The 144,179-nt window shown below is 46.1% G+C and overlaps 1 long non-coding RNA gene across 1 annotated transcript; it reads left to right on the forward strand.

Moving 5' to 3' along the window:
* The first annotated feature begins 11,151 nt into the window (after window positions 1-11,151).
* Window positions 11,152-97,841, forward strand: LOC134935399 (uncharacterized). Its single transcript, XR_010180114.1, has 5 exons — window positions 11,152-11,759; window positions 12,150-12,202; window positions 20,122-20,204; window positions 56,224-56,419; window positions 97,537-97,841. It is a non-coding gene; the product is annotated as an uncharacterized LOC134935399 (long non-coding RNA).
* The last annotated feature ends 46,338 nt before the right edge of the window (window positions 97,842-144,179 follow it).

The following is a 144,179-nucleotide window of genomic DNA, read 5'->3' on the forward strand; positions in this document are numbered from 1 at the left end:
GACAGCTTGAAGCGAGAGCAGAAGGTTTCTTCCAATCTGCAGCAATTTAACATGTACAGTAGCTGGCAATAATATGTGGTGGATCAGCTTTGATTGGTGATGAGAGGCCCGAGGGATTTTGGACTGCAAAAGATAGAATCTGTGAGAAAACAAGACAGTGATGCCAGTAACAGTAGTTATCAAATTCCTATTTCTGACCAAAATGGATGGAGATAGGGACATTCCCACCAGATGTGAAGAAATGTGCCCTCATCCACACAATTCCACCAGCAACAGGAAGGAGAGGTAGAATCCAATATGTTGAGCTGAGTAGGAACATAATGCCACTTGCAAAGCAGTTTGTATGTGTTTTCTTTAATCAGGACACAGATAGAACTAAAGGTTGGCCGGACCTAAATATCCTCCCATTCATCATTGTCTAAGGTATTTCTTATAGCCACCTCCCAGGCAGTATAATGGGGATCTCTAGTGTTGGGGGAGGAGGTCTGTATTTCAGAGTATAAAATGAAGATTAAGCCTTTGGTGGAGGCGTGTCGGAAGCACATGGATTCACAGGTGGTGAGTGGCCTATGTGATAAGCGGTTGTGGACTGTAGAATGAAAGTGATGGAGTTGGATGAATTGAAGAAAGAGTTTGTGAGGAATGGAGAACTGTTCTTTTATGTCTGAAAACTGCAGGAAAGAAGACCCAGAGGTTATGTCAGTCAAAAAGTAAATTCCTCTCATCTCCCATGAGACGAGAGATGTGTGCAGCTAGGGTGTGATTGCTGGTGTGAGGGGGAGGTCTCCCCTGCCTTGGGTGCCCTGAACTCCCAGAGGTTGTAATTTGGCTATAGTTGTATAAGGGAATTAGAGGACATGGGTAGGGAGCTATATTAAAATTGTGATTTCTCATGTCCCAAATCATATGAGAGTGGTGTATTGATATTCTTTAATGGAGTAGTTTCAGTCGCTGCTGTTTAGAGACTCATAGAAAAGAGGAGGTGGAACAAAACCCATGGGAATTGGCCTCAATATGATTCCAAACTCTATCCATGGTAGGGTAGTTCCACAACACACATAGGAGTGGAACAGCTGAGTAGTAACGTTTAAAATCGGGTATACCTATGCCTCTACCCTGAGATGGTCTTTGAGGGATCTGCAATCGAACTCTAGGGCATTTTTTTTTATTCCAGATACATTGCTGTGTATAATATTTTACAAATGTAAATACGTGGGGAAGGAACACGGATTTGGAGGGTTTGGAATAAATACAAAATTCTCGCGAGGACATTCATTTTGACAGTGTTGACCTGGCCAATCCAAAAAATATTTTGGCTTGACTATGTTTCCAATTCTGATTTAATGAGAGAGAAGATGAGGGTAGTTGGCTTGAAATATTTGATAATACTAGTTAGTGATGTATATACCCAAGTATTTGATTTTAGACTGATGCCATTTAAAAGAATAAGAATGTGTCAGTTCAGTGCATGTTGCAAGAGGGAGGAACTAGTCTAGGACTTCTGTCTTCTGAGAGTTTATTTTATAGCCAGAATAGGTGCCATATACTGGATAATTTCAAAAATGGGGGGAGGGAAGTGGTTTGGTCCAATACAGTCAGAAGAATGTCATCCACATATAGAATAATTTTATGAGTGTGAGCACTAACAGAAATTGACGCTAAGGGCAGAGCAGATTTTGGCAGCCAGAGGTTCTATTATAAGGACAAATAGAACGGGGGAGAGTGGGCATCCCTGTCTGGTCCTGTTAGAGATTTGGAATGGTGAAGAGCACACCCCATTGGCAGAAACCATAGAAAAAAATATTACAGACAAATCCCATTTTATGAAGAAAATGAAACACAAAGGGCCATGAGATGCGATCAAATGCTTTTTCTGTGTCAAGAGCAAGGACTAAGGAAGGGGTTTTCTGGGCATGAATAGCATGTAATAGGTCAATTGTTCATTGTGTGTTTTCCTAGTCCTGATGACCAGGAATGATGTCAACTTGATCGGGATGGATTAAAGTGGGGAGTAGAGGGCTAAGTCTATTTGCCAAAATGTTGTCATATATTTTGAGGTTGACATTCAGGAGGGAGATTGAGCTATAATTTACAAAGTAAGTTGGATCGCATTTTGGCTTTGGACCAATTCAAATTATTTATGGTCAATGTAATAGACAAAACCAGTGCTGGTGGTTTTCAATCATAGAACATGTGGAGAAACACAAGCAAATCTTGTCCCTCACAACACAATTGAACCCAAGGATGTCATATAAAAACAATTTACTTAATTTAATATCTTTTTCTAAAGTTCTTAATAAAAAACTTCTGGCCTATGGTTGCCATGAAAAATATCTGATGCTCTAGGGTGATTCAAAAAAGTTTGTGAAGCACTGCTCTAATATGTAACATTGTCCAACAGTTGTTTCACTTCAACTTTGGAAATAAAACTTTAAGAGGAAAAGTAATAGGTTCCAAGTTTCCAGTGAGAGATCTTTAACTGGAACACGTCGAGTTTCTGCAGAATTTGGATAGAAACTCACCGAGTGTACTCTAATAGATGGTCAGTTAGAAGGTGCCTATGTAACTCAACAAATACTTCTATTGAGTTGGGATCTCCTGTAATCCACCAAAATCTCACCAATCATCATACTATACATCTTGTTTGGATTGAAACCATTGTACATATTGGTTGTCCAGTAGCAAAATTATGATTGCATTATCCCCATATAAGCATATATTTTGCATCATTTTCTTTGATAGGGTTTCGGAAGGACCTAAGTGTAGGAGAGAACAGTAGTGTGGTGGAGTATTGTTTAAAATTTGATAAGTGGTACATTCAACTACTGTTGACTGATGTTTGTGGCTTTATGTATCTAGTTTCTTTTTTCTTTTCATAAACTTTTTCTCATTGTATTTTCTGTCTGTCCTGTGTTATTTGACTGTGGGGGGAGCATGGAAGTGTTTCATTGTTTGAGTGATAAGTGCTGTTTGTTTTGTTTGGTGGGTAATGGTAACTGAATGGAGGGTTCAGGGACAGGTTAGTAAATAGGAGAAGGTGGTAGGGGTACCCACTGTGTTACTGGAGGAGGGTGTAAATGAGGAGGAGGTTGAGGCAGAGGAACAGGCAGCAAAGTGTGACCCTTGAAAGACCAATACTGGGTGTAACTGAGGATCAGTTTTGAGAATTGTGCACTGCTGGAAACTATTGGGCCAGTCTATGATAGGATATTGAGCACTCAGGCACACTGCATATCATTGCCTCATAAAAAACAACTACTGGCAGGTGGTCTGTGATGCAGTGAATGCTGTTGGCTATGTGAAAAAGAATGTTGTAAATTGCTGCAAGGATTTCTCTAATGTAAAAAGGCAGCTTGAAGAGGAGCATCATGAAGCAGTAGGAACTGGCACTTGACCACCAGTGCACATTGACTTTGCCATATAAGAGAAAGAGATGCAACAACCCACACTGCCAGACATGCAGGTGGTGAACACAGATCGGCCTTCCTCTCAGCCCTTCCTTTTTTCTTTTGTTCTTTATTTTTTTCTGTTTTTTTAGCAAACATTTATGTTTATTACGATTTTTTACTGTACACTTTAGAAAAGGCCAATCATAATCATCCTCTATCTTTTTATTTTGTTGGTATTGTGAGGAAATCAGGATAGGGCTGCCCTCTCCTGGGGTTGATGGGCACTTCCAAACACAGCCTCACTTCTTTTTACATATCTATCTATCTATCTATCTATCTATCTATCTATCTATCTATCTATCTATCTATCTATCTATCTGTCTCTATTCACAAATGGCAACATGTTATTTAAAAGGATGAAGGATATGGGTTTTGAAATATTTCTCACACAACTTGAAACACTTTGGGTAAACTAAATTCCACAATCACAAATGATAAATGTACAATGGGGGTAATTCAGAGTTGATCGCAGCAGCAAATTTGTTAGCAATTGGGCAAAACCATGTGCACTGCAGGGGAGGCAGATATAACTTGTGCAGAGATAGTTAGATTTGGGTGGGGTGTGTTCAAACTGACATCTTAATCGCAGTGTAAAAATAAAGCAGCCAGTATTTACCCTGCACGGAAACAAAATAACCCACCCAAATCTAAATCTATGTGCAAATGTTATATCTGCCACACCTGCAGTGCACATGGTTTTGCCCAACTGCTAACAAATTTGCTGCAATCAACTCTGAAGTACCCCCCATGTGCACTGCAGGTGTGGCAGATATAACAGTTGCAGAGAGAGTTAGATGTGGATGGGTTATTTTGTTTCTGTGCAGGGTAAATACAGGCTGCTTTATTTTTACAGTGCAATTTTGATTTCAGTTTATACACACCGCATCCAAATCTAACTCTCTCTGCACCTGTTATATCTGCCCCCTTGCAGTGCACATGGTTTTGCTCAAATGCTAACAAATTTGCTGCTGCGATCAACTCTGAATTAGGCCCATTGTGTTAGTAATCATCACCTCATATGGGTAGTGCCAGATTAAGGTCCACAATGGCCTGGATCTGAAATTTATGAAGGGCCTATTGTATGCTGCCTCAGAGGGTGTAACCAGTTCTGTGGGTTTGTGCAGTCTATGCAGGGGGTGTGGCCTGCATCATGTACAGTATTTAGCAAACAGCAGTAAGCTTGCTTACTGCTGTTTTTAACAGTATTGCTTACATCATCTATAGATGCCTTAATGGTATGGTCCCCATGGGGACTCAACAAAAACCTTTCCAGCTTCAGCAAAGCTTTCCAGGCTTTGCGTAGTCCCTGCTAGGGCCAGATTAACAATGGGAAGGATGGAGCTGCAGCTACTGACCCCCAATGAATATAGGCCAGAGGGTCCACTGGAGGCTGGCAGCATATACAGAAAAAATAATAATTTTCCTGTTGCAGCCGAAGCTATCCGAGGTTCTGCACCTCTTCCAGCACCTCAACAACACAGCCTTCTGCCTGGCTAGTATGCTGGAATCACATACACCAATCATAAAAAATTACTGAATCCAGCACTCTTGTGGCACACCATTAGAGCTACCACAAACTGTAGTGTGACTTTTGTGCCCCTTCCCCTGCTAATTGCAGCCCTGGCTGAACACGATTAAATTGTAGCAGAGAAAGGGTTAACTGTGCCCTGAGTGCTGTTTCTGGCATGGAGACAGTGACCAGTCAGCAAGAGGTGTATGGATCCCAAGGAGAGAGATGGCTTGTGCTGTGGCATTTACAGCCATTTTCTGGGACAGTTGGCAGTTGGGCGGCAGCCATCTTAGGACACAGAGCAGCAACTTGTTATCATTCTTCATTTGATAAAATCGAATTATAGACTCCCCAGAGTATTCACTAAATGACTTTTCTCTAACGTCCTAGTGGATGCTGGGGACTCCGTCAGGACCATGGGGAATAGCGGCTCCGCAGGAGACAGGGCACAAAAGCAAGCTTTTAGGATCACATGGTGTGTACTGGCTCCTCCCCCTATGACCCTCCTCCAAGCCTCAGTTAGGTTTTTGTGCCCGGCCGAGAAGGGTGCAATCTAGGTGGCTCTCTTAAAGAGTTGCTTAGAAAAAGTTTTTAGGTTCTTTATTTTCAGTGAGTCCTGCTGGCAACAGGCTCACTGCATCGAGGGACTTAGGGGAGAGATTTTCAACTCACCTGCGTGCAGGATGGATTGGATTCTTAGGCTACTGGACATAGCTCCAGAGGGAGTCGGAACACAGGGCTCGCCCTGGGGTTCGTCCCGGAGCCGCGCCGCCGACCCCCCTTGCAGATGCTGAAGATGAAGAGGTCCGGAACCAGGCGGCAGAAGACTCTCAGTCTTCATCAGGTAGCGCACAGCACTGCAGCTGTGCGCCATTGTTGTCAGCACACTTCACACAGCGGTCACGGAGGGTGCAGGGCGCTGGGGGGGGCGCCCTGGGCAGCAATGTATAATACCTGTATGGCGAAAAATACATCACATATAGCCCTTGAGGCTATATGGATGTATTTAACCCCTGCCAGATATCTAAAACTCCGGAGAAGAAGCCCGCCGAAAAGGGGGCGGGGCCTATTCTCCTCAGCACACAGCGCCATTTTCCCTCACAGAAAGGCTGGTGGGAAGGCTCCCATGATCTCCCCTGCACTGCACTACAGAAACAGGGTTAAAACAGAGAGGGGGGGCACTGATTTGGCGATATGTATATATATTAAAATGCTATAAAAGGAACACTTGTATAAAGGTTGTCCCTGGATAATTATAGCGTTTTGGTGTGTGCTGGCAAACTCTCCCTCTGTCTCCCCAAAGGGCTAGTGGGTCCTGTCCTCTATCAGAGCATTCCCTATGTGTGTGCTGTATGTCGGTACGTGTGTGTCGACATGTATGAGGAAAATATTGGTGAGGAGGCGGAGCAAATTGCCTGTAATGGTGATGTCACTCTCTAGGGAGTCGACACCGGAATGGATGGCTTATTTATGGAAATTACGTGACAATGTCAACACGCTGCAAGCCGGTTGACGACATGAGAGGGCCGGCGAACAAATTAGTATCTGTCCAGGCGTCTCAAACACCGTCAGGGGCTGTAAAATGCCCATTTACCTCAGTCGGTCGACACAGACCCAGACACGGACACTGATTTCAGTGTCGACGGTGAAGAAACAAACGTATTTTCTTTTAGGGCCACACGTTAAGGGCAATGAAGGAGGTGTTACATATTTCTGATACTCCAAGTACCACAAAAAAGGGTATTATGTGTGAGGTGAAAAAACTACCTGTAGTTTTTCCTGAATCAGATAAATTAAATGAAGTGTGTGATGATGCGTGGGTTTCCCCCGATAGAAAATTATTGGCGGTATACCCTTTCCCGCCAGAAGTTAAGGCGCGGTGGGAAACACCCCTCAGGGTGGATAAGGCGCTCACACGCTTATCAGAACAAGTGGCGGTACCATCTACGGATAGGGCCGTACTTAAGGAGCCAGCTGATAGGAGGCTGAAAAATATCCTAAAAAGTATACACACACATGCTGGTGTTATACTGCGACCAGCGATCGCCTCAGCCTGGATGTGCAGAGCTGAGGTGGCTTGGTCGGATTCCCTGACTAAAAATATTGATACCTTTGACAGGGACAGTATTTTATTGACTATAGAGCATTTAAAGGATGCATTTCTATATATGCGAGATGCGCAGAGGGATATTTGCACTCTGGCATCAAGAGTAAATGCGATGTCCATATCTGCAAGAAGATGTTTATGGACACGACAGTGGTCAGGTGATGCAGATTCCAAACGGCACAAAGATGTATTGCCGTATAAAGGGGAGGAGTTATTTGGGGTCGGTCCATGGGACCTGGTGGCCAGGGCAACTGCTAGAAAATCCACCGTTTTTTACCCTAAGTCACATCTCTGCAGAAAAAGACACCGTCTTTTCAGCCTCAGTCCTTTCGTCCCTATAAGAGTCATATCTGCCCAGGGATAGAGGAAAGGGAAGAAGACTGCAGCAGGCAGCCCATTCCCAGGAACAGAAGCCCTCCACCGCTTCTACCAAGTTCTCAGCATGACGCTGGGACCGTACAGGACCCCTGGATCCTACAAGTAGTATCCAAGGGGTACAGATTGGAATGTCGAGAGGTTTCCCCCCTCGCAGGTTCCTGTAGTCTGCTGTACCAATGTCTCCCTCCGACAGGGAGGCAGTATTGAAAACAATTCACAAGCTGTATTCCCAGCAGGTGATAATAAAATTACCCCTCCGACAACAAGGAAAGGGGTATTACTCCACACTATATGGTGGTACTGAAGGCTAGGTGAGACCTATTCTAAATCTGAAAAATTTGAACACTTGCAAGGGTTCAAATCCAGATGGAGTCACTCAGAGCAGTGATAGCAAAGAACAAGGGGACTATATGGTGTCCCGGGACATCAGGGATGCTTACCTCCATGTCCCAAAATTTGCCTTTTCTCACCAAGGGTACCTCAGGTTCGTGGTACAGAACTGTCACTATCAGTTTCAAGACGATGCCGTTGGATTGTCCAAGGCACCCCGGGTCCTTACCAAGGTAATGACCGAAAGGAGGATTCGTCTTCAAAGAAAATGGACGACCTCCTGATAAGAACAAGGTCCAGAGAACAGTTGGAGGTCGGAGTAGCACTATCTCAAGTAGTTCTACGACAGCACGGGTGGATTCTAAATATTCCAAAACCGCAGTTGTTCCGACGACACGTCTGCTGGTCCTAGGGATGATTCTGGACACAGTCCAGGAAAAGGTGTTTCTCCCAGAGGAGAAAGCCAGGGAGTTATCCGAGCTAATCGGGATCCTCCTAAAACCAGGAAAAGTGTCAGTGCATCATTGCACAAGAGTCCTGGTAAAAATGGTGGCTTATTACGAAGCGCTTCCATTCGGCAGATTTCACGCAAGAACTCTTCAGTGGGATCTGCTGGACAAATGGTCCGGATCGCATCTTCAGATGCATCAGCGGATAACCCTATATCCAAGGACAAGGGTGTCTCTCCTGTGGTGATTACAGAGTGCTCATCTTCTAGAGGGCCGCAGATTCGGCATTCAGGATTGGATGCTGGTGACCACGGAGGCCAGCCTGAGAGGCTGGGGAGCAGTCACACAAGGAGTGTGATCAAGTCTGGAGAATTCTCTCCACATAAATATACTGGAGCTAAGAGCAAATTTATAATCCTCTAAGCTTAGCAAGACCTCTGCTTCAAGGTCAGCCGGTATTGATCCAGTGGGATAACATCACGGCAGTCGCCCACGTAAACAGAAAGGGCGGCACAAGAAGCAGGAGGGCAGTGGCAAAACTGCAAGGATTTTTCGCTAGGCGGAAAATCATGTGATAGCACTGTCAGCAGTGTTCATTCCGGGAGTGGACGACTGGGAAGCAGACTTCCTCAGCAGGCACGACCTCCACCCGGGAGAGTGGGAACTTCATCGGGAAGTTTTCCGCATGATTGTGAACCGTTGGGAAAGACCAAAGGTGGACATGATGGCGTCCCGCCCGAACAAAAAATGGGACAGGTATTGCGCCAGGTCACGAGACCTTCAGGCGATAGCTGTGGACGTCCTGGTAACACCGTGGGTGTAACAGTCGGTGTATGTGTTCCCTCCTCTGCTTCTCATAACCAAGGTATTGAGAATTATAAGACATAGAGGAGTAAGAACTATACTCGTGGCTCCGGATTGGCCAAGAGGGACTTGGTAACCGGAACTTCAAGAGATGCTCACAGAGGACTAAAGGCCTCGGGAGCTAAGAAGGGATTTGCTTTCAGCAAGTACCATGTCTGTTCCAAGAGGAACCGTGGCATCGGCCTTTAAGAAAGGACCTGCTCCAGCAGGGACCTTGTCTGTTCCAAGACTTACCGCGACTGCGTTTGACGGCATGGCGGTTTTGAACGCCGGATCCTAAGGGAAAAGGCATTCCGGAAGAGGTCATACCTACCCTGGTCAAAGCCAGGAAGGAGGTGACCGCACAACGTTATCACCACATGTGGTAAAAATATGTTGCGTGGGTGAGGCCAGGAAGGCCCCACGAAAAAAATTTCAACTAGGTCGATTTCTGCACTTCCTGCAAACAGGAGTGTCTATGAGCCTCAAATTGGGGTCCATTAAGGTTCAAGTTTCGGCCCTATAGATTTTCTTCCAGAAAGAATTGGCTTCAGTTCCTGAAGTCCAGACGTTTGTCAAGGGAGTATTGCATATACAGCCCTTGTGTGCCTCCAGTGGCACCGTGGGATCTCAACGTAGTGTTGGGATTCCTCAAATCATATTGGTTTGAACCACTCAAATCTGTGGATTTGAAATATCTCACATGGAAAGTGACCATGCTGTTGGCCCTGGCCTCGGCCAGGCGATTGTCAAAATTGGCGGCTTTGTCTTACAAAAGCCCATATTTGATTTTCCATTCGGACAGGGCAGAACTGCGGACTCGTCCCCAGTTTCTTCCTAAGGTGGTGTCAGCGTTTCACCTGAAACAACCTATTGTGGTGCCTGCGGCTACTAGGGACTTGGAGGACTCCAAGTTGCTAGACGTTGTCAGGGCCCTGAAAATATATATATATATATATATATAATTCCAGGACGGCTGGAGTCAGAAAGTCTGACTTGCTGTTTATATTGTTGGCACCCAAAAAGCTGGGTGCTCCTGCTTCTAAGCAGACTATTGCTCGTTGGATTTGTAGTACAATTCAGCTTGCACATTCTGTGGCAGGCCTGCCACAGCCAAAATCTGTAAATGCCCATTCCACAAGGAAGGTGGGCTCATCTTGGGCGGCTGCCCGAGGGGTCTCGGCTTTACAACTTTGCCGAGCAGCTACTTGGTCAGGGGCAAACACGTTTGCAAAATTCTACAAATTTGATACCCTGGCTGAGGAGGACCTGGAGTTCTCTCATTCGGTGCTGCAGAGTCATCCGCACTCTCCCGCCCGTTTGGGAGCTTTGGTATAATCCCCATGGTCCTGACGGAGTCCCCAGCATCCACTAGGACGTTAGAGAAAATAAGATTTTACTTACCGATAAATCTATTTCTCATAGTCCGTAGTGGATGCTGGGCGCCCATCCCAAGTGCGGATTGTCTGCATTACTTGTACATAGTTATTGTTACAAAAAATCGGGTTATTATTGTTGTGAGCCATCTTTTTTAGAGGCTACTTCATTGTTATCATACTGTTAACTGGGTTCAAATCACAAGTTGTACGGTGTGATTGGTGTGGCTGGTATGAGTCTTACCCGGGATTCAAGATCCTTCCTTATTGTGTACGCTCGTCCGGGCACAGTACCTAACTGAGGCTTGGAGGAGGGTCATAGGGGGAGGAGCCAGTACACACCATGTGATCCTAAAAGCTTGCTTTTGTGCCCTGTCTCCTGCGGAGCCGCTATTCCCCATGGTCCTGACGGAGTCCCCAGCATCCACTACGGACTATGAGAAATAGATTTATCGGTAAGTAAAATCTTATTTACACGAGCATACCAAGCCTAGCATAGCTAGGTGACTATATCTGCAATAACAGTCCTCTTTAAGCAAGTGATTTCCTTTCCTTAAATATAAATGGTTTACTTCTTGCAGCAAGACAAAATTGTTATTTTTTAACTTTCCAGATAATTTCTGCAAAAAAAAGTATCTTTTGCTAAACTCCATATGTATCTATCCTTAGCTGGCAAATTCACTCTCTTTCTGTTCAACAATAAGAATCCTGTAGTTATATGCTCCCTATCAGAGCTGGCGCTACCCGCTCAGCACAGTCCGCAAAGCAGAGAGGCGCCATGCTTTAGAGAAGCTCTCACTGACCTGCTACTATTTTGTATTGTGACATGTTGCTTTTGGCTGCCGCAGACTGCGCCTGTGCCTCCGTGTGACAGGCAGCTGCGCCGGCAGCATGAAGAGCTGCTACCCCCTCCCTGCCTCCTTACTGAATGTGCCCTCCACTTTCCTGCATATTGCTGCCAGCGCTGCTGCCTGTCATCGTGTATGACAGGTAGCTATGCTGGCAGCATAAACAGGCCATCTCTGCCTGTGACAGGTGCAGGACCCCCAGCGGCCACCCCCTCACTTCCCTTACTGCATTACTCCTCCCTGCTTCCCTGTCAATCTGGTTGACAGACAGGCAGCAGCACCCCCCTCCTCTCTCAAGACACTGCTGTCTTGAGCACTGCCCCCCCTTTCTCACCCCCCATTTCTCCCCTCCACTCTTCTACTTCTCTCCCTTCACAGGAGTGGAGAGTAATGGCGTCCAGCAGAAAGAGGAGGGCCATCAAGAAAAGGACTGAAAAAGACAGAAGAAGCTCACTGCTGCAGAAAAAAGGTACGTTTTTTTATTGCAAATGTTTATAGCTATTTAATAAGGGAATATTTAAAACAATTTGGGCTATAGAAAATGGTTAGAGGTAGGGTGAGGTGAAGTGGGGTACAGATGTAACCAGACACATTGTGGCTATATCTAGGTGCGCATCTTAGATGTAGATTTGCACTCGCTCCATTTACAGTTAATGGGGCAGCAAAATACGCAGTCTAGCGTGGCTAGATGTGGTCATGCCTAGCCGCGACGGGGGCACATTCAAGCAGGATGTAGCCACGAGAGCATGGCTACATCTGTATATGTATATATTTTATTTAAAATATGAATGATAATATATTAATTATAATTAATGCAATCATTAATTATAATATAAACATATGATTTTGCACATTGTAGGTATTGTGGCACGGTGAGGACCTTCTCTGGCTGTCCTATTGGGGTCAAGTGAGGTAAGCTTACATTTTTTAATGCTGTTTCCCACGGTGTCAGGAATCGGCGTTCAGCAGCGTCTCACTTACCAGCGCGCTGGTGTACAGGCCTCCGGAGGTCATGGCCTCAGACGCGGCTGCGTGGATGCACTGACTGCAAGCGTCATCTCCAGTGCGGCTGTGTACCCCTGAGTCAAGTATCGTTTGCGACTTGCTGTGTGTCGGCGTCCGGCTTGCATGGGCTCCGCCATGACACCTGCACTCCAGCTGACCCAGGCATCCAATCCAATGCTGTGCTTGCTCCCAGAGGTTGTACCACCAATCACCGCAGAGCAAGAGATATAAGTTCCAGTCCGTGGCTCAGTCACATCGCCTCGGACAATGAGTCACATTGGTGTCTCCAGTTCTCCTGGTTCTCATGTTCCTGTCTCCAGAGGTTCCCTGTGATTCTTCTCATTGCTTCATTTCATCTTCCTGCACTTCATTCAGCTACAGACTTCAGCCACAGCCAGCCGCATCTCATCAGCAGTAAGAGACTCTCCTCAGGTGTTTGTTCCATTGCTTTACCTGTGCACCTCATTAGCTTCATACCAGCTCATACAAAGCTTGTTGTATTGGGACTATCTCCTGCTTGGGCCCTGTGTGGTAAATAAGAACTGAACTATACAGAGACTGCGTGCTTTGCAAATATTACTGGAGTACTGTCTGTTAAATCATTTGCATCTGTTATCAAATTATTCTACGTTTTGTTATCAGAGACTGTGTGCTTTACAAGTATTACGGGTGTTCTGTTGCCTAAGTCATTTGCATTCATTCAAGTTATTCCACGTTTTGTTGTCAGAGACTTTTATTGCTTTAAACCTTCTGCATTCAACAATCAAGTTTTTCTCAATATATATTGTGTTATCAGAGACTTCCACTTTGGATTCAGTTACCGTTTATTATTCCATTGCTGTCATTACCAATACTAAGCACCACCTGTTATTACATCCTTGCTCTGTGACCTCTGTATGTATTAAACATCAGCGCATATGAGCAGGACTTTTATTCTGCCTCCACGTTTTATATATTGTACCAACACTGACCCACTAGTGCCCCCTCAGGGAACAGACAAAACCAGAAACCTGACACATGGCTTGTCACCCACTGCCGCTCCACAGCACCACCCTCTAGTCACCTAGCTGTGCTGGGCTTGGTATGCTCGTGTAAAGTCGTTTAGTAAATACTCTGGGGAGTCTATAGTTCGATTTTGCCAAAAGAGGAATGATAACAATTTGCTGCTCTCTGTGCTCCTAAGATGGCTGCCGCCCAACTGCCGACTGTCTCAGAACACAGCTGTAACTGCCACAGCACAAGACGTCTCTCTCCCTGGGATCCATGCTCCAGATGCAGCAATCAGGGCACAGTTAACCCTTCCCTGTTACAAGTTTAATAGTGTTCAGCCAGGGCTGCATTTAGGAGAGGAAGGGGCACAAAAGTCACACTACAGTTCGTGGCAGCTCTAATGGTTTGCACAAGAGTGCTGGATTAAGTACTCTGTTCTTATTGGTGTATATGATTCCAGCATACTAGCCAGGCAGAAGGGTGTGTGGTGGATGTGTTGAAAGGGGTGCAGGACCTCGGATTGCTTCTGGCACTGGCTGCCTCAGGTTCCCTAGGGCGGATTATCAAAAATCTTGTACCCCTGGAAAGAGGGGACCCTGAGCTATCAGCTTAGGGCCCTTAGATTCCTGGGGAACTTGGGCAAGTGCACATTGAGCCCATACAAACAGACAGCCCTGATTATAACACCTTTAAAACTTAAATAAAACCTTTATAAACCTTCCTGCAGGCCATTTACCTTGTGTGGTTGTAGGAATATCTGTATTTTCATTTGAGGGAGGAGAAATGTAGGAGGTACACAGAGGAAGAAAGGTTAGAGAGAATATCATCCAGCAGTACCGAACATGTTAATAAATTCTCCATACTCTTAAAAAAGTTATTTTTTTCCATTAACCAGTTATACCTGTGTGCAGGGCCGGACAATGGGGTGGGCGGAGCTGCAGCTACAGCCCCTCCCCCCCTGCCCCCCCAGTGCAAATAGGACCAGAGGGTCTGCTGGAGGGGTGTGGGTTGAGAGACAGTGTCTAGTTAGACAGTCAATAGATAGATACCATATGTTAGATAGACATTAGCTCAACAGGGTCAAAAGGCTGACATGAAAAAGGTAGACAGTACAAAAGGTCGACAGGGTCAAAAGGTGGACATGAAAATGGTCGACACAAAAGAGGTAGACACCATGTTTTTTGCATTTTTGTGGATAGTTTTATCATCTGGGACCCCCAGTTGTAGAAAGGCATACCCTTGCGGGGCTCGCTTCGCTCACCACACTTTGGGCTTGGTGGCTCGCTGCACTCGCCACAAGGTTTATAACCAACTCTATGCTGACATGGATAGAGAAGGTATAAAATAGTCCAAAAACATGTAAATTATTTAAAAAAACATGTGTCTATCTTTTTATGTTGACCATTTTCATGCCGACCTTTTGACCCTGTCAACCTTTTGACCCTGTCGACCTAATGTCTGTCCAACATATGATGTCTTTCTATTGACTGTCTAACTAGACACTGTCTATCTATCAACCGGATACCATCCAACTTCTAAGCAGTGGTCCCAATCTGAGCCTGTTAATTGGTCTTCCCAGCCAGATATCTTGGGTTCCGTCTAACATAGAGATTTTCCGAGGATATACTACAAAAGCTGGGACTCTCCCCTTTCGGTGGACACTGGCTGCTTGTCTTTGCTATGCCCAGAATCAGGCATATCAGCCTTCCAGCAGCTGGTCCCTACTCCAGCTCCACACGCCTGGTATGCAGTTTTATAATTTTGTTGATGCATAACTCTGGCTCCTGAACTCTGATCCCCAGTACCTCCTGAAAGGTGGGACTCTCTAGTGTTTTCACCCATTAAAAGCTAAGAAATCTATTTCCAGGAACTGGAGATATCTGCAGTCAAGCAAGCTGCCCTCTACCAGAAAATGCTGAATATTAAGCCCACTCCACTATCCAGCCCTCCTGTGTGTATTAAACCCTGCCCTACCTAGTCATGTACTGGGGCCCCTTCATTCAGCCCAATGCCCCTGATTTACCCAGGAGTCTACACTGCTGTTAAGATGGCCCAGGTTATAATAAGCCATTTATGTGTGATTATAGGACTCAGGTTGTAATCGCATCAATCTCACTAACCTGAGGGATGTTCATTGTTTGGTAAGTTAATGGTAGTTTTCGGCAACTTACAACTTACCATTTAGTAAATCTCCTGGGTTGTATATTTAACCAGAGCCGGCCCTAACCAATATGATTCCCTAGGCAAGATTTTGGCTGGTGCCCCCTAGCACCACCGCTAGTTCCGCCTCTGACCCTGCACACCTTTCCCAGCATCATCACCCCTCACCCATAGCAGTCCTTATTTTGGTGTTCCTACCACCTATATTTTAAATAAGAACAGTGTGCACATTCAGCGCACAGCCCAAAAAGGGGTGTATTTTTGCTGGGAAGGGGCATGGCCACACAATAGTAACCCCAGTTCAAATTACTCCACACAGTACTGCAAGTTTATTCACATATTACCATGCAATAGTGTCCCTAATTCACGTTATATCACACAGTAGTACCACTTTACCTTTTATACGTTACTCCTAACAGTAGTGCCCCTTATTCACATTACATCACACTGAATTGCTGCTTAGTCACATTATACCACATCATAATGCCGCACATTATAAATGCCCTTATACACATAATGACACACATAGTGCCCCTTACACATATGCTGCACATTATTAATGCATTTTTAGACATGACACACAAAATGCCCCATACACATATGCCTAACACTACAGCACAACCAACCCACTCACACACAGCACTCACACGGCCGCTAACACTGTGACCTCACCTCTGCTTGGATACAGATGTGTCCTCATAAATCTTGCCTCAATGCTAACATCGGTCACCTTTTTTGATGATAATGCATCTTATTTGCATTGCCAATTGGCTAGGATGCACAAGCAGCTTCTGCCGATTAAAATTATATGCAGCATGCCTATACAGTGTGAGACTGTGGCTGTATCTGCATATGAAATGCTACGTACAGAATATAGGCATGCCGCATATCATTTTAATCAGCAGAAGCTGCTGATGCCCCTAGGCATACCAAGTGCCCTAGGCATTTGTCTAGTTTGCCTATGCCTAGGGCCGGCTCTGTATTTAATACAGTAAAAATTTTGATGTCAAGTTTAGCTGTGCTGATAATCCTAGTGGTGTTTCCTGGTGAGTTTTCCTCTATTCTCATTCTATTATATATGGCTTAATGGAAGTCTCCAGAAACAGATTTGGGATCTTGGAACCAATTCCATTTCCCCCATAGTGTGAAATGTATTGTTAACTTACACCTGCAGTCTGTTTCTGCTTACCCTGGCCCAGCTATTTTAGAACATAGTAAATTATACAAACAGTACATCAATATGACTATAAAGACTGGGCTTTTGGAAGCTCCCTAGGTGATCCCAAATGTGGTGCTCTCCTCACTAGCTTTCAACTTAACTATTGTGGAATACCAGCAACTGGTAAGAAGAGTTCAGGGTATACATGTTAAGGCAAATTATTAGACACCGGGGCCGGATTAAGACTCCACGGGGTCCAAAACAAGTTGCTGGTATGCCCCCCATATGTGTGTACATGTATACCAGACATGGAAAAATAAAATGACCCTTTAATTATTCAAATTAAGACATCATTTAGTTATGTTTAACAATGGACCTTTATTATATACCTTTAAATACTTATATAATATTACAAGTCTCGAGTACTTTGTACATTTATCATTTGTATATATGTAAGGCATTGATACACTCCCACATCAGCACTCACATGACATTACTACACCCCCCTCCCCCAGGGCCGTCTTAAAAGCAGTTTTGGCTCCTGTGCAAACCAATGTACTGGGGCCCCTACCCAGGGCCGTAGCTAGGTGTGTGCAGCGTGTGCTCCACACATAGTGCTGCAGGGTAGGGGGTGCTGTTGTCACTTGTTAATTATGAATTATCTAATTACTTTCACTAGCAACATCCCCCCTTTTTGAAGCCCAGCATCTCCTGAATATCCCTGTCTCCTACCCCCACCCCTTTTGTTGCTAATACCTATACAAAATTCATGGACTTGACTTGATAACTCTTTGATGTTCAGTTGCACTGTCCTTTATTACATTTTGGGATGTTCATGTGCCCGGGATTCAAACCCATGGCTTATGACATTACAGTCGGACACTCCATTCATTGAGCTACGTGCCCTTGTATAGAAAGCTAGAGAATTCCAAGCTGGAGAGTTTTAACTATTAGAAGCTTACCTTGTACTTTGTGAAGGGGTGATCAGCATTGTGGCTGGGCAGATATATGTAGTGTGTGGCTGCAAGGGAGTGGATGGGTTGCTGTGCACTGCATGGATCTGCTTGATTATGGTGCTGGTTATTTTTTTAAGGGGTACAGGTCACATCATATAGTTATAAATCTCATAGTTTTTATATGGGATCAAGAGGTTTGGTGGGTAGGGTGTTTTGCTGATATGCAGCAGGTTGTGGGTTTGAGACCTGGGTGTGGCAGTATATCGGAATGAGCTATTTAATGAGGGGTATAGTGGCAAAATGGCGGCAAGCTCTTGGATTGAGTGCATGAATGTGGTATACAGAGGATTTGTGTCCAAATCCATTTTTCATGCATTGTTCTTTAAGTGTGTGTGTATATTTCATGCCCCGTATGTCTTGATTGGATAAATAGAGGGAAAGGGGGTTGTGCACCAATTCTCTTTCTGGCACAGGGCACCAAAAAGTCTAGTTACAGCTCTGCCCCCACCGATCCTCTAGTGGTAGGGGTGGGGGGTGCTATCAGCGGCAACTTTGATGTCCCGTGGGCTGTAGGGGGTGTTCTATCTTCCACTCAACATGTAGGACCTGGAGCAATAATTTCTGCTAATTATGACTTTACTGCACAGATGGTGGGAGCTGGGCTGGCTCCAGGCACGTTCCAACAGAGCGGCCAAACAGGGCGTCACACTTTATGGGCGCCACTAGCTCTCGCCACCATATTGGAGCCCGGAGCTGTCCCTACAGCAGCAGCAGTGTCCGCCTCCTAGCAGAGATGTGTGCACACTGCATCGCTCGCATCTCACAGCCCTAAGTAATCCCCCTCCCCGATAACTGGCGCCGTCCCGTGAGCCAATCAGAGCTCGCAGACCGGCAGCTGAGACTCCTGATTGGCTGCCGGATCATGAGCTTTGATTAGATTGCGGACCGGCGCCTAATTGGACCTAGACACCGCCACAGCCGCCGAAGACAGGGGCAGGAGAGGTGCACGCTGCGCTCTCCTCCCCGCCCTCAACTTAAGAACAGCAGCAGCCTCCCCGCCTTTAAGAACAAGAGCAGTGTGGTGAGTAGCATTAGGGGCATATCTGGCACTACTGGGCGGCATATCATGTGTATCTGGCACTGCTTAGGGGCATTTTGTGTCTATCTGGCACTGCTGGGGGGCATATTGTGTCTATCTGGCACTGCTGCGGGGCATATCGTGTCTATTTGACACTGCTGTGGGGCATGTCATGTCTATCTGGCACTGCTGCGGGGCATGTCATGTTTATCTGGCACTGCTGCAGGGCATATCATTTGTCTGGAACTGCTGTGGGGCATGTCGTGTCTATCTGGCACTGCTGGGGGTATATCATGTGTATCTGGCACTGCTGGGGGGCATGTCATGCCTATCCGGCACTGCTGCGTGGCACGTCGTGTCTATCTGGCACTGCTGTGGGGCATGTCATGTCTATCTGGCACTGCACTACTGGGGTCATTATGTGTATCTGGCACTATACTGGAGACATTATGTGTAAGGAACACTACTGGTGCTGTTATGTGTAAGGCTGCTAATTGTGTGTGTAGAGGGGATGTGAAAAGATATTTATTTATAGTATGTATAGTTTGATAATATGAAGTTGCGAGGCCACGCCCACTTTTCCAGGTGCATGGGGGTGGGTGGCTTCAAAATTTTCTCACTCAGGGTGCTAGTAGGCCTGGAGCCGGTCCTGGGTGGGAGATGGGGAAGGAGGTAGAACACTAAACTGTAGAAGTGGGCATTGGGTTGAATGAAGGGTCACGGTACATGACTACCAGGGTGGTAGGGAGTGTTTAATATGTAGGGAAGGGGGTGAATAGTGGAGTGGGCTTAATATTAATTTTCCGGTGGGAGGGCAGCTTGATTGACTGCAGATATCTCCAGTTCCTGGAAATTGATTTCTTAGCTTTCAATTGGATAAAACACTAGAGAGTCCCACCTTTCAGGAGGTACTGGGGATGTAGGGTTCAGCATTCAGCAGCCAGAACAATCCACCAACAAATATCTTAAAATGTGGCATGTGGAGCTGGAGCAGGGACCAGCTGCTGGAAGGATGATATTTCTGGTTCTGAGCATAGTAGAGACAAGCAGCCAGTGTCCACCGAAAGGCGAGAGTCCCTCAGAAAAACTCTAAGTTGGACAGAACCTGAGATATATACCCACTGCTTTGAAGTCAGATATCTCCAGTTGCCCGGCGCCGATTTTGAAAAATCTGGTACCCCAGGAAAAAGGGGAGCCTCAGCTATCAGCCTAGGGCCCTTATACTTCTGCGGAGCTTGGGCAAGTACCCATTGAGCCCATACGAAAAACAGCCCTGCTGGCAACAGACTGATACAGGTTGAGAGTGAAAGTAGTTTTCAGCAGTCCTGGAGTGAGTTGCTCTCCTCAACACCTGCCTGCTTTTACTCCCAATAGTGGTAATAAGCTGCTTCTGTCTTTCAGATCAGGGATCATACTGTATATTAGGCCACTGAAGTATGATTGCTTACACTGTGTTTTACTAAACCCTTATACTGCATTTCAGATGACATGTTAACCATAGTAAATTACCACAGGACATCATAGCTGGTGGGAAGATGGTCCACTTCTATTTATCCCTTTCACAAGGTTAGTTGCCTAGGAAAAGCAATTACAAACATACTACACAAATTTGGTCATCAGAGTGGGAAACCATCCTCACAACAGTTTGTGGTGGGCATGTCAGTTCTACACCCACTTACAAATCTTCAGATTGGGTTCCTCCAATGCTACAGGTCATAAAACAGTAACGTCTCCCTTGCTAGAGGGTCGACCACCCACTTTAAACATATTTCCCCTGTTGATCAGTTTTGGAGGGGCTTTTACATTTCATTATCATCACTGGGGGCCATGACATTACCAGCACTCCACTGCATACACTGGCATAGGTGTCTTCCTCCTGTACTCAGGTAGGTGAATTAGTAAGTGTACACAAAGATTCATAAAAGTCTGGTCTCCCCGTCAGATTTCATTTATCTGAGTATGTGAATGTTTTCCTCAAACCTCATGTACAAAACCTCCCCTCTTTTTTAAAGGATACAATGAGTGTTTTGAATTATCTGAATGATTTTAAGTGGGAGGAAACTTTTTTATGGACTACAATTGACGTACAGTCCCTCTATACAAGTATTACTCATGAAAAAGGAATTAAAGCCTACCAGGAGACCCTGGATTTAGACCCTAATATACTGTAACTAGTGTGCACTGTGATTTTATATGTACCCTTATTGATTTTATTCTGATACACAATTACTTAAAATTTTTGGATACATTTTACTTTCAAATTTGTGGCACAGCCATGGGTATGGTATTTGCACCTAGTTATGCGTATATTTTAATGAGCATGTGGGAAAATAGTTTTATTTTCAATAATAACCGTTTTATGAGGAATATCCAATTTTATAAATGTTATATTGATGATATTATTTTGATCTGGGATGGAGATGTGGAAAGTTTTAATGAATTCATGGATTTTATTGATATTAATGATTTTAATCTGAAATTCACTTGTACTACAAGTAAAACACTGGTAGAATTTTTGGATTTGATACTATCTCGGAATGGCAACAAAGTAATAATGAAGAATTTTATTAAGACTGTCAACACAAATTGTTATTTACATTATGGGAGTGGTCATACTTCAAGGTGGAAAAACAATATTCCCTTCTCACAGATGTATAAAATTAAAAGAAATTGTAGTGCCCCTGAAACCTTTACGGACCAATCAAAAATTTATGTGGAAAGATTCAGAGAAAGAGGCTATCCTGATCATATAATTAAAGATGCAGTTGAACAGGTGAGAGGTTAGACAGGGAGAAACTATTACATATAACTGTGAGGAATTAAAAATAAAGAAAGCTTTTTCTTGGCACATACTCAAAAGGGACCCTATTTTAAAGGAATTGCCCCCAGAACGTCCAGAAATTATTTTTTGTAAGTCTCAGAACTTAAAGGAATTCCTGGATCCAAGTATGATTAAGTGCACTCAGAATAGTACATTAAGTTTACCCAAATGTATGGGTATTGTCAAAGTCAGAAAAATATCTCTATACACACTGCCATATTTGCACCTCATACACGTCCGCGCTGCGCATGCGTACGCTCTCCCGTGCGTGCGCATACTCACAGTCGCGGGCACCCGCAGGCGCACGGTATGCGTATTTACGGTAGAGTTTATGTGATCGTAGCGTGCGACTCAATCGTTACATATTTTAACTATATAATGTATTTTGTAGATCATGGTCCCTTTGATAGATTCTGAAAGTTTAGTTAATATAGCATGTTCCTGGACAGAGGGATCCCTCTTTGTATTGTACGAAGGGTCTAACAGGAGTCATACAGTGGTGTTTAGTACCCATCGGAAGAGTATTTAATTAGCAATATTCCGGTGTTGGTTTGGAGCGGATTAATCGCTCGTGCGAATAGTTATGGACATAAGAAGTTTATGTCCATTTACTATTATTTGCTCTTACTTAGCCATGCGGCGGGAAACCCAGTATCCCACCCACCTGAGCTGTTGGAAATCGTCACAGCCCACCTGTATGAATCAACCTATGACCTTTTGTTATAATGCGAAGCCGAATTCCTGTGTCCAATGAACAATGAGATTGTAGGGACCATTGAATTGTATTGTGTGTGGGGCATAAATAGACAAGCCGATCACATCCAGCTCACTCTTCAACGGTTATCATTGCTGAAAATCGGGAGCTGGATGTCCAGAGGCGCATGCGATCGTTCCCCTTGTGCGTAAGTGTTTCTCCGCAATCATATTGTTCTTACTGTTATTGTGAGCCATTTCTCTCTATTTCTCTCTCTTCTCTTTCTCTCTTATTTTCCCTTAAAACATAATTGTATTGTATTGTATTTCCTGTGTAGTTATCTGGTTAGGTAGTCTATGTCATATTGTAGTGTATGACTTGTATTGTGTTAATTCTTTTGCAAGTATATCATTCATAATATATATATATATTAGGCGTTGGACCCTAAGCCCAGGTATCTGTGTATTTCTTGTAGTGTTAAGTATTCACAGAGCGTCGGTGACGCTCAAACAGCTTTTAAGTTAATAAGGTTACACTAGGTTGCATCTACACCCTATCTCTACACTAAGGCTTTACAGCATATTACATTGTTTATGGTTTAGATATAAAGGTTTAACATTGTGAGCGTCAGCGCCGCTGGTGATCTCCTCGTGGTCCCGAGCGTCCGCTACGCTATAGCGAATCATTACGTTAGACGGCAGCCAATAGCGTGCCTGCCTGTGATCTCTTGGCCGTGAGCGAACGTGACGCTTGAGCGTCTCGACTACGGCTAAGCGATTGCTACGCAACGAGCGTACCCTTACGGTACTCCATACGTGAATAACGTACAGTGTTCTTAGACCTCATAAAGGGTTTTATATAAGATAAATATTTAGCTTTATCAATTGGCGGCTCGCCCGTCCTTCACATATCTGCACTAGGTAATTTCAGCAGACATTATCCAGCAGCAAAGGGCGGGAGGTCATATTCCTCGTAGTGCTGTTTGGATAAGCGTCTGCTTCACTTAGTAAAGGGTGCTGAAGGAATCCGGGACCGGAGGTAAGAACAAAACGATAGTGTCTTTTTAAAACTGTTTATTTCTGTCTTGCGTACACACGCACGCATATCTGCATTTCTTTTCATTCGTGTATTTTCATATATCACTCTCCTGTTTGCCATTGTATAATTGATAAACGTACTAAGAGAGATTTGCCGCTATTTCATAGTTAAAAAGTAAAGGTAATACAGTTAAGGTATAGAAATACACACAGCTCTACCTAAAGGTAAAAGGAGAGATTGGTGTGGTGTGCGGTAGATGATCGAGGATCATCTACATTGATAAACGTGTTAGTTGTGTTACGGTGGACAAAGACTGGTGTACACGTGTCTCTAACAAAGGGAGAGACTCGCGTACGCAAAGGGCCGACGCACGCAGCGTAAATTACGCAACGGAGCGTCTGGGTACGCCCACGTAACTCAAGTCACACGATAGTGTTGATTTTTAAGTAACGCAACAGGCGATAAATAGCGCAACAAGCGATAAATAGCGCAACAGGCGATAAGTAGCGCAAATCTATTTTAAATTCGAAATTTAAATTAATAGATCCTTCTACTAATTTGTAACACATCTGGTCTAAAGAGAAATTTCTGCGCAGAAATAGAAATAGAAACAAAAGTGTATATGTGGTGTGTGAGTGTTTGTTTTTACAATTTTGAGGATTGAACCAAAAGAAATCATCGAGTTCTCGTGAGGTACATACGTGTAAGTGACATGCACGGTGGCTAGGGAGGCATCCTTGGTTAAACATAAAATTTGAGCATTAGAGTATAGCAGACCAGGAGGTCATACTGTAGCAGACCAGGAGGTCATAACAGACCAGGAGGTCTAGGTACAGCAGACAAGGAAGTCCGCTATAGAGTCCACAGGCACAACACCAAAAAAAAGGGTTGGTGCAACACCCATATAGGCCATACAAACTCTTGCTGAAGGAATTCGCAGCCGCAATTTTCGATTCCGCTGGTCGCTCCGTACATAAGATTAGTTGCTTATGTGCTGAACGATTGTACCGCACGTAATTGTGTGCATTAGTAAACCTGACCGGTACTATTTGTGTACGAAGGTCATAAACGCTATTTGTACATTCTAACGTGATTTGTGTAATTTTTTATTTTTTCAAAAAGGGAAGTTCGCTGGTCACTCAGGAACTATCTGACAACCACACCTTTACTGGAAAGGGTTAATGCTCTGCGGATCACACTCACATGTTCCAGTAAACAAAGGTTAATAGGGGCCCTGGGTCGAGTACGCCAGCACTATATCAGTGTGATCAGGTCGTATTGGTCGGCGTGGGCGAGTGAGTGAGGTGCTCGGTAAACTTCACCGTCAACCTATCGTGAATATCTTGGTTTTTTGTAAGGTTCCGTAACACCTGCAAATTATGGGGGCCAGTTGTTCAGGAAGGGGGCGATCAACCTCGGTTCGGGTTGATTCTATAAACCGACCAGTCGGGTCGGCAAGGTACGTAATGTGTGAAAAGTACGGAAGTCACACAGAAGCTTTATGTGATGAATGGGAGAGAATGACAGTACATGACGGGGAGAAATTCCCAAGAGTAGGTAGCTTCAGCACAGAAGTGTTAACGAATTTAAGGAGAAGGATATGTCTCATTAAATCAGCAAAGAGACGAATCAAGCATTATGATTATTTGCAGTTGTGGCAACAGGAGGGTGACATACAGAGAGGATTGGCTCAGGCGGCGGGATCTGGCCCGATCAGGAAACTGATAGCCACGGCCCCACCGCCACCATACATATCAGGAGAGAAATTGGTTGCGGAGAATGACGCACTAAGGTGTAACAAACAAACACTTAGCAACTGTGTAAATGTTAAAGATAATGTTAACCAATTAACCAATGCAAGTATTAACCCGTGCAAGTTGTACCCTGTTTTGAACTTTCCCCAGGAGTGTGATCAAGAGGACGAATCGGCAACAATATCAGCGCTCTCTCTAGCAGCCACCATATCAGAAACAACAGTAGGCACGGCCCAACCCATAAGATTAGTAACAAAGCCCCCTAGCGGAGGGACAGATGAGGTCGTATCAACGGGTAAGTACGGCACCATACACTATGCTGAAACTATTTCACCACAAACTGCAGAATCTACACAGAATGATGTTGTTAGAATTAATCCTGTTAAGGTAATAGTAGTGCCAAATGGGAAAACGGACACTTCAGGAGTCACTCCTGTTAGGAATATCGCCATGTATAGCCCGTTTACCCGAATGGAATTAAGGACCATAGTGTCTGAATTCCCTGACCCTAGAAAAGATTTAGTTGCTAGCCAAAAATACATCAGAGACCTAGGAAACACTTTAGAGCCCAATAATAAAGATTGGCAAGTACTGCTAAGAGCTTGTTTACCCTCCAATGTCGACGCAACTCAATTTTTAGCTGACTGTGGATTAGATCAGGGTGTACCTCTTACAGATGTGTACAACAAAGATAATGTAAAAAGAATAAGCTTACAGTTAAAGGAGTATTTCCCAGCGGTAGTTAAATGGAACAAGATATTCTCCATTAAACAAAAGCAGTCAGAAACAGCTGCAGAGTATTTTCACAGAGCATTATCAGAGATGGCAAAATACACAGGCATAGAGGACATTAAAACAAACATAAACCATCGAGAAGTAGCAGTATCGGTACTGATGGATGGTTTAAAAGAGTCATTAAAGACTAGGGTACAGACCACACAACCATGTTGGCGAGGTCTGTCTGTGGCTACTTTGAGAGAGGCTGCTATTGATCACGACCGGAATATCACCAGACACAGGGAGTCACAAGGTGATAAGTTAATGTCAGTAAGTATACAGGCCCTGACCACAAAACAGCCTGTGTTAATATCACCAAACCCTGTGGGTAAGTCAAATGTGGTAACATGTTATTTTTGTCACAAACAAGGACACTTTGCACGAGACTGTAGATCGAGAAATGTACAAAAATCTTATCAACCCCCTAGACAACGACACGACACACGACATTGGGATCAGGGTCCACAGAGACGGAGTTATGAGCCACATACAGGGGAAACAAAAAGATACCCCCCGAACAGAGACTGGCACGCCTCTGGTAGTTCCCAGCTAACTCCCTCACAAGTAGTTGCTACCAGCGGGATTCAGGGAGGTCACCATACCCAATAGGGGTGTGGCCATACCTGTAATCTGCAGCCAGTAAAATTGATTGCAAGCCTTGGAAGTGAACCCGAAGTTGCAATTAATGTAGCTGGTAAATCATTAAACTTTCTTGTAGATACGGGGGCGGCCAAATCAGTGATAAATTCGACAGTGGGCATGAGAACCACTGGTAGGACAATTCCAGCCATGGGAGTAACAGGAGTAGTCCAGCATTACCCTGTTAGCAAACCAGCCGAGATTACAATAGGGCCTTTACATACCAAGCATTCCTTTTTGCTGGCTGCATCGGCACCGACTAATCTCCTGGGAAGAGACTTACTGTGTAAAATGGGGTGCGTCATTTATTGTACTCCTGAAGGTGTATTCTTGGACATACCTGAGAATCACGCTCAGGAAGTGCGAGACATGTTAGACTCCCCATCAAAATTAATGTCACATACCATTATGACAAATAGGACTCCCTCCCAAGTAGAAGAAATGACATCTCAGATACCAGAGTCACTTTGGACTAAAGATGGACAGGACACTGGATTAATGGCAAACGTAGCTCCGGTAGTTGTACAAGTAAAAGATGGTAGGATAGCTCCAAAAATCCCACAGTACCCTCTGAAGCCAGAGGTGGAGTTAGGAGTTTACCCAGTAATAGAGCGCTTGCTACAACAGGGCATTCTGGTAAGAACGTCCAGCACTGCCAATAGTCCCATCTTCCCTGTGAAAAAGAGTGGGGGGAGGGGTTACCGGCTAGTGCATGATCTAAGGGGGATTAACAAAATAGTTGAGAGTCAGTTCCCCGTAGTGCCAAATCCAGCTGTCATCCTAATGCAAATCCCTCCCACTGCGAAATTTTTCACTGTTATTGACCTCTGCTCCGCTTTCTTTTCGGTACCTCTGCACCCTGACAGACAATATTTGTTTGCATTTACATACAGAGGAGTCCAATACACATGGACTCGATTACCACAAGGATTCATAGATAGTCCAAGTATATTTTCTCAGGCTTTGCATGATTGTTTACAGTCTTTCCAACCAGAGAGTGGATCAGTATTAATACAGTACGTGGATGATCTACTACTGTGTTCTGATTCATTGGAAGCATCCCTGAAGGATACGAAACAGCTCCTGTTTCATCTTTCAGACACAGGACACAAGGTTTCCAAAGACAAGTTGCAATTATGCCAAACTAAGGTAAAATATTTGGGACACTGTCTAACACAAGGACTGAGACACCTGACCGCTGATAGAATTCAAGCAAATAGAGACATGACTCTGCCACAAACCCAGCAACAGATCAGAACGTTTTTAGGAATGTGTGGGTATTGCCGTAACTGGATCCCAGGATTTTCCATTCTAGCGTTACCTTTGCAGGAGATGGTCTCCTCAAACAAACCTGATCGGATTTCGCATACAGACGAGTCTGAGACGGCATTTGAGAGACTTAAACAGTGCCTAACGCAGGCACCAGCATTAGGTATGCCAGACTATGGGAAACCCTTTGAGCTGTACGGAACAGAAAGTGCTGGTTGCGCGGCAGGCGTACTAACCCAAAAGCACGTTGATGCCAGCAGGCCAGTAGCATATTACAGCGCTCAGCTAGACACGGTAGCGCGATCCCTCCCCACATGCTTGCGAAGCGTTGCTGCGATAGCATTGCTAGTAACGAAAAGCGAAGATGTAGTGCCTTGCTGAATTCTGCCCAAACCAGGCACGTCTCATCAGCACGGTTTACAAGATGGGAATTGGCACTAATGGCCCCCGTAAACATCACCATAAGGAGATGCAGTGCATTAAATCCTGCAACATATCTCCCTGGTGTGCCTGGACAGGCACAAAGGGTGGAGGATGAGAGTGGTGGGGAAGGAGGATTTAATACAAAGGAAGACACACATGATTGTATGGAATATTTGACCCAAAATTTTACCGCAAGGCCTGACATCAGTGACAACCCACTGGAAGATGTAGAACTTACGTTCTACACGGACGGTAGTTGTCATAGACAGTCAGACTCGAGAGACTTGTGTACTGGATACGCAGTCGTAGATGACCAAGGCACCATAGAAGCGGAACCGCTAGGCCCACCTCACTCAGCCCAGGTTGCTGAACTGGTCGCCCTAACCAGAGCATGTGAATTGGCTAAGGGCAAATCAGCCAATATCTACACCGACTCTAGATACGCATTCGGGGTAGTCCATGATTTCGGAGCCCTATGGCGCCTCAGAAATTTCATGACGGCAGCTGGTACACCGATAGCGCATGCAGCTCACATAAAAAGGCTTCTAACAGCGATACAGGAACCCGACAGAGTGGCTGTTATCAAGTGTAAAGCACACACATATAGCCAAGACCCAGTATCACTTGGTAACAGCCGAGCAGACGAAGCTGCTAAGTTAGCAGCTGGTACCCCCAGACAGACAGACACCACACAACTGATGGTATTTAATACCATCAACACACAGAAGTTGTGTGAGATGCAAAATTTGTGTTCCACACAGGAAAAGGCAGTCTGGAAGGCAAAAGGATATGGCCAGGAGTCCTCAGGACTCTGGACGGATGGACACGGTAAACCAGTGGCCCCCAGAGCATACCTTCCATGTTTAGCTGAGGCAGCTCACGGGCTGACTCATCTGGGCAAGGAAGGGATGTGCAAGTTGGTAAGAGCATATTGGTGTGCCCCAGGATTTTCATCTCATGCGAGTAAAAGAGCAATGTCATGCCTTACCTGTTTGAGAAAGAACATCGGAAAGGCAATACCTACAGAACCATCTCATATCCCACCTGCCGGCGGCCCTTTCCAGGTAATACAGATTGACTTTATTCAATTACCCCCTTGTCGAAATTTGAAATATGTACTTGTTTGTATAGATGTTTTCTCAAATTGGGTCGAAGCATTTCCGGCGGCCACAAATACCGCTATGTTTACTGCTAAGAAAATTGTGCAGGAATTTGTATGTAGATACGGTATCCCTAGAATAATTGAGAGCGATAGGGGTACCCATTTTACAGGTGATGTCTTTCAAGGAATGTGTAAGTTGATGGGAATTGATAGCAAGCTGCACACTCCATACCGTCCACAGGCGAGTGCGAAAGTGGAAAGAGTGAACAGCACTATTAAAAATAAACTGAGTAAAGTGATGGCAGAGACAGGATTGACATGGCCAGAAGCTTTACCCATTGTACTATACAGCATCAGAACCACTCCCAGGTCCCCTCTTAATCTGTCTCCCTTTGAAATCTTGTTTGGTCGACAACTGCATGTTATGATTAACCCTCAGGATGATTTGAAGTGTAACAATGAAGTGACTGTAAAATACTTGATTAACATGAGTAAACAGTTAAGGAATCAAAATGATAATCTGAAGTTGGTGATTCCTGATTTACCAGATAGTAATTGTCATGACATTGAACCTGGGGATTATGTAATGATACGGAATTTTCTATGCTCAGGTTGCCTTATTGACAGATGGGAAGGACCATACCAGGTCTTATTGACTAGCACTACAGCATTGAAGGTTGCTGAGAGAGAGACTTGGGTTCATTCGTCCCACTGTAAGAAGGTTGCTGATCCAGAGAGGTCCCGTGATAAGGAACAGACGGTAGAGGTTGTATCACTGGAGTGTCTGTTCCAGGAGGATTGAGGCGGCACCTGAGCATTGAAAATCACAAGACCAAAAGCAGTTGTCGATCCCCTGTTCCCTTTTATTGTTTTTCTCCAACTTCCCATCCCCTCTCCCTCAAATTATTTTTTTTCCCCCTTCTCATTCTTCTCCGTTTCCTCCTACAAGATGGACTTGCCCCAAGAGACTGTGATCCGGATTTTCCTGTTGACCATGATGTTGACCAGAGCAGTCTGTTCCGGCGAGAGTACCATGGAGGTCGAGAGAGGTTCTGGAATGGGTTCTGATGATAAAGATGGAGGCGTAATTTTCCAAGAACAACTTAACCAACAAGTAAAGGCGAGTATCAGAAAACGATCCGATAGCATTGACAATAGAAGGAATTGTGAAGGATTGTTAGCTGAAGAAAACTGTATCTGTAGGCTCTGTGACAACGTAGTGGAGGATGGGTGCATTAAGAAATGCCAATCCAGTTTTAATATCCATATGGACCGGCATCCATTGAGTGACTATCACTCCTTAGTGGGTAGTGTGTTAAATAAAACAGATTGTTGGGTATGCTCTCAAGTACCTCAAGGTCATAGCAAATCAGGGCTAGTACCATTTCCTTTAACGTTAGGGGAGGTACTTGAGTTAAGTGGTGGGAGACCGGTGGACAGGAGGTTTAATATCTCCAGCCCTCCTAGTTTGAAGCTCCACCAATACCATGTGGATAGGTCCCTATTATGTTTTAACATCTCCAATCCCCGAAAGCCAGGAAATTGGGAAGTATCATGGAGTAACCAAACCATGACCTTTTCGCATAGAGCAGATAGAATGCCTACAGATACAGAGCTTATACGCCACATAGCCAGTAGAGGAAAATCTTTCCGATATAGGTATACCTTAGGAAATAGGATTACGAGAGTTGGAGAGGTATCACCAGGATACTGTGCACATATCGTACAACCTGATACGTGTACTAAGCAGATGGAAGAATTAGGGTTAGGAGATTTCACATGGAAGGTGTGTAATATGGTTATGTCCTACTCCGTCCCATATGTTCTCCCCGATGATGCATATTTCATATGCGGGAGAAAGGCGTATAAGTGGCTTGCCCCAAACTCTGAAGGATTGTGTTATATTGGAAAAGTACTGCCTGAAGTAATGACTGTATCACATGACAAAATGAAAGACATACACCGTGTTGCCCAAACTCCTTATACTCACACCCATTACGAGCACGTAGTTAAACGGCACCTGATAGAAAGAACAGAGCATCAGGCCTCTGACATGATCCATGAATCCACCGGGATTCAGTTTCTAATCGCGTTAGACATCACTCGCACCGCCAGAGGAGTGTTGAATTATAAATACATATCTGCGCTTGCAAATTTGTTAGATAATATCACTGAAATGTATGATGACACGTTTAGGTATACTGGAAGAGAACTTCAAGCTTATAAAACAGAACTGGTACAGCATAGAATGGTTCTTAATTACCTCACAGCAGTAACAGGCGGCTTTTGTGTCACACTGGCAACACAATACGGCGTGAAATGTTGCACATATATTACGAATAGCACCGAGGACCCGGTCGAGGTCATAGACCAAAAGATGGACGATATTCTCCAACTGAAGTGGGAATTTCGCAGGAGACACAATCTCACTCTCGCTGCTGTAGGTAATGAGCTGACTGGTTGGGTGTCATGGTTGAACCCACGAAATTGGTTCTCTGGTTTAGGAGACTGGGCTCAAGGAGTCATAATGGATGTTGGGAAGTTTCTTCTATGTATCTTAGGTGTTGTCATATCAATTGGTTTGATATTTAGATGCGGTCAGGCTTTAATGAAGTGCAATCGTCGTACTAGGGTAATGAGTCTGAGGAGTGAGGAAACTGTAATTCCAATGGATTTGATTTATGACCCAAATGTAGAAACAATGATGTGATGAAAATGCGATTTCTACGGTCCGTTTCTTTCACCTGTTTTTCCGTTTCCTCCAAGGTAAAAAGACCCACTTGGACGAGGAATTTGATGAGCCGATATACAGACAACAGATGGATTAAAGAAGAAGCTTTGACAACCTGATACACAGATTTTTGATGAACTTTGCCATAGATCCCCAGTTTCCCTAGAAATTTTAAAATTACGCTAGCCCAACACTTTTGTAAATCTATGGACATTGACAAAGCTTTTGCTCGCACCTTATGGGCAAAAGCACAAAGAAGACTGCATTCAACAGACACCGAACAAGACTTCAACCGACAAATGTTCATTTACCTGACATAGAATACCACTGCATTTACCGTAATTATGTCTTTTCTTCATCTCTACAACCTTCAGGTAATTACACACATAGTATAGGGAATACAGGCACAGATATCAGCAATCACATATTCCCCCATTCATGTATCATCAACTAAAATGTGCTCCCCCATTTTGTTACAAAAGCCGAAAAGAGCTCGGTAAAGTTTGACAGCCCATCCACAGACCCGTACCACGGGATAAGAAGGAATTCAAATGTATACTTCGCAATACCTCGAAGCTTGATGTACAACACGTACGGCACGATGATACATGACCCCCCCAAACATGGATTCATACACACATGCTTCTACTATCTCACTAGGTCATACCCTCTTCACACCTTCTCCACTCTCCTCCCTTACCCAACCATGGAAATGTATTAACCCCTGACATATATTTTTCTCTTTTTGAAATGTTTTAGAAGGTGGCAGTTATTGTTGACTGCCAAAGGGTGGACTGTCAAAGTAAGAAAAATATCTCTATACACACTGCCATATTTGCACCTCATACACGTCCGCGCTGCGCATGCGTACGCTCTCCCGTGCGTGCGCATACTCACAGTCGCGGGCACCCGCAGGCGCACGGTATGCGTATTTACGGTAGAGTTTATGTGATCGTAGCGTGCGACTCAATCGTTACATATTTTAACTATATAATGTATTTTGTAGATCATGGTCCCTTTGATAGATTCTGAAAGTTTAGTTAATATAGCATGTTCCTGGACAGAGGGATCCCTCTTTGTATTGTACGAAGGGTCTAACAGGAGTCATACAGTGGTGTTTAGTACCCATCGGAAGAGTATTTAATTAGCAATATTCCGGTGTTGGTTTGGAGCGGATTAATCGCTCGTGCGAATAGTTATGGACATAAGAAGTTTATGTCCATTTACTATTATTTGCTCTTACTTAGCCATGCGGCGGGAAACCCAGTATCCCACCCACCTGAGCTGTTGGAAATCGTCACAGCCCACCTGTATGAATCAACCTATGACCTTTTGTTATAATGCGAAGCCGAATTCCTGTGTCCAATGAACAATGAGATTGTAGGGACCATTGAATTGTATTGTGTGTGGGGCATAAATAGACAAGCCGATCACATCCAGCTCACTCTTCAACGGTTATCATTGCTGAAAATCGGGAGCTGGATGTCCAGAGGCGCATGCGATCGTTCCCCTTGTGCGTAAGTGTTTCTCCGCAATCATATTGTTCTTACTGTTATTGTGAGCCATTTCTCTCTATTTCTCTCTCTTCTCTTTCTCTCTTATTTTCCCTTAAAACATAATTGTATTGTATTGTATTTCCTGTGTAGTTATCTGGTTAGGTAGTCTATGTTATATTGTAGTGTATGACTTGTATTGTGTTAATTCTTTTGCAAGTATATCATTCATAATATATATATATATTAGGCGTTGGACCCTAAGCCCAGGTATCTGTGTATTTCTTGTAGTGTTAAGTATTCACAGAGCGTCGGTGACGCTCAAACAGCTTTTAAGTTAATAAGGTTACACTAGGTTGCATCTACACCCTATCTCTACACTAAGGCTTTACAGCATATTACATTGTTTATGGTTTAGATATAAAGGTTTAACATTGTGAGCGTCAGCGCCGCTGGTGATCTCCTCGTAGTCCCGAGCGTCCGCTACGCTATAGCGAATCATTACGTTAGACGGCAGCCAATAGCGTGCCTGCCTGTGATCTCTTGGCCGTGAGCGAACGTGACGCTTGAGCGTCTTGACTACGGCTAAGCGATTGCTACGCAACGAGCGTACCCTTACGGTACTCCATACGTGAATAACGTACAGTGTTCTTAGACCTCATAAAGGGTTTTATATAAGATAAATATTTAGCTTTATCAGTATGTATAAATGTGGACATTGCAATATGTGCAAGTTGGTCCATCATAACAGAATATGTTTTTTTTTAATAGTGACAACACCAAAGAATTTAAAATGAAAGATTTTATCAATTGCAACACTAGATCTGTATGTAGTATCATGTGGATGTCATTTGAGGTATATAGGTAAGACGAAAAGACCATTGAAATTTCGGATCCAAGAAGACATGCGGAATGTGAAAAATAAAGTTGAAAGCCACCCGCTGTCAAGACATTTTTCCCTTATTCATGGCTCTAGTATTGACACCTTAACTTTTCGGGCAATTGAACATGTAAAATTGGGCCCAAGACGTGGTGATTTATTAAGGAAATTATCGCAACGTGAAATGTACTGGATTTTTACACTGAATACGATGTTCCCTAATGGCCATAATGAGGGGAATGAAATTGCCGCATTTTTATGAATTTTTAACCCTTAATATTTGAGTATTTTGTTATTAACTTATTGAAATTAATATGTGACTTCTTCCTCTTTTATATAAGAATAGGGGGTTCCCTATATATTTATGTTTTTAACATATTCCTCTTTACTATTTTTATTTATTTTATAACTAAATATTTATATTTACTCTGATGGACCTCTTATGGATGATACCAGCTGATAACACGAGGTGCTGTTCATGAAATTATTATTTTTATATTTTAATATTTTAATATGCATGGAGCAAGTTTTCCAATTATCGATTGTTTTACATGTATAGTATTTTATATGTTTTATATGTGTATTTATGTACTTGACCCGATTATATGGCTTATTTAGTCTGTACCCATATGTGGTCGATGGTGTGATTATATTATAATGACACGGCTCTGATATTGGCGTCAAGTTTTATGCCTGTATACCTAGATGGACCATGTGGCTTCCTTGTTTCCCACCCCAGGGTAATGAACAGGCCAGTGCTGATGCATTTCCAGTGGTGACATTACCCATCTCCCGTTTGTCACTTCCGGTAATTGTGAACTTCTGCCGGAGGCTCCCAGCGGCTGATGGAATGTAATCTTCCGGTCGCTACTTCCGTAAGTCGCAGACTTCTGCCGGTTGCTCCGGATAGTAGATGTAATGTAAACAATTCACTTTCAGCATCATTTATGGTGACACACATCTACCAGAAGTCTCCAATAGTGGGACTCCTTTTTGTGAACACGGTTCGCTTTCCGGATCCGTTGATGACGTGGACCGGAAGTGATTTGCTTAATGTATTGCCAATTGATGGGGGTATAAGAGAGACCCCAATACAACAAAATTTATTCTCCTGAGGAAGCCCTAATTGGGTGAAACGCGTTGAGTCTGACCTGACTGCTAACCAGCCTTGATATTTGATATAATTAAGCTAAGCCTATTTCGATTATTTCTTTTATTTTGTTAATAAATGTTTTCTATCACTTTGAAACTGTGAGGAATACTGATATATCTATTGAGATCTTAATCACTCCGGTATCCTGACAAACACCCTGACACAAGATTTATTTTGATATGCACATTTTGATCATTTATCTGGTTACGCATGCCATTTATGTGTGAATGGTCTTAATCCTGCAGACCTGAATTACTACGCTATGTGCAGATTGTTTATGTCTCCATGACTTTTAGATTCTGAGATTATATTTGGACTAAGGAGCAGGGGATTGATATGCTTTGAGACACGCCATAATCTGGTACGCAATTCCATTATTTGCATGTGGTTGATCATTCTGGAGAGAACTACTACACCATAGGCACTCCAATCCTCCGGCACTCGGATCCTGACGGAGGGGGAGACCCCGAAACGTTGATTTGCACAAATACACATTTGTTTTGATTGAAAGTCTCTGAGTGCCGCCTCATTTTTCCTACTGAGTATATATATATATATATATATATATATATATATATATAAAGGCACTCGCTTTTCCAGCTCATTGGAAAAAGCAAAACAAGCCAGCACTCGCGGTTTAGATGAGAAAACGAAGAAGATTTATTCCATATCAAGGCGACAAGTGTACATACAGGCACAGCCCAACAGCTGTTTCAACCGATACAGGTCTTCCTCAGGGGCTCAGCACTACCTCCTCTCAGATTGTTCAAGTCAAGCTTACCAGCTTCACCTGTAGCAAGGGTTACCTTGCAAGACCATTCAAAAACTACTACCTCCTCAGTTGCACAACATGGGATTTTATTCAAATCTATTTGTAGTACCGAAGCCGGACGGTTCAGTACTGCCAATCTTGAACCTCAAATCTCCGAACCCGTATCTACGCGTGTTCAGGTTCAAGATGGAATCCCTAAGGGCGGTGGTCTCTGGCCAGGAGGAGGGGGAGTTCCTGGTATCCAAGGGTGTTCTCAAAGGTCATGGTGGAGATGATGCTACAATTGTGCAAGATGGGAGTCAACATAGTCCCCTACTTGGACGATTTCCTGATAAAGGTGATATCCAGGGAATGTCTGCTACACAGCATCAGAACATGGAAAGATCCTAAATTTCCAAAAATCTCACCTGGAACCGTCACAGAGAATTCAGTTCCTGGGACTGAAACTGGACATGGTGTCTCAGAAGGTATTCCTCCCCATGGACAAGGCCTTGACCATACAGGCTATGGTCCACTCGGTGCTCACCAGTGGTGGAACTAGCGAGCGGTGGGCCCAGGTGCAACAAAATGCTTTGGGCCCCCCTCTCATCCCGTCCAAGCCCACCCCCCTCCCCCCCAACTCCAAATTAGAGATTCTTTGCATGCTCCTGTAATATATATATATATATATATAAATACACACATATATATATACACAGTGGTGCAAGTAGAAAAAAATTGTTGGTTGTGCTGTGTGCACGCGCTGGGTGGGGCCATTGAAAATGGGGGCATAATACACATATGACCCTAATAGTGCAGTGCCAGATACACATATGCCCCCACACTGCCAGATATGCCCCCCATGGTGCTAGATATGCCCCACAGTGCTAGATACACATATGCCCCGCAGTGCCAGATATGGCCCCACATTTCCAAATACACATGCTCCCATAGTGCTAGATATGCCCCCACTGTGCCAGATACACATATTCCGCCACGTTGTCAGATATGCCCCCACATTGCCAGATACACATGCCCCCACAGTGCTAGTGACTAGAGACTGAATAAAAACCACGGTACAATACTTCCAAACTATGAGTGTTGTTCTGCAGGAGAGGGACAGCTGTACACACGCTGGACAATTTAATACTAGGTCAGCAGTAGGCATGTGTAATTTAATATTAAAATGCATTTATGTGGCAGTGATGAGAGAGGGAGAGAGAACTACACTAGCTACAACATGTCCATCTACACTAACTGCAGCTGAGCTCCGTGAATGTAACTTTCAGCCCCCTCCCGCACTCTGTACCTGGCTTTTGTGCAGGAGCTATGTACCTTAGACGGAGAGATGCCTGCAGTCCACTTTGCCGAATACTTCAACTCTCCCAGGCTGCCAGGCACCCGACCCCCGACCTCTGATCAAAACACAGTGGCAGCCTCATCAAGCACAACGGCTGAATGGAGCTGTACAGATAAGGGAAAGGGCAGATCTTTTTACCTATTCAGTACAGGATCACTGCAGTACAAAGCAGGGACGTTCGGAGAGATGTGATAAAGGAGTCAGACGGACTGTGTACTAGAGGGGGCGAATGCTCCAATCGCCCCCTCTGGAACCGCCACTGGCCCCTGCATCCCCCACAGTGGATTGAGAGCAGCGCTTTCGTACATAGCTGTGTGGAAAAAAAAACCTTAAAATGCCCGCCGCCGGGGAGACAGGCGCTAGAGGTCAAATGTGACTTCTAGTGTCTGGCGGTGGCCATTTTTGGTGGGGTTTTTTACATTGGAAAGTACGGAAGCGCTGCCGCAACCCTCACCGCATCTCAATTCACTCACTGCAGGGGCTGCGGTGGCTGGAATCAGGGCCTATGCTTTGGGCCCCTTGACAGTGGTGGGCCCCAGTGCAAGGCACTGCTTGCACTGGCGGTAGTTCTTCCACTGGCTCAGACCTCGCAAGATCTCGATTCATCTTTGCATCCACCTACTGGGCAAGATGGTGGCCTCCTACGAGGCAATCCAGTATGGCAGATTCTATGCCCGCCCGTTCCAGCTGGATCTCCTGGACAAGTGGTCAGGGTCTCACCTGCAGATGCAGCAGTATATAACTCTGTCGCTGAAGGCATAGATCTCCACGTTATGGGTGCTACGAGTCTCTCACCTTGTGGAGGGTTGGAGCTTCAGTACCCAATCTTGGGTCCTGCTGACAATGGATGCCAGCCTCCAGGGTTTGGGGGCTGTGACCCAAGGGGCTCAGTTTTAGGGATGGTGGTCAAATCTGGAGTCTTCACTGCCAATAAATGTCCTGGAACTCAGGGCAATTTACAATGCTCTTCTGCAGGCCTCCTATCTTCTCCAAAATCAGACCATTCAGGTACAGTCAGACAATGCCACGGCAGTGGCATACGTAAACTGGCAGGGAGGAACAAAAAGCAGGGCCGCAAAGCGAGAGGTGTCACGGATACTCCTCTCGACATAAGCCAATGCAAGGGCCATCTCAGCCATATTCATTCCAGGCGTAGACAATGGGCAGGCGAACTTCCTCAGCAGGCACGACCTCCATCCATGGGAATGGGGCCCTCACCCTCAGGTGTTTCAACAACTGGTTCACCGGTGGGGCTGTCCGCAGACAGACATGATGGATTCTCATCTCAACAAGAGGCTTCACTGTTACTGTTCCAGAACGAGGGATCTGCAGGCTACAGCAGTGGATGCTGTGATGGCACCATGGACTTACCAGTTCGTGTACCTGTTTCCTTCAATCCCTCTCATTCCCAGAGTCCTAAAATGACTCAAAAAGTAAGGCGTTAAGGCAATTCTTATTGCCCCGGATTGGCCTCGACAGGCCTGGTATACAGACCTCCTGATCATGTCTCTGGAGGAACCCTGGCCTCTGCTGCTTCTCAAGGACCTTTTTCAACAAGGGCCGTATGTCTATCCAGACTTACTTGCTATGTTTGACGGCTTGGAAGTTGAGAGGGAGATTCTAGCCAGAAATGGTCTTCCCTCCAAGGTTATTTCAACTATGTTCCAGGCCCGTAAGGTGGTCACGTCAAAACATTACCACCGTATCTGGCATAAATATGTTTCTTGGTGTGAGGGTAGAAAATATTCTCCTGTGGAGTTTCAACTTGGCCGTTTTCTGCTCTTCCTGCATGCAGGCATGGATATGGGCCTACGGTTAGGCTCCATCAAAGTTCAGATTTTGGCTCTCTCCATCTTCTTCCAGAAACAGCTGGCGGTTCTTCCAGAAGTACAGACATTCCTGAAGGGTGTTCTTCGCATTCAACCACCATTTGTCCCTCCCACGGCTCCGTGTGATCTCCATGTGGTCTTGACCTTTCTCCAGTAGGACTGGTATGAACCCTTGCAAAGGGTGGAATTAGAATATGTTACTTGGAACCGACTGTCATGTTACTGGTTTAGTCTCTGCAAGACGTGTGTCAGAATTGGGGGCCTTATCCTGTAAGAGCCCGTATTTGATATTTCACGAGGATAGGGCATAGCTCAGGACTCGCCCGCAGTAGTGGTATCGGCCTTTCACAATAATCAACCAATAGTGGTTCCGATACTATCTGACACATCGGTTGCTCCAAAGTCCTTGGACATTGTGAGAGCTTTGAGGATTTACGTCAAGAGGACAGCTCGTCTCAGGAAGTTTGACTCGCTTTTTGGGCCTAATTCTGACCTGATTGTAGATGTGCTAAATTTAGCACATCTACGATCAGCTTCCCTGATAGGTGGGTGTATGCCCAGTACAGGGCTAGTCAGCCCAGAATGTCAGGCCTTACCCCATCACACAAGTACAAAAGCATTGCACAGCAGTGATGCTTTTGTACTGGAAGAGTAGCTCACCACCATCGCAGCTCCTGCGTGCTGGCAGGGAGCTATTCATCGCTGTGAGGGTTGCAGCATCTGCGTGTGACGTCACGTAGCTGCCGAGGCCCGCCCCCCCAATGGTCTGGGAATGCCTGTGTTGCCCAGACTGCGCCCCCTAAACGGCGGCCAAACACCGCCGGCCCGCCTCCTCCCGCCCAGTGCCCGCCTCTGCCTGTCAATCAGGCAGAGGTGATCGCAGGGCTAAGACAGCCATTGGCTGTCTGGCATGCGACGGCGCACTGCGGCACCAGCGCATGCGCAGTTCAGACCTGATCACTGCTGTGCGAAAATGCATTGTCGCTGCGAGTTCTATTCAGGCCCACTCCACAAGGTCGGTGGGTTTTTCCTGGGCGGCTACCCGGGGCATCTCGGCCTTACAGTTGTGCCGTGCACTTACTTGGTCTAGTTTGAACATGTTCATAAAGTTCTATAGGTTCGACACCTTGGCCAGAGATGACCTTCAGTTTGGTCAGGCGGTTTTGCAGGGGTCTCAGCACTCTCCCGTTCTGGGAGCTTTGAGACTTCACCATGGTACTAATGTCATCCCAGTATCCCCTAGGACGTTAGAGAAAATAGTAATTTATACCCTACCGGTAATTCCTTTTCTCGTATGCAGTAGGGGATACTGGGCGCCCGCCTCAGTGCTTCGTGTCCCTGCTTACCTGGTTGTAAGTGTTCATAGTTGGGTCTGCTGTTGCTGTCCCTGTTCCTGTTTGGTTAGCGTTGCTATCCTTTGTTATAGTTAGCGTTGCTATCCTCTGTTGTGGTTAGCGCTGCTATCCTTTATGATGTTGTGTGTTGGTCCATTGCCTCGCCGCTTTTGTAGTATATTTCCTTCCCTTATAGTATGTCCATCTCCTCGGGCACAGTTCTATAGATGGAGTCTGGTGGAGGGGCATAGAGGGAAAAGCCAGCACACACTAATGATTTCTTAAAGTGCCAGGCTCCAATTGACCGGATCTATACCTCATGGTACTTATGTCATCCCAGTATCCCCTACGGACTACGAGAAAAGGAATTACCGGTAGGTATTAAATTCCTATTTTTTAACACACTTTTTAATTGTTCTCATACATCTAATATTTACTTTGCTTGATTGTTTAATTATAGTATGATATTTCAGTAGTAATTTAATGAAAGCTATATTTTAATTTTCAATAGAGAATTGTTCTCACCCTTTATATGCCAATAATTGTCTTAGTGATATTGATGCACACTGCACAGGCACAGCTGATAGAAGTACCCTTATTTTTCCTCTACTTTGAAAAACTGAGACTGTCCCAGGAAATTAGGGACAGTTGGCAACTATGAATGCATAGCAGTGTAACAGCTTAATATTTAATATTTAATGCAAGCAGATACTGTACACAGATGGAGTAGATTTCTGTGTGCATACTATGGTGCACCATGTCACAGAAACCACAACATATCACAGCTAATACCCATTCACTTCAATGGAAAAAAGTATGGTAAAGTGTGGGCTAAGACAAAGCCTCCGGGGATGAAGAAGGAATCCTGGTGCCAAGTGGTAATTGATATAAAGCACATGTACATCATACTTTCCATGAAGTACTCCATCAAAGTGATGGTAAATAAGATTTCTAGCTACAGTCATTCATAGATGTAGGTGGTTTCCAGGAAAACCCTCTAATTCAAGCAAGAACAATTATGTCATATAAGAGATAAATGAAAGATCTCGAAATTCTAAATGTTACATTCATGCTCATTATGGACCTTATTCAGATGCGAATGGAGCTGCATTTCATACCACAAAGTACCGATGTACTGCGCATGTGGAGTATGGGTCTGCAATAGAGGACGCAGTATGGCATCAGACTGTCAGTGGTTGACAGTCTGATGCCATTTGGTTGGTGGGGAGGGGGCAACAATGGCCTCCAATTCCCAAAAAGGAGGCATATCAATGGCATTGTGGAGGGAGGAACGAGGCCAAGATCTATGTTGGACTGAGATTGAGGACTGAGATATCCGGGTCTCTTTGTTGTAACTGTGGTGGCCAGCTTGTGCGACCCCATGGGTCACACAGCTGGCCGATGGTGTCGCAGATGTGACATCTCTTGCTACATTAACATATTACATCTATCGCTACTGCTTTCATGTAAGCAACAGCGATAACTAATCTATTCACATCTGAATGAGGCCCTACCGTATGTGCATAAGGTGATTTGTACCACATGTAGCATTTTCCAGAAATAATGGGAAAAACAGAGAGAAAATATCTATGGACCCAGTGTTGTATCTATAATGGATGCTGAGCGTGCATTCCCCGAGTTGAGGGGCGCACAGAACACTTACCCTGCACCCATTTGCTATACTCCTCTCATAAATCGCTCCGTGTTTACAGTACATTAGTAATGAATCACTGAAGAAAAGGATGATGGCATACAAGGGTATTTTAAGAAACTAGTGGGCCTGTGCTGCATTGGTATGTTCTTTCTGGGCAGCAGCAGCAGCAGCAGTGGAGAATGATGGGTGCAGGATGGGCTATATGTATGGCTTATTAATGTATGGGCCATGTCTGCTGGAGGTTCAGCTGCTACCCTTCCCTTACTTAAGGGCTGCAACATCTTTCCAGTGACATCTTGGGGAAGATGGTACCCTGCACATTGAAAGAAAAGACTCTGGCACTGTGCAAAGACTCTGGCACCCCCAGCATCCCGACAGCAGCATCCTGCCCAGCAGAATGCCTACAACGGGGCAAACGGTGCGAGTCCACTTGCGCGCTCGCTGCGCTCGACACAAGTTCTACTCCCACTGTATGGGTGTTGCGGACACCCATGAGTGGAAATAGCCCCTGGTCACCGGCTGTCAGGATTCCGGCTATCAGCATCCTGACTGCCGGGATCCCAACAGCTGGCAAATTGAACAGATCATATATATATATATTAGAGATGAGCGGGTTCGGTTCCTCGGAATCCGAACCCCCCCGAACTTCAGCCTTTTTACACGGGTCCGAGGCAGACTCGGATCTTCCCGCCTTGCTCGGCTAACCCGAGCGCGCCCGAACGTCATCATCCCGCTGTCGGATTCTCGCGAGGCTCGTATTCTATCGCGAGACTCGGATTCTATATAAGGAGCCGCGCGTCGCCGCCATTTTCACACGTGCATTGAGATTGATAGGTAGAGGACGTGGCTGGCGTCCTCTCCGTTAGAATAGATAGAGACACTTGAGTTGATTACTTAGTAATTTTGGGGAGCATTAGGAGTACTCAGAGTGCAGAGTTTTGCTGATAGTTACTAGTGACTGACCACCACCAGTTTTATTTATTATTTAATATAATCCGTTTTCTGCCTGAAAAAAAACGATACACAGTCACATACCATATCTGTGCTCAGCCTCAGTGTGCTGCATGATAATATCATCTATATGTATATCTGACTGTGCTGAGTGCTCACTGCTCACACAGCTGAATTGTGGGGGAGACTGGGGTGCAGTTATAGCAGGAGTACAGTGCACACTTTTGCTGCCAGAGTGACCGACCAGTGACCACCAGTATATTGTCTGCCTGAAAAAGTTAAACACTCCTGTGGTGTTTTTATTTATTTATTCTATAAACGCATTCTGCTGACAGTGTCCAGCAGGTCCGTCATTCATTATATTATATAAATATTTACCTGCAGTAGTGTTATATTTTTTTTGTTCATCTCTATCATCTTTATCATCTCTATATTAGCAGACGCAGTACGGTAGTCCACGGCTGTGGCTACCTCTGTGTCGTCAGTGCTCGTCCATAATTGTATACCTACCTGTGGTGGGTTTTTTTTTTCTATCTTCTTCATACTAGTAGTTTAGGAGTCTGCTGACAGTGTCCAGCAGGTCCGTCATTATATTATATATACCTGCAGTAGTGATATATATATATTTTTTATATCATTATCATCTCTATACTAGCAGACGCAGTACGGTAGTCCACGGCTGTAGCTACCTCTGTGTCGTCAGTGCTCGTCCATAATTGTATACCTACCTGTGGTGGTTTTTTTTTTCTATCTTCTTCATACTAGTAGTTTAGGAGTCTGCTGACAGTGTCCAGCAGGTCCGTCATTATATTATATATACCTGCAGTAGTGATATATATATATTTTTTATATCATTATCATCTCTATACTAGCAGACGCAGTACGGTAGTCCACGGCTGTAGCTACCTCTGTGTCGTCAGTGCTCGTCCATAATTGTATACCTACCTGTGGTGGGGTTTTTTTTTCTATCTTCTTCATACTAGTAGTTTAGGAGTCTGCTGACAGTGTCCAGCAGGTCCGTCATTATATTATATATACCTGCAGTAGTGATATATATATATTTTTTATATCATTATCATCTCTATACTAGCAGACGCAGTACGGTAGTCCACGGCTGTAGCTACCTCTGTGTCGTCAGTGCTCGTCCATAATTGTATACCTACCAGTGGTGGGGTTTTTTTTCCTATCTTCTTCATACTAGTAGTTTAGGAGTCTGCTGACAGTGTCCAGCAGGTCCGTCATTATATTATATATACCTGCAGTAGTGATATATATATATATATTTTATATCATTATCATCTCTATACTAGCAGACGCAGTACGGTAGTCCACGGCTGTAGCTACCTCTGTGTCGTCAGTGCTCGTCCATAATTGTATACCTACCTGTGGTGGTTTTTTTTTTTCTATCTTCTTCATACTAGTAGTTTAGGAGTCTGCTGACAGTGTCCAGCAGGTCCGTCATTATATTATATATACCTGCAGTAGTGATATATATATATATTTTATATCATTATCATCTCTATACTAGCAGACGCAGTACGGTAGTCCACGGCTGTAGCTACCTCTGTGTCGTCAGTGCTCGTCCATAATTGTATACCTACCTGTGGTGGGGTTTTTTTTCTATCTTCTTCATACTAGTAGTTTAGGAGTCTGCTGACAGTGTCCAGCAGGTCCGTCATTATATTATATATACCTGCAGTAGTGATATATATATATTTTTTTTATATCATTATCATCTCTATACTAGCAGACGCAGTACGGTAGTCCACGGCTGTAGCTACCTCTGTGTCGTCAGTGCTCGTCCATAATTGTATACCTACCAGTGGTGGGGTTTTTTTTTCTATCTTCTTCATACTAGTAGTTTAGGAGTCTGCTGACAGTGTCCAGCAGGTCCGTCATTATATTATATATACCTGCAGTAGTGATATATATATATTTTTTATATCATTATCATCTCTATAGTAGCAGACGCAGTACGGTAGTCCACGGCTGTAGCTACCTCTGTGTCGTCAGTGCTCGTCCATAATTGTATACCTACCTGTGGTGGGGTTTTTTTTTTCTATCTTCTTCATACTAGTAGTTTAGGAGTCTGCTGACAGTGTCCAGCAGGTCCGTCATTATATTATATATACCTGCAGTAGTGATATATATATTTTTTATATCATTATCATCTCTATACTAGCAGACGCAGTACGGTAGTCCACGGCTGTAGCTACCTCTGTGTCGTCAGTGCTCATCCATAATTGTATACCTACCTGTGGTGGGGTTTTTTTTTCTATCTTCTTCATACTAGTAGTTTAGGAGTCTGCTGACAGTGTCCAGCAGGTCCGTCATTATATTATATATACCTGCAGTAGTGATATATATATATTTTTTATATCATTATCATCTCTATACTAGCAGACGCAGTACGGTAGTCCACGGCTGTAGCTACCTCTGTGTCGTCAGTGCTCGTCCATAATTGTATACCTACCAGTGGTGGTTTTTTTTTTTCTATCTTCTTCATACTAGTAGTTTAGGAGTCTGCTGACAGTGTCCAGCAGGTCCGTCATTATATTATATATACCTGCAGTAGTGATATATATATATATTTTATATCATTATCATCTCTATACTAGCAGATGCAGTATGGTAGTCCACGGCTGTAGCTACCTCTGTGTCGTCAGTCACTCGTCATCCATAAGTATACTAGTATCCATCCATCTCCATTGTTTACCTGAGGTGCCTTTTAGTTGTGCCTATTAAAATATGGAGAACAAAAATGTTGAGGTTCCAAAAATAGGGAAAGATCAAGATCCACTTCCACCTCGTGCTGAAGCTGCTGCCACTAGTCATGGCCGAGACGATGAAATTCCATCAATGTCGTCTGCCAAGGCCGATGCCCAATGTCATAGTACAGAGCATGCAAAATCCAAAACACAAAATATCAGTAAAAAAAGGACTCAAAAATCTAAAATAAAATCGTCGGAGGAGAAGCGTAAACTTGCCAATATGCCATTTACCACACGGAGTGGCAAGGAACGGCTGAGGCCCTGGCCTATGTTCATGGCTAGTGGTTCAGCTTCACATGAGGATGGAAGCACTCAGCCTCTCGCTAGAAAAATGAAAAGACTTAAGCTGGCAAAAGCACAGCAAAGAACTGTGCGTTCTTCGAAATCACAAATCCACAAGGAGAGTCCAATTGTGTCGGTTGCGATGCCTGACCTTCCCAACACTGGACGTGAAGAGCATGCGCCTTCCACCATTTGCACGCCCCCTGCAAGTGCTGGAAGGAGCACCCGCAGTCCAGTTCCTGATAGTCAGATTGAAGATGTCAGTGTTGAAGTACACCAGGATGAGGAGGATATGGGTGTTGCTGGCGCTGGGGAGGAAATTGACAAGGAGGATTCTGATGGTGAGGTGGTTTGTTTAAGTCAGGCACCCGGGGAGACACCTGTTGTCCGTGGGAGGAATATGGCCATTGACATGCTTGGTGAAAATACAAAAAAAATCAGCTCTTCGGTGTGGAAGTATTTCAACAGAAATGCGGACAACATTTGTCAAGCCATGTGTTGCCTTTGTCAAGCTGTAATAAGTAGGGGTAAGGACGTTAACCACCTCGGAACATCCTCCCTTATACGTCACCTGCAGCGCATTCATCATAAGTCACTGACAAGTTCAAAAACTTTGGGCGACAGCTGAAGCAGTCCACTGACCAGTAAATCCCTTCCTCTTGTAACCAAGCTCACGCAAACCACCCCACCAACTCCCTCAGTGTCAATTTCCTCCTTCCCCAGGAATGCCAATAGTCCTGCAGGCCATGTCACTGGCAATTCTGACGAGTCCTCTCCTGCCTGGGATTCCTCCGATGCATCCTTGCGTGTAACGCCTACTGCTGCTGGCGCTGCTGTTGTTGCTGCTGGGAGTCGATGGTCATCCCAGAGGGGAAGTCGTAAGACGACTTTTACTACTTCCACCAAGCAATTGACTGTCCAACAGTCCTTTGCGAGGAAGATGAAATATCACAGCAGTCATCCTGCTGCAAAGCGGATAACTGAGGCCTTGGCATCCTGGGCGGTGAGAAACGTGGTTCCGGTATCCATCATTACTGCAGAGCCAACTATAGACTTGATTGAGGTACTGTGTCCCCGGTACCAAATACCATCTAGGTTCCATTTCTCTAGGCAGGCGATACCGAAAATGTACACAGACCTCAGAAAAAACTCACCAGTGTCCTAAAAAATGCAGTTGTACCCAATGTCCACTTAACCAAGGACATGTGGACAAGTGGAGCAGGGCAGACTCAGGACTATATGACTGTGACAGCCCACTGGGTAGATGTATTGACTCCCGCCGCAAGAACAGCAGCGGCGGCACCAGTAGCAGCATCTCGCAAACGCCAACTCTTTCCTAGGCAGGCTACGCTTTGTATCACCGCTTTCCAGAATACGCACACAGCTGAAAACCTCTTATGGCAACTGAGGAAGATCATCGCAGAATGGCTTACCCCAATTGGACTCTCCTGTGGATTTGTGGCATCGGACAACGCCAGCAATATTGTGTGTGCATTAAATATGGGCAAATTCCAGCACGTCCCATGTTTTGCACATACCTTGAATTTGGTGGTGCAGAATTATTTAAAAAACGACAGGGGCGTGCAAGAGATGCTGTCGGTGGCCAGAAGAATTGTGGGACACTTTCGGCGTACAGGCACCACGTACAGAAGACTGGAGCAACACCAAAAACGCCTGAACCTGCCCTGCCATCATCTGAAGCAAGAAGTGGTAACGAGGTGGAATTCAGCCCTCTATATGCTTCAGAGGTTGGAGGAGCAGCAAAAGGCCATTCAAGCCTATACAACTGACCACGATATAGGAGGTGGAATGCACCTGTCTCAAGCGCAGTGGAGAATGATTTCAACGTTGTGCAAGGTTCTGCAACCTTTTGAACTTGCCACACGTGAAGTCAGTTCAGACACTGCCAGCCGGAGTCAGGTCATTCCCCTCATCAGGCTTTTGCAGAAGAAGCTGGAGACATTGAAGGAGGAGCTAACACTGAGCGATTCCGCTAGGCATGTGGGACTTGTGGATGGAGCCCTTAATTCGCTTAACAAGGATTCACGGGTGGTCAATCTGTTGAAATCAGAGCACTACATTTTGGCCACCGTGCTCGATCCTAGATTTAAAACCAACCTTGGATCTCTCTTTCCGGCAGACACAAGTCTGCAGGGGTTCAAAGAACTGCTGGTGAGAAAATTGTCAAGTCAAGCGGAACGCGACCTGTCAACATCTCCTCCTTCACATTCTCCCGCAACTGGGGGTGCGAGGAAAAGGCTTAGAATTCCGAGCCCACCCGCTGGCGGTGATGCAGGGCAGTCTGGAGCGACTGCTGATGCTGACATCTGGTCCGGACTGAAGGACCTGCCAACGATTACGGACATGTCGTCTACTGTCACTGCATATGATTCTCTCACCATTGAAAGAATGGTGGAGGATTATATGAGTGACCGCATCCAAGTAGGCACGTCAGACAGTCCGTACGTATACTGGCAGGAAAAAGAGGCAATTTGGAGGCCCTTGCACAAACTGGCTTTATTCTACCTAAGTTGCCCTCCCACAAGTGTGTACTCCGAAAGAGTGTTTAGTGCCGCCGCTCACCTTGTCAGCAATCGGCGTACGAGGTTACTTCCAGAAAATGTGGAGAAGATGATGTTCATTAAAATGAATTATAATCAATTCCTCCATGGAGACATTCACCAGCAGCAATTGCCTCCACAAAGTACACAGGGAGCTGTGATGGTGGATTCCAGTGGGGACGAATTGATAATCTGTGAGGAGGGGGATGTACACGGTGATGAATCGGAGGATGATGATGAGGTGGACATCTTGCCTCTGTAGAGCCAGTTTGTGCAAGGAGAGATTAATTGCTTCTTTTTTGGTGGGGGTCCAAACCAACCCGTCATTTCAGTCACAGTCGTGTGGCAGACCCTGTCACTGAAATGATGGGTTGGTTAAAGTGTGCATGTCCTGTTTATACAACATAAGGGTTGGTGGGAGGGCCCAAGGACAATTCCATCTTGCACCTCTTTTTTCTTTCATTTTTCTTTGCGTCATGTGCTGTTTGGGGAGTGTTTTTTGGAAGGGCCATCCTGCGTGACACTGCAGTGCCACTCCTAGATGGGCCAGGTGTTTGTGTCGGCCACTAGGGTCGCTTATCTTAGTCACACAGCTACCTCATTGCGCCTCTTTTTTTTCTTCTTTGCGTCATGTGCTGTTTGGGGAGTATTTTTTGGAAGGGCCATCCTGCGTGACACTGCAGTGCCACTCCTAGATGGGCCAGGTGTTTGTGTCAGCCACTAGGGTCACTTATCTTAGTCACACAGCTACCTCATTGCGCCTCTTTTTTTTCTTCTTTGCGTCATGTGCTGTTTGGGGAGTATTTTTTGGAAGGGCCATCCTGCGTGACACTGCAGTGCCACTCCTAGATGGGCCAGGTGTTTGTGTCGGCCACTAGGGTCACTTATCTTAGTCACACAGCTACCTCATTGCGCCTCTTTTTTTTCTTCTTTGCGTCATGTGCTGTTTGGGGAGTATTTTTTGGAAGGGCCATCCGGCCTGACACTGCAGTGCCACTCCTAGATGGGCCAGGTGTTTGTGTCGGCCACTAGGGTCGCTTAGCTTACTCACACAGCTACCTCATTGCGCCTCTTTTTTTCTTTGCGTCATGTGCTGTTTGGGGAGTGTTTTTTGGAAGGGCCATCCTGCGTGACACTGCAGTGCCACTCCTAGATGGGCCAGGTTTTTGTGTTGGCCACTTGGGTCGCTGAGCTTAGTCATCCAGTGACCTCGGTGCAAATTTTAGGACTAAAAATAATATTGTGAGGTGTGAGGTGTTCAGAATAGACTGAAAATGAGTGGAAATTATGGTTATTGAGGTTAATAATACTTTGGGATCAAAATGACCCCCAAATTCTATGATTTAAGCTGTTTTTTAGGGTTTTTTGAAAAAAACACCCGAATCCAAAATACACCCGAATCCGACAAAACAAATTCGGTGAGGTTTTGCCAAAACGCGTTCGAACCCAAAACGCGGCCACGGAACCGAACCCAAAACCAAAACACAAAACCCGAAAAATTTCCAGTGCACATCTCTAATATATATGTCATGGGTTCGAGTCCCACCATGGCCCTAACTGTGTGGAGTTTGTATATTCTCCCTGTACTTGTGTAGGTTTCCTCCGGGTACTCCGGTTTCCTCCCACAATCCAAAAATATACTGGTAGGTCAATTGGATCCCTCCAGACCTTTTTCAAGCAGATAATTAGCAGCTTATTGTAAAAATTACAGCTGTAGACATTATTCCAAATGGGCATTACCTGTTAATCACCGACCTGCACCATATATACCATCAATCTGGAGTAACTCACCACCCACATCCGTGTTCCACTCCCGTACTTTCGCCTTCGATTGAAGCGTCATAGTACACCACATGACCAGAATCAGCCAATAGTACATAGAGAGCTATTCCATCTCCGGTTACAGAGGAGAGCCTCATCCATTGTTAAGGTAACTCCAGCGATCTGTATACACATAACTGCAGTGTATCGCCGTTTCACATTATAAATATACATAATTCATCAAACGCTTATGGTAATTAAACTGATCACCATAATAAAGTATCCCATCTGATATATTAATGGTAAAAATCATGATGCAGGATGGTATTATCCTTATAGAATCACAAGACATATACAACAATACATACACATTAATACACACAACAAACAATTAAAAACTGACAGTTCTAATATATTGGTGTTGTGAAGCTACCAGAAATATCATAAGAGAAAAGCATTTAGGGCAGTTTGCTCATGTAAGCCCCATGGTGCAATAGTGTCCAGTCTATGTATCCATTCGCATTTGCATTTCTTTAAGAAGAGTTCCCAATCCCCTCCCCTAATAGGGGGGGGTATCCGATCAATTAGCCTACAGCGCAATGAGGCTTGCGAGTGGCCACATTTTGCCCAATGGTTAGCCACTGGTTTATCCGATTCTCCACTCTCTAGTGTAGCTTTAATAGTACTCCGGCGTTTGGCCATCAGGTCATGAAAGTTACGTGTAGTAAGTCCAACATATACCGACCCACACGGGCAGATTATGGTCCATTTTACAATGCAGATAATGTCTAATGGAAATGGTTTTCTCACTATGTGGATGTGGAAACGTTGGGCCTGCTACCATGGACCTACATGTTGTACAGCCCCTACATTTGAATTGCATCCTTTTCTTTTGGGACCTCAGCCAGGTTCCCTTCATCACATTATTTGGTGCCAAAAGAGGGCGCATAAGCATCTGCTTCAAGTTTTGTCCACGTTTGTAGGCCATCACTGGTACCCGATGTATGTGTCTCTTTAACACTGGGTCCAATGCCATAACATGCCACTTACATCTAATCGCTCTCCTAATCACTTGCGCCTCATTATCATATCTGCTAGTGTAGATCATTCTATTAATATGAGATTTGTGCCTAGTCTGTTAAGGCGCACACCATCATTGGCATCTGGACATAGAAATCCACACATAGAATTTCTTTTGGAACTTTCTGAACTAGTACTAAAAGAGAATCATTTTGTATACAATGGCGGGTCCTTTAAACAAGTATCCAACGCAGGACTCCTTGTTAAGGGTAAGTAAAAAACATGTGTCACACATTGCACCCATTATAGAAATGCCTGTAGCCTTGGGGCTAGCAGCAGTGTTGCAGCGTGCATTATCACCATTGCAGCCAACACTTAAACTAGGAGATGCAGTTTACTATGACTAAGCTCCTCCTGGCAGTAGGGGTCTATTTACTAAGCTTGGAGAGTGGATAGTGGAGAGATAAAGCAGTGCAAGTAAGGAGCATCTTCCAGTTAAATGCCGAACACAATGCAGTCAAATGCATAGATTTGGGTGCTTAACAAGAGTACTACATCACCATGGTACTAATTGAATTTCCTGCATATAATCAAACTTGTGTCAGATGCTTTCCTATGTGTTTAGTAGCTGATTTGCTTGGTGGAGGTCTTTAAGATAGGGTAGTTGGGCATCTTAACAGATTGTGCCACAATTGGATCTAACATTCGCTGTTTGGGTATGGGTCGTTGGGTCGACCCAACTTAGGTCGACACTCATTAGGTCGAATACTGAAGGTCGACATTGCCATTAGGTTGACATGCATTAGGTCGACATGGGTGTTAGGTCGGCATGTACTAGGTCGACAGGTCAAAAGGTCGACATGAGTTTTTTTACTTTTTTGGTTTCATTTTCCGCGTAAAGTGACAGGGAACCCAAATTAGTGCACCACGTCCCCTTGCATGGCTCACTTCGCTTTAGGCAAGGTGCCTCGATCCGCTACCGCTTCGCTCGGCACAGGTTACCGTTCCAATCGTAGTCCGCGTGGATCGTTAAGTATGAAAAAATCCAAAAAATTAAGAATTAAAAAAAAAAAAAAACTCATGTCAACCTTTTGACCTGCCGACCTAGTACATATAGACCTAACGGCCATGTTGACCTAATGAATGTTGACCTAATGGCATTGTTGACCTCCAGTGGCCGACCTAATGAGTGTGGACCTAAGTTGGGTCAACCTAACGACCGTATCCCCCCTGTTTATAAAGTATAAAGAATACAGCTTGGAGTTTCTATAATATATATGGTGAGTGCAGAGCTTCTATCATTGGGCGGTATGCATCAATGTGCATTTTGTGGTCAAGCCATTTTCAGAGGTTTGGCCACTTATCACATATGTACCCAGCTTTGACCAGGTAGGTAACGCCATCTTTAGATGGCATTTTCCCATAAAAGCCTATTTTTTACATTGCCTTCTGAGTGGGGATCAGTATGAAATACCTACAATCAAAATCCCGACGGTCAAAATCCCAACAGCAATTGACAGACGGTCAAAATCCCGACAAGGTCAAAATCCCGACATGGACAAAATACTGACATTTAAAATACTGACAAGGTCAAAATACAGACATTTAAAATGTTAACAGGTCAAAAAGCTGACACAAGTCTTTCTTTTTTTGTGTGTTTATGTCGATATAGGTCGACATGGACACCATTTACGTGTACCGCGCCCCCTCGCATGGCTCGCTGCGCTCGCCATGCTTCGGGCACGGTGCCTCACTGTGCTCGGCACACTATTTTATTCCCCCTCCGGGTCCACTGGGATGGTAAAGTATGAAAAAGTTGGTTTCAATGGAAAAATCATGAAAAATCATGTCGACTTTTTGACCTGTTCACACTATAAATGTCTGTATTTTGACCTTGTCGGTATTTTAAATGTTGGTATTTTGACCATCGGTCAATTGCTGTCGGTATTTTGACCGTCGGGATTTTGACTGTCGGTAAATTGACTGGATCCCTCTGAGTGGGATCCAATCAGACCCCCCGTGGTGCGTGCTGCATATGATGCATGCACAGAAAAACTTTTGGGTTCTATATCCAGAAATCCAGTGATTGCAAAGGACAGATTTTATCTGGAGAGCTGTCCCTTGCTGAAATCTTCATGCGTATGGCGTTAAGAAATTCTGATATGCATGCAATGAGTGGCAGGATGCATTACATTTAAAATGCGATGCTTGATGCATCCTGTCCATTAAATGAAAAAAGTTAAATATCTCTTCATTGTGCTTGTTGCATTTACATTTATTTGGCATAAAAAGGGTTAATGAGTATTAGAGTATATTTCACTTTGCATGCAGTTAATTCTGAACTTGTGTTGTAAAGATTAGCACTCAGGTGAACTGATCTGGTGTGTTTTTTCTTCAGTTCAGACAAAGAGCTTATTGAAACCAACCAACTAAATTATCTGTGTGGCTGCACGCTTATCATTCATAATATGTTACATTTTACTCCACTCCCTTCAGTTTTCTGCTACACATAATGCTTTCTTTTCATTTTACAACTTTGCTAGATCAAAGTTGTAAGGCGACAGAAATTACCTCCAAGGTTGATATAATATAGTACAGTACATGCTCAATATGTATGAGTGTAATTGCTTTGTCTCTTCTGATCTCAAGTATACAGGGTCATTGACAAATCTCAGACCACAGTGTTCCTTTATCTTTGCCTATTTGTCCAACCAGTACAGTTTGTTGTAGGGGACTGGCTGGAGCCCAGGTCAGCTAGTGAGGGGGCCACGCCTTCCCGGGTCTGTCCATGTTCCACTGCTGTGAAGCAGTCCACACTTTATAAGGAACATATAGGGGGACATTTACTAAGCAGTGATAAAAGTGGAGAAGTGAGCCAGTGGAGAAGTTGCCCATGGCCACCAATCAGCTGCCCTGTATAATGTTATAGTATGCAAATTATAAATGTTATGTCAATGCTGATTGGTTGCCATGGGCAACATCTCCACTGGCTCACTTCTCCACTTTTATCACTGCTTAGTAAATGTCCCCCTTATTCTTACATTTTTCAACCCTCACAGATGCTGCCATCTTGACTCTCAGCTTTCACATTAAACTAGGCACACTTCTGCACATATAGTCCAGCAACATCACACTCTGAATTTATACTGATGTGATGTCCATTTTTGCGCTTTGGGTAGATTATTGCTCAGTAAATACACTGCATCATTGCTTTCAATGATTTTCTAATACAAAACACTGTCAGTTATGCAGAAGGTTTGCCATCTGGCCCCAAGTTGAGATTGATATAAGACACTGCTGCTTGAAATAATTTTTCATGGTAAAAGCACCCAGTCTGCAAACACCTCTTTGGTGTCAGTTTTCATATTTTTATCACAAAGTTACCTCATTCTTTTCATGCAGCTACCAGATGCCTGCCAATACATGTCTCTTAGATAGCCATTCATGTAGATTCTCCCACCTCATCAAACATAAATATCTTTGTTTTTCCCCATACGTAGACATGGGGATAAGTAACTTCTAACGATTGAAAGTCTTCAGAAGTCATTCATGTATCTTCAGTTTTACTAACCTTGAATATATTAACCCCTTTCTAGCCATGCCCTCAGCTGCAACATTAATAGTTGTATGTAGATTAAAGTAAAAATCACCTGAAAACATAATTTTTAGTTGTAAAGACTACATGCACAGCGGCTACCTGCAAAATCAGAAAGTGGACCTTGGTCAGCCATAGAAAATGGTTAGAAGGCAGAGGAGTTTGCCTTTACAAACTAAGGGGTCTATTTACTAAGCCTTGGATGGAGATAAAGTCACTGGAGATAAAGTACCAGCCAAACAGCTCCTAACTGTCATTTTTCAAACACAGCCTGTGGAATAGCAGTTAGGAGCCGATTGGCTGGTACTTTATCTCCAGCTACTTTATCTCCATCCAAGGCTTAGTAAATAGACTCCTAATATAGCTAAAAGCACATTATGTGTTATGTATTTCACAGGTTGGGGCTGCGTTACCGACATGCGGGATCCCGGTGGACAGCAAGAGCAACAAAGCCCCTTGGGGGTTCACTTTGCTTCCCCACGCTGCGGGCACACCACATGTTCTATTCCCACTCTATGGGTATCGTGGACACCCACAAGTGGGAATAGTCCCTTCTAGTCGTAATGCTGACTGTCTGTATTGAGGGTTTGGGATGCAGGGGGAGTTATTGTGACCGTCGGCCTCCTGACTGTTGGTCACATAACTACAGCCCGTATTTCACAAGATGCTGAAATATGGAACATGGAAGAGGCTATAAGTTATATGAATACTCTTGTATATCATGCAGAACTTGCACATAGCTCTCACAAATACATGTTTTATCTGCCAGTTATGAACTGTCCTGCCTATATTATTTTCATTATTACATCATTATATAATTATACAACTAACAATATTTGAAAGTATATTAGCAGTGATATTATAGATAGGTGTACACAGTAAAATATTACGTAATTTTGTTATTAGAGATATAAGTGCTTAATATAGTTGTTTGTATTATAGGGAATTTGTAGCTAAATGTTTTCTTCTGGCATTGAGCTACTGTATGAAACAAGAAAGACTTATCACCAGCAACTGACAGCCTGAAAGAACTGAGCACACAGTTTCAATATCATGAAATGCAGGAATATACTTTTTTGAGAGTCCCACACCTAGCAATAATGGTTATTTGTCAAGCCACAGCTAGTATACAACTGCAGTAAGTAGCCAGATAAAATTGTATATTTAACAAAGGTATTAAGAAATATGACTATGCAATAGTATATTTAAAACAGCATTTAATATCAGTTAAGAAACATGTCAATATATTTATATTGTATATCATAATAGGTAATAGTTTAAGCAGTTTCCCTTACACCTCTGTACATGAATCAGTAATGATATAATAGCTGAAATGTTGTTATTTTATAATCTCAGCACAATATCAGTATTTTTTAACTTGCATTATAATGACATCAGACATCAATGAGCTGTGATCAGTGCCTATCTAGTGGAAGGCCTGCGTGCGATCGCACTGGGTGCTCTCTGCAGCACTTTGTAGCTTCTATTCTGCTCCCCTTCCTCCCTATTCCATAGTACTCTGCTTGGGGGGTGGAGTTTTGCGGAATGATGCAGTTGCACTGTGACGTTACAACACAACTGCATAATTTCGCAAAACTATGCCCCCCGAGTGGAGTACTATGGACGGAACGAGGCGGAGCAGGATATCAGTGGTGGCAGGTTTGGCAACAGGCATATATACACCCTTGGCAATGAGCATTACTAATGACAACAAGCATTACCCTTGGCAATGAGCATGGCTCTCAGAGCATAAAACCCCTGGCAATGAGCATGACACCCAGGGCTGGATTAACAATAAGGCGGGTGGAGCTGCAGCTCCAGGCCCTCCCACAAAAATAGGCCCAAAGGATCACTTGCAGTACGGACTGTGTTGACAGGAAAAAAGAATCCTGTCAACACCAACAGAATTGCAAAGCTTTGACCATTCACTCCCCCACCTCCTGCCGACCTCAGCCACGCCCATTCACCTGCGGACAGCAACTGTCTGAAAGCCACCAATCTCTACACAGAGTTGCCGATGCCCCGCCCACTCACAGACACACAAGGCAAGCCAAGAAAAAGAATAATCCTTTCAACCCCAGCACCATCCTTAGCCACGCCTGTGCACCAATGGCTGCCCGAATTTACTCACAAGTCACTGAAACTCCACCCACTCACAACCGCGAGAAGCCCCGCCCCTGGCTCTCCAAAGCTCCGCCCACTTACTCCAAATTCTTCATGGCAACCAACTAGTAGTGGGAACCTGTCAAAGCTGCAGCTGGAAATAGTGTGCTGAAGAAACACATGGTCACAGGGCAGCTGTCAGCATCCATGAGGTGAAATTGTACTATGCATGCAGTAATGTCTGGTGCTGCTATTTATGTGCTGTGATCTTACCCTGGGGCTTTATGTATGTGTGCCTATGTATGTACCGACCACCACAGCATCCCAATGGTGAGAATCCCCACAGGGCAACCCTCCCCCCTGCAGCCTATCCCTCACCGGCGGTGCCTAAATCCAACGCCCCCCCTTCCTGCAGCCTAACCCTATCCCTATACCTCCCTGGGGTGCCGACCGCCCGTACACATGCTGCGGCGGCCGGCGGCGATTGACAGCTGAACTGGGCGGGCGTGTATACACGCCCGCCCAGTCCATGACATCAGTCCACAACGGATCGGGCAGTGTGTATGCTCAACACACTGCCCGATCCATCCATAGATATATCTGCCGATCAATTGATCTGCAGATATATCTATCAGTGTGTACCCCCTTTAGGCTTGGGCCACACATAACGGTTTAGCGGGACCTGCTGGCAGGAAGGAGACTGCACATGGTCTGTTATGCGGCTGCCCACATATATGCGGCGGTACCGCATCCGCCGGACCAAGCAGGGTGACAGGACGACTTGATTTCAACTAGAACACATATATTTGAATGTTCCGCACTGTGTTTTACATGAAATCTGGTCGTGGCACTGGACGTATCCTGTGCAGCGGCATCCTGCGCAAAGTCTGTTGTGTGAACCCAAAACGCTCCTTCCGGCCAAGCGCACGAGACCTGCTAAACCGCTACAGGTGGCCCAAGCCTTACATCTAGCATGGGGCTGCTACAAATGCCAGTGTCAATGATGACAGTTGTGGCAGTCAGCATGAAAAAAAATGGGCAGTATGGGTATCCTGCAGACATACAAACCCCCACATTAGTCCTATTGATTGTTTACTTGTAAAGTGTATGCACAGCCAAATTCTACCTGTTATACCTGTATTCATGTCTCAGATTGTCTTTTTACTTGTAAGAGGACACAAAGGTGTAGATATAATTGGTTTCAGGTTATGTGCTTATTATAAGAAGATTAGCTGGAAACTCACCTTCTTTAATAACATATTTATCATATATTTGGTAGTGGGCTATTTAATATAATAGTGGTGCTCTAAAGGATTGCAAGCTGATATAGTGATAAATTGGGAGGGCACAGGAGCATAAGCAGGGGCTTTTTAAAAGAGGAGGAGGCCGGTGTTCAGCCTCCTCCGTCGGGCCCCCTCCTCTCTGCCTGGAGCGCTGTAGAGTCTGAGCACTAGAGGGCTCAGACTCTACTGTGCATGCGCAAATCTCCGGGAAAATGGTGCGGCGGCCATTTTCCCTGAGATCTCTCTACTGCACATGCACAGAACTCCGTGATAATGGCCGCTGGGCCATTTTCACTGTGTTCTAACGGCGCTGCGGATGCCGGCGCTGGACTTCGGAGGAGTAAGTATTTTACAAATGGGTGCAGTGTGTGCGGTGGGGGCTCCCTCTGGACTCAGGGGCCCGTGTGCACCGCACACACTGCACCCATTATAGAAACGCCAGTGAGCATAAGTCACTTGTAAGAGGACCAAAGCTTGTCACAGCGAGACCAGAGGTTGAAATTCAGATGGGGGCAGATGATATGGAAGGCTTCACAAGCTCTCCCTCCTATCTATGGGCCTGATTCAGACCTGATCGCTGTTGTGGGAAATCGCATTGTGGTCGATTATCGAATGACTGTGCATGCGCCAAACAGTAACAGAAAGAATAGTGCGAAAATTTCGATCGCACGGGCATTTGCAAGATGATTGACAGGATACAGACGTTTGCGGGTGGAAAATGACCATTTTCTGGGAGTATCAGGAAAAACGCAGGGGTTCCCAATCGTTTTGTGTGTGACGTCAGTTCCGTCCCCGATGTGCCTGATTTCTTTGCACTGGAGAAGTATTGAGCTACGTACAGACTAGAGATGAGCGGGTTCGGTTTCTCTGAATCCGAACCCGCCAGAACTTCATGTTTTTTTTCACGGGTCCGAGCGACTCGGATCTTCCCGCCTTGCTCGGTTAACCCGAGCGCGCCCGAACGTCATCATGACGCTGTCGGATTCTCGCGAGGCTCGGATTCTATCGCGAGACTCGGATTCTATATAAGGAGCCGCGCGTCGCCGCCATTTTCACACGTGCATTGAGATTGATAGGGAGAGGACGTGGCTGGCGTCCTCTCCGTTTAGAATTAGAATAGATTAGAGAGACACTTGATTTACTAATTTTGGGGAGCATTAGGAGTACTCAGTAGTGTACAGTGCAGAGTTTTGCTGATAGTGACCAGTGACCACCACTTTTATTTATAATCCGTTCTCTGCCTGAAAAAAGCGATACACAGCACACAGTGACTCAGTCACATACCATATCTGTGTGCACTGCTCAGGCTCAGGCCAGTGTGCTGCATCATCTATTATCTATATATAATATTATATATATCTGTCTGACTGCTCAGCTCACACAGCTTATAATTGTGGGGGAGACTGGGGAGCACTACTGCAGTGCCAGTTATAGGTTATAGCAGGAGCCAGGAGTACATAATATAATCCGTTCTCTGCCTGAAAAAAGCGATACACAGCACACAGTGACTCAGTCACATACCATATCTGTGTGCACTGCTCAGGCTCAGGCCAGTGTGCTGCATCATCTATTATCTATATATAATATTATATATATCTGTCTGACTGCTCAGCTCACACAGCTTATAATTGTGGGGGAGACTGGGGAGCACTACTGCAGTGCCAGTTATAGGTTATAGCAGGAGCCAGGAGTACATAATATATTATATAGTGAGTGACCACCAGACACACAGTGCAGTTTATTTAATATATCCGTTCTCTGCCTGAAAAAAGCGATACACACAGTGACTCAGTCAGTCACATACCATATCTGTGTGCACTGCTCAGGCTCAGGCCAGTGTGCTGCATCATCTATATATATTATATATCTGTCTGACTGCTCAGCTCACACAGCTTATAATTGTGGGGGAGACTGGGGAGCACTACTGCAGTGCCAGTTATAGGTTATAGCAGGAGCCAGGAGTACATAATATTATATTAAACAGTGCACACTTTTGCTGCAGGAGTGCCACTGCCAGTGTGACTAGTGACCAGTGACCTGACCACCAGTATATAATATTAGTAGTATACTATCTCTTTATCAACCAGTCTATATTAGCAGCAGACACAGTACAGTGCGGTAGTTCACGGCTGTGGCTACCTCTGTGTCGGCACTCGGCAGCCCGTCCATAATTGTATATACCACCTAACCGTGGTTTTTTTTTCTTTCTTTATACATACATACTAGTTACGAGTATACTATCTCTTTATCAACCAGTCTATATATTAGCAGCAGACACAGTACAGTGCGGTAGTCCACGGCTGTGGCTACCTCTGTGTCGGCACTCGGCAGCCCGTCCATAATTGTATATACCACCTAACCGTGGTTTTTTTTTCATTCTTTATACATACATACTAGTTACGAGTATACTATCTCTTTATCAACCAGTCTATATTAGCAGCAGACACAGTACAGTGCGGTAGTTCACGGCTGTGGCTACCTCTGTGTCGGCACTCGGCAGCCCGTCCATAATTGTATATACCACCTAACCGTGGTTTTTTTTTTCTTTCTTTATACATACATACTAGTTACGAGTATACTATCTCTTTATCAACCAGTCTATATATTAGCAGCAGACACAGTACAGTGCGGTAGTTCACGGCTGTGGCTACCTCTGTGTCGGCACTCGGCAGCCCGTCCATAATTGTATATACCACCTAACCGTGGTTTTTTTTTCTTTCTTTATACATACATACTAGTTACGAGTATACTATCTCTTTATCAACCAGTCTATATATTAGCAGCAGACACAGTACAGTGCGGTAGTTCACGGATGTGGCTACCTCTGTGTCGGCACTCGGCAGCCCGTCCATAATTGTATATACCACCTAACCGTGGTTTTTTTTTCTTTCTTTATACATACATACTAGTTACGAGTATACTATCTCTTTATCAACCAGTCTATATATTAGCAGCAGACACAGTACAGTGCGGTAGTTCACGGCTGTGGCTACCTCTGTGTCGGCACTCGGCAGCCCGTCCATAATTGTATATACCACCTAACCGTGGTTTTTTTTTTCTTTCTTTATACATACATACTAGTTACGAGTATACTATCTCTTTATCAACCAGTCTATATATTAGCAGCAGACACAGTACAGTGCGGTAGTCCACGGCTGTGGCTACCTCTGTGTCGGCACTCGGCAGCCCGTCCATAATTGTATACTAGTATCCAATCCATCCATCTCCATTGTTTACCTGAGGTGCCTTTTAGTTGTGCCTATTAAAATATGGAGAACAAAAATGTTGAGGTTCCAAAATTAGGGAAAGATCAAGATCCACTTCCACCTCGTGCTGAAGCTGCTGCCACTAGTCATGGCCGAGACGATGAAATGCCAGCAACGTCGTCTGCCAAGGCCGATGCCCAATGGCATAGTACAGAGCATGTCAAAACCAAAACACCAAATATCAGTAAAAAAAGGACTCCAAAACCTAAAATAAAATTGTCGGAGGAGAAGCGTAAACTTGCCAATATGCCATTTACCACACGGAGTGGCAAGGAACGGCTGAGGCCCTGGCCTATGTTCATGGCTAGTGGTTCAGCTTCACATGAGGATGGAAGCACTCAGCCTCTCGCTAGAAAACTGAAAAGACTCAAGCTGGCAAAAGCACCGCAAAGAACTGTGCGTTCTTTGAAATCCCAAATCCACAAGGAGAGTCCAATTGTGTCGGTTGCGATGCCTGACCTTCCCAACACTGGACGTGAAGAGCATGCGCCTTCCACCATTTGCACGCCCCCTGCAAGTGCTGGAAGGAGCACCCGCAGTCCAGTTCCTGATAGTCAGATTGAAGATGTCAGTGTTGAAGTACACCAGGATGAGGAGGATATGGGTGTTGCTGGCGCTGGGGAGGAAATTGACCAGGAGGATTCTGATGGTGAGGTGGTTTGTTTAAGTCAGGCACCCGGGGAGACACCTGTTGTCCGTGGGAGGAATATGGCCGTTGACATGCCAGGTGAAAATACCAAAAAAATCAGCTCTTCGGTGTGGAGGTATTTCACCAGAAATGCGGACAACAGGTGTCAAGCCGTGTGTTCCCTTTGTCAAGCTGTAATAAGTAGGGGTAAGGACGTTAACCACCTCGGAACATCCTCCCTTATACGTCACCTGCAGCGCATTCATAATAAGTCAGTGACAAGTTCAAAAACTTTGGGTGACAGCGGAAGCAGTCCACTGACCAGTAAATCCCTTCCTCTTGTAACCAAGCTCACGCAAACCACCCCACCAACTCCCTCAGTGTCAATTTCCTCCTTCCCCAGGAATGCCAATAGTCCTGCAGGCCATGTCACTGGCAATTCTGACGAGTCCTCTCCTGCCTGGGATTCCTCCAATGCATCCTTGCGTGTAACGCCTACTGCTGCTGGCGCTGCTGTTGTTGCCGCTGGGAGTCGATGGTCATCCCAGAGGGGAAGTCGTAAGCCCACTTGTACTACTTCCAGTAAGCAATTGACTGTTCAACAGTCCTTTGCGAGGAAGATGAAATATCACAGCAGTCATCCTACTGCAAAGCGGATAACTGAGTCCTTGACAACTATGTTGGTGTTAGACGTGCGTCCGGTATCCGCCGTTAGTTCACAGGGAACTAGACAATTTATTGAGGCAGTGTGCCCCCGTTACCAAATACCATCTAGGTTCCACTTCTCTAGGCAGGCGATACCGAGAATGTACACGGACGTCAGAAAAAGACTCACCAGTGTCCTAAAAAATGCAGTTGTACCCAATGTCCACTTAACCACGGACATGTGGACAAGTGGAGCAGGGCAGGGTCAGGACTATATGACTGTGACAGCCCACTGGGTAGATGTATGGACTCCCGCCGCAAGAACAGCAGCGGCGGCACCAGTAGCAGCATCTCGCAAACGCCAACTCTTTCCTAGGCAGGCTACGCTTTGTATCACCGCTTTCCAGAATACGCACACAGCTGAAAACCTCTTACGGCAACTGAGGAAGATCATCGCGGAATGGCTTACCCCAATTGGACTCTCCTGTGGATTTGTGGCATCGGACAACGCCAGCAATATTGTGTGTGCATTAAATATGGGCAAATTCCAGCACGTCCCATGTTTTGCACATACCTTGAATTTGGTGGTGCAGAATTTTTTAAAAAACGACAGGGGCGTGCAAGAGATGCTGTCGGTGGCCAGAAAAATTGCGGGACACTTTCGGCGTACAGGCACCACGTACAGAAGACTGGAGCACCACCAAAAACTACTGAACCTGCCCTGCCATCATCTGAAGCAAGAAGTGGTAACGAGGTGGAATTCAACCCTCTATATGCTTCAGAGGTTGGAGGAGCAGCAAAAGGCCATTCAAGCCTATACAATTGAGCACGATATAGTAGGTGGAATGCACCTGTCTCAAGTGCAGTGGAGAATGATTTCAACGTTGTGCAAGGTTCTGATGCCCTTTGAACTTGCCACACGTGAAGTCAGTTCAGACACTGCCAGCCTGAGTCAGGTCATTCCCCTCATCAGGCTTTTGCAGAAGAAGCTGGAGACATTGAAGGAGGAGCTAAAAGGGAGCGATTCCGCTAGGCATGTGGGACTTGTGGATGCAGCCCTTAATTCGCTTAACAAGGATTCACGGGTGGTCAATCTGTTGAAATCAGAGCACTACATTTTGGCCACCGTGCTCGATCCTAGATTTAAAGCCTACCTTGGATCTCTCTTTCCGGCAGACACAGGTCTGCTGGGGTTGAAAGACCTGCTGGTGACAAAATTGTCAAGTCAAGCGGAACGCGACCTGTCAACATCTCCTCCTTCACATTCTCCCGCAACTGGGGGTGCGAGGAAAAGGCTCAGAATTCCGAGCCCACCCGCTGGCGGTGATGCAGGGCAGTCTGGAGCGACTGCTGATGCTGACATCTGGTCCGGACTGAAGGACCTGACAACGATTACGGACATGTCGTCTACTGTCACTGCATATGATTCTCTCAACATTGATAGAATGGTGGAGGATTATATGAGTGACCGCATCCAAGTAGGCACGTCACACAGTCCGTACTTATACTGGCAGGAAAAAGAGGCAATTTGGAGGCCCTTGCACAAACTGGCTTTATTCTACCTAAGTTGCCCTCCCACAAGTGTGTACTCCGAAAGAGTGTTTAGTGCCGCCGCTCACCTTGTCAGCAATCGGCGTACGAGGTTACATCCAGAAAATGTGGAGAAGATGATGTTCATTAAAATGAATTATAATCAATTCCTCCGCGGAGACATTGACCAGCAGCAATTGCCTCCACAAAGTACACAGGGAGCTGAGATGGTGGATTCCAGTGGGGACGAATTGATAATCTGTGAGGAGGGGGATGTACACGGTGATATATCGGAGGGTGAAGATGAGGTGGACATCTTGCCTCTGTAGAGCCAGTTTGTGCAAGGAGAGATTAATTGCTTCTTTTTTGGGGGGGGTCCAAACCAACCCGTCATATCAGTCACAGTCGTGTGGCAGACCCTGTCACTGAAATGATGGGTTGGTTAAAGTGTGCATGTCCTGTTTTGTTTATACAACATAAGGGTGGGTGGGAGGGCCCAAGGACAATTCCATCTTGCACCTCTTTTTTCTTTTCTTTTTCTTTGCATCATGTGCTGATTGGGGAGGGTTTTTTGGAAGGGACATCCTGCGTGACACTGCAGTGCCACTCCTAGATGGGCCCGGTGTTTGTGTCGGCCACTAGGATCGCTAATCTTACTCACACAGTCAGCTACCTCATTGCGCCTCTTTTTTTCTTTGCGTCATGTGCTGTTTGGGGAGGGTTTTTTGGAAGGGACATCCTGCGTGACACTGCAGTGCCACTCCTAGATGGGCCCGGTGTTTGTGTCGGCCACTAGGGTCGCTAATCTTACTCACACAGTCAGCTACCTCATTGCGCCTCTTTTTTTCTTTGCGTCATGTGCTGTTTGGGGAGGGTTTTTTGGAAGGGACATCCTGCGTGACACTGCAGTGCCACTCCTAGATGGGCCCGGTGTTTGTGTCGGCCACTAGGGTCGCTAATCTTACTCACACAGCTACCTCATTGCGCCTCTTTTTTTCTTTGCGTCATGTGCTGTTTGGGGAGGGTTTTTTGGAAGGGACATCCTGCGTGACACTGCAGTGCCACTCCTAGATGGGCCCGGTGTTTGTGTCGGCCACTAGGGTCGCTAATCTTACTCACACAGTCAGCTACCTCATTGCGCCTCTTTTTTTCTTTGCGTCATGTGCTGTTTGGGGAGGGTTTTTTGGAAGGGCCATCCTGCGTGACACTGCAGTGCCACTCCTAGATGGGCCCGGTGTTTGTGTCGGCCACTAGGGTCGCTAATCTTACTCACACAGCTACCTCATTGCGCCTCTTTTTTTCTTTGCGTCATGTGCTGTTTGGGGAGGGTTTTTTGGAAGGGCCATCCTGCGTGACACTGCAGTGCCACTCCTAGATGGTCCCGGTGTTTGTGTCGGCCACTAGGGTCGCTAATCTTACTCACACAGCTACCTCATTGCGCCTCTTTTTTTCTTTGCGTCATGTGCTGTTTGGGGAGGGTTTTTTGGAAGGGACATCCTGCGTGACACTGCAGTGCCACTCCTAGATGGGCCCGGTGTTTGTGTCGGCCACTAGGGTCGCTTATCTTACTCACACAGCGACCTCGGTGCAAATTTTAGGACTAAAAATAATATTGTGAGGTGTGAGGTATTCAGAATAGACTGAAAATGAGTGTAAATTATGGTTTTTGAGGTTAATAATACTTTGGGATCAAAATGACCCCCAAATTCTATGATTTAAGCAGTTTTTTAGTGTTTTTGGAAAAAAACACCCGAATCCAAAACACACCCGAATCCGACAAAAAAAATTCGGTGAGGTTTTGCCAAAACGCGTTCGAACCCAAAACACGGCCGCGGAACCGAACCCAAAACCAAAACACAAAACCCGAAAAATTTCAGGCGCTCATCTCTAGTACAGACTGCACAGAATGGGAAAACATTCGATGGTGAGTGTGATGTGAACGGATTTGCAGCTGTCCGCTGACTGAGGGGAACTTTTGCACAGTGTACACATGCATTTGCACACTTGCATGGGCCAAATTTTCACTTTCCCTGGACAGCGACTATCTGATCGCAGTACAGTGTAATTTGCAGCACAGCGATCAGGTCTGAATTATGCCCTATACCTCAATAAGGGTTCCTGTCTATAGACAGACAGTTAAAAGATAGACAGTCATTAGGTAGACACCGTATGGTCGACAGTCAAAAGTCAGACAGGGTCATAAGTCAGACACAAAAAAAATGTTTTTTTTTTCTGTGTTTTTTTTACAACTTTTGCCTCATTTACTATCCGTGTCACAAACTACTACCTTTTAGTAAAGTTGTGGCGAGCGAAACAAGACACCGAGCTCGAAGTGTGGTGAGCGTAGCAAGGGGATGAATTTCACCAAATTTGGGTTACAAATGTTTAAAAAAACACATTTTTTTTTAATTTTTTGTGTGTCTGACTTATGACCCTGTCTGACTTTTGACTGTCTGAGTTTTGACCCTGTCTGACTTTTGACTGTCGACCATATAGTGTCTAACTAATGACTGTTTATCTTTTAACTGTCTATGAGCTATACCACACCCCTCAATAAAACTAGCCACCCTCTATGCAGACATCACGCACACAGTACTGGCCATACCTCCACATCGCTAATCACATGGCTGCAGTAACACACAATAGGCCCTTCAAAAAGTTCAGCTCCAGGCCCATATGGACCTTAATCTGGTACTGATGACACCCAGTGCATGAAACCCCTGGCAACGAGCATGACACCCAGCGCATGAAACCCCTGGCAACGAGTATGACACCCAGCACACAGCAACGGAATTTGCTGCGCTATATAAGAAACTGTTAATAAATAAATAATAAATAAATTAGCCCCTGGCAACGAGCTTGCACTGAATGCCAAATTGTGTAGAAATAGCCCTAGCTTTGATATGTAATATGTGAAGATGTACTTTTAAGTGTTACAGGTATATAAACATACCTGCATTTTATTTCTTGGAGACCTATTCATCATCAGTGTTATGTAACTGCCCATTTCAATATTAGGGGTACGATAGGGATGTTTACTAGTCTGCAAACTGTGATAACTGAAATTTTTTCATAGTTTACCTGCTACAACAAATGCCATCTTCACATGGCACTGGTTCTTGTAGCCCTGATCCTTCCTATGCTACCTCCTCACTGTGTTCCCTGCGGCTGTGTGCATGCGTGACCTCAAGTCACACATGTGCAGAAGCTGGCAACACAATGGTGCTAAGTAATACTGCTACTGAAGTAGCAGTGTTACTGATTGCTGGGACAGCTGCTTTTCAGAGCAGCTCTCCACGCACCTGTGCAATGCTGAATTTCTCCAGTGGTAACTATCCCCCGCTGCAACTCGTGGCGAGTTGTATACTTAATTCATCCAGCTCAGTATGATGAATAGGCCCCTTAAAGAGAAAAATAAATTTTACTCAGCATATTGATACAATCCAAAATTTTATGATATCCCTCCATGCATCACCTCCTTGACTAGCCATTGTTTAATAGACAGGGCCCCTGATGCTGGTTATCCATAACTGTGGTAATTCTAAAGCTAATACATGCCCACGAGCGCTGACCCCCAGGGATGCGTGCATTTATCAGGGCTGATTGTAACAACAGGTGGCTGATTGACCAGACGAGGAGAGGACGAGGTGCCCACTGCTTGGAGCTGATTGTCCCCGGGGCCGCTGAACATCTATTCAGCCCTATATTTGGTGCATTTCAAAAATCCAAAATCTGGTAGGAAGCCACCCTCATATATTCTGGATGTAAAGTGGATTTTTTATCATTTCTTCATGTAATGTAATGAAGAGTTTTACTGTTGGACTGCCTTTCAACTATTAAACATTATCATATTTTATTATATGTGTTTGATTACTGCACTCCATAAGCTGGAAGTGATCCCTTTCAATAGTTAAAACAATACCACACTAGATTGTATTTTTGATCTCTCTCTTTCATGTAACCATCTCTGAAAGCACACGTCATACCATTATTGACAATGTATGTGTGTATGAAGACTGTGGAAAATTGAGAGAAACATCTGGTTCAAGATAAGTAAAGATTCCCTTCCATTTTTAATTTGGGAGAGCGCAGGAAAGAGGACATTCAGAAATTTTGGTAGTTTGGAGTTTTTTTTGGGGTGAAGGTAACATCCCATTCTCTGAGTGTCCATTGACCCGCGGCTTGGTAGCGCAATTTCTTGTGGGTGTGAATTGTTCTATCCTTTGGATATCTGCCAACACTGGCTAGACAGACCCTGAGGATGCCAGTGGGGAACACAAGCCTGGCCTCTGGCACTGCCAGGGGGGCCATGTAAGCCGACATTGAGTGACACCTGAGCTGCGAGACAGACTTACTTATCCATAGTGTGGTCAACTTTAGTTTGCAGCCAAAGAACCAATGTCGTCTTAAGATGAAGAGGTCATTAGTATGGAATTGTATAACTTGTTGCAAGCACAGCCTCAACTCGAGTGGAGAAAGCTGGTTGGCTGGTACATAGAGGTGATAAATTATGATTGCCTTCCATTGTGGAGAAGCCTCAGAGAGTCTGATGAGTGAGCCTTGCCAATACCAAAGGGCACAGAAGTTGAGATGACAGATGTAAAAGAGGAGTGTCCCCCCTCTGGGTCTGAATTCAGTAACTTTTTGGAAGGTAATGTGACAACTACAGGGGTCCTTTTTAAATGTTTAGATCAACCTGTCCAGTCTAGATGGGCTAAAGAGCCAGAGCCATCACTTCTACTTAAAGTAACATCATAAAAGGACTATAAAAAGTAACTTACTGACTATCACTGACCTGGTTTGGGAGTGTTGTGGACTCGAGGTTTCTTCCGGTGACCGGGAAGAGGAACTGCAACCGGGCCGCAGCAGGGATGGCCGAATGTAAGTTTTCATCATGCAGGATTAGGTAGGCAGACAGGAGGCACGTGTGGACGCTGAAGGTCTCCTGAAAGACAGAACTTGAAAGGCGCTGATGAATCAGTGAAGAATACCAGGTGCTGGAGGCACAAACTGTGCTAAAGTGCACTGGGTACTTGGAGACACTGAGGTGCTTGGATATACTGAGGCGCTTGGAGACACTGAGGTGCTTGGAGGCACAGAGGTGTTTGGAGGCGCGGAGGCGCTTGGAGACACGGAGGCGCTTGGAGGCACCGAGGTGCTTGGAGGCACAGAGGTGCTTGGAGGTACAGAGGTGTTTGGAGGCGCGGAGGCGCTTGGAGACACTGAGGTGCTTAGAGGCGCTTGGAGGCACGGAGATGCTTGGAGGCACAGAGATGCTTGGAGGCACAGAAGTGCTTGGAGGCACGGAGATGCTTGGAGGCACGGAGATGCTAGGAGGCACAGAGGTGCTTGGAAGGGCTGGAAACCACAGGAATGCGGGAGCTCTGAAGATCGCAGCTTCTGTAGGTAGAATAGATGATACTCAGGCGCCGGAGCTCTGCCCGGCGTCTGAATTTGACCTTCCCGCCTCACTCTGATTGGCGGGGAGCGCCTGATGATGTCACCCGCCCATCCGACCCTCGTGGACGTCGGGTGTACCCGCGGCGCCCGCCCCCCGAACATCCGCCGGGACCAGCGCCAACGGAGCACCAGGAGCCGGGGACCACCAGCGGGGACGGCTGCCGGGAAGCCCAGCGCACCCGGAGGGGTAAGCGCGGCGGCCGCGGCGGCATGACAGTACCCCCTCCTCTAGGAGTGGCCTCAGGACACTTTCCTGGTTTTGTTGGGTGTCTGGAATGAAAGATCCGAATTAGTCGGGGAGCGGTGACCTCAGAAGCCTTTATCCAACTTCTTTCTTCAGGTCCATAACCCTTCCATTCCACCAAATATTGTAAATTCTTGTGATAGTAACGAGAGTCCAGAATAGTTTTGATCTCAAATTCTGTCCCAGTTTCAGTCTCCACTGAGGTTGAACTAGAAGGCTCTGAATGGAAACGATTTAGTATGAGGGGACGAAGGAGAGAGACATGGAAAGAATTTGGTATACGAAAGTGAGGAGGCAAACCCAATTTGCAGACCACAGGATTCAGGACTTGTAAAACAGGGTAAGGTCCGATGAACCTTGGAGCAAATTTCATAGTGGGTACTTTTAGATGGAGGTTGCGGGTGGAGAGACATACCCTATCGCCAACTTTGTATTGAGAAGCGGCCCGCCGTTTCCTGTCCGCAAAGAATTTGTATCGGACGGAGATTTTCTTGAGACTAGCATGAACCCTACTCCAAATTTGACTGAAGTGTTGTAACGCGGAAGTTACCGCCGGAACCTCCTCCGACGGAAGGATTGGTAATTCTGGAACCCGTGGATGGAACCCGTAATTGATGAAGAACGGAGATTCGCCAGTGGAGGTATGAAACAAATGGTTATGGGCAAACTCTGCCCAGGGTAACAGTTCCACCCAGTCGTCCTGTGAAGGAAAGAGATAAACGCGGAGAAAAGTCTGCAAATCCTGGTTGACTCGTTCGGTTTGCCCATTTGTTTGGGGATGATAGGCAGACGAGAATTTGAGTTTCATTCGTAAGGCAGAACAGAGAGCTCTCCAAAATCTGGCGGTGAACTGAACCCCTCGATCTGAGACCACTTCCAGAGGTAAACCATGTAACCGAAAGTGCTCCCGGATAAATAGCAGAGCCAGTTTGGGAGCTGTCGGTAGACCTGTCAACGGAATGAAGTGTGCCATCTTCGAAAAACGGTCGACAATCACCAGATGGTATTGTAACCTTTGGAGTGGGGCAACTCGGTAATGAAGTCCATAGAAATATGGGTCCAGGGTTACCTTGGAATGGACAAAGGACGAAGCAATCCGGCAGGAGGCAGATGAGGAATTTTGTGCTGTGTGCATTGAGGACAAGAACTAACATAATCCTGTATATCCCTCCTCATGGTATTCCACCAGTAAGACCTTCGCAGGAACTTGAACATTTTTTGGACCCCCGGGTGACTGGAGAACTTGGAGATATGGGCCCACTGTAGTATTCTTGGTCGGAATTCAACTGGTACTGACATTCTTCCAGGAGGAGTATCTAGAGAAGAGGAAGCAGCGGAAATGGAGATTGGACTGAGGATTAAACTCCTTTCAAAGGAATTCTCTTCATCTGAGGCAGTTAGGGTACAACACAGAGCGTCAGCTTTTGTATTGAAAGTCCCGGCCCGGCACTTAATAGCAAAGGAGAATCGAGTAAAGAAAAGTGCCCATCTGGCCTGACGGGGATTCAAGCATTGTGCGGTCTTGATGTACAATAAGTTCTTGTGATCGGTGTAAATAGTAATCAGATGTTTGGCACCTTCTAACAAGTATCTCCATTCTTCCAAGGCGGATTTTATTGCCAACAGTTCCTGATCTCCAATAGTGTAGTTTTGCTCAGCAGGCGAGAACTTACGAGAATGGAACCCACATGGATGCAATTTCTTGTCCGAAGAATACTGGGAAAGAACGGCTCCGACTCCGACTGAGGAAGCATCGACCTCCAGGAAGAATGGTTCTTCGAAATTTGGTTGTTGGAGTACTGGAGCCGATACAAAAGCTGATTTCAATCGGGGGAAAGCTTCCACAGCTTCGAGAGACCATAAACTCGGGTTGGAACCCTTTTTGGTCAATGCGGTAATGAGTGCAACAATGGTGGAAAAACCCTTAATGAATTTCCTGTAGTAGTTTGCAAAGCCCAAGAACCTTTGTACTGCTTTCAAAGAGAGAGGCTGAGTCCAATCACGAATGGCAGTGAGTTTCTCCGGATCCATACGAAGCTCCGTACCCGAGATGACATAGCCAAGGAACGGAATTGACGATACCTCAAAAGTGCATTTTGAAATCTTGCCATAAAGACGATTCTTTCATAGTCGGAGAAGTACCTCTTTGACCTGTGTCCTGTGTTCTGCAAGATTTTTGGAAAAAATCAGGATGTCGTCTAAATGCACCACTACACTTTGGTATAATATGTCTCGGAAGATTTCGTTAACGAATGCCTGAAAGACGGCAGTAGCATTGCTAAGGCTGAACGGCATCACCAGATATTCGTAATGCCCATCTCGGGTATTGAAGGCGGTCTTCCATTCATCCCCCTGCCGGATACGTATAAGATTATAGGCTCCTCTCAAGTTGAGCTTCGAAAAAACGTGGGCTCCACGCACCCTATCAAATAGCTCCGTGATTAGCGGCAAGGGATATTTATTTTTGATGGTGATATCGTTTAGGCCACGATAATCGATACACGGTCTCAGCCACCCGTTCTTCTTCTTCACGAAAAAGAAACCTGCTCCAGCCGGAGAGATAGAGGGGCGAATGAATCCCTTAAGAAGATTAGATTTAATATAGTCCGACATAGCTTGGGTCTCAGGTAGAGACAGGGGATAAGTGCGACCCCGAGGCGGCATCTTCCCTGGGACGAGGTCAATGGGGCAGTCCCAAGGTCTATGGGGTGGTAACTGATCAGCCGCCTGCTCAGAGAACACATCCGTGAACTCCCGATAAGCCTCCGGAATGAGCTCCTCGTCCGACCTAGAATATGCACGGAGCGGACAGACGGGAGTAAGGCAATTGGTGAGACAGAATGAACTCCAAGACAGAACTTGTGAAGACTTCCAGTCGACGTGGGGATTATGGGTTTTGAGCCAAGGCAACCCGAGGACAAGGTCATGAGGCATCTCCGGAATCACTAGGAGCTCCAGATGTTCTTGATGTAGCGCTCTGACCTGCAGCCTAACGGGCTCTGTGCGATATGTAATGAGGCCATTGGATATTCTGGTTCCATTAATAGCAGTCAAAGAAATAGGCCGTTTGATAGACCGCAACTTTAAACCCAGACCTTGGGCACAGGAGAAAGAAACGAAATTCCCAGCAGCCCCAGAGTCCAATAGGGCATTGAAAGATTTGGCAACTGACTTGGAGGTCAAAGACACGGAAAGTAAGCAATCCAAAGTCGGAGAAGATTTGGACGTGACTCCCAACTTGACTCCTCCGGAACAAGCTAGGCCTGCCCGTTTCCCGGACGGGATTTACAAAACTTGAAATGATCGGCGGCTCCACAGTAAAGGCAAAGTTTACCCTCACGACGACGCTGTCGTTCCTCCGGAGACAGTCGGGACCGATTAATTTGCATGGGTTTGTCCGAACTGGGCACAGCCGCCGGCCTAGAAGGAGGAAGCCGGAACCTGGAACGATCTGAGCGACTACGTTCTCCTCCACACTCCTGCATCCGAAGATCCACCTTGACGCAGAGGGAGATCAACTCTTCTAATGGATCCGGCAGATCCCTAGTGACCAACTCATCTTTCAGCCGGTTGGAGAGACTGTTCCAGAAGGCAACCCTCAGGGCGTCATTATTCCAGCGAAGTTCAGAGGCAATGGTCTGGAAATGAACCACGTACTGACCCACGGAGCGGGAGCCCTGACGGACACGGAGCAAGTCAGAAGAAGCAGTGGTCATCCTGCTGGGCTCGTCGAAGATTCTTCGAAAGGACGTGATGAAGTTGGTGTAGTTGGAAACCACGGGATCAGATCGTTCCCATAACGAGACACCCAATCCAACACTGACCCTTCGAGCAGGGAAATAATATACGCCACCTTTGACCGATCCGTAGGGAAATTATGAGAGAGAAGCTCGAAGTGCACCTCGCACTGGTTTAAAAAACCACGGCAATTCTTAGGATTCCCATTATAGCGGGAAGGAGTAGGAAGCTGAAGGCGTGACCTGGTACCGGCCGGAGGTTGGACGTTACTGGAAACGGCAACTGGAGGAGTTACGGGAACTGAAACCGGAATTACGGAGGCTAAGGATGCTTGAATTTGATCCAATCGGCCGGACAATTCCTGGAGATATTGCATCACCTGGCTCTGTGTCGCCTCCTGAATCTGAACTCGGGAAGCCAAACTTTGGATGGCGCTCGACTCTGTGTTCCGATCCCCCGGGTCCATGAGGGCTGAGTATACTATCACTGACCTGGTTTGGGAGTGTTGTGGACTCGGGGTTTCTTCCGGTGACCGGGAAGAGGAACTGCAACCGGGCCGCAGCAGGGATGGCCGAATGTAAGTTTTCCTCATGCAGGATTAGGTCGGCAGACAGGAGGCACGTGTGGACGCTGAAGGTCTCCTGAAAGACAGAACTTGAAAGGCGCTGATGAATCAGTGAAGAATACCAGGTGCTGGAGGCACAAACTGTGCTAAAGTGCACTGGGTGCTTGGAGACACTGAGGTGCTTGGAGATATTGAGGCGCTTGGAGACACTGAGGTGCTTGGAGGCACGGAGGCGCTTGGAGGCACTGAGGTGCTTGGAGGCACAGAGGTGCTTGGAGCGCGGAGGCGCTTGGAGACACTGAGGTGCTTGGAGGCGCGGAGGCGCTTGGAGGAACCGAGGTGCTTGGAGGCACAGAGGTGCTTGGAGGTACAGAGATGTTTGGAGGCGCGGAGGCGCTTGAAGACACTGAGGTGCTTGGAGGCGCAGAGGCGCTTGGAGGCATGGAAGTGCTTGGAGGCACGGAGATGCTTGGAGGCACGGAAGTGCTTGGAGGCACAGAGATGCTTGGAGGCACGGAGGTGCTTGGAAGGGCTGGAAACCACAGCAATGCGGGAGCTCTGAAGATCACAGCTTCTGTAGGCAGAATAGATGATACTCAGGCGCCGGAGCTCTGCCCGGCGTCTGAATTTGACCTTCCCGCCTCACTCTGATTGGCGGGTAGCGCCTGATGACGTCACCCGCCCATCCGACCCTCGTGGACGTCGGGCGTACCAGCGGCGCCCGCCCCCCAAACATCCGCCGGGACCAGCGCCAATGGAGCACCAGGAGCCGGGGACCACCAGCGGGGACAGCCGCCGGGAAGCCCAGCGCACCCGGAGGGGTAAGCGCGGCGGCATGACACTGACTAGTAATGACACCAGGGAATCTTGTGGAAGAAGTATAATGAGTGGAACAATTCTGTCAGTTATTGGGGATAAGGAGAAGCAAACTTTCTGCATTCCACCTGGTATGACAATCTGTGTGGGGTTGTTACTGTTTAACAGAATCTTGCAGTGACAGGATGGATCTTTGAGATGAAGAGGAAATTCAACAGTCCTGCATTAAATTACTGCAAAGGAGAATGGACCTGTTTCAGAATTGTACACTTTTGCATAGCCACAAGGAAGCGGCTGTACAATACCATACAGCTCATGTGCAAATGTACATTGAAGTATCCAGACTCTCAAGATGCACCAAAGTATCACACTGCATGATTGGTCATCTGATTAATTTACAGTAGGTTACTCAGATTTCTATCTCAGGTGTGGAACCAAGGTCAGAAATCTGCATCACTAGATGCAGACACAGATCTTGGCACTCTTACAAAACGCAGGCAACATGATTCTAGGGGCCTTCGAGCAGGGGCAGAATGGCCCACAGAACATCTGTCTCCTAGGCTGGTGCTTCCAGTGCTTCTTGGGAGGCAGGTAGAGAGTGCTGCCTGGCTGCTCTGATTGTGAATTACACCCAGTTAGAGTGGCCAGGCAGCATTCTATAACAGCCTCCCAGGTTAAAGCACTGAATTCTTGTATGCTTGCTGATTGGTGGATGGCTGGAGCTATCTACCAATCAAAGCGCTGACAGCCTTTCACTGTTTGGTAGCATGTGGAGAAATGGTGTGGACCATAGAAGGAGTAAATGATGTTTTTATTTATTTATTACCGAAAACGGGTCAGTAGAGGCCCCATTTCATTGCTTTCCCCAAGGCCTTCAATGCTGTTAAGATGGGCCTGTGTTAATCAATGTCACATTTGATGTTTTGCTTTGCTCTCATGTTTCTCAAATTAGTTTTTCCAGTGTGTGATGGTGGCTAAAAACACGCATTTCCCCTCACTAACATATGGGCATTTCCACATTAAGGTAGACATAGTTGCAACATGAAAACTTTTATTGAATATAGAAGAGTTACATATTTTTGGAAAGGCAAATTTATTGTAGTTTCCTAAACTGGTATACTTTTACCTCAAATAGTAATTTAATTACTGTTATAAGCATTTTAATAATGTCATGCGCTTGGACTGTTTCAATGTAATAAGCATCAGAAATATTCAAACACTCATATTTCCCTCACAAGATGCATATTCACAATGCTTTCCAAATTCAAAGATGGCTGCCAATGTAAAGAAGGCTAGGATGTTGTTTTTAGGACTTTTGCAGTTGAAATAGGTTTGTATACTTTCTTTTATAACTACCCATGGTGCTAACTGTTAGTCAGCGACCATGTTAATATTTTTTTTATTTTATAAAAGTTATTATGATTAGAAACTTAGAACTCAGAATTTTATTACCACCTAGGGCTAATAATCAGGTATATTTGAAACAGCTCAAAAGTTAGCACATTCAGTAAAATTGATGGTCGTGGACTAACATATGGCTGTGGACTAACATAAGTATTATTGCACAACTTTATTAATTTTATGGTAGGTTTTATGAATTCAACATAACCTATACTAAGATTTTACATGTTTAAGGATTTGTAAAACAAGGCATTGATTTTAGATAGAATTTTACAAAAACTTCAGCTAAGAAGAGTCATGCATATCATGCCAAAATAGATGAAGAAAAAAGGCTGATATCAGAGAAATAGACAGACTTAGGAAGCCACAGCACTAGCAAGTCAGTCACCAGCAGCAGCAAGAGCGAATAAGATAAATTACGACTTTTTAAGCTATGAAGCGCTTGACAAAAAGTTTAATTTTCAAGCCTCGCCTGAGAACAAACGTGAAAGGCAGGTTCTTTCTCTTGATTTTGAAATAATGAATGCAGTAAATAATTTCTTCTTGCAAGATGATATTAACCACTGTCAGGGCTGCCATCAGAAATTGTGGGGCCCGGGATTGACAAAATAAACAGGCCTTCCCTCCCCCCCCCCAAAAAAAATATATACAGGTTGAGTATCCCATATCCAAATATTCCGAAATACGGAATATTCCGAAATACGGACTTTTTTGAGTAAGAGTGAGATAGTGAAATCTTTGTTTTTTGATGGCTCAATGTACACAAACTTTGTTTAATACACAAAGTTATTAAAAATATTGTATTAAATGACCCCCAGGCTGTGTGTATAAGGTGTATATAAAACATAAATTAATTGTGTGAATGTAGACACACTTTGTTTAATGCACAAAGTTATAAAAAATGTTGGCTAAAATTACCTTCAGGCTGTGTGTATAAGGTGTATATGAAACATAAATGCATTCTGTGCTTAGATTTAGGTCGCATCACCATGATATCTCATTATGGTATGCAATTATTCCAAACTACGGAAAAATCCGATATCCAAAATACCTCTGGTCCCAAGCATTTTGGATAAGGGATACTCAACCTGTATAACAACAACCCGTCATACATTGTGACGTTACATATAGGTTGAGTGTTGCGGACCTACAGCAGGGACGTGCGGTGAGCTAAATGTCTCAGGAGGCACTGGCTAACCCCAGAGCCAGATTTACATGCAATATATAAGCCAAAGGGTACATATGGGCATTATACACGGGTGCAGCATTATAAACTCCTGGAAATCTGGTGAGTTTTGATTAGAGATGTGTGGAAAGGATACACAGGTGAGGCACTACAGAGTTTGGGCTATAAAAATTATTAGAATAATGCAAAGAAGATATTTCAAACAAATTATCAGTATTTTTCATATATTTTATTCAGTCAAAACTCTGGTTTAAACGTAAGTTTGACAGGAAAGGCTCTGCCTCACCTGCCTCATCCCACCGCATGTTACTGACCTACAGGAATGGTTCTTAGAGATCTGATGCACAGCGAAGGCTTGTTTTAAGAAGTCCTCCCTGCACATCGGACTGATGTTAACTCACAGACTGGTGCAGCTCTACAGGTATTGGCGGTAGGAGTCAGGGGTGGGCCCCCCTCTCTGTATGGGCTCAGGACACTAGTCCCCACAGTCCCTTCCCCCCCGATGGCTGCCCTGAAGACTGTCATGGAGTGTTATGAACTTTATTAGAGGGAACATCCAACATTGAAAAATCAAAGGTTTTTGAGCTGTGACCAAAGTTCTGCTTGTCCATATCTCCAGCTAACCTCTGTATTTGCAGCAACCATGCAAACATGGAACTCCTGCAACAAGCTTTGTTGCCATTTTTATCGAACTTTCCACAAAAGATAAACAAATACTTCATGTGCCAGGAAGGTGATTTATTTATTTTATTATTATTATTTATAAAAATGTTCTTATATAGCGCAGCATATTCCGTTGCACTTTACAATTAGAGCAACAGTAATAGAACAAATCTGGGTAAAAACAAACAGACATAGGTTCTTAATCTGTTGTATGATATGATCACCCAGCAATGTTGGCCAAGGGTCAGGAGGGTGTGAAAGTAAAGAAAGACAAGAAATGTGATGTTATGTGTACTGTACAGAGAGGATGTAATTAGATGGAGTAGCCATGAAGGTTATGTGGGTGGGTCTGGACAAAGGATATTGGCATACCTCCCAACTTTTGGTATCGCTGACGCGGGACATGCCGCGCCAAAGGCATGGCCGAGACTGAAAAGGGGTGGTGCTTCACGTTAGGGGCGGGGCATCATGCTACGATCCCCTTTTTTTGCTGTTTTGGGGCGTGCCCAGCACTCCTTGAGCAGCTGGACAGCCCCTTCCTTCTCTCCCCGCACTGTGCAAATACCGTGTGCATGCGCACGGCATCTATTCAGTGATCACCGGCTACTTTGCAGAGCAGAGCAGCGGTTATCACTGGTTCCCCCAACTGCCCCCCCCCCCCGCCCGCGGGACACTGCGTCCCGCGGGAGGGACAGCGGGACAGTATCCGAATAGCGGGACTGTCCCGCTGAAATCGGGACAGTTGGGAGGTATGATATTGGCTATGCTGCACAGCTGATTCACTATGTCTATAAATGATGGTGTTCACAGACATATTGGGTGTACACACCCACCGATGGGCTCACGATATACTGGCCATTCACTCGAATGGATGATATATTGCCTAGTGAATACCCAGCATAAGACAAAAAATGTGTGAGATAGAAAAAATACACTGAATGGAAAACACATTATGGGCATATTCAATTGGCCACATGATTTTTCCTTTTACCACAGATGATTTTAACACAGCTATTGCGACCAATGACTTCAGCTCTGCGTACTCCCGATTCACAAGCTAATTAAAAAAAAAACAACTTGCACTGTAATTTCCTTGTTAATTGAAAAAGTTAATTGCTGCTAATTAGTTCATATTTAGGCTAAAAAGTGCTATTTAATGCTAATTAGTGAGTGACAATAAAAAAAGTATAAAGTTTAAAATGGTAAATTTTTGCATTTTTAACTAACAGTGAATAAATTATTTAAAGCAAGTTTTTTTTTAGCATATAAAAATGCTAAATTAATTTAAAGGTCCTTACAAATGCCATAAGTCAATTTTATGTAATTTTATGCCACTTTATTCATTCATTTAAAAAAAACCCCACCTGTTACACCCACCTGTATTTTAAAAATACATACGCATGTGCAGTTCAGACCCGATCGCACCTCTGCAAAAAAAGCTAGCGTGCAATCGGGTCTGAATGACCCCCTATTTGAATTAAAAACCAATTTATAACATGGTAATCATTAGGGGGTGACTCAGGAGTTTCCAGGATTGTCCCAGCATTTTTCCTTTAAAATTATGATTTTCCCTCACTTTGCACATGCAATACAATGGCGTATGCAATTAGCTCAGTTTTTTCGCCTAGGTGAAAAAACTGAGCTTTTTCGCTATTTTTAGGGCGAATGGAGATTCGCTCTATGCAATATTTTCGCCTAGGCGAAAAATTGACAGGGGCGGAAAACACATGGCTCAGCGAATCCACTTGTTTTCCGTCTAAAATGCGGCCCATTTTCGCCGATTTTGAGGCATTTTTTGCCAATTCTTTTTACATAATAAAAGAAGGTGAAAAGGCATTGGCGAAAATGCCTTCAAAACTGTCGAAAAACTGCCCTAAATGAATACGAGTGGGGAGAATTCATTAGCTCCGAAATGTAATCGGAACTAATTGCATATGCCCCTATAGCCTATTAAAATTACAAAGGCTAAAATTCCTGTGGCTAAATGGATAGAAAAAGCCTTGTGTACTGTGCAAGGCGTTAATAAAAATTTAAACTGCCAAATGAATATGCCCCTATGACTGCAATAGTCTATCTATCCATCTATTATTATTATTATTATTATTATTATTATTATTATCATCCTTTATTTATATGGCAACACAAGGGATCCACAGCGCCCATTACACAGTACATGATAAAATGAGCAAACAAGAAAACCGCACTTACAGTACAGGACAAAATAGGACAGGTATAGAAAACCCGGGGTTAGGTGCCATCAAAGGGAGTATGCAGTATAAGATAGTGTAAGTAAGAAAAGGAAAGGCACATGAGGAAAGAAGTCACTGCTCTTGCAAGCTTACAATCTATATAAACCTCAAAACATATTACAGAGGTCAATTTTTGCTGTAGCCATAATAAATAACTGAGAATTATCATTACTTGATGCCAAGTCAATATACTTAAATAGATATCCTTAATACTAACATTACTATTGCAATCATGTATAGTTTATTTTTATCAAATCACAAAATGCAAAGTGAATGAAGTATAGAATAGAAGTATGAATAGAAATCTAAATCAAATCAATATTTCAATATCTTGATCAAGTCACCCTTTGCCTTCAAAACAGCATATATTCTTCTAGGTACACTTGTATACAGTTTTTGAAGGAACTCGGCAGGGAGGTTGTTCCAAACATCCGGGAGAACTAAACATATATCTTCTGTGGATGTAGGCTTACTCAAATCCTTCTGTCTCTTCATGTAATTCCAGACAGACTCTGTGGGAGCCATATCATCACTTCCAGGACTCCTTGTTCTTACGTTGAAGATAGTTCTTAATGACATTGGCTGAATGTTTGGGGTCATTGTCCTGCTGCCACTGGCATATTTATAATGGGTGCAGTGTGTGCAGTACACACGGGCCCCCAGGGGTCCAGGGGGGCCAACACTGCACACCCTGCACCCATTAATAGAAATACTTACCCTCCGGAGTCCCGCGGAAATGGTGCGGTGCCATTTTCCTGGTGTTTCGCGCAGGTGCTCTGGACTAATGAGTCAAAATGTTAAATATTTGTCTGTAACAGAAGGTAGCTTGTTCACCGAAGGGTTGGAGAGCGGTACAATAATGAGTGTCTGCAGGCAAGAGTGAAGCACGGTGGATATTCCATGCAAATTTGGGACTACATTTCAGTAAATGGAGTTGGGGACTTGGTAAGGATTAATGGTGTCCTCTATGCTGAGAAATACAGATACAGGCAGGTACTTATCTATCTTGCAGTACCATCAAGGAGGCATCTGATTGGCTCCAAATGTATTCTGCAGCAGAACAATGACCCCAAACATACAGCCAATGTCATTAAGAATTATCTTCAGAGTAAAGAAGAACAAGGAGTCCTGGAAGTGATGATATGCCCGCCACAGAGCCCTGATCTCAACAGCAGCAGGTCTGTTTGGGATTACATCTTGGACAACTAACCACAGATTTTCTGTGGATGTAGGCTTGCTCAAATCCTTCTGTCTCTTCATGTAATCCCAGACAGACTTGCTGATGGTATAATTGTATAATATTTTATACATAGTGCTACTTCATACCATTGTTCTTTTTGCATATCTGTATCCACTTACTGACTTCACTTTGATTGGACCACACACATCTGTATGTACTATCTCAAGTGGTGCTGTAGTGCGTTTGCTGACTTGGGAAATGGCTGCCAAGTTTGTTTCCCTAATATACTGCTCTCACATGTGGGTTGCTCTATGTCACTTACTAACATTCCTGTGACCATACCATTTTGTAACTTCTGAACACTGTCATAGTCCTAGTGACTGCAACTCACTTATCATCAAGGTGTAACTGTGCTTTGTATCAAGGGCGTACAATTGCTGATACCTTGGCTGACACTTTGTGCCTGTAGCTATAATGGCCCCTCTTCTGTTTTGCACAATACACTTTCCTTTAGCAAAGTGAACTCTGTGGCCTGTCTGTTCTCGGGACACTGATGGCAATAAGATGTGTTCCCTTTTCTGGTACATTTAGAGCACATCTTGAATCTCTGTGACTTTTGTTCTTCCATTTTTTTAGTGAGCTTTAATTGTTCCAACTTTTGTAGCTACAGTAAACATACTTGGTTTTCAATCACTTTGTTACAGAGTCACATTTGGTTAACTTTGTAAACCACTCCTCGGTGCATCTGAAATGCAATACATCTTAAATGTATTCTCCTCATGAGACCTCTTGATATGCTGCTTGCTATGCTGTCCACACTTCTAAAACTGACATCTTCCCATGTATTATAGAGTACATGTGTTGCTCCACACTCAAGTCTATGCTTTCCATAGCTCGATCTATATAATCTGGCTTTGAATCTGCAACTGGTTCTACAGTGACCTTCTACGACCTTTCTCTCTTTAATTGCAATTCCATAGCAAATGTCAATTTGTATAATTCTCTGCACCTTTTAGCTTCATAAACCCCATTATGGGTGTAGCTCCTATATTTATTCTTCTTACAGACATACAGTACTGTAACTATGCAGCTTCTGTACTTTAATCACACGGGGCACCCGCAATGGCACACGATCACACAGGGCGCCTGCCACGGCACTTTGTGGCTTATTCTGCTCCCCCTCCTCCCTCTAGCATACTACTCCGCTTGGGGGGCAGACTTTCATGGAATGATGCAGTTGCATCCTGACGCCACGATGCAACCAAGTCTTTCCATGAAACTCCGCCCCCAAGTGAAGTAGTATTAAGGAAGAGGGATTAGGGGTAGCAGGAAATCTATGCCCGCAAGCCAGTATACTTACATCCCCTTGTCAATGAGCATTCCCCTTGGTAATGAGCATGGATACCAGCACATGAAACCCCTGGCAACAAGCGTAACACCCAGTGTGTGAAACCCCTGGCAACGAGCGTGGCACCCAGTGCATGAAACCCCTGGCAACAAGCAGGTTATTTAAAAGTAATTAGAAGCTTTACTGTAGGGCATAATGTATCACGTACATTGTGGTGTATGGCATAATATGGTGCAAGGGGCATTACTGTTTGGGGCTTAATATGGTGGAATGTTTATTTTTTCCAGTGGTGGCAGAGATCTGCTGTTGCAGTGTCAAACACTGGGGTTTAGGATAGTCTTTTCCTGTGAGGCCACGTCTATTTTAGTGAGGCCACGCCTTTCACTGGGAGCGCGCGTGCCTTCACCGTGTGCAATTTTTTTTCCTTATGTCTATGCAGGGGGCGCAATTGTGAGTGTCTGGGGGGGCCTATTTTTTTAATGCTCATACTAGGAGCCAAATTGTCTAGAAACAGCCCTGGGTGGTAGTTTACCTCTCCACTTTATCACTCTCCAAGGATTAGTACATCTGCCCCTGGGTGCTGTTTTCACTATGTGTTCTATGCAGTTTCTTCACTTTACTTATTTAAATCACAAATTTTATTTTATTGAAAAGAAACAATGAGTACAATTAGCATATGTAAACGGTGGAAGCCAATAAGAGCTGAAATAAACCGAACAATATATGGATATGGATTCCAAGGAGAACAGAATAAGTGGAATCACAACAGGAAAAACAAAACATGAAACAATCAGTGAGTTAATAAGCATCAGAAAAAAACATATAAACAATAATCAAACACGGTTAAGCCCAGCCAGTGGGCTGTACCAAAGGAGTTATAAATGGATCCAGAAGTGGGGAGGGTGAGAAAAAAGCAGTCTGAGGGTCAGAAGGGAATAAACTAAACATAGGATGAGTAACAAAAAGGTAAGATCCAAACGCTTGGAAATAGAGGGAAAAAAGGAGAAAGATATGAGAAGATAGGGTAAAGGGGAAAAAGATTGAAGGGAGGGCTGGGGGGGAGGGGAACAGGGTAAAAGCAAGGGATTAGAGGTAAGAGCGAGCCAGATTGTAAGATTATGTAAAGTGTAGAGTACTGAATGGAAGGGGACATATAAGAAAAAAGAGTTAACTAAGGCCAGGGAGGGTTGAATTGTGGAGCCTATGCCATGTGGACCAAGTATCATGAAACTTGTCCACTGTGTTGTTCAGCAGGCTGGAGAAATACTCAATTTTGGATACATACCAAATTCGGTGTAATAGTTCAAGACGGGATGGAGGGGAAGGTTGTTTCCAAGCTTTTGAAATTTGAAATTTAGCTGCACAAGCTATATGGAGGATGATTTTGTTGTCCGAGTTGGCTAACTTGCAGGCTGGGGCACACAGGAAAAACATCGCTGGAGTAAGGGAAGGACAGTTGGGAATCACAGAGGATGTAAGTGCTCGAACCAAGGACCAAAAAGAAGCAACTTGAGGGCAGGTCCACCAAACGTGATAGAAAGAACCTACCATTCTGCACTGATGCCAGCAGAGGTTAGAAGTGGAGGGGTAAATCTGGTGCAGATGTTCTGGTACTAGGTACCATCAGGTGTAGACTTTGTAAGAATTTTCTTTAATGGAAACACTAATGGAGCATTTAGAGACATTTAAGCGGATAGCTTTCCACGTCACTTCTTCCAGAGTCATCCCCAAATCAGTTTCCCAGGATAATTCATGGGCAGCCCGGTTCTGAGAGCCTGGGGACAAAATGTCATGATATACCAGAGAGATAATGCCTTTATCCATAGGGTGGTAAATACAAAGACACTCCATCGTTGTCGGACTACGGAGAGGACAAGATTCCTTGATGGACGTCATGACAAAGTTCCGAACTTTAAGATAGTGGTAAAAATAAGAGTTGGGAAGGGAGTACTTCTCCTGAAGCTCCGCAAAAGACAGAGGTAGTGCATGCCGCTATTCAAGTAGAGGCCATGAGAGGTGAGCAGCCAGGGGGAAAAGAGGAGTGGTACCACAAAGGAGTTTGGGGCGAAGGGTAGGTAGAAAGAGAGAGTTTAGTGGCCACTGAATCCCAGACCGACAGAGTAAGGGCAATAGTGGGAACCATCAAAGCACCTCTGGGCCTAAGTCGATGGGTGAGCCACGGAAGGTGAGAGATAGAGCCAATCCGAGCAAGGTTGCTTTCCATATCGACCCATCGTTTCATGCCTCTTGGAAAGTGCCAGGCCACCAATTGACTAAGTTTGCAGGCATGATAACGGGAGGCCTAGGCCTCCAAGAGTGGAACTTTTATGAAAGAGTTCTCTGCGGAGGCAGGGTTTCTTGTTGTTCCATATAAACTTGTAGTATGAGGTTTGAAGAGACGTGAGAACTCGAGGAGGGACTGCTATGGGAAGGGTCTGGAAGAGGTACAGAAGTTTGGGTAAAACAGTCATTTTAATAACATTAATACCGCCAATCCAGGATAAGAAGAGTTTTTGCCACCGAAGGATGTCTTGTTCAATCGCCAGGAACAGGAATGGGTAATTAGCTTTATATAGAGAGTCATAAGATTTGGTCAGAGAAATCCCAAGATATTTAATGTCCTGTCGCCATGTGAAAGGAAAATTGAGCTTGAGAAGTTCCAGGGTTGAAGCTGGAATGTGTAAAGGAAGGGCCTCCGAGTTGTCATGGTTGATCTTATACCCTGAGAGATGGCCATAGAGAGATAGTTCTTTGAAAAGGTTGGGGAGGGAAATTAAGGGATTAGTAAGGGTGAGGAGGACATCATCCGCGAAAAGGGAGATTTTGTAGCAGGATTCTCCTATAGATATGCCTGTAATGTCAGGATTGAGGCGGATACAGCATGCAAGGGGTTCAATAACTAGGGCAAAAATGAGCGGCGAGAGAGGACACCCTTGCCGTGTTCCATTTGAGATGGTAAACGGACATGAGAGAATCCCACTCGCCAGGACAGATGTAGATGGATTGTGGTAGAGAGCTTGGATGGCCTGGAGAAATTTTTCTTGAAAGCCAAACCTTCAAAGAGTGTGATTCTGGAAGGACCAGGAGACCCTATCAAAGGCCTTCTCTGCATCTAAGGCCAGGAGTAAGGAAGGGAGTTTAATGACGATAGAATGGTGAATTAAGTTAACTGTTCGTCTGGTATTATCCAAGGCCTGTCGAGAAGGGACAAAGCCCACCTGATCCGGGTGGATGAGGGAGGGAAGGAGAGGGTTTAGCCGTAGGGCAAGGATTTTTGCAAAAAGTTTAAGATCTGTGTTTAGGAGGGAAATTGGTTGATAGTTGGATACCAGTTGATGGTCCTTACCAGGTTTGGGAATAACTGTTATAAGGGCTTTGATGGTTTCTGGGAGAAAAAAGCTGCCATCTAAGACTTTATTAAAAGTTTGCGTAATATGAGGTACGAGAAAGCTCTCAAAATTCTTGTAGTATGAGAAGGGGAGACCATCCGGTCCCGGGGCTATAGAGGGCTTCTGGAGCTTGAGAGCGTAAGAGACCTCTTCGACGGTTATAGGGCGGCATAGTGCAGTAGAGGTAGATTTGTCAATCTGGGGCTGAGAACAGGAAGCAAGATATTCCGACACGGGTATGGTCGGGGCAGGTGATGGGGAGATAAGGTCGGGGGAATTATAAAGACAGGTGTAGTAATTGGAAAAGATGGAGTTGATCTCAGTAGTATTATAATGAAGATTACCCATTGGCAAGCAAGACTATAGTTGAAGCAGCCTTACAGGCCTTGAGGCGGTTACATAGAAACATAGAATTTGTCGGCAGATAAGAACCACTTGGCCCATCTAGTCTTCCCCCTTTTTTTTTTTACATTATTTTTATCTCTAACCTTATTTGATCCTTATTTCTTTGTAAGGATATCCTTATGTCTATCCCATGCATGTTTAAATTTCTCTACTGTCTTAGCCTCTACCACCTCTGATGGGAGGCTATACCACTTGTCCACTACCCTTTACTGTGAAGAAAGTTTTCCGCAAATTTCCCTTGAACCTCCCCCCCTCCAGTCTCAGTGCATGTCCTCGTGTCTTATTGCTTCTATTCATTTGGAGAATGTTTCCCTCCTGGACTTTGTTAAAACCCTTGATATATTTGAAAGTTTCTATCATGTCCCCCCTTTCCCTTCTCTGCTCCAAACTATACATATTGAGATTTCTTAGTCTTTTTGGGTATGTTTTGTGATGTAGGCCATGCACCATTTTAGTTGCCCTTCTTTGTACAGTTTCTAAAGTATTAATATCCTTTTGAAGATATGGCCTCCAGAATTGAACACAGTATTCTTGATGAGGCTGTACCAATGACCTATACAGTGGCATTATTACTTTTTTCTTTCTGCTGCTGATTCATCTCCCAATGCAGCCAAGCATCTGACTAGCCTTCCTCATTGCTTTGTTACATTGCTTACCTGCCTTTAAGTTACCTGAAATTGTGACTCCTAGATCTCTTTCCTCCTCAGTAGTTTCCAGTATAGTGCCATTAATACTATATTTAGCCTTAGGATTTTTGAGACCCAAGTGCATGATTTTGCATTTTTTGGCATTAAACTGTAATTGCCACACTCTTGACCATTCCTCTAGTCTACCTAGATCCTCAGTCATTTATTTTACCCCACCTGGTGTGTCTACCCTGTTGCATACCTTTGTGTCATCTGCAAAAAGGCATACTTTCCCTTTAATGCCATTTGCAATGTCACCAATAAAGATATTAAAAAGCACTGGTCCAAGTACAGATCCCTGGGGTACTCCACTGGTAACATTTCCCTCCTGTGAATGCACTCCATTTACCACAACTCTCTGTTTTCTATCCTTCAACCAAGATCTTATCCATTCAATAATCCTAATATCCAATCCCAAACTTTCAAGTTTATTTAGCAGTCTGCGATGTGGAACAGTGTCAAAAGCCTTGGCAAGAAGGGTGTCAGCCTTGTTACTCTTCTCATAAATCTGCTGATTTAGCCAGCGCAGTGACTTATCAATTTTCTCTGAGAGGATTGCATTAAGGGCCGCCCTTGCCTCAATAAGTAGTTTGTAATTGGCATCAGTCGGAGTGCATTTGTGAAGGGAGTCCAGGGCATGGACCTGGTCAGTGAGGGTTTGTAGAGATTTCTTCTGTTTCTTATTCCTATGAGAGGCATAACTGATCATGTGGCCACAGAGGACGGCCTTATGGGCCTCCCAGACAAGAGGGGTACATCCAACATCTGAGACATTGAGAGCAAAGTAGTCCTGAAGTATGTCAGTCAGTTGAGATTTGAAGTGCGGTAGTTTCCAAAGCATTTTGTTCAAACGCCAGGAGGGACGCGAGACTAGGGAGTCCAACAGATCAAACGTGGAAGAGGCAGAAGAGTGATCAGACCAGGGGTTAGGATTGATCAAGGAGTTGTGTAAATGTTTAGAGGCCAGGGGGCCACAAAATAAGAGGTCAATCCTAGAGTAAGAGCGCTGAGGGGCTGAATAGTAAGTATAATCCCTGTGGGAGGGGTTAAGAGCATGCCAAGTATCTACCAAGGTAGCTTCCCGTATCTGTTTTGATAAGAATTTAGATATAGGGCACACTCGAGAGCGGGCCTGGGGATTTGACCTGTCCAAGGCTGGATCCATAACACAATTAAAATCGCCACCAAGAAACAAATATTCTACCCGCCTTTTATGGAGAGCAGCAAAGAAGTACTTCAAGAATTTGTGTTGGCCAGAATTAATTAGGGGCATAAGCATTGGCGACAGTGACATCCAGGTGGCCCAGGCTGCCAGTCAGCATAATGTAACGGCCGTCATTATCAGTGTAAACCGAGCTGTGGACAAATGGAATTCTGTCGCTGACCATAATGGCTATGCCATTGTGCTTAGAGTTGCTGGAAGAATACAACACAGTGGAAAAGCGTTTGGATAGCAGGGTAGGGTGACCAGGCTTCCGAAAGTGGGTTTCTTGAAGCAAGACAATGTCTGCATGCAGAGTGTGAATTGTGCGAAACAGGCGAGAACGTTTCTGGGGTGTATTGAGGCCCCGAACATTCATAGAGGCAATTGTGAGAGGCATAGTGTCTGGGGGTAGGAGGGAAGTATAAAGAGTGAAGGTGGGGAGGGTGAATCGACTGCCCTGCAAAGAGGGTAGGGGGTGGGAAAGCAAGAGAAAGTAGGAAAGAGAGGCCTATGATATAGAAAACAGAAGGGGGAGGTAACTGGGTGCTCAACCCTCACAAAGCTAAGAAGAGAGAAAAAATAAATAATTGAGATATAAATGGCGTGGAGGGAGGTACTCAGATGTCACGACACTGAAGTCCAGGAAGGCGAGGACTAAGAAGCCCAAAATGCCTCAAGAAGTATGGGAGGTTGTGGGGGGGAGGAAGTTAAATATTAATGGTCGACCAAGAGAGGGGTGACTCAGAGTAGATAGAGGATAGTACGGGGTGTCAGGAGGGGACGTGCATCCCCTGGGTGAAGGGTTGAGCGCCAGGGATGAGCGGTGAGCTAAATTGCTCAGGAGGCACTAGCTAGCACCAGAGCCAGATTTACATGCAATATATGAACCAAAAGGTACATGGGGACATTATACACAGGTGCAGCAGTATAAACTCCTGAAAATTTTGTGAGTTTTGATTAGAGATGTGTTGAAAAGATAGACAAGTGAGGCACTCCCTCACCTAACAAAGACTTTTTACTCCAGAGTTTTGGCTATAAAAATTATTAGAATAATGCAAAGAAGATATTTCAAACATATTCTTTGTATTTTTCATATACTTTATACAGTCAAAACTCTGGCACAAACGTTAGTATGACAGGAAAGGCTCTGCCTCACCTGCCTCACCCCACCGCACGTCACAGGTAAGCACATAGGCAATAGAGAAGGGCTCGGGACAAAAGATAAGAGAAGCAGAAAGAAACTGAGCCAGGAATGGTAGAGATAGGAGGAGAGGGACAGAGGGGTAGAGAGGAGCCAAACAGCACACATATATACATATACATACACATACATACACATGTCAAGACATATATATATATATATATATATATATATATATGTAGCTAGAAGAAAGCCGATAGGTATATGCTGCGGTGCCCTCCTGGTAACTCTGGGTCACTATGCAATGCGTGTGTGGAAGGCGGCACTCAAGCAGACTCGTGCAGATGCAAGTGGCGTGGAACTTTAATTGACCATAATGGCCGACATGTTTCGGAGTGGTTCCCCCGTCCTCAGGGCCAAACAGCCCTATTTCCACGCTACTTGCATCTGTACGAGTCTGCTTGAGTGCCGCTTTCCACACATGCCTTATATATACATACATACATATATATCTACATACATACACACAAACACACATATATATGCATACATATGCACACACACATACGTACATACAGAGATACTGAAGAATTGTACAATTAATACTGACAGAAGGGGTTATCCAAAAGATAAAAACAGCATGATGCCGGGTATGTGTAAACTAGGGCAGTGTAGCAGAACCCGTGTGGTTGGCGTGAGAGGGTCCGCCACAAACATCAAGGGGGACTAGTAAAGAGGAGACGTAGTGTGTGGGGGGAGTAAACAATGGGCAGAATGCCCAATATGCCAGGTCCCACCACACCACCCGAGCATGCCCCCCCTCAAAAAACAAACAAACAAACACACAATTAGGAGTCTGGAAAATCTGGAACCAGACTTTAGCAAATATAGAGATTGTGTCTGCCAAAAAACAAGTAGCTGTAGTGTAACATTTAGTATAAGTGAGTGATAGTAAGCAACTACTTTAGCAGAATGAGAGTTATAACAAAAAGGTTGCGGGGGATGTGAGGGAGACCAACACCTGCAGCCAGCTAAGCCTGTACCTTGGGGAGATCCCAAGAGGTAGAGAAGAGAGAGAAGGCTGGGGTCATTGGAGGCCGTCACATAACCCGAATGACCCCAACCAATCAGCAAACATTAATAGTAATCATACAGTATCATAGATAATGTGATCATTCAGGGGTAGAGCAATGCTGAATGACCATAGGTAACAATCAGAAAACAGGAGAATGTGAAGAACATTATGAAAAGACATCGTTCAGAGTGGTATCTTAATTGGGTCCGTAACATTAAAGTGTTCCCTCTCCAGAGCGGTTTTAGGTCAAACGGCCATAAGGAGATGTTCAGGGGCAGAAAGGTCTGTAAGACATAATTTTAATGAGGGCTAGTAAAGAGTCATAAAGAGAGCCTTGCTGCGGAGGACAAATGTCAGTGTAGACAATTGGTATGAAAGGAAAAAAAATAAAAATAATAAATGGGAGTGTGTACATATGCATGAGTGCGCTATCTTATGTAGGAACGTTACCCATTCAGGAAATGATGATGAGATAGGGTTGGGTCTACAGATCGCGGGTAGAAGACGGTCCCGAAGAGGGGTGGTCCTCACCCGAGAGAAGCCCAGATTCCTCTAGATGGGATAGCAAGTCCTGACACTCACGAAGGTCCCTGATGAGGATGGTTTTTCCATGCAGAACAACAATCAGCTTGAAGGGAAATCCCCGGCAGTAGCGAATGCTTCTGTCATGGAGAGCCTTGGTTAGGTCTTGAAATTCTCTCCGTTTGGCTATGGTCAAGGGAGCAAGATCCTGAAAGAATTGAAGCTTGATCGAGTTGAAGAGGATGTGGGGCTTGCCTCGGGTGGGTGCGAGGATTCGCTCTTTGTCATTGAAGCTGAGGAAGCGGAGGAATACATCACGAGGGGGTTCACCATCCCGCGCTTTGGGCCGGAGAGCACGATGAGCCCTCTCCAGAGGCAGCTGCCGAGTACCCAGGTCAGGGATGATGGAGGAGAATAATTTGTGAAGATAGTGTTCCAAAGCCTCCTGAAAGATCGATTCCGGTATGTTGCGAATCCGTATATTATTACGGATTTCACGGTTCTCAAGGTCCTCATTTTTCGTGCTAAGGTTGGACAGTTGTGAAATAACGTGGTCCAAGTCTCTGCCGGTATCAGTTAAGGCTTTATGAAAGCCGTCCTGTCAGGATTCCATTTTAGTAGCCCATGTAGCAAGAGAGGAAATGTCCGATTTATTAGAGGCAACAGCGTTATCTAGTTTGGATTCCAGAGAATCTTTAATCTCGGTAATCAGGGAGCGGAGAGACAGAATATCTTCTTAGGTGGAAGGTGCAGGAGGCATTGAGCCTGATTTATCCATGGTACTTTGAGGGGAGGAATGACCCTTCTGTTGGATGGATTTGGCCCCCCTAGTAAAGTGTTGAGAGATATCAGCCCCCCCTGCTTAGTATTTTTAGATGTGGATTTCTGCATGTGGAAGGAGCCAGAGCAAGAGCATTAGAGAGCAATATGTGTCAGTGTGTGAGGCTGGTACCTTCTTGATAAGGGAGGAGCATATGGGTCAAAAGGGACAGACGTCTCCAGAGTGCAGGGACCTTGAGGTGAAGAGCGAGAGAATAATAATAAATAAAAAAACAGCTAAGGGTGTGGGGGAGGTTATAAGCAGGGCACCAAGGGGACGCAACAGTCTGCCCTCAGGTGGACATCACTGGATGGAGACTGAGATGATCGCATGAATTATGAAATGTCGAAGACTCCAGGGCTGTGGCACTGCAGCAATAGCAAGGGGTCTGGATATGTGGCGCAGGCCCAATGAGAGTGATTTAGAGCAGCAGGGAGGACTCCCCTAACACCTTCAATGCAGAGCCCTAGCAGCAGCACAAGGTGTGTTTCTGGATGTGTATGTCAGGTAGCAGCAACAAGCATCCAGGTGAAATCCAGACCAGCAGAGGTGGCGATAGACAGGCTGTGTCAGAGGGACATCCCTGAGTCACTGGTCGGTAACAATGATGGGTCACATGGCTTCCAAGATGGCCGCCGGCATTAACACAGCTTTAGCCTCCAGGAGGAGAGAAGCATGTCCACAATCCCCTTGTGCAGGTGTGTTTCTGTAGGACTGCGCTCTCCAGCAGTTAGGGGCCCCACACTATTGCGTCCACACGCTGCAGAGGGTCCAGGCACGGTATTCGCAGGACCGCGATGTCCGCGGCCGGGTACCGCAACTCAGGAAAGGCCGCGACTGCTGGTAGTCAGGTAAACCGCAATCGTGGGGCTCACCAGGTGACACCGTGAGCAGACAGGAAGATGCGTAGGGGTCACCTGGGCTTGTCCAGAGCCTCAGACCTCAGGTGGAATTGGAGAAAGCGAGTTATTACAGCCGGGTAGCAGGAGCATCCAGAAATGGGTCTGCACCCGTGAACTGCGTAGCCATGCCCCCAGTTTCTTCACTTTACATGTGCTTAAAATGGCATCTATGTACTGTTCTTGGCATCTCTAATAGCTTGTATATCTAAGTCTGGGTGCCTAGGCACTTCACCCTTTAATGTTCTGGAAATTATGGCCCTCATTCCGAGTTGTTCGCTCGCAAGGCGATTTTAGTAGAGTTACACACGCTAAGCCGCCGCCTACTGGGAGTGAATCTTAGCTTCTTAAAATTGCGAACGATGTATTCGCAATATTGCGATTACAAACTACTTAGCAGTTTCAGAGTAGCTTCAGACTTACTCGGCATCTGCGATCAGTTCAGTGCTTGTCGTTCCTGGTTTGACGTCATAAACACACCCAGCGATCGCCCAGACACTCCTCCGTTTCTCCAGCCACTCCCGCATTTTTTCCGGAAACGGTAGCGTTTTTATCCACACGCCCATAAAACGCCGTGTTTCCGCCCAGTAACACCCATTTCCTGTCAATCACACTACGATCGCCGGAGCGAAGAAAAGGCCGTGAGTAAAAAAACTATCTTCATAGCAAAATTACTTGGCGCAGTCGCAGTGCGAACATTGCGCATGCGCACTAAGCTGAAAAACGCTGCGATGCGAAGAAAATTACCGAGCGAACGACTCGGAATGAGGGCCTATGTGTGTGCAGGTGTTGCTATATAAGTTATTTAGGCACACACCAGCAGGTGACTCAAACTATGAACAGCCCAGTTACTTAACCAGTGGTGTTGCTATATTGAAGTATAATAGGTACAGCCATTCTCACTGTTGTATACATACCGGTTATAGTAAAGCTTAAGCAAAATTGGGTTCTATACTGCTGGTGAGGTATGTTGCTATGGATCAATGTTAGGTGAGGGGAATTTCTATGGGTGAGGTATTGTGCCTATGAGTGGTGGTGGGTGAGAGTATTTGTGTCTCTGTTATGGGATAATGGCATGATGGTGAGGGCTAGTTCATTAGGAAAGTTATGGAATCAGGGAGCAGAGCTGAGCGAAGGGATTTTTGGTGGGTCAAATATCGGAGAGAGAGAGAGAGAGAGAGAGAGAGAGAGAGAGAAGTTCAATATCTCAGCAGAGACAAGGCGGCACTCAAAGGGGTAAATTTACTAAGATGGGAGTTCTATTTAAGATGGGATGCTGCCCATAGCAACCTATCACATTCCAGGTATTATCTTCTAGAAGGTGCTAGATAAATGAGAAGTAGAATCTAATTGGTTGCTATGGGCAACATCCCATCTTAAATAGAACTCCCATCTTAGTAAATTTACCCCAAAGTCTTATTCAAACGGAGCTTATTGTTTTGTATGTTTCATGGGATGAACCCCCTTCAAAAGGGGTTCATCCCCTGAAACATAGAGAACAATAAACTTTGTTTGAATAAGACTTCGAGTGCAGCCTTGTCTCTGCTGAGATATTGGATTTCTATATTCTTTGGAGGAAGGCAAAGAAGCATTTACACAGCCTTACATGAGAATGAGTGCCGAATATACATGACACACAAGCACACATATAGATATGTAGTCACACACTTATTCACATACAGTCACATACATGCACACATTCATACAGACACACATATCATAGTCACACACACATACAGTGTCCCTTCCCTGAGTTATACTTACTGTTTAGGCTGTGCTGCTGCTCTATAGTGAGCTCTCCTCTTTTCCCATGCGGCTGGCTGGCACTGTGCCATGTAGCCCCGCCCCCTTTTCAGACCTCCGGCTACTGTTTCCCCCTCAGCAGTGCTATTTAGTTAGTATGACTAAAAACAGGGGCGGGGGGAGGATGCTGCGGTAATTTTGTCTCTTGTGCCCCTCTCAATCCTGCTCCACCGCACATAACACTCTGCAGAGAGGAAATTGAAAGTAAACTACAGCTCCCGAGGGCTGCTGGGAGCTGTAGTTTATTTTCAGTTTCATTACAGAAATGCGGCAGCTAGTATTGTTTGAAGCTTAAGCTCCGACGGCTCTAAGCTACAGCTTAGTTGCGGCCCCTCCCTAGTTGCTGCCATGAGTATGGGGTCAGGGAATGGTGGTGTGTGAGGGATATTTCTGTGAATGTTGGATGTTGTCAGTGACTGGAGGTGAGTGAAGGGCATTTTAGTGTATGAGGGATGGTATGTTAGTAGCAGTGTATATAAGGTAATGTATTGATTGGAGGGTGAGAGGTTATGTATAATGTATTTGGTGAGAGGAAAGTGTGGTGAGTGATGTAGTGCAGTAAGGCAGCAATACATACAGTCTTTGTATCTACTGTTGCTCCTCCACACATGTTCCATTTAATAGTTATTAGCCTATATCCTGGATATCACTAAAGAATAAATGCACCAGACACTCCCCCTTAATGTAACATGGGCTTTGCCCTCACCCAACAAACATTTCACTGGTTACAACGGTAACACCTGTAGTTAAGCAGGGAAGGATAGCTTTAGATTTGGTAATATACAGTATGTCTATTCAATAATTTCATATGAAAGATTATGTGTTATTGAAAAACGATAAGCAAAATGGAACCTATTGCATTGTATACTACCAGAGCCGATGGCACAGTTGTATATATAATATCAATAGTTGTTCAGTAATTTGATTAATGTGATATTTGTAAGGTTTAGGAAAGTAATATTAAAGAATGAATACTATTGCCTCACCAAAATGGGGTTGGGGGTGGCACGGGTCTGGCCTCAAGCATAGTGTATTTTCTATAACAGGAGGCCAGGAGTACCTTAAACACTATGCTGAGCAGTGACGTGTGGTGAGGTCAATGGCTGGAGAGGCACTGGCTGGTATCACATAAAAATAATTAGAATAATACAAAGATGATTATATTATATAGAATAATACAAAGATGATATAAGTTAGGGATGTAGTTACCGACCGCTACATTCTGCACGCTCCAAATCCCGATAGTTGTATGCCAATTAACAGGGAGTATTCCCACTTGTGGGTGTCTACAACACCCATAGAGTGGGAATAGAACCTGTGGCGAGCGCAGCTCGCCACCGAGCTCCATCAGCGGGGTAAGCACTGCAAGCCTGCAGGGGACTTCATTGCGTTTGACCTCACCGCTGGCATACTGCGGCCGGGATCCTGGCATCGGGAAGCTGACCACCGGGATCCCGGCTGCCGGTAAGCCATTCCCAACCCATAAGTGTTAGATATCTTCCTTGTATTATTCTAATAATTTTTATAGTCAAAACTCTGGAGTATGACAGGAGAGCTCTACCTCCCCTGCCTACCCTGAACGCACATCACTGATGGTGGGGAATATTTCTCTCCATCCCACATCAAACTCGAGTCCATGGGTACAGACATCGGCGGGACCCATTAATATGGATGGTTTTAGTAATCCGCCCGTCATAAGGGGGTGCTATATTTATGTTTTATTCTAACTATATTAATTCTCATAAGAGTGCTGGGACTCCATAAAGAAATACTTTCTCGATATGCAATATATACAACCGGTCACATTTTAACACTGATAGGTTGAAAGACTTGCACGAATATGTAGATTATACCAGTCGTATCTCTCATTGACTACAATGTTACATTTTTTACATGTAAAATCTCAAAAGGTAAACTGATTTAAAGAAAAGCGTTCAGTTCAGCATAAAAGTGTCTCTTATGTACAGTTTTATATGATTAACTTTTCAGACTGACTTTCGTTTTAGGTGACTAAAGCTGCAATCGCAAAATATTGGAAAACAAAATTTCCTGTACTATCTGAAATGGAATACATACCTATTACCAGCGGGATGAGCACTAGACACCCACGGAGGGAAAAAAGCCTGTGGCGCCGGTATTCCAGCAGCGCCATTTCACCACCTGTCAGGATTCTGGCGTCGGCATTATGACCGCTGGGATCCCTGCAGGCGATCTCGTGATTTTCTCCCTCTGAAACTGCTCTACCTCCAAATATTCCACTTCATGCAGTTTGTTAGTACAGTTCATAAATAGATGTTTGTACTTGATAAAACATTGGTTCTTCCCTTCCATTCACATGACATTGGAAGACTATAAGGTATATTGAGCTAGATACAGTACATCGTTATAGTCATCAATATTCACAAATTTTGATGACACTTAACATACATTTCATACAAGTGAAAAGTGTACCTCCTTCCCATCCGTAGGTGCTGTACTAATACAGTTTTTTTTCTCTAGTGAATTTATTGCAGTAGATCACAAATCTACTAGATTTTTACAGGATGTAAAGTAATACAGTAACTGAAATATTGTTTTCATCTGGTCTGAGCAGGTGGAATTTTGAGTGAAATATTCACCATAACTTTTAATCAAATATTGTTTAATTTACTATTTTCTGACAAAAAGAAAGACTTGTCTGCAATGAAAACTAATTGTGGCAAAGTATAGGTAATAATTCACAGCATTATGAATATGCAAAATAGCTGGGAAATAGTTTTAGGCAGAAAAATGTAAAACCACAGCTTTGAAAAACCTTTCCATAGATATTTGTTCTATTCTCAGCCAATTGGCTGACAAGTTCTAACAATTAGTACAAAATGTTTTACTACAAAAAATAAATAGCCTAATTCAAGCATCTCATTTCATTTAGATTTCATAAATTAAAGAGCTTTTTTTAATGCTAAATAGCCTGTTTTGTGATTTTAGAGCTGAGTGTAAGGCCATGGAAGTAATGTTAAACTATGAGCCAAGGCAATCAACCAAACCAGATTGTGATGGAACCTCATACTAAACTATAACATACAGTTAAAGTACCAAGCCTTGAAGTATAGTGTGAAAATATTTAAACATATTTGATACAAATAGCTTTAATGGGTTCTAAAATAATAAAGTTAAGTGCTGGGGGTTCCAGCTCTAGGTCCAGTTAGCACTCAGGGGAAGAAACACTCCTGGCTTGTATGGTACCATATGGATGTAATGTCTGACCTAGCAATGTCTTCTGGAGTGGCTGGGTAAGGAGACAAGTAATAGTAATGAGATGAGTAATACAAACAAGGAACACATAATTAATAAAAGATTTTAATGCATCCCGTAGTTCTAATATAATCTGATTGCAGGAAATCCCATTTTAATATATTCACTTCAGAGGATGGTGTATTATGCAAAATGAGGAATTATACTTTAATCCCAAATGCCACCTATCTTTGAAGAAAGGTAGTTTTTGCCAACTTACTAACCTCTTAGCTAGCACCAAGGGAGTGGGCAAAGGTCATAGCATTTACCTCACTTCCCACCTTTCAATGGAGGTTGCACCTATCATTCTCGCAGCAGTCTAGGTGGAGCTGGGAATAAACCCTAAGGAAGGGAAAGATGTGGATGGGATTTCTACTCCCGAACCATGGTTGTGGTGTTTTATACAAAATCACAGCAGGATAGGTTCCCAGTGAATACTGGTTTGTCCAAAAAGGCACCAAGGATGACGACCCCTTTTAGAAAAGTGCTGATAGGGTTGTGATTGTGCCTACAGCACTCCCATAACATATACATCACTGCTGACCTGAGAAGCTTAATTAACAAGATGTTTACTTAATAGAGATGGAGAACATTATAACAATTTTATGCAATATCAACTTTCACAGAACTGACATTGTATTGTTATATTAGGGACTCATAGAGGACACCTTTGTTTCATAGTGTGGAAATAGTGAGCTGACGATGTAATGTAATATTTATTGTTGTACATTATTAATAATTTTTATTTTGGCAATATACAAATATTGCACAATTTATTACAACACATCAAAGGGACTTTCCTGAATGTTCACTCAGAGAAGAATGTAACAAATGTGTTTAATGTATCAACTGTTTCTCTTTATAATAGACATGGAAGCCAAGATCCTCTAGTTAATCACTCACTGAAAGTGAAATCGCTGGTATGCCAATGGTTCACATCAATTCACACCAGTGCCGATAAAAGTTGTTTGTCATCATATCTTGGGAGGTTTCCACAAGTGGGAAACACATGATTTCCATTAAGTAATTCCAGTTTTACCTCTTATCTAGTAAAAACATATATTTATGATCTATCCATAGCACATGTACTGTATAACAACACACCAACAAACACAATGCCAATTCTCTATTATTTCTAAGTTCTCTTTTTATGGAATATTAAATAGCCAGAGTGACTAATATAAAAATGATGGGGAAGTGGTAGTGTTAGATTTATTTTTGAATATGCCAAGCAGCATTTTGTTACTGCTTGTCTGTGAGTCCTATACTGGTTCTCATGTATGTTTAATGATTTGTATTCTGCTAGCATTTTTCATCTCATAGAATGAGAAGACTACATATTTACTGTCCACAAGAATCTGTAGCTGGTCCAGTATTCATATCCGTGGTACATTACATGTTTAACAGTGTGCTCCACATTTGCTAATATACAGTACTGTGCATAACATGCTGCACACTAAAGGTTATCAAGAAGAATAGGACCTAACTAACGAACCTTTAGGGTTCTATCAAGCATAAATAAACTAAAAATACATGGATTATTAGTAATACTTCTATTTATATAGCAATTACTGCAAAAGGACTCAAGGCACTTTACAGAAATCATCTAAATAATACAGATGTTTAGATTTGCAGGAATACAGAAAACAATGAATATAACATAGGATTAATGCAGCCATTTTTTAATCATAAATTCAGAACACACTGGCATATCTATAATGGGTGCAGTCCAAGGGGGGGGGGGCCACGCCGTACACACTACACCCATTTTTTTAATACTCATCCCTCCAGAGTCCCGCGCCGACGTCACAGCACTGTTAAAACCCAGTGAAAATGGAGCAGCGGCCATTTTCACAGAGTTCTGCGCATGCGCAGTAGAGAAATTACTGGGAAAATGGATGCCACGCCATTTTCCAGAGATCTGTGCACGTGCAGTAGAGTCTGAGTCCTTTAGTGCTCAGACTCGACAGCGCTCCCGGCAGAGAGGAGGGGGCCCGTACGGAGGAGGTTGGATACAGGTCGCCTCCTCTCTTAAAGCACCCCTGTCCAAACATGTATTTGACATCCCTATTATATCAATATATTTCATGTTATTGTGTTTATTGGGCCTAATTCAGAGTTGTACGCTATGCCAATGTTTTTGCAACTGAGCAATTATCGGAAGACTGCGCACACACTGCAGTCGCATTGCGCATGCACGTAGGTGCCTTTGCAATCAGTCGTAAAGTGATTGACAGGAAGTGACTGTTTGGGGGTGGTAAAATGGTGTTAGCATGGAGTAGTTATGAAAACACAGGCATTTCATGGCTGTTTACGGGGCATGTATGTGATGTCAGCTGCAAACTCCTGCAAAAAAAACATGCTGCCTGCATAACTACTGTCATGACTAGTCTGCATAGCCATAATCTACTTGAGCAGTCGATGTTTAAGATTCTTGCGTATTGGCTGCGTAAGTGTATGCATATTGCGAATGAGTTGTGTTCGCTCCGGAGGTTGTCTTTTTCCATTTCTGGGTGACAGCTTCACTTGCTAACATTATCAGCTTTGTATGTAGAAAATTGCAATGCAATAGCGTACAACTCTGAATGGTATGCAGTTAGATTCCCCACTGTCGGGATCCCGGCGGTCGAAATCCCGATGCCGAAATCCCAACAGCCATTGAAGTGCCACCAGTCAGAATCTCGACCATCGGCCAGAAACCCCACTTGGGTGGTGGTCCACGTCACCACCCAAGGGGGAATAGAACCTTGTGGACCTGTTCTGAAGCACTTGAGGTCGGGATTCTGGCTGTCAGGATTCTGGCATCGGTATTTTGACTGCCGAGATCCTGTCAGTCAGGAAATCATACTGATCCCCACTTTCTTCCCCTGTTCATAAAATTTCCTCCCTTTCATCCTGTCGTTTCCCCTGTTCCTCAAATCTCACTTTGCTTTTTCCCATTTCTTTCTCTTCCCCCCTTCTTCTTTGTTTTATGAACCACCAACTAGGGGTAAATTTACTAAGATGGGAGTTCTATTTAAGATGGGATGTTGCCCATAGTAACCAATCATATTCTACTTCTCATTTATCTAGCACCTTGTAGAAGATAATACCTGGGATCTGAGTGGTTGCTCTGGGCAACATCCCATCTTAAATAAAACTGCCATCTTAGTAAATTTACCCCTAAGTATCCATTTATATATTATGTACCCACTAATGTGTTTTCCTTTACATACAGGCTGTTTCAAAATAAAAGGGAACTGAAATTTGTATAAGTAGTATCTTGTGTGTTACAGTAGATGTTGAGTGACAGCCGGTAAGCCACAGTAAGCCATCCAGGAACATGCATGGTGTGTGGAACATTATTTACAAAGTTATGGGACAGGACGGATTTGTGGGCCTTCCCTGGCATCCGTAACAACTGGGTTCCCTGGCAATTTCCAGAGACTTGCACCACCAAACAAAACTATCCTGTCTTGGGTGGAAATGTTCCTGCAAACAGGGACCATGGCTAATCATAATAAAGGACGTTCCGGCAGACCCTGCAGTGAACAATGACGGATGCCATGTGGAGAATATTATTCAGTGAGGATGGAAAAAAGTTTTATTTAACTTTTATTTTAAATACCATGTACTACGGAACTCTAATGTGTGTGTCACAGTCCAGGGCACAGTGCCACGATACTCACCACGATGTCACGTTTCCTGACTCCCTCTCAGCCCTGTTGCTTTCCACTGGCTTTCTGTGTCCTTTTCAGTGTTCAAACTCACCAGACTCTCATGCTAGATATTGCCGGCTCCAATACATAGGTGCTGCCATATTGTAAATAGTCAGCTGACCACATTTCCTCCAATGGCTGGCCACCTCCATCTCAAATGACCCCAGCAGGTAATCAGACAACAGGAGACTCTATTTAAGTCTTTCCTGGAGTGCTGGCCAGTTGCCAGATCAACATCATCTCTACAGGACACCTTCCTAGTCCAGCATATTCTTGTACAGTGTCTCTGATAACAGTACCAGTTCTCTCATCTTCATCTTACTACTCATGACAAATTATGTAGAGCCTTACCCACTGGAGAGGAGCCAATGCAAATAAATTGCTCTTGTTTGACTATGGAGGAATATCAAAGATGTCACCAAGAAAATATAAGGTCTGTAAGTTCAATAAAGAGCATAAGTATTAGTTACTGTATTTATTTATTGTCTGTTATCTCAGCACCCAAAGAAGTTATCACCTTCGTTTATAAAAAAAAATCACATTACCGGATTTGCGGGGGCATTAGTAACTACTCGTACCAGTCATTCTGCTTCATATCCTGAGATTGTGCTACCAACATAGGAACTGCTGCAATACTAAAAATAACTAGATATACTTAAATAGACTACCCAATATACGGTGAGATGTGATTAAAAGGCACATAGTCTATAAAAATACATGTATGAGCTAAAGATGCCAACTGATTAATACCTAACACAATCTACAGCAACTGCACATTGATATTTAAAGTAAATAATAATTTTACCTACTTTAACAATAAATATAAATAGCTATGTGTAGGCATATACAAGAGGTCCAGTAGTGTGGTAGCAAAATAGTTTAATTTTATATAAATGACTTAAATATTAAATATGATTATAGAAAACAATTTTGGCATGTAGCAATTATTGCAGTATTGGGAAGTTTCATGACAGTTCATACAGCAGATTTTTCTATATCTAGGTTAAAGAATGATGTGTATAGAGGACTGTTAAATATATTTTTTATTGCATAAGGCACCACAAATATACATTATACAGTGTGCACAAGAATGATACATATGCGTAGCAAAAGGCAAAAATCCAATTGGCCTATTAAAACAAATACAGTGGATATGTCATAACACAATAAAATAGTAATGTCAGTCCACCAATAATCAAAGTAAATACAAGGGCCAGTTTTTATAGGCAAAGCGAGAGGCGATTTCCGGTTCCCACGTGTGCACTGATAGGACAAAGGTGGCTAATCCCAAATGCAACAGACATATTGTCATTATATTACAAAATACAATTTAAAATAACAGTGAACAAAATATTTTAAGGTTCACAGAAAAAGCAGAAAAAGCGTGAAAATAGGGCTAAGTAATTCACAGCAAGGGAATTCTAATGTAAACGTGTTTGATAAATATTCTTTAGCATTGAACCTTTACTAATGTAGACATTTTACAGTTTAAACCATGGCGTATAAACAATGATGTAAGGAAGGAATGAAGGGGCCCTTTCTGTCTTGAAGAGTGGCTCATAATGCCAAACAAGAGAATGCTTCTAGTTCTACATGTCATATGTGCAGCATCTTTGTACAAGGGCCCTCATTCCGAGTTGTTCGCTCGCTAGCTGCTTTTAGCAGCTTTGCACACACTAAGCCGCCGCCCTCTGGGAGTGTATCTTAGCTTAGCAGAATTGCGAATGAAAGATTAGCAGAATTGCGAATAGAAATTTCTTAGCAGTTTCTGAGTAGCTCCAGACTTACTCAGCCATTGCGATCAGTTCAGTCAGTTTCGTTCCTGGTTTGACGTCACAAACACACCCAGCGTTCGCCCAGACACTCCCCCGTTTCTTCAGACACTCCCGCGTTTTTCCCAGAAACGCCAGCGTTTTTTCGCACACTCCCAGAAAACGGCCAGTTTCCACCAATAAACACCCACTTCCTGTCAATCACACTCCGATCACCAGAACGATGAAAAATCCTCGTTATGCCGAAAGTAAAATACCTAACTTTTGTGTAAAATAACTAAGCGCATGCGCTCTGCGAACCTTGCGACTAATCGCAATATAGCGAAAATCGGCAACGAGCGAACAATTCGAAATGACCCCCAATATGTAGCATGGTGTTTTGACAGCAGACACATGTCCTTATGGGCAGGGTCGGCGCTACCATTAGGCTGCTTTAGGCAGCTGCCTATGGGCGGTGACCACTGGGGGGGCGGCGCTGCTCACTGCCGATTAAAATTGCCTTCATTATTCCCTTTGCTCAGCTGGGCTCCTCCTCGTCCGTAAGTGACTGAGGAGCATGGATGCTGCAGCTGCCCAACTGTTATGAGCCAGCCCGGCATTGATGTCAGCGTAAAATGGGTGAGTGCTGTGTAACCCATCTGGTGATATGCAGGGCGGCTCTTCTAAAAATCTGAAAGCTGCTGACTGGTCCTTGCTGTGTCTGCAATATCCCCCTCTCCACTCCCTGCCTGCCCTTCCACTATAGAATCCAGCATATTTCCGCCCACACCATGACAGCACCCTTGCACCCTAATGTTACCTGGCGCCACCCCTCCCGCAATTGCATCCCGCTTTTTACTTGCCCCCACCTCCCACGATGGCATCCCGTGATTGCATCCCGCTTTCTACCCGTCCTCCGCCTCCAGCGATTGCATCCCGCTTTTTTAGCCGCCTCCAGCGATTGCACCCCGATTTTACCCGTGATTACATCCGGCTTTTTACTCACCCCTGCCTCCCGCGATTGCATCCTGCGATTACCCGTAAGTAAACTAACACATTTGAATTATCTGTCAATGATGAACTAAGCTCAAATAGATTAATTCACTCCCCCCCCCCCCTCTACACCTAACCCTATAACCTTGTAATGTATTAATAACTAATAACACCATGTTTAAGAGGGTAGTGAACTCTAAAAAAATATATGGCTGTATTATTGCAACAAGTTTGCAATGGTGTGTAATGAAGGAAATGTCTGAGCACTCACATGAAAGTATGTTCATTTATTGAACCAATGGACACAATTACAACAAATTATACACACACAGTAATGCCAGGAGTAACATTATAACATAACCTACAGCAATTTGGTTATTTAAAAAAAAAAGTTTGTAAACTTAAAAGACAGGAATCTGAACACATCTCCTATTATAGGAAATGTGCCCAGAATGTACCCCTCATATGCCAGCTTTATACCTGCCCCCACCTATCATGATTGCATCCCGCTTTTTAGCTGTTCCCACCTCCCGCTTTTTGTCCGCCTCCCGCAATGGCATCCCGCTTTTTAGCCGCCCCTGCCTTCCGCGATTGCAGGGATGCTACGGCCGCCCAACTGTTAGCAGCCAGCACGGCACTGATGTCAGTGTAATATGGATAAGTGCTGTGTAACCCACCTGACTGCTGCAGCTTGCCACAAAATGTCACGTCTAGTGGGCTTTTCACATTTAGGAGCTAATTCAGACCTGATCACTAGGCTGCGTTTTCTGCACAGCGGGTGATCAGGTCTAAACTGCGCATGCGTATGCACCGCAATGCACAGGTGCGTGACATGGGTACAAAGTGGATCTCCCGCTCAGCGATGGGTTTGTGCGAAGGATCCATTCGCACGGGCGTTCGCAAGGAGATTGACAGGAAGAAGGCGTTTGAGGGTGGCAACTGACCGTTTTCTGGGAGTGGTTGGAAAAATGCAGGCGTGTCCATGCGTTTGCAGGGCGGGTGTCTGACATCAATTCCGGTCCCGGACAGGCTGAAGCAATCGCAGCGGCTGAGTATGTCCTGGGCTGTGCAGAGACTGCACATGATCTGTTTGAACAGCTCTGCTACACATGCGATCGCACCCTTGCACAGCTAAAATACACTCCCCCTGTAGGCGGCGACTATCCGATCGCAACAGTGCAAAAATCACTGCCTAGCGATCAGATCTGAATTAGGCCCTATATTTTTTTTCCTCTGATTTTCAGGAAGGGGGGGGGGGGCACATGCAATAGGCATTTTGCCTAGGGTGCCGAGAAACCTTACACCGGCCCTGCTTATGGGGAAGAGAGAGGATTTTTTAAGATGGCCTAAGCTATCAGAAATCGGAAGTGTAATGCATTATTTTATCGATTTACTATGTAAAGTGATTTATGAAGACTTAATATCGTGCAAATGTTTCATAATAAATAGTTGCTTTACATCCTGTAATAATCAACATTTCATGTTCATTAGACAGATGCAGATCTTGTATCTCAATCAGGGAGAAATGTTTAGGATGAAATGTCAGATAAATAAACTGTCTTCATCATCTCACACTTTACAGCTGGAGTTTCAGTAAGTTTGACTGAGAAGGAATTTTTGTGACAGATGGTGGTCCACTTGCAAGACTCTGATTGGCTCTAACACCATGAGACCCAATCATACAAAGAGAATTCCCCAAATAAGAGGCTGTCATTAGATAGAAAAGAAGGTAATTGTTGATGTAATGGACACCATTATAAAATATGCTAGGCTGTAAACCTTCGATACTGAAAAGCAGCTGTTATAATATATACTGCTATATATAGAGTATAGACTCATACAAAGATGTTCCTATCTGCAAACAATGGACCTTATTCAGATGCGGTTGGAGTTACTATCACTGCGGCTTCCTTTCTAGTGCCAGAATCACATATTGAAGGAAATATTAGCATCATGCTGGCATCCATGTGATGTGATGGTTTCCATTAAAAAGTCAATACATGTTGCATGAATTCATACTCAGGGTTATATATCTGCATATCCCTGTCCAGGGGTTCCTGACCTTTTTTGTTCAAGATCCAAATTTGTTGGTGAGATGCCACACAATGATGTGGGTAATAGATGGGTTTGGTAATCATTTCAGTGGACTGGATGTCTCCTTAAGCAGCTCAACAGGTTATGATTTGTCCCCCCCCCCCCCCCTGCTGAAATCAGCCTGTGAATCCCCATCCCCACCTCTGATTGTCTGATTGACCTACTGCCTGGTGAGTAATAAATTGGGCATAACCTTCAGTGGGTGAAACCATCGATGGTTCCCCTGTCAATAGATTCCTACCATTGAGGTTACCCCACCAATGGCCATCCCTAGTGCATGGCCTGACAATGTGGTCCCTAGGGACATTGCGCTGGGGGTGCTGGTGTGGTGATCAAATCACCTTATTGTTTTTAAATAACTTAGTTTGTCAGTGGATGCAGTACTTCATTGGGGAGTGGGTAAGGGAGTTGTTTTTTTGTTGTTGTTGTTGCCAATCTGACTTCCCGAGGTATTCCAGTTGTGCTGACTGGTCTAGGACTGGCTGACGCCATGATAGGGGTACCCCATGCTGCATATTTCTCATGTTTTAGTGCTACCAGTCCTGGCTGGTAAGGACTAGTGCTAGTTACTGGGGATTTACAGGGACCTGTCACTCTTTGTCCCTAACATTTTCCCTCTACCAGCTTAAACTTAAAGACCTACTGCTGGTTATGAACCTAATGGTGGGTACACACTAGATGAATCGCTTTGTGACTGATATCGCCTAATGTTTCCCCTACCCTCCCAAGTGGACGATACTACCGATATCATTTAGCGACAGTACGCCGTGGCCAGCCCAAACATGCAGTTTTGGATAAGTCCAAATTGACCTGCATGCACAGGTGACAGAGGTGGCCAATAATGATGCACAGGAGTGCACACTGTCGGTTGTAGCATACACACTGGGCAATATTTTAAACGTTATTGATCAGAAGGGTGAAAATTATCAGTATCGTCTAAAATTGTCTGGTGTGTATGCACCTTAAGAAAGGGGACCATACCATATTTCTAAAACTCGATGACATGTACTGTAGGTTTTTATTTAACAGGTCACTGCTCTCTTAAGCTGACATAACAGTTAAGCCAGGTACACCCTATCCGACGGGTGCCATAATCCGATAAACGCTGTGATCTGACTGAGCAGTGATTGGATCGGTGTGCATTCATACACACTGAGCTATTTTTTACTCAGAGGGTCATTCTGACTCGATACTAGCACGCTGCAGTTGTTTGCAGCGGTGCGATCCTGTCTGAACTGCGCATGCGCCATGACCGCAATGTGCAGGCGCATCGTTGCCTGGTGAGGGTTGTCACCGGACAGCGATGAGAATACCGAAGATCGCGTGCGACGAACGCAAGAAGATTGACAGGAAGAGGCCAGCCGGGGGGGGGGTGTCAAATGACCGTTTTCTGGGAGTGCCGAAGAAAAAACACAGGCGTGTCCGGATGTCAGCAGGGAGGGATCCCGATGTCAGCTCCAGGAAGGATCATCGCAGCGGCTGAGTAAGTTTTGAGCTGTGCAGAGACTGCACAAACTTTTGGTTTGTGCAGCTCTCTGCACAAGTGATCGCTTCCCTGCACACCCCTAATCCCCTCCCCTGTAGGCTGCGAATACCTGGCCGCAGGAGTGCTAAAAATAGCCTGCGTGCGACCAGGTAGGAATGACCCCCTCAATGTGTACTACAATGGGATTGGGAGGTCAGGAATGATATCTCATTCCCCTGATCTGACCTCTGCAGGAATGTTTGAAGCCATTTATCACTAACGTTGCTGCATACACACTAACCAATTATCAAGCCGATTAGGCAATTATTGGCTAATTGGCCCCATAATTGTATAGTGTATATACCCAGCATAGGTCTCTACTGTAATCTGTTCAATAGTATGCGTATTTAGGCATAAAGTATGTTTCTGTATTTCCTGATACATAAATTATAAGAAGTCACACTTGATTTGAAATATTACAAATAATCAAGTATGTGATGTGTCTGTTGACAAATTAGATAAGAACGTACCAAAGTAATTTATTCTTTCTAAGGATCAATGCACATGCTATTTATTTTCTGGTGGAGGCGTTTTGAAAACAGTACCAATTTTACTCTTCTAACATATAGAATGGTAATCGTTAAATATTTCTATATAACAGTGCAGCACAGTGTAATATTGGTGACAAGGAAAGAGAGTAATAGTACCTGAGTGGGACAGAAATTCACGAACAGGGAGTATGCCTCAAATAACAAAGGAAAAACAGGGGGGAAAAAGTCTATAGCCCGGAGAGCTTAAAGTGTAATTAGTAAAATGGAAAACTTACAGCAAAAGAAGAAAGCGATAAGTGTTTGTATATTGAAGCTACAGTAATTTCATTTAAAAGTCTTTAGAACTTCTTGGTGAGATGACAAGTGGTATTACAGCGTAGCTCAAGCATGCAAGTCTCTGGCTTCTTTCTCTCTGTCAATGTTATTTGATTATAGGATGACTTAACTTACATTATTACACAACACAACTTATTAACTCACCACTCTGAAGACTTAACAGAAACTAAGGAGCCCAGAATGATGCAAATATAAAATAGACTTTAATTGTTGTACAACTGTAGTATAATATAGCAATGTGTAAGGATAATATTAATTCAACAGAGAAACGCTTAAAAATGAGTTTCCTAATACAGGTTGAGTATCCCATATCCAAATATTCCGAAATACGGACTTTTTTGAGTGAGAGTGAGATAGTGAAACCTTTGTTTTCTGATGGCTCAATGTACACAAACGTTGTTTAATACACAAAGTTATTAAAAATATTGTATTAAATGACCTTCAGGCTGTGTGTATAAGGTGTATATGAAACATAAATGAATTGTGTGAATGTACACACACTTTGTTTAATGCAAAAAGTTATTAAAAATATTGGCTAAAATTACCTTCAGGCTGTGTGTATATGGTGTATATGAAACATAAATGCATTCTGTGCTTAGATTTAGGTCCCATCACCATGATATCTCATTATGGTATGCAATTATTCCAAAATACGGAAAAATCCCATATCCAAAATACCTCTGGTCCCAAGCATTTTGGATAAGGGAGACTCAACCTGTAACACTAATTTCATGATATCACTGTTAACTGTAATCTGACCAAGCTAGCATAATAGGAAAAATCAATTGTGCAGAGTTGTACTGAACAGTGTATTCTCAATACAACTCTTGAGGCTCCAGATCTTTCTAGATTAGGATTTTACCTCTTCCATTCCCAGATTACTAACTTTAGAGGGAACAGTGCCAGACACGTACCCCAAGCTAATTTTATCTTCTGCCATTGTCATACTTGCAGCACTGAGCTAAATGTGGAATGTTTTGTGCCTTCCAAATTGCTTTTTGTTTAAGATAGAGGATAAACATAGAGACATGGATCAAAATCTTTTTAATTGCTGTTAATGGTATTTTTTAAAGCTGTTTGAAATAGCTATGTATTTACTTTTTTTTTTTTCATCCGTTTACACATATGTTCTTTGTGAAAATCAGACCTAAATCAAAACGGCAAATTATCAAGCTGTTTTATAAAAAAATCATCTGTTTATTGTGTTGTGACTTGAATGCTGTTCTAGTACATGAATAACCTTAGAGGTCCAGGGCATGCCCGTTCAGTGGCTTGCAGGTGCTGCAGCGGCAGGGAGCAGGTCATGGGCTTGGTGAAGTGAGGTGGGTCTGGCGGTAGTGACTGGTGGGTAGATGCTAGAATCAAGTGGGCTAAAGGACCTATGACATTAGAGGGAGGAGCCACGCCACCAGGGGGAGGAGCTAGGGCAGTTGGAAAGTTCTGTCACTATCCATGCCACCAACTACTCCATTTAGTAACCCAGTGGCGAGCGAAGCGGAACAGAGCGAGCCACCATGCCTGAAGCGTGGAGAGTGAAGTGAGCCCGAAGGTTACATTTCTGGTACCCTGTTTGGGCATGACTCCTCCCCCAAGTGATGTGGATCCTCCCCCTGGTGACATCAGAAGTCCTTTTTCCACCTTGATTCTAGCCATAACCATGACTGGTGCGGGCTCTGGAGCACTGGAGACGGATGACTGGACAGGTGAGGGAGTACGCCTTTGTGTGTCTGCTGTTCTGGGGCCACCATGTTGGAGACCAAACTTTGTTGTAGCCTATGGTTGGGGTTGGGCACTGTGGTTTCATTTAGTCAATCCCAGGCAGCCTCCTCTTTTAAAAGGGGTCAGCTCAGACTCTAACACTACCAATGTTTCAAGTTACTGCCAAGAGCAGAAGCTCCAGCTCTGTGCTCCTTCAGGAAATTCCTGTGGTTGTTTCTTGTGCTCCAGGGGTCTTCACCTCCGCTCTCTGAGTCTTCCCTGTGACCTGCCGCTGTACTCTTGCTGGCCGTAATTCTAGTTCGGTTGACCGTGGCTGACCGCCCTCTGAGTGGCAACCTCAGGCACTCTGTGACCTTGGAGGAGTTCTCGGGTCTGCAGCAGGGCTGCTCTTCAGCCAAGTCACCCAAGCATTAATTCTTCAGTGTTCTTCAGCCACGTTTGCCAAGCATAAGTTCTGCAGTCTTTATTCTTCAGTGTTCTTCAGCCACGTCAGCCAAGCATTCATTCTTCAGTGTCCTTCAGCCTCATTTGCCAAGCATTCATTTTTCAGTCTTCATTCTTCACTGTTCTTCAGCCACATTTACTTAGCATTCATTCTTCACTGTTCTTCAGCTACGTTTGCCAAGCATTCATTCTTCAGTCTTTGAATCTTTATTCTTCAGAGATCCTCAGCCACACTTGCCAAACAAACACTCTTCAATCTTCAAGTCTACAGTTGTTGGTGATCTGCAGACTTGCCCGCCAGGCATATCTCTTCAGCCTCCCTAGGCTACATTTGCCTCCTCTAGCACTCCAGGTTTCATGAGAAGGAACTACATCCAACCACCTCAATTCCTTCCTGCTGTGGCATCCACCTCTCCAGTAAACTCCCATGTGTTGCATCTTTATCTTCAGCCCATTGTGACAGTAAGCACTGGCCTAATGGATCCGACGGGTGAGCAAGTAACTGGGGTTGATGCGACCGCTGATATCTTGTTTCACCTAGACAAGCAGGAATCCACTCAAATGCAGTTGGTACAGTTTAGGCAGACCATGTCCGCTCATCTGGATACACTTCATGCTGCCATAATAACACCTCAGGTCTCGGCTCCTGCAGCCTCTCCACCCGTGATGACATCTTCTGTACCAGTGTATCGGCTGCAGTTGCTGCCTCCTAGTAAATTCAACAGAAATCCATTTTGCAGAGGATTTCTTAATCAGTGCAAGATTCAGTTCGAATTATAGGCTGCCACCTTCCCATCTGCATGGACAAAAATTGCTTACATCATCTCACTCTTAACTGGTCAAGCTTTGGAGTTGGTGTCTCCTTTGTGGGAAAGAGATGATCCAGTTCTCTCGAATTACTCTGAGTTTGTATCCTCTTTTCGCAAGATTTTCAATGAGCCGGGCAGAACAACTTCGGCCCCCCTGGAGATTCTCCATCTTCGTCAGGGTTCTCGTTGAGTCAGTCAGTATGTGATTCAGTTTCATTGCTGCACCGGGTGTCACCACTATCAGTGACGCCTTTGAGTATGGCCTAAATAATGGCAAGTGGAAGGCTAGCTGAAACACCTACGTTTGTTATGCACCTACCCCGGGTACCCTAACCAGTACTTTAGATGAGTTTACCACTTTACACTCTCAGTGGTTTTGGGCACAACAAGCCTGATAATGGGTGCCCAAAACAATTGAATAGCTTTGGTTGGCGCCCGTTAATTATTGCCGCCCAATAAACAATTTAATCGACCATACAGTAAGCAAATACACAGGGACATGTACTGTATTTCATACCGTGTCATTTGTTTTTCACTTTTTAGACTGTGATGCTGAATAAAATGAAAAAATACAGCTAGCACAAGCAGAGAATGAGTTATCAATAAAGGAAAAAGCAAAAGCGTCACTAGACGGGTGCAGGGAGCATGACACCAAAATGCTAGCTCCTCCTCAGGGACTGTGAGTGAGTGCTGCTCTGTGACATATTGTGCAGCCGTCACTGTGGTGTAGCCGGCAAAGCAGGCAGAGTCTCTGGGGGCATTCCAGCATCTCCGGGAATGCTGGGCCCTTCTTGCGAGGCCACACCACATTTTCAGGCTGTTAATCCCACCTGAAGTCACTGACCCCCATCCCGTTCCGGGAAAAAGTTGCTTTAAAAGATGGCACAGCTACAGATGTGTCCTCATACATCCAGCTTCTATATGCCCAGCACAACTGAGACGTTCTGAAAGGTGTAGAATGCTGTACTAATCTTTACATTTTGCATGTTATTTGCATCACGAATGCAGTGAAACACCACTTAAAGTGTACTTGAGACACTGGGTTGCCACTTTAGCCAGACAGGAACTTGTTTTAAGCACAAAGAAAGTCGCAGAAAAAGCACAATGGAACTTTTCGTGAGAAAGCCACAACTGCTGTATTGTAGCACTTTGTATAAAGAGTCATTCACACACAGACGTACAAATGTCGCACATCAAATTGATCAGTGTAACCCGGCAGATTAGTTTTGTCGCTTCCAGTTGTTTTATTTATGCCACATTTTGAGTGAAAAAGATGTTTTGTGCTGCAAGTTGTCTGGGACCAGGCGTGCCGAGGGGGCTACTTGGCGCAACTGAAGCCACAGTGCATGAGAACACATACTGTATGTAAGAACACAGAACAGACTGATCAAAGAGTAATGGGGCAGAGAAGCAGGATTGACTCAGGCTGAACCTCTGTTGTATTCTATTAAAACAGAGATGTAGGGTTAAGCTAGATCAGTTCTGGCCTGCCCTGATAGGGCCTTTCTCAGGCTTTAGGAAATCTGGGTGATATCACTATGACATTACTGAGGTTTCATGAAAACATTTATGTAGAAACACCATTTCCACATTAGTTACATACAGTAGCAGTTAAAATGAATGCTATATACTGTATAACTATGTTGTGATCAGGTGTGTGACCCCAATTAAACAATGTTCTTCAGTTGCATACTGTAGGTTACAGTGCCGTAACTAGACATTTTAGCGATGTGTACAAGAAACGGCATCAGCACCCCCCCTCCCCCTTATGTAAAATAGGGGCAGTGCGCACCATAGGCATGCGTCAAAATATAGGGGTGTGGCTTCATGGGAAGGGGTGTGGCCACAAAATAATACCAATTCATATTACGGTGCACAGTAGTCTTCATTATTCAAATTACGCCGCACAGTAGCACCACTACACCAGGTAGAGCCCCTTTATACACATTACAACAGACAGCGTCCCCTTTTTACACATTACAGCAGAAAGCGTCCCCTACACATTACGGCAGACAGCGTCCCCTACACATTACGGCAGACAGAGTCCCCTTTTTACACATTATGGCAGACAGAGTCCCCCTTTTACACATTACAGCAGACAGACACATCTCATGTAGGTAACAGTACAGGGTGTGCAGACAAGTTCTGTACTGCTGTATAGTTGTGATACCCAGAACACAACACCCACCCACCTACTGTATACCTGCAGTGGGAAGTATGGGTAGGCTCCATAAGTAGATCATGTCCCCTATTAGCCAGCTCCAGAGGTGAGGGCTAAGGAGGGCTCCATAATCACTAATTTCCCCACTGATCTACTATCCACCACCCAATATCAGTTTGATTGGTGGTCAGCCGTAATCACAGTCTTAGCTGATACCTGTAGGAGCAGGGCTGGGACACCACTGGCAGCACATGGGAAGCGGTGCTGGGACACTGGGGATGACGCAGCCCGAAGTACAAGGAAAGTCTGATTGCTGAACAGTCCTCCTACTCCTCCCCCTGTGTCACACTCACCACTCGCTGCTGCTGGCGTCCCATGCGGGCCCTCTCCTGTACATTGGCAGCTGATCAGATGCCCCGTTTTTCTTAAGTAATTTGTCCATCAGCACCAGGAGCGCTGTACCACTTCCCACACACCACGAATCCCCGGCTCTGCGCAACAGTTTTTTACTGGATGTAACAACGCAGCCGCCTTTTACAGATGCACTGCCCCACTCACAGCACACCAGGCACAGTGGAGGGCAGCCCTGGGGTCCTCTCTACTAAGTCTGCGGCGGCTTCACTGCATGGCTGCTGCAGAAAGTTCCCGGACCCTGGCGCCTCCTGTTGGCTGGCGCTTTATGCGCTAGCGTAGTTGGCGTAATGGGTGTGCCAGCGGATGTGCCCTCAGTGCAGATGTGCTGTGTGCAACGCACCGCTGGCCCATACCTACTGTAGTTACGGCCCTGGTAGGTTATGTTCCACCAAAGACTAAGCTTTGGTTTAAAAGTTGTAAGTCATGAAAGCGTTAAAGAGCAGAGAATAAATCACAGATCCTCGGCTACGTAGCTAGAGTGCATAGCACTTAGGAAGGGATAAAAAAGCAAGGCTCAATTAAAGATACATAGGAAGGAGGGAGAAAAGCTAAAGAAGGCTCTGTAAAGTGTAGTGTGTCACTCTATGTTTAGCCCTGTATGACAGTAAAGTAAGCATACCTTTATTGGTTAAAGCATAAGCCTTAAGTGGCCGTTACTGTTTATGTAATTAAGTGTCTCCCCTTTGAGATGATCGTAGCGGGTACAATTGTAGTGAGGGAACTGGAGAAAATGACAGTTTAATGTCACTGAAACAGCCTTCATCTCACTAACACTATGCTATGGAGTCCTGCGGTTTTGGACATTGGCAAAAGATCTCCAAAACAACCAATATAAGATATAGACATCTGTGATAGAAGGGGTGATACGCCTCCATGTTAGCTCCTGGTAATAAAGAAGGAGGTGACATGACAGGTCTTTTTGGAAGGCATATCAGCTTCCATCTTGTACGCTAGTATGAACCTGTATGTAAGCTGTTATGTAACCCATAGCAATGATTTTATCTTGCTGATGTATTTGGTCACAATGGGTTGATTTATGTACCATGTCATAAATGACAGCAACTTACTTAGCAACAATTTATATTGAAAATCATTTGTTTTACGAAAACCCATGGACTGTATAACCTTATAAAATTGGTGCTTTTTGGTGTTAACTAGAGATGAGCGCCTGAAATTTTTCGGGTTTTGTGTTTTGGTTTTGGGTTCGGTTCCGCGGCCGTGTTTTGGGTTCGAACGCGTTTTGGCAAAACCTCACCGAATTTTTTTTGTCGGATTCGGGTGTGTTTTGGATTCGGGTGTTTTTTTCAAAAAACACTAAAAAACAGCTTAAATCATAGAATTTGGGGGTCATTTTGATCCCAAAGTATTATTAACCTCAAAAACCATAATTTACACTCATTTTCAGTCTATTCTGAATACCTCACACCTCACAATATTATTTTTAGTCCTAAAATTTGCACCGAGGTCGCTGTGTGAGTAAGATAAGCGACCCTAGTGGCCGACACAAACACCGGGCCCATCTAGGAGTGGCACTGCAGTGTCACGCAGGATGTCCCTTCCAAAAAACCCTCCCCAAACAGCACATGACGCAAAGAAAAAAAGAGGCGCAATGAGGTAGCTGTGTGAGTAAGATTAGCGACCCTAGTGGCCGACACAAACACCGGGCCCATCTAGGAGTGGCACTGCAGTGTCACGCAGGATGGCCCTTCCAAAAAACCCTCCCCAAACAGCACATGACGCAAAGAAAAAAAGAGGCGCAATGAGGTAGCTGTGTGAGTAAGATTAGCGACCCTAGTGGCCGACACAAACACCGGGCCCATCTAGGAGTGGCACTGCAGTGTCACGCAGGATGTCCCTTCCAAAAAACCCTCCCCAAACAGCACATGACGCAAAGAAAAAAAGAGGCGCAATGAGGTAGCTGTGTGAGTAAGATTAGCGACCCTAGTGGCCGACACAAACACCGGGCCCATCTAGGAGTGGCACTGCAGTGTCACGCAGGATGTCCCTTCCAAAAAACCCTCCCCAAACAGCACATGACGCAAAGAAAAAAAGAGGCGCAATGAGGTAGCTGACTGTGTGAGTAAGATTAGCGACCCTAGTGGCCGACACAAACACCGGGCCCATTTAGGAGTGGCACTGCAGTGTCACGCAGGATGTCCCTTCCAAAAAACCCTCCCCAATCAGCACATGATGCAAAGAAAAAGAAAAGAAAAAATAGGTGCAAGATGGAATTGTCCTTGGGCCCTCCCACCCACCCTTATGTTGTATAAACAAAACAGGACATGCACACTTTAACCAACCCATCATTTCAGTGACAGGGTCTGCCACACGACTGTGACTGATATGACGGGTTGGTTTGGACCCCCCCCAAAAAAGAAGCAATTAATCTCTCCTTGCACAAACTGGCTCTACAGAGGCAAGATGTCCACCTCATCATCACCCTCCGATATATCACCGTGTACATCCCCCTCCTCACAGATTATCAATTCGTCCCCACTGGAATCCACCATCTCAGCTCCCTGTGTACTTTGTGGAGGCAATTGCTGCTGGTCAATGTCTCCGCGGAGGAATTGATTATAATTCATTTTAATGAACATCATCTTCTCCACATTTTCTGGATGTAACCTCGTACGCCGATTGCTGACAAGGTGAGCGGCGGCACTAAACACTCTTTCGGAGTACACACTTGTGGGAGGGCAACTTAGGTAGAATAAAGCCAGTTTGTGCAAGGGCCTCCAAATTGCCTCTTTTTCCTGCCAGTATAAGTACGGACTGTGTGACGTGCCTACTTGGATGCGGTCACTCATATAATCCTCCACCATTCTATCAATGTTGAGAGAATCATATGCAGTGACAGTAGACGACATGTCCGTAATCGTTGTCAGGTCCTTCAGTCCGGACAAGATGTCAGCATCAGCAGTCGCTCCAGACTGCCCTGCATCACCGCCAGCGGGTGGGCTCGGAATTCTGAGCCTTTTCCTCGCACCCCCAGTTGCGGGAGAATGTGAAGGAGGAGATGTTGACAGGTCGCGTTCCGCTTGACTTGACAATTTTGTCACCAGCAGGTCTTTCAACCCCAGCAGACTTGTGTCTGCCGGAAAGAGAGATCCAAGGTAGGCTTTAAATCTAGGATCGAGCACGGTGGCCAAAATGTAGTGCTCTGATTTCAACAGATTGACCACCCGTGAATCCTTGTTAAGCGAATTAAGGGCTCCATCCACAAGTCCCACATGCCTAGCGGAATCGCTCCGTGTTAGCTCCTCCTTCAATGTCTCCAGCTTCTTCTGCAAAAGCCTGATGAGGGGAATGACCTGACTCAGGCTGGCAGTGTCTGAACTGACTTCACGTGTGGCAAGTTCAAAGGGCATCAGAACCTTGCACAACGTTGAAATCATTCTCCACTGCGCTTGAGACAGGTGCATTCCACCTACTATATCGTGCTCAATTGTATAGGCTTGAATGGCCTTTTGCTGCTCCTCCAACCTCTGAAGCATATAGAGGGTTGAATTCCACCTCGTTACCACTTCTTGCTTCAGATGATGGCAGGGCAGGTTCAGTAGTTTTTGGTGGTGCTCCAGTCTTCTGTACGTGGTGCCTGTACGCCGAAAGTGTTCCGCAATTCTTCTGGCCACCGACAGCATCTCTTGCACGCCCCTGTCGTTTTTTTAAAAATTCTGCACCACCAAATTCAAGGTATGTGCAAAACATGGGACGTGCTGGAATTTGCCCATATTTAATGCACACACAATATTGCTGGCGTTGTCCGATGCCACAAATCCACAGGAGAGTCCAATTGGGGTAAGCCATTCCGCGATGATCTTCCTCAGTTGCCGTAAGAGGTTTTCAGCTGTGTGCGTATTCTGGAAAGCGGTGATACAAAGTGTAGCCTGCCTAGGAAAGAGTTGGCGTTTGCGAGATGCTGCTACTGGTGCCGCCGCTGCTGTTCTTGCGGCGGGAGTCCATACATCTACCCAGTGGGCTGTCACAGTCATATAGTCCTGACCCTGCCCTGCTCCACTTGTCCACATGTCCGTGGTTAAGTGGACATTGGGTACAACTGCATTTTTTAGGACACTGGTGAGTCTTTTTCTGACGTCCGTGTACATTCTCGGTATCGCCTGCCTAGAGAAGTGGAACCTAGATGGTATTTGGTAACGGGGGCACACTGCCTCAATAAATTGTCTAGTTCCCTGTGAACTAACGGCGGATACCGGACGCACGTCTAACACCAACATAGTTGTCAAGGCCTCAGTTATCCGCTTTGCAGCAGGATGACTGCTGTGATATTTCATCTTCCTCGCAAAGGACTGTTGAACAGTCAATTGCTTACTGGAAGTAGTACAAGTGGGCTTACGACTTCCCCTCTGGGATGACCATCGACTCCCAGCAGCAACAACAGCAGCGCCAGCAGCAGTAGGCGTTACACGCAAGGATGCATCGGAGGAATCCCAGGCAGGAGAGGAATCGTCAGAATTGCCAGTGACATGGCCTGCAGGACTATTGGCATTCCTGGGGAAGGAGGAAATTGACACTGAGGGAGTTGGTGGGGTGGTTTGCGTGAGCTTGGTTACAAGAGGAAGGGATTTACTGGTCAGTGGACTGCTTCCGCTGTCACCCAAAGTTTTTGAACTTGTCACTGACTTATTATGAATGCGCTGCAGGTGACGTATAAGGGAGGATGTTCCGAGGTGGTTAACGTCCTTACCCCTACTTATTACAGCTTGACAAAGGGAACACACGGCTTGACACCTGTTGTCCGCATTTCTGGTGAAATACCTCCACACCGAAGAGCTGATTTTTTTGGTATTTTCACCTGGCATGTCAACGGCCATATTCCTCCCACGGACAACAGGTGTCTCCCCGGGTGCCTGACTTAAACAAACCACCTCACCATCAGAATCCTCCTGGTCAATTTCCTCCCCAGCGCCAGCAACACCCATATCCTCCTCATCCTGGTGTACTTCAACACTGACATCTTCAATCTGACTATCAGGAACTGGACTGCGGGTGCTCCTTCCAGCACTTGCAGGGGGCGTGCAAATGGTGGAAGGCGCATGCTCTTCACGTCCAGTGTTGGGAAGGTCAGGCATCGCAACCGACACAATTGGACTCTCCTTGTGGATTTGGGATTTCGAAGAATGCACAGTTCTTTGCTGTGCTGCTTTTGCCAGCTTGAGTCTTTTCATTTTTCTAGCGAGAGGCTGAGTGCTTCCATCCTCATGTGAAGCTGAACCACTAGCCATGAACATAGGCCAGGGCCTCAGCCGTTCCTTGCCACTCCGTGTCGTAAATGGCATATTGGCAAGTTTACGCTTCTCCTCCGACAATTTTATTTTAGGTTTTGGAGTCCTTTTTTTTCTGATATTTGGTGTTTTGGATTTGACATGCTCTGTACTATGACATTGGGCATCGGCCTTGGCAGACGACGTTGCTGGCATTTCATCGTCTCGGCCATGACTAGTGGCAGCAGCTTCAGCACGAGGTGGAAGTGGATCTTGATCTTTCCCTAATTTTGGAACCTCAACATTTTTGTTCTCCATATTTTAATAGGCACAACTAAAAGGCACCTCAGGTAAACAATGGAGATGGATACTAGTATACAATTATGGACTGCCTGCCGAGTGCAGACACAGAGGTAGCCACAGCCGCGAACTACCGTACTGTACTGTGTCTGCTGCTAATATAGACTGGTTGATAAAGAGATGTCTATGTAACTATGTATGTATAAAGAAGAAAGAAAAAAAAACCACGGTTAGGTGGTATACAATTATGGACGGACTGCCTGCCGAGTGCAGACACAGAGGTAGCCACAGCCGTGAACTACCGTACTGTACTGTGTCTGCTGCTAATATAGACTGGTTGATAAAGAGATGTCTATGTAACTATGTATGTATAAAGAAGAAAGAAAAAAAAACCACGGTTAGGTGGTATACAATTATGGACGGACTGCCTGCCGAGTGCAGACACAGAGGTAGCCACAGCCGTGAACTACCGTACTGTACTGTGTCTGCTGCTAATATAGACTGGTTGATAAAGAGATGTCTATTTAACTATGTATGTATAAAGAAGAAAGAAAAAAAAACCACGGTTAGGTGGTATACAATTATGGACGGACTGCCTGCCGAGTGCAGACACAGAGGTAGCCACAGCCGTGAACTACCGTACTGTACTGTGTCTGCTGCTAATATAGACTGGTTGATAAAGAGATGTCTATGTAACTATGTATGTATAAAGAAGAAAGAAAAAAAAACCACGGTTAGGTGGTATACAATTATGGACGGACTGCCTGCCGAGTGCAGACACAGAGGTAGCCACAGCCGTGAACTACCGTACTGTACTGTGTCTGCTGCTAATATAGACTGGTTGATAAAGAGATGTCTATGTAACTATGTATGTATAAAGAAGAAAGAAAAAAAAACCACGGTTAGGTGGTATACAATTATGGACGGACTGCCTGCCGAGTGCAGACACAGAGGTAGCCACAGCCGTGAACTACCGTACTGTACTGTGTCTGCTGCTAATATAGACTGGTTGATAAAGAGATGTCTATGTAACTATGTATGTATAAAGAAGAAAGAAAAAAAAACCACGGTTAGGTGGTATACAATTATGGACGGACTGCCTGCCGAGTGCAGACACAGAGGTAGCCACAGCCGTGAACTACCGTACTGTACTGTGTCTGCTGCTAATATAGACTGGTTGATAAAGAGATGTCGTAGTAGTATGTATGTATAAAGAAGAAAAAAAAACCACGGTTAGGTGGTATATACAATTATGGACGGGCTGCCGAGTGCCGACACAGAGGTAGCCACAGCCGTGAACTACCGCACTGTACTGTGACTGCTGCTAATATATAGACTGGTTGATAAAGAGATAGTATACTCGTAACTAGTATGTATGTATAAAGAAAGAAAAAAAAACCACGGTTAGGTGGTATATACAATTATGGACGGGCTGCCGAGTGCCGACACAGAGGTAGCCACAGCCGTGAACTACCGCACTGTACTGTGTCTGCTGCTAATATAGACTGGTTGATAAAGAGATAGTATACTCGTAACTAGTATGTATGTATAAAGAAAGAAAAAAAAACCACGGTTAGGTGGTATATACAATTATGGACGGGCTGCCGAGTGCCGACACAGAGGTAGCCACAGCCGTGAACTACCGCACTGTACTGTGTCTGCTGCTAATATATAGACTGGTTGATAAAGAGATAGTATACTCGTAACTAGTATGTATGTATAAAGAAAGAAAAAAAAACCACGGTTAGGTGGTATATACAATTATGGACGGGCTGCCGAGTGCCGACACAGAGGTAGCCACAGCCGTGAACTACCGCACTGTACTGTGTCTGCTGCTAATATATAGACTGGTTGATAAAGAGATAGTATACTCGTAACTAGTATGTATGTATAAAGAAAGAAAAAAAAACCACGGTTAGGTGGTATATACAATTATGGACGGGCTGCCGAGTGCCGACACAGAGGTAGCCACAGCCGTGAACTACCGCACTGTACTGTGTCTGCTGCTAATATAGACTGGTTGATAAAGAGATAGTATACTCGTAACTAGTATGTATGTATAAAGAAAGAAAAAAAACCACGGTTAGGTGGTATATACAATTATGGACGGGCTGCCGAGTGCCGACACAGAGGTAGCCACAGCCGTGAACTACCGCACTGTACTGTGTCTGCTGCTAATATATAGACTGGTTGATAAAGAGATAGTATACTCGTAACTAGTATGTATGTATAAAGAAAGAAAAAAAAACCACGGTTAGGTGGTATATACAATTATGGACGGGCTGCCGAGTGCCGACACAGAGGTAGCCACAGCCGTGAACTACCGCACTGTACTGTGTCTGCTGCTAATATATAGACTGGTTGATAAATAGATAGTATACTCGTAACTAGTATGTATGTATAAAGAAAGAAAAAAAAACCACGGTTAGGTGGTATATACAATTATGGACGGGCTGCCGAGTGCCGACACAGAGGTAGCCACAGCCGTGAACTACCGCACTGTACTGTGTCTGCTGCTAATATATAGACTGGTTGATAAAGAGATAGTATACTCGTAACTAGTATGTATGTATAAAGAAAGAAAAAAAAACCACGGTTAGGTGGTATATACAATTATGGACGGGCTGCCGAGTGCCGACACAGAGGTAGCCACAGCCGTGAACTACCGCACTGTACTGTGTCTGCTGCTAATATATAGACTGGTTGATAAATAGATAGTATACTCGTAACTAGTATGTATGTATAAAGAAAGAAAAAAAAACCACGGTTAGGTGGTATATACAATTATGGACGGGCTGCCGAGTGCCGACACAGAGGTAGCCACAGCCGTGAACTACCGCACTGTACTGTGTCTGCTGCTAATATATAGACTGGTTGATAAAGAGATAGTATACTCGTAACTAGTATGTATGTATAAAGAAAGAAAAAAAAACCACGGTTAGGTGGTATATACAATTATGGACGGGCTGCCGAGTGCCGACACAGAGGTAGCCACAGCCGTGAACTACCGCACTGTACTGTGTCTGCTGCTAATATATAGACTGGTTGATAAAGAGATAGTATACTCGTAACTAGTATGTATGTATAAAGAAAGAAAAAAAAAACACGGTTAGGTGGTATATACAATTATGGACGGGCTGCCGAGTGCCGACACAGAGGTAGCCACAGCCGTGAACTACCGCACTGTACTGTGTCTGCTGCTAATATAGACTGGTTGATAAAGAGATAGTATACTCGTAACTAGTATGTATGTAAAAAGAAAGAAAAAAAAACCACGGTTAGGTGGTATATACAATTATGGACGGGCTGCCGAGTGCCGACACAGAGGTAGCCACAGCCGTGAACTACCGCACTGTACTGTGTCTGCTGCTAATATAGACTGGTTGATAAAGAGATAGTATACTCGTAACTAGTATGACTATAAAGAAAGAAAAAAAAACCACGGTTAGGTGGTATATACAATTATGGACGGGCTGCCGAGTGCCGACACAGAGGTAGCCACAGCCGTGAACTACCGCACTGTACTGTGTCTGCTGCTAATATAGACTGGTTGATAAAGAGATAGTATACTACTAATATTATATATACTGGTGGTCAGGTCACTGGTCACTAGTCACACTGGCAGTGGCACTCCTGCAGCAAAAGTGTGCACTGTTTAATTTTAATATAATATTATGTACTCCTGGCTCCTGCTATAACCTATAACTGGCACTGCAGTGCTCCCCAGTCTCCCCCACAATTATAAGCTGTGTGAGCTGAGCACAGTCAGATATATATATACATTGATGCAGCACACTGGGCTGAGCAGTGCACACAGATATGGTATGTGACTGAGTCACTGTGTGTATCGTTTTTTTCAGGCAGAGAACGGATATATTAAATAAAACAAACAACTGCACTGTCTGGTGGTCACTGTGGTCGTCAGTCACTAAACTCTGCACTCTCTTCTACAGTATCACAGCCTCAGGTCAATCTCTCTCTCTCTCTCTCAACCCTAATCTAAATGGAGAGGACGCCAGCCACGTCCTCTCCCTATCAATCTCAATGCACGTGTGAAAATGGCGGCGACGCGCGGCTCCTTATATAGAATCCGAGTCTCGCGAGAATCCGACAGCGTCATGATGACGTTCGGGCGCGCTCGGGTTAACCGAGCAAGGCGGGAGGATCCGAGTCTGCTCGGACCCGTGAAAAAAACATGAAGTTCGTGCGGGTTCGGATTCAGAGAAACCGAACCCGCTCATCTCTAGTGTTAACAGTCATTAGTTTCTATAATTTGTATTTATTGCCAACAATGGGGGTAATTCAGATCTGATCTCAGCCGCAAATTTGTTAACTAATGGGCAAAACCATGTGCCCTGCATGTTGGGCAGATATAACATGCGCAGAGAGTTAGATTTGGGTGGGTTATATTGTTTTTGTGCAGGGTAAATACTGTCTGCTTTATTTTTACATTGCAATTTTGATTTGTTTGAACACACCCCATCCAAATCTAATCTCTCTGCACATGTTATATCTGCCCCTCCTGCAGTGCACGTGGTTTTGCCCATTAGCTAAGAAATTTGCTGCTGAGATCAGATCTGAATTAGGCCCAATATTTCAAATATTTTCGAAAGAAAATGCAATAATTATACAAATATAGTCATCAAAATTAATGATGAAGAAATGGACACAGAGGCTAATTCAGACCTGTTCGCTCGCTAGAGTTATTTTGCAGTCCTGCGTTCGCATAGTCGCCGCCCACAGGGGAGTGTATTTTTGCTTTGCAAGTGTGCAAACGCATCTGTAGCAGAGCTGTACGAACAGATCTTGTGCAGTCTCTGAGTAGCCCAGGACTTGCTCAGCCGCTGCGAACACATCAGCCTGTCCGGGACCGGAATTGACACCAGGAGCCCTCCCTGCAAACACTTGGACATGCCTGTGTTTTTCCAACCACTCCCAGAAAACGGTCAGTTGACACTCACAAACGGCTTCTTCCTGTCAATTTCCTTGCAAACGCCCGTGCGAATGGATCCTTCGCACAAACCTATCGCTGAGCGGCAATCCACTTTGTAACCGTGCAACATGCCTGCGCATAGCGGTGCATACGCATGCGCAGTTTAGACCTGATCGCCTGCTGTAGGAAAGCGCAGCCTAGCGATCAGGTCTGAATTAGCCCCACAGTTCTGTAAGAAGAGAGGGTTAATATGTCACAAGTTCCTGTATGTATTGATACTGTTTAGTGCACTTACTACAAAATACTGTAATATGTGTGACTTTGATTAAAAACATAAATCAGGAGTGGATTCTGGTGTCATAAAATCACAATTACAGCATTTAGAAAAAAAAAAAAAAAAAGAGAAGTATCCAGGACTTATTTCCTTTGCATTTATTGATGATGATGATGATGATGATGCAATATTTGGGAGGAACATCTGGCAAATGGCTTGTTGGGCCGGCCTGGTCACACAGAGAGCAGGGCTGGCTGAGCACACAGCCTCCACTCTTTCTGTTCACCCGCCCACTAGCCCACCGGTGGTTGGCATACATATAGGTGGGGGGTGTTACAAGACCAGGACCCCATGGCTCATGGCACACACACACACATTAACATGCCAGGACTGCTTCACATACCTAGTCCATCCCTGATGGGAAGGGAGGAAGATGTAGATTACTAGGCAGGGATCAGAAGACCTCTTCAGTGATAATGCCTCCATACACACAAAGAGACAAAGAGATAGTGTTAGCTAATAGAGCCAAGCTCTGTATAAAACACAGACAGATTGCAGTCCCCAGTGGTGGATTCCAACTAGGCATCTGAGGCACGCGACTGGGGGTGATAATTGCTGGGGGGCGGCACAGCATGCTCACTTGCATGAGATCCCTGCTAGGTCAATGGCCAGATGAAGCCAGGTGATTCTTTGTTTTGGTTTTACTATTGCCACTTATTTTTTTATTATCTAACTGCTGAGGGAGGAGGGGATAATGGTCAGTAAATTATAGTGGTGGAGGGTTTGGGGGGCGAGTTTGGTGCTGCTTTGTCATTTGGGAGGCCCCAACATGAAAGGGTCAGTGAGATGATAGAGGGCGACCAATAACATTGTGCATAGGCTGGGCTGCATTCAGAAATTGTCGAGCCCGAGACTGACAAAATAAACAGGGCCCCTCCCTCCCTAAAAAAAGATTCTGCCACACTTCTCCACCCCTATGTGATGTCATACATTGAGACATTATACATAGGTGGAGTGTTGCGGACCTACAGGAATAGTTCACAGAGAGCTGATGCGCAGCGAAGGCTTGTTTTAAGAAGTCCTCCCTGCGCGTCAACCTGCTGTTGATTCACAGACTGGTGCAGCTCTACAGGTATTAGCAATAGGAGCCTGGGTGGGCCCACCCTCTCTGTAAGGGCCCAGGACACCAGTCCCCACAGTCCCCCCCCCCTGATATCTGCCCTGTGCATAGGGGCGGTCTGACCCCTAAATTCACCCCTGGCAGTCTACATTGGAATAATGGGGGCTATAGTCTGCAGCATATGTATGTTTTAGTGTTTTAAATGCTTCATAAAAACACGTACCTAAAATATATTTTATTTTAGGATACTGTGGGCCTTATTTATCACAGTCTGCATTTGTTATGTGGATGTGTTCTTTTTTTATGCCTAAATTCCCAATGCGAAAATGTAAGGATTCATGTATATTTAGTAACACTATCTTGGTTGGAGATGGTCTTCGATAAGAGCTGGTCCTGGAGAAGAGAATCGCTGATACAGTAGCCCATAAATTACTATAGCCTAACATGAAACAATGTAGATGGTGTTAGCTACAAGGCCCAAACTCTACATCTGACTGCATTGTAGCCCCATAGAATGCTTTGCGGTTGCAAATGGAGGGACCACAGCAGCTATCAGAGATTTCTGCTGCAGTCCCCTCATGTTAAATCCCCAGGATCATTTATATTTGAGGTTACCAGTAGCGGCTCTTGCCACGGGCAAGCAGGCTTTTTGCCCGGGGCGCCGCTGTCCTGTGGGCGCCTCCGCCACTGCCGTGGCAGGAGCAGCTACTCCCGGTGCCGTGCAGTGCGCCTGACATCATCGTATACTGCATGGAATTGTGGGAGCAGATGCTAGAGATCATAATTGCGCAGTGCTATGGGAGAGACATCATGACGTCTCTCCCACAGATCCGAGGAGCGGGCGGCCGGAGACAGAGAACAGCAGCAGCAGTCGGGAATCAGGAGTGGGGCTGATGAGTATTTTTTTTTTCAAGAGCCACTACTAGGGGCCCAGCAACAGGGGGCACATTTACTGAGGGCACAGCAACAGGGAGAAAACTACAGGGGCACATCGACTGCGGGCACAGCAACAGGGGGCAAAACAACAGGGGCACAACTACTGAGGGCACAGCAACAGGGGGCACAACTACTGAGGGCACAGCAACAGGGGGCAAAACTACAGGGGCACAACTACTGAGGGCACAGCACAGGGGACAAAACTACAGGGGCACAACTACTGAGGGTACAGCAACAGGGGGCACAACTACTGAGTGCACAGAAACAGGGTGCACAACTACAGAGGGCACAGCAACAGGGGCACATCGACTGCGGGCACAGCAACAGGGGCACAACTACTGAGGGTACAGCAACAGGGGGCACAACTACAGGGGCACAACTACTGAGGGCACAGCACAGGGGACAAAACTACAGGGGCACAACTACTGAGGGTACAGCAACAGGGGGCACAACTACTGAGTGCACAGAAACAGGGTGTACAACTACAGAGGGCACAGCAACAGGGGCACATCGACTGCGGGCCCAGCAACAGGGGGCACAACTACTGAGGGCACAGCAACAGGGGGCAAAACTACAGGGGCACAACTACTGAGGGCACAGCAACAGGGGGCACATTTACTGAGGGCACAGCAACAGGGAGCAAAACTACAGGGGCACATCGACTGCGGGCACAGCAACAGGGGGCAAAACAACAGGGGCACAACTACTGAGGGCACAGCAACAGGGGGCACATTTACTGAGGGCACAGCAACAGGGAGCAAAACTACAGGGGCACATCGACTGCGGGCACAGCAACAGGGGGCAAAACAACAGGGGCACAACTACTGAGGGCACAGCAACAGGGGGCACAACTACTGAGGGCACAGAAACAGGGTACACAACTACAGAGGGCACAGCAACAGGGGCACATCGACTGTGGGCACAGCAACAGGGGGCAAAACAACAGGGGCACAACTACTGAGGGCACAGCAACAGGGGGCACAACTACTGAGGGCACAGCAACAGGGGGCAAAACTACAGGGGCACAACTACTGAGGGCCCAGCAACAGGGGGCAAAACTACAGGGGCACAACTACTGAGGGCACAGCAACAGGGGGCACATTTACTGAGGGCACAGCAACAGGGAGCAAAACTACAGGGGCACATCGACTGCGGGCACAGCAACAGGGGGCAAAACAACAGGGGCACAACTACTGAGGGCACAGCAACAGGGGGCACAACTACTGAGGGCACAGAAACAGGGTGCACAACTACAGAGGGCACAGCAACAGGGGCACATCGACTGTGGGCACAGCAACAGGGGGCAAAACAACAGGGGCACAACTACTGAGGGCACAGCAACAGGGGGCACAACTACTGAGGGCCCAGCAACAGGGGGCAAAACTACAGGGGCACAACTACTGAGGGCACAGCAACAGGGGGCACATTTACTGAGGGCACAGCAACAGGGAGCAAAACTACAGGGGCACATCGACTGCGGGCACAGCAACAGGGGGAAAAACAACAGGGGCACAACTACTGAGGGCACAGCAACAGGGGGCACATTTACTGAGGGCACAGCAACAGGGAGCAAAACTACAGGGGCACATCGACTGCGGGCACAGCAACAGGGGGCAAAACAACAGAGGCACAACTACTGAGGGCACAGCAACAGGGGGCACAACTACTGAGGGCACAGCAACAGGGGGCAAAACTACAGGGGCACAACTACTGAGGGCACAGCAACAGGGGACAAAACTACAGGGGCACAACTACTGAGGGTACAGCAACAGGGGGCACAACTACTGAGTGCACAGAAACAGGGTGCACAACTACAGAGGGCACAGCAACAGGGGCACATCGACTGCGGGCACAGCAACAGGGGGCACAACTACTGAGGGCACAGCAACAGGGGGCAAAACTACAGGGGCACAACTACTGAGGGCACAGCAACAGGGGGCACAACTACTGAGGGCACAGCAACAGGGGGCAAAACTACAGGGGCACAACTACTGAGGGCACAGCAACAGGGGACAAAACTACAGGGGCACAACTACTGAGGGTACAGCAACAGGGGGCACAACTACTGAGTGCACAGAAACAGGGTGCACAACTACAGAGGGCACAGCAACAGGGGCACATCGACTGCGGGCCCAGCAACAGGGGGCACAACTACTGAGGGCACAGCAACAGGGGGCACAACTACTGAGGGCACAGCAACAGGGGGCAAAACTACAGGGGCACAACTACTGAGGGCACAGCAACAGGGGGCACATTTACTGAGGGCACAGCAACAGGGAGCAAAACTACAGGGGCACATCGACTGCGGGCACAGCAACAGGGGGCAAAACAACAGGGGCACAACTACTGAGGGCACAGCAACAGGGGGCACATTTACTGAGGGCACAGCAACAGGGAGCAAAACTACAGGGGCACATCGACTGCGGGCACAGCAACAGGGGGCAAAACAACAGGGGCACAACTACTGAGGGCACAGCAACAGGGGGCACAACTACTGAGGGCACAGAAACAGGGTGCACAACTACAGAGGGCACAGCAACAGGGGCACATCGACTGTGGGCACAGCAACAGGGGGCAAAACAACAGGGGCACAACTACTGAGGGCACAGCAACAGGGGGCACAACTACTGAGGGCACAGCAACAGGGGGCAAAACTACAGGGGCACAACTACTGAGGGCCCAGCAACAGGGGGCAAAACTACAGGGGCACAACTACTGAGGGCACAGCAACAGGGGGCACATTTACTGAGGGCACAGCAACAGGGAGCAAAACTACAGGGGCACATCGACTGCGGGCACAGCAACAGGGGGCAAAACAACAGGGGCACAACTACTGAGGGCACAGCAACAGGGGGCACAACTACTGAGGGCACAGAAACAGGGTGCACAACTACAGAGGGCACAACAACAGGGGCACATCGACTGTGGGCACAGCAACAGGGGGCAAAACAACAGGGGCACAACTACTGAGGGCACAGCAACAGGGGGCACAACTACTGAGGGCACAGCAACAGGGGGCAAAACTACAGGGGCACAACTACTGAGGGCCCAGCAACAGGGGGCAAAACAACAGGGGCACAACTACTGAGGGCACAGCAACAGGGGGCACATTTACTGAGGGCACAGCAACAGGGAGCAAAACTACAGGGGCACATCGACTGCGGGCACAGCAACAGGGGGCAAAACAACAGGGGCACAACTACTGAGGGCACAGCAACAGGGGGCACAACTACTGAGGGCACAGCAACAGGGGGCAAAACTACAGGGGCACAACTACTGAGGGCACAGCAACAGGGGACAAAACTACAGGGGCACAACTACTGAGGGTACAGCAACAGGGGGCACAACTACTGAGTGCACAGAAACAGGGTGCACAACTACAGAGGGCACAGCAACAGGGGCACATCGACTGCGGGCACAGCAACAGGGGGCAAAACTACAGGGGCACAACTACTGAGGGCACAGCAACAGGGGGCACAACTACTGAGGGCACAGCAACAGGGGGCAAAACTACAGGGGCACAACTACTGAGGGCACAGCAACAGGGGACAAAACTACTGAGGGCACAACAACAGGGGGCAAAACTATAGGGGCACAACTACTGAGGGCACAGCAACAGGGGACAAAACTACTGAGGGCACAGCAACAGGGGGCAAAACTACAGGGGCACAACTACTGAGTGCACAGAAACAGGGTGCACAACTACAGAGGGCACAGCAACAGGGGCACATCGACTGCGGGCACAGCAACAGGGGGCACAACTACTGAGGGCACAGCAACAGGGGGCAAAACTACAGGGGCACAACTACTGAGGGCACAGCACAGGGGACAAAACTACAGGGGCACAACTACTGAGGGTACAGCAACAGGGGGCACAACTACTGAGTGCACAGAAACAGGGTGTACAACTACAGAGGGCACAGCAACAGGGGCACATCGACTGCGGGCCCAGCAACAGGGGGCACAACTACTGAGGGCCCAGCAACAGGGGGCAAAACTACAGGGGCACAACTACTGAGGGCACAGCAACAGGGGGCACATTTACTGAGGGCACAGCAACAGGGAGCAAAACTACAGGGGCACATCGACTGCGGGCACAGCAACAGGGGGCACAACTACTGAGTGCACAGAAACAGGGTGTACAACTACAGAGGGCACAGCAACAGGGGCACATCGACTGCGGGCCCAGCAACAGGGGACACAACTACTGAGGGCACAGCAACAGGGGGCAAAACTATAGGGGCACAACTACTGAGGGCACAGCAACAGGGGACAAAACTACTGAGGGCACAACAACAGGGGGCAAAACTATAGGGGCACAACTACTGAGGGCACAGCAACAGGGAACAAAACTACTGAGGGCACAGCAACAGGGGGCAAAACTACAGGGGCACAACTACTGAGTGCACAGAAACAGGGTGCACAACTACAGAGGGCACAGCAACAGGGGCACATCGACTGCGGGCACAGCAACAGGGGCACATCGACTGTGGGCACAGCAACAAGGGGCAAAACAACAGGGGCACAACTACTGAGGGCACAGCAACAGGGGGCACAACTACTGAGGGCACAGCAACAGGGGGCAAAACTACAGGGGCACAACTACTGAGGGCCCAGCAACAGGGGGCAAAACTACAGGGGCACAACTACTGAGGGCACAGCAACAGGGGGCACATTTACTGAGGGCACAGCAACAGGGAGCAAAACTACAGGGGCACATCGACTGCGGGCACAGCAACAGGGGGCAAAACAACAGGGGCACAACTACTGAGGGCACAGCAACAGGGGGCACAACTACTGAGGGCACAGAAACAGGGTGCACAACTACAGAGGGCACAGCAACAGGGGCACATCGACTGTGGGCACAGCAACAGGGGGCAAAACAACAGGGGCACAACTACTGAGGGCACAGCAACAGGGGGCACAACTACTGAGGGCACAGCAACAGGGGGCAAAACTACAGGGGCACAACTACTGAGGGCCCAGCAACAGGGGGCAAAACTACAGGGGCACAACTACTGAGGGCACAGCAACAGGGGGCACATTTACTGAGGGCACAGCAACAGGGAGCAAAACTACAGGGGCACATCAACTGCGGGCACAGCAACAGGGGGCAAAACAACAGGGGCACAACTACTGAGGGCACAGCAACAGGGGGCACATTTACTGAGGGCACAGCAACAGGGAGCAAAACTACAGGGGCACATCGACTGCGGGCACAGCAACAGGGGGCAAAACAACAGGGGCACAACTACTGAGGGCACAGCAACAGGGGGCACAACTACTGAGGGCACAGCAACAGGGGGCAAAACTACAGGGGCACAACTACTGAGGGCACAGCAACAGGGGACAAAACTACAGGGGCACAACTACTGAGGGTACAGCAACAGGGGGCACAACTACTGAGTGCACAGAAACAGGGTGCACAACTACAGAGGGCACAGCAACAGGGGCACATCGACTGCGGGCACAGCAACAGGGGGCACAACTACTGAGGGCACAGCAACAGGGGGCAAAACTACAGGGGCACAACTACTGAGGGCACAGCAACAGGGGGCACAACTACTGAGGGCACAGCAACAGGGGGCAAAACTACAGGGGCACAACTACTGAGGGCACAGCAACAGGGGACAAAACTACAGGGGCACAACTACTGAGGGTACAGCAACAGGGGGCACAACTACTGAGTGCACAGAAACAGGGTGCACAACTACAGAGAGCACAGCAACAGGGGCACATCGACTGCGGGCACAGCAACAGGGGGCAAAACTACAGGGGCACAACTACTGAGGGCACAGCAACAGGGGGCACAACTACTGAGGGCACAGCAACAGGGGGCAAAACTACAGGGGCAAAACTACTGAGGGCACAGCAACAGGGGACAAAACTACTGAGGGCACAACAACAGGGGGCAAAACTATAGGGGCACAACTACTGAGGGCACAGCAACAGGGGATAAAACTACTGAGGGCACAGCAACAGGGGGCAAAACTACAGGGGCACAACTACTGAGTGCACAGAAACAGGGTGCACAACTACAGAGGGCACAGCAACAGGGGCACATCGACTGCGGGCACAGCAACAGGGGGCACAACTACTGAGGGCACAGCAACAGGGGGCAAAACTACAGGGGCACAACTACTGAGGGCACAGCACAGGGGACAAAACTACAGGGGCACAACTACTGAGGGTACAGCAACAGGGGGCACAACTACTGAGTGCACAGAAACAGGGTGTACAACTACAGAGGGCACAGCAACAGGGGCACATCGACTGCGGGCCCAGCAACAGGGGGCATAACTACTGAGGGCCCAGCAACAGGGGGCAAAACTACAGGGGCACAACTACTGAGGGCACAGCAACAGGGGGCACATTTACTGAGGGCACAGCAACAGGGAGCAAAACTACAGGGGCACATCGACTGCGGGCACAGCAACAGGGGGCACATTTACTGAGGGCACAGCAACAGGGAGCAAAACTACAGGGGCACAACTACTGAGTGCACAGCAACAGGGGGCACATTTACTGAGGGCACAGCAACAGGGAGCAAAACTACAGGGGCACATCGACTGCGGGCACAGCAACAGGGGCACATCGACTGCGGGCCCAGCAGCAGGGGGCACAACTACTGAGGGCACAGCAACAGGGGGCAAAACTACAGGGGCACAATTACTGAGGGCCCAGCAACAGGGGGCAAAACTACAGGGGCACAACTACTGAGGGCACAGCAACAGGGGGCACATTTACTGAGGGCACAGCAACAGGGAGCAAAACTACAGGGGCACATCGACTGCGGGCACAGCAACAGGGGGCAAAACAACAGGGGCACAACTACTGAGGGCACAGCAACAGGGGGCACAACTACTGAGGGCACAGCAACAGGGGGCAAAACTACAGGGGCACAACTACTGAGGGCACAGCAACAGGGGACAAAACTACAGGGGCACAACTACTGAGGGTACAGCAACAGGGGGCACAACTACTGAGTGCACAGAAACAGGGTGCACAACTACAGAGGGCACAGCAACAGGGGCACATCGACTGCGGGCACAGCAACAGGGGGCAAAACTACAGGGGCACAACTACTGAGGGCACAGCAACAGGGGGCACAACTACTGAGGGCACAGCAACAGGGGGCAAAACTACAGGGGCACAACTACTGAGGGCACAGCAACAGGGGACAAAACTACTGAGGGCACAACAACAGGGGGCAAAACTATAGGGGCACAACTACTGAGGGCACAGCAACAGGGGACAAAACTACTGAGGGCACAGCAACAGGGGGCAAAACTACAGGGGCACAACTACTGAGTGCACAGAAACAGGGTGCACAACTACAGAGGGCACAGCAACAGGGGCACATCGACTGCGGGCACAGCAACAGGGGGCACAACTACTGAGGGCACAGCAACAGGGGGCAAAACTACAGGGGCACAACTACTGAGGGCACAGCACAGGGGACAAAACTACAGGGGCACAACTACTGAGGGTACAGCAACAGGGGGCACAACTACTGAGTGCACAGAAACAGGGTGTACAACTACAGAGGGCACAGCAACAGGGGCACATCGACTGCGGGCCCAGCAACAGGGGGCACAACTACTGAGGGCCCAGCAACAGGGGGCAAAACTACAGGGGCACAACTACTGAGGGCACAGCAACAGGGGGCACATTTACTGAGGGCACAGCAACAGGGAGCAAAACTACAGGGGCACATCGACTGCGGGCACAGCAACAGGGGGCACAACTACTGAGTGCACAGAAACAGGGTGTACAACTACAGAGGGCACAGCAACAGGGGCACATCGACTGCGGGCCCAGCAACAGGGGACACAACTACTGAGGGCACAGCAACAGGGGGCAAAACTATAGGGGCACAACTACTGAGGGCACAGCAACAGGGGACAAAACTACTGAGGGCACAACAACAGGGGGCAAAACTATAGGGGCACAACTACTGAGGGCACAGCAACAGGGGACAAAACTACTGAGGGCACAGCAACAGGGGGCAAAACTACAGGGGCACAACTACTGAGTGCACAGAAACAGGGTGCACAACTACAGAGGGCACAGCAACAGGGGCACATCGACTGCGGGCACAGCAACAGGGGCACATCGACTGTGGGCACAGCAACAGGGGGCAAAACAACAGGGGCACAACTACTGAGGGCACAGCAACAGGGGGCACAACTACAGAGGGCACAGCAACAGGGGGCAAAACTACAGGGGCACAACTACTGAGGGCCCAGCAACAGGGGGCAAAACTACAGGGGCACAACTACTGAGGGCACAGCAACAGGGGGCACATTTACTGAGGGCACAGCAACAGGGAGCAAAACTACAGGGGCACATCGACTGCGGGCACAGCAACAGGGGGCAAAACAACAGGGGCACAACTACTGAGGGCACAGCAACAGGGGGCACAACTACTGAGGGCACAGAAACAGGGTGCACAACTACAGAGGGCACAGCAACAGGGGCACATCGACTGTGGGCACAGCAACAGGGGGCAAAACAACAGGGGCACAACTACTGAGGGCACAGCAACAGGGGGCACAACTACTGAGGGCACAGCAACAGGGGGCAAAACTACAGGGGCACAACTACTGAGGGCCCAGCAACAGGGGGCAAAACTACAGGGGCACAACTACTGAGGGCACAGCAACAGGGGGCACATTTACTGAGGGCACAGCAACAGGGAGCAAAACTACAGGGGCACATCAACTGCGGGCACAGCAACAGGGGGCAAAACAACAGGGGCACAACTACTGAGGGCACAGCAACAGGGGGCACATTTACTGAGGGCACAGCAACAGGGAGCAAAACTACAGGGGCACATCGACTGCGGGCACAGCAACAGGGGGCAAAACAACAGGGGCACAACTACTGAGGGCACAGCAACAGGGGGCACAACTACTGAGGGCACAGCAACAGGGGGCAAAACTACAGGGGCACAACTACTGAGGGCACAGCAACAGGGGACAAAACTACAGGGGCACAACTACTGAGGGTACAGCAACAGGGGGCACAACTACTGAGTGCACAGAAACAGGGTGCACAACTACAGAGGGCACAGCAACAGGGGCACATCGACTGCGGGCACAGCAACAGGGGGCACAACTACTGAGGGCACAGCAACAGGGGGCAAAACTACAGGGGCACAACTACTGAGGGCACAGCAACAGGGGGCACAACTACTGAGGGCACAGCAACAGGGGGCAAAACTACAGGGGCACAACTACTGAGGGCACAGCAACAGGGGACAAAACTACAGGGGCACAACTACTGAGGGTACAGCAACAGGGGGCACAACTACTGAGTGCACAGAAACAGGGTGCACAACTACAGAGAGCACAGCAACAGGGGCACATCGACTGCGGGCACAGCAACAGGGGGCAAAACTACAGGGGCACAACTACTGAGGGCACAGCAACAGGGGGCACAACTACTGAGGGCACAGCAACAGGGGGCAAAACTACAGGGGCAAAACTACTGAGGGCACAGCAACAGGGGACAAAACTACTGAGGGCACAACAACAGGGGGCAAAACTATAGGGGCACAACTACTGAGGGCACAGCAACAGGGGATAAAACTACTGAGGGCACAGCAACAGGGGGCAAAACTACAGGGGCACAACTACTGAGTGCACAGAAACAGGGTGCACAACTACAGAGGGCACAGCAACAGGGGCACATCGACTGCGGGCACAGCAACAGGGGGCACAACTACTGAGGGCACAGCAACAGGGGGCAAAACTACAGGGGCACAACTACTGAGGGCACAGCACAGGGGACAAAACTACAGGGGCACAACTACTGAGGGTACAGCAACAGGGGGCACAACTACTGAGTGCACAGAAACAGGGTGTACAACTACAGAGGGCACAGCAACAGGGGCACATCGACTGCGGGCCCAGCAACAGGGGCATAACTACTGAGGGCCCAGCAACAGGGGGCAAAACTACAGGGGCACAACTACTGAGGGCACAGCAACAGGGGGCACATTTACTGAGGGCACAGCAACAGGGAGCAAAACTACAGGGGCACATCGACTGCGGGCACAGCAACAGGGGGCACATTTACTGAGGGCACAGCAACAGGGAGCAAAACTACAGGGGCACAACTACTGAGTGCACAGCAACAGGCGGCACATTTACTGAGGGCACAGCAACAGGGAGCAAAACTACAGGGGCACATCGACTGCGGGCACAGCAACAGGGGCACATCGACTGCGGGCCCAGCAGCAGGGGGCACAACTACTGAGGGCACAGCAACAGGGGGCAAAACTACAGGGGCACAATTACTGAGGGCCCAGCAACAGGGGGCAAAACTACAGGGGCACAACTACTGAGGGCACAGCAACAGGGGGCACATTTACTGAGGGCACAGCAACAGGGAGCAAAACTACAGGGGCACATCGACTGCGGGCACAGCAACAGGGGGCAAAACAACAGGGGCACAACTACTGAGGGCACAGCAACAGGGGGCACATTTACTGAGGGCACAGCAACAGGGAGCAAAACTACAGGGGCACATCGACTGCGGGCACAGCAACACGGGGCAAAACAACAGGGGCACAACTACTGAGGGCACAGCAACAGGGGGCACAACTACTGAGGGCACAGAAACAGGGTGCACAACTACAGAGGGCACAGCAACAGGGGCACATCGACTGTGGGCACAGCAACAGGGGGCAAAACAACAGGGGCACAACTACTGAGGGCACAGCAACAGGGGGCACAACTACTGAGGGCACAGCAACAGGGGGCAAAACTACAGGGCACAACTACTGAGGGCCCAGCAACAGGGGGCAAAACTACAGGGGCACAACTACTGAGGGCACAGCAACAGGGGGCACATTTACTGAGGGCACAGCAACAGGGGGCAAAACAACAGGGGCACAACTACTGAGGGCACAGCAACAGGGGGCACTTTTACTGAGGGCACAGCAACAGGGAGCAAAACTACAGGGGCACATCAACTGCGGGCACAGCAACAGGGGGCAAAACAACAGGGGCACAACTACTGAGGGCACAGCAACAGGGGGCACAACTACTGAGGGCACAGCAACAGGGGGCAAAACTACAGGGGCACAACTACTGAGGGCACAGCAACAGGGGACAAAACTACAGGGGCACAACTACTGAGGGTACAGCAACAGGGGGCACAACTACTGAGTGCACAGAAACAGGGTGCACAACTACAGAGGGCACAGCAACAGGGGCACATCGACTGCGGGCACAGCAACAGGGGGCAAAACTACAGGGGCACAACTACTGAGGGCACAGCAACAGGGGGCACAACTACTGAGGGCACAGCAACAGGGGGAAAACTACAGGGGCACAACTACTGAGGGCACAGCAACAGGGGACAAAACTACTGAGGGCACAACAACAGGGGGCAAAACTATAGGGGCACAACTACTGAGGGCACAGCAACAGGGGACAAAACTACTGAGGGCACAGCAACAGGGGGCAAAACTACAGGGGTACAACTACTGAGTGCACAGAAACAGGGTGCACAACTACAGAGGGCACAGCAACAGGGGCACATCGACTGCGGGCACAGCAACAGGGGGCACAACTACTGAGGGCACAGCAACAGGGGGCAAAACAACAGGGGCACAACTACTGAGGGCACAGCAACAGGGGGCACTTTTACTGAGGGCACAGCAACAGGGAGCAAAACTACAGGGGCACATCAACTGCGGGCACAGCAACAGGGGGCAAAACAACAGGGGCACAACTACTGAGGGCACAGCAACAGGGGGCACAACTACTGAGGGCACAGCAACAGGGGGCAAAACTACAGGGGCACAACTACTGAGGGCACAGCAACAGGGGACAAAACTACAGGGGCACAACTACTGAGGGTACAGCAACAGGGGGCACAACTACTGAGTGCACAGAAACAGGGTGCACAACTACAGAGGGCACAGCAACAGGGGCACATCGACTGCGGGCACAGCAACAGGGGGCAAAACTACAGGGGCACAACTACTGAGGGCACAGCAACAGGGGGCACAACTACTGAGGGCACAGCAACAGGGGGAAAACTACAGGGGCACAACTACTGAGGGCACAGCAACAGGGGACAAAACTACTGAGGGCACAACAACAGGGGGCAAAACTATAGGGGCACAACTACTGAGGGCACAGCAACAGGGGACAAAACTACTGAGGGCACAGCAACAGGGGGCAAAACTACAGGGGTACAACTACTGAGTGCACAGAAACAGGGTGCACAACTACAGAGGGCACAGCAACAGGGGCACATCGACTGCGGGCACAGCAACAGGGGGCACAACTACTGAGGGCACAGCAACAGGGGGCAAAACTACAGGGGCACAAGTACTGAGGGCACAGCACAGGGGACAAAACTACAGGGGCACAACTACTGAGGGTACAGCAACAGGGGGCACAACTACTGAGTGCACAGAAACAGGGTGTACAACTACAGAGGGCACAGCAACAGGGGCACATCGACTGCGGGCCCAGCAACAGGGGGCATAACTACTGAGGGCCCAGCAACAGGGGGCAAAACTACAGGGGCACAACTACTGAGGGCACAGCAACAGGGGGCACATTTACTGAGGGCACAGCAACAGGGAGCAAAACTACAGGGGCACATCGACTGCGGGCACAGCAACAGGGGGCACATTTACTGAGGGCACAGCAACAGGGAGCAAAACTACAGGGGCACAACTACTGAGTGCACAGCAACAGGGGGCACATTTACTGAGGGCACAGCAACAGGGAGCAAAACCACAGGGGCACATCGACTGCGGGCACAGCAACAGGGGCACATCGACTGCGGGCCCAGCAACAGGGGGCACAACTACTGAGGGCACAGCAACAGGGGGCAAAACTACAGGGGCACAACTACTGAGGGCCCAGCAACAGGGGGCAAAACTACAGGGGCACAACTACTGAGGGCACTGCAACAGGGGGCACATTTACTGAGGGCACAGCAACAGGGAGCAAAACTACAGGGGCACATCGACTGCGGGCACAGCAACAGGGGGCAAAACAACAGGGGCACAACTACTGAGGGCACAGCAACAGGGGGCACATTTACTGAGGGCACAGCAACAGGGAGCAAAACTACAGGGGCACATCGGCTGCGGGCACAGAAACAGGGGGCAAAACAACAGGGGCACAACTACTGAGGGCACAGCAACAGGGGGCAAAACTACAGGGGCACAACTACTGAGGGCACAGCAACAGGGGGCATATTTACTGAGGGCACAGCAACAGGGAGCAAAACTACAGGGGCACATCGACTGCGGGCACAGCAACAGGGGGCAAAACAACAGGGGCACAACTACTGAGGGCACAGCAACAGGGGGCACATTTACTGAGGGCACAGCAACAGGGAGCAAAACTACAGGGGCACATCGACTGCGGGCACAGCAACAGGGGGCAAAACAACAGGGGCACAACTACTGAGGGCACAGCAACAGGGGGCACAACTACTGAGGGCACAGAAACAGGGTGCACAACTACAGAGGGCACAGCAACAGGGGCACATCGACTGTGGGCACAGCAACAGGGGGCAAAACAACAGGGGCTCAACTACTGAGGGCACAGCAACAGGGGGCACAACTACTGAGGGCACAGCAACAGGGGGCAAAACTACAGGGGCACAACTACTGAGGGCACAGCAACAGGGGGCACATTTACTGAGGGCACAGCAACAGGGAGCAAAACAACAGGGGCACATCGACTGCGGGCACAGCAACAGGGGGCAAAACAACAGGGGCACAACTACTGAGGGCACAGCAACAGGGGGCACAACTACTAAGGGGGACAGAAACAGGGTGCACAACTACAGAGGGCACAGCAACAGGGGCACATCGACTGTGGGCACAGCAACAGGGGGCAAAACAACAGGGGCACAACTACTGAGGGCACAGCAACAGGGGGCACAACTACTGAGGGCACAGCAACAGGGGGCAAAACTACAGGGGCACAACTACTGAGGGCCCAGCAACAGGGGGCAAAACTACAGGGGCACAACTACTGAGGGCACAGCAACAGGGGGCACATTTACTGAGGGCACAGCAACAGGGAGCAAAACTACAGGGGCACATCGACTGCGGGCACAGCAACAGGGGGCAAAACAACAGGGGCACAACTACTGAGGGCACAGCAACAGGGGGCACATTTACTGAGGGCACAGCAACAGGGAGCAAAACTACAGGGGCACATCGACTGCGGGCACAGCAACAGGGGGCAAAACAACAGGGGCACAACTACTGAGGGCACAGCAACAGGGGGCACAACTACTGAGGGCACAGCAACAGGGGGCAAAACTACAGGGGCACAACTACTGAGGGCACAGCAACAGGGGACAAAACTACAGGGGCACAACTACTGAGGGTACAGCAACAGGGGGCACAACTACTGAGTGCACAGAAACAGGGTGCACAACTACAGAGGGCACAGCAACAGGGGCACATCGACTGCGGGCACAGCAACAGGGGGCACAACTACTGAGGGCACAGCAACAGGGGGCAAAACTACAGGGGCACAACTACTGAGGGCCCAGCAACAGGGGACACAACTACTGAGGGCACAGCAACAGGGGGCAAAACTACAGGGGCACAACTACTGAGGGCACAGCAACAGGGGACAAAACTACAGGGGCACAACTACTGAGGGTACAGCAACAGGGGGCACAACTACTGAGTGCACAGAAACAGGGTGCACAACTACAGAGGGCACAGCAACAGGGGCACATCGACTGCGGGCACAGCAACAGGGGGCACAACTACTGAGGGCACAGCAACAGGGGGCAAAACTACAGGGGCACAACTACTGAGGGCACAGCAACAGGGGGCACAACTACTGAGGGCACAGCAACAGGGGGCAAAACTACAGGGGCACAACTACTGAGGGCACAGCAACAGGGGACAAAACTACTGAGGGCACAACAACAGGGGGCAAAACTATAGGGGCACAACTACTGAGGGCACAGCAACAGGGGACAAAACTACTGAGGGCACAGCAACAGGGGGCAAAACTACAGGGGCACAACTACTGAGTGCACAGAAACAGGGTGCACAACTACAGAGGGCACAGCAACAGGGGCACATCGACTGCGGGCACAGCAACAGGGGGCACAACTACTGAGGGCACAGCAACAGGGGGCAAAACTACAGGGGCACAACTACTGAGGGCACAGCAACAGGGGACACAACTACTGAGGGCACAGCAACAGGGGGCACATATACTGAGGGCACAGCAACAGGGAGCAAAACTACAGGGGCACATCGACTGCGGGCACAGCAACAGGGGGCAAAACAACAGGGGCACAACTACTGAGGGCACAGCAACAGGGGGCACAACTACTGAGGGCACAGCAACAGGGAGCAAAACTACAGGGGCACATCGACTGCGGGCACAGCAACAGGGGGCAAAACAACAGGGGCACAACTACTGAGGGCACAGCAACAGGGGGCACAACTACTGAGGGCACAGAAACAGGGTGCACAACTACAGAGGGCACAGCAACAGGGGCACATCAACTGTGGGCACAGCAACAGGGGGCAAAACAACAGGGGCACAACTACTGAGGGCACAGCAACAGGGGGCACAACTACTGAGGGCACAGCAACAGGGGGCAAAACTACAGGGGCACAACTACTGAGGGCACAGCAACAGGGGACAAAACTACAGGGGCACAACTACTGAGGGTACAGCAACAGGGGGCACAACTACTGAGTGCACAGAAACAGGGTGCACAACTACAGAGGGCACAGCAACAGGGGCACATCGACTGCGGGCACAGCAACAGGGGGCACAACTACTGAGGGCACAGCAACAGGGGGCAAAACTACAGGGGCACAACTACTGAGGGCACAGCAACAGGGGGCAAAACTACAGGGGCACAACTACTGAGGGCACAGCAACAGGGGACAAAACTACTGAGGGCACAACAACAGGGGGCAAAACTATAGGGGCACAACTACTGAGGGCACAGCAACAGGGGACAAAACTACTGAGGGCACAGCAACAAGGGGCAAAACTACAGGGGCACAACTACTGAGTGCACAGAAACAGGGTGCACAACTACAGAGGGCACAGCAACAGGGGCACATCGACTGCGGGCACAGCAACAGGGGGCACAACTACTGAGGGCACAGCAACAGGGG

This window comes from Pseudophryne corroboree, chromosome 6 (assembly GCF_028390025.1).
Source record: "Pseudophryne corroboree isolate aPseCor3 chromosome 6, aPseCor3.hap2, whole genome shotgun sequence".
In the NCBI taxonomy this organism is placed as follows: Eukaryota; Metazoa; Chordata; class Amphibia; order Anura; family Myobatrachidae; genus Pseudophryne; species Pseudophryne corroboree.